Below are 140,034 nucleotides of genomic sequence, written 5' to 3' on the forward strand. Positions count from 1 at the left end.
TCTGACGCTGTAGAGTTGAAACATGTCAGCACACTTTAGTCGATTATTTTTTCACCTGCATCCTTTGTTTGTTTGTCTATTATTTATTCGTCTCAGCTGGTATCGGACTCTGAAGCTGCCTCCTTCAACCTCCAGGAGAAATGTATCCAGTCGGTTCCATCAGCTAAACTTTCAACAGATCTCCGGCCTAAATGTTGTTAATTTACCACTTACATGCAGCATCGCCCTCACCAGCTTTACAACTGCTGTGGTTAAACCTTTTCTTAACTCCAAAGACTTGTGTCTCAGCAGCTTTCAGGCCAGATATCTGTAAATAGTCTTTTTGAATATTGTGACATCTGTCTGTCTTTGTTTTGATTTTCTCAACAATCGCTCATCTCATTGACTTCAAAGTTGGCGGAACCCACGGTAGTGCATTGTTGGGTGTGGATCTTTGAGTGGTTGTGGAGGAAATCTGACACACCGAAATTTTTACCGTAATCTGTACTCAGTGGTGACAATTGTTTTCTGTTGAATTGAGACTCAACCCCAAAGGTCACATTCTTGGCAGGTACACCACACTAGTATGATGATGAAGGGGCCTCTACCTCATTCTGAAAGTCTTTGTTTGTTTGAAGAGGTAGAAACTGAATGAGCAATGGGGCAGAATAATAATTGTGATAAGAATGAAGCAGATAAAGCTCCAGTTTGCGTTCAAGTGACCTTGGGAAAAGATACCGGACCCCAAATTGCCCCTGGTGGCTGTGCCAACAGTGTATGAAAGGGCTATGTATTTGAAGTGCTGTATGATATGTGTGCGTGAATGAGTGACTTTGAGTGGTCGGTATGAAACATCTCTAAATGTATAAATACTGTCCATTTACCATTTAATAATAACACAGGCTTACCTTTAAGCTCATAACATGACAAGAAACCTAAATAAAACAGTATCATAAATCATCAGACATTTAAGCGCCTCTATTGGCCTCTATTTCCAGTCACTGATGTCTTTGATAACACACAAAGAGAGGGTGAAATCTACTCTTATCACTGATCTACAACCAGTTTACAGCTTTCTGTGCTTGTGTTAAAGAGTTCTGTTTACCGTATGAAACCTGATCCTGGATCTGTGTTATGTCCGTTGCCACGTGATACGTATGACATGTGTCACATCATCTTTGACATGTCTGTGTGTGTTCATCTTGAATGACCACGGGTTAGAGCATGGGTAATAAAGTGTCATTATGTGTGTGGGACTGACACGTGTCATTAGCTGTGTAACGCAGTAAGGCTGTGTATGTTTGTGTGTGTGTGTGTGTGTGTGTGTGTGCGTGTGCGTGCGTGCGTTGTACAGCTGGTTGTGGTCAAGTACACAAGTGGACAGGGCCTCAGGTGTCGCATTTCACCTAGTGCCTATGTGCGGTATTTGATACTGCAGTGTGTGTGTGTGTGTGTGTGTTTGTGTGTGTGTGTGTGTGTGTGTGTGTGTGTGTGTGTGTGTGTGTGTGTGTGTGTGTGTGTGTGTGTGTGTGTGTGTGTGTGTGTGTGTGATAGCCCCAGGTCCTGTTCCATAGCAGCGATCGCCCACAGAGAGACAGTGACAAAGACGACCTGCGACTAACAACCAGTGAAGCGTTCAGAGCCTCTGACAGGATGTAAGATTTCGAGAATTTTTCTTGTGGTCTGGTCTCACTCGACCTCTGAAGGGCAGGATGAAGATCAGAATAGAGTGACGCTGGATTTGGACCCCGGCTCTCTCAGCGAGTGCTTGTCTGAATAATTGATCCCTCAGCTTGTGACTGGTTGAAAATGAGGAAGGCAGCGCTGATGGTTTGGATCAGCCTTTTGGTGCAAGGTCAGTTCTGCGTGACGGATCGGTTTGATATTTGTTCTTCATCCGTTGTGCCAACCTTTGTGAGATGCTGTCGCCCCCTCTCAGTCTCCCAAGGTGCCCAGGGTCATTATGCCCGCAAGCTTCTGAACGACCTGATGGAGGACTACACCAACGCTCTGAGACCTGTGGAGGACACAGACGAAGCCCTCAACGTGTCGCTGCAGATCACGCTGTCACAGATCAAAGATATGGTGAATACTTAGATGTAACCCTTTAATCACTAAGAAATCTCTTATCATGCTCCCATTTGTTGAGACTCAGAGCCGGCCCTAGACCTTTGGGGCCCTAATCAAAATTTGACTGTGGGTCCCTCTGACTATCATGCTTTCTTACTACATAAGGCACAGAAGGAACATCAAATTTTGAAGTAAGACCATTAAAAACATGAACTTTTACTATAAAGGCTATTTATAACAGTATCTACTATGTTTGAAGTCTAAAGACAATATACCATATGCATATATTCTGTACCTTCTTGTTTCAACTTTACAGAACTGTACAATAGTCATGTATTGTTTTGTATTGTTGTATTTTAATATTCAGGAACAACCTGCAAGTTTTATGTGAACACTGTCTCTCTCAGTAAAGTGTGTGTGTGTGTGTGTGTGTGTGTGTGTGTGTGTGTGTGTGTGTGTGTGTGTGTGTGTGTGTGTGTGTGTGTGTGTGTGTGTGTGTGTGTGTGTGTGTGTGTGTGTGTGTGTGCAGGATGAGAAGAACCAGGTTCTAACCACGTACCTGTGGATCAGGAAGGTCTGGTACGATGCTTACCTGAAGTGGGAAAAGGAGGACTATGACGACCTGGAGATGATCAACATCCCCAGCGACCTGGTTTGGAAGCCGGACATCGTCCTCTACAACAAGTCAGTAACAGTAGAGACAGATATGACATAAGGAACAAAGAGAGGAAATTAAAAAAGAGAGGGAGGTAGAGAAAAAGAGTGAATGAAAACAAAATGACCTGACCAAAATGTTATGGGTTCTGCCCTGACCCATACCACATCCTTCCGCCAGGTTCCATGGTAATCCATCATGTACTCTTTGCGCAATCTTGCTAACAAACAAACAAACCAACCAACCAACGAACAAATGGACAGGGGTGAAAACATAACCTCCTTTGCAGAGGTATAAAAGTGAAAGAAGTGTATTTACAAATGTGTCCTCTTCACTCCATGTGTGTATAGAGCAGATGAGGATGCGTCAGATCCATCCAGCACTAACGTTAAGCTGCGTTATAATGGAGAGATCATCTGGGACTCTCCGGCCATCACAAAGAGCACATGTGTGGTGGACGTCTCTTACTTCCCCTTCGACCGGCAGCAGTGTAACCTCACCTTCGGCTCCTGGACCTACAATGGAAACCAGGTGATTATAAACAGGGTGACGTGGGGCGAATAAGAGGAAATCACACTTTTTGATGGATCTTTTATGTAATCTTTCTTTTTGTTTTGTCTTGTTTTATTCAGTTTTTTTATTCCCATGTATTTTTTAAAAGCCCTTTGTAACCTTGTTTAGATAAATGCTTTAGAAATGTATTATTATTTATTGTATCTTTTGGTTGTTGACTAAAAAGTTGACCAAATGACAAAGAAGCGTTTGCCATTTTATAATTTGGCTGAACCAACATTTCAATGAACAGAATCCATTTAGGATCTAAGAAAGATTTGTTGTATTGAATTGTATTTTTTCTTGAATGTCTTGTCTTCCATGTTGTTCCTTTGGATTCGAAATTGCTAATTTATACTAATACAGAAGGTACAGTTTTTCTGTTTGGGCTTGTAATCACTACTGGGCATGTACCAGCCTTTTGCCTACTTTAAGGACTTTTAAAGTTTATTCCCCGCATGTGTAACATATTGGGGATTTTACATAAAAATGCATATGACATGATCATATTTGTGTCTGTTCTGTACCCAAATCTTTCGCCATATCCTCTACACAGGTGGACATCAGTTTGGGCATGGACAGTGGAGACCTGTCCGACTTCGTGGAGAACGTGGAGTGGGAGTGTCACGGCATGCCCGCGGTTAGAAACGTCATGATGTACGGCTGCTGCTCTGACCCTTACACCGAAATCACCTATACCCTGCTGCTGAAGCGCCGCTCCTCTTTCTACATCTTCAACCTGCTCCTGCCCTGCTTCCTCATCTCGTTTCTCGCCCCGCTGGGCTTCTACCTGCCCGCCGACTCCGGGGAGAAGGTGTCCCTCGGGGTCACGGTGCTGCTGGCCCTCACCGTGTTCCAGCTGCTGGTGGCTGAGAGCATGCCTCCTGCAGAAAGCATGCCCTACATAGGTTTGAATTACTTGGTATTATACAACTATAAAAGCCCATATCCACCAGGGAAGGAATGAAAGAAAAAATCTAAGAGGAGGTCAGAATTATAAGATACAAGGTCACAATGCTGATATCACTGTCGCCTCAAAGTAATCAAACATGTCACCGGTAACCCTCTATATAAAGTTTGCTAGTCCCCCATGTGCCTGTGTGGGCTTTATGTTCCCAGTTTACTCCACAGACCAAAGTGTCACGATTAGCAAGGAGGACTCAAATACAGGCACGGAAACAAGGTGAGGTTGATTCTAACAAAACATAAAAAAGGCTTAAAAGCTCTGACAGAAGACAAAACAACTCAGGAGGTGCAGTAAACTCGAAGTGAGGTTAGCAAATACAACAAACTATAAACTGGGATTGAACTGGGATACATGGGAGTAACACACAGGACTGAAACAAACCAAACTGACAAGACAGAGGGAAACTCAGAGACTTAGACACAAGGGAGGGATTATTGAACACAGGGTAAACGCATGAGGTCAAATTCAGATGATCACTAAGGGCGGGAAACAGGACAGAGACAGGAAGTGAAGTAAGAGATGTCGCAAACAAGTTCCAAAATAAAAAGTTTGATTTGGTGGAAATTAGTTTCAGATAAATTGAAAAAAATGTGCTACAATAATGGCAAGATCAATAGTAGAGTGTGGAATAAAAACTGAATTAACAAACAAAAATTAAAAAAAAATTTCAAAAGATAAAATAAAGCTAATTAAAATTCAGATAAAGAAGATATAGTAAGAGTAATTAAAATTAATTATTGATGATAAAAGAGCATAAACTGAAAAATAGATAAATAATTAAAAAAAAGTTTTCTCTGTTTTCTTCCTAAGGAAAATATTACATCGCCACGATGACCATGATCACAGCCTCTACCTCTCTCACCATCTTCATCATGAACATTCATTTCTGTGGCGCTGAGGCCAAGCCCGTCCCACACTGGGCCAAAGTGCTCGTCATCGGCTACATGTCCAAAATCTGCTTCGTCTACGAGGTGGGGGAGAACTGCACGACGCCGGAGAGCGAGAGGACCCCACTGTACCCCGAGGAGCCATTCAACGATATTGGCTGCCACCACGAGGACCGTCTTCACGATGGCCTCTACCACCACGATGGTGAGGTGTACAAGTACAGCAACGGCCACAGCGTGCACCATAACAGTAAGCATCACAAACACCGTACAAACGCCAGTGCCAACAGCAGGAATCAACGTCACTACAACAACCACAACAACCACGCCTCCAGACTGGAGAGGGGTGAGGCAAAGCGAGAGGCCACTCAGCACTACCACCACATCAGGCAGGAGGAACTGGACTACCAGGCCCCTCCACATCCCACAAACCTCCAGCACCTCAACCGGGTGCTGAAGGAGCAGCTGCTGTATCCCACAGAGAAGCATCAGGTCCCAGCCTGTCCCTGCTGCTGCCCCTGCCTCCAACATAAACAGGTACATCATCACTTTACCCATGTATCTGATTACTTTTCGTCTAAAACCCCTTTTAGTGCGTCATCTATCTGACTCTTCCTCAGGTGGTGAAGAACATCCAGTACATCGCCAACTGCTTCCGCGAGCAGAAAGCGACGTGTGTCAAGGCAGCAGAGTGGAAGAAGGTTGCCAAGGTGATGGATAGGTTTTTCATGTGGATCTTCTTCTTCATGGTCTTCCTCATGAGCATCCTCATCATTGCCAAGGCATCCTGACCTCCTCCTCTTCCTCCTCTTCCTCCTCCTCTGTCATCCTCCTGGACCTCAGTGTTACTCCAGAGTCACCTCTTGTGTACAAGGAGATTGAATGGGATACGTCAGTATTGTGTTGTGTGTGAATCTGTGTGCGTGATTGTGAAGGTTAAATGTTTTTATTTTCACTTTGACACAAAGAGGACGAGGTCACTGCGCACAAATCATCCATTCAACCACACACACGCACACACAAAGACAAATTCATCAAGGCCTCTCTGTTAGTTAAGATCAGGTCTGCTTGCATGTGTCACAGAGCAGTGGAGCGGTAAGACAATCTAGGCCTTGCCTTGAACATGCATGGACACTCCATTATGGATGAGCTAACATCCAGCTATAGGTGTTACATTACTTACATTACCTTTTAAGCAACCGGAGGATGCTCGAGTCCATCACAGAGAGAGCAGCAGCAGAATGACTTCATGTATAAAACTACCTGGTGTTTGATGAAAATAGTGCACAGGTTAGTGAAGGTGTGAATCACACGTGTGTTACGAAATGCAGTGAATAACATTACATGGTTAAAGCCATTATTAAGCCGATTTTAAGGTGATGTTCTAGATGTCAGAGATCAGTGTCGAATACTTGAAAGTTGTTAAAATACTTGAATTTGAGACTTAAAGCATGAATGTTTACTTTTCTTTGAAAAGATCATTCACTTTTTACCTCAACAATCTGGTGTTGAAATCTAACTCCAGAGAATGACTTCACTCAACTGTTGACTAACCTACACTTTGCTTATTGTCCTGTAAAAAACATAAAGCTGTGATATCTTGTTATTAAAGCAGGTCTTACTTACTGTCACAGTAGTTTGCATTGTTATACAAATCTAATTTGTTATATAATGTTTATGTACATTTTGCTAATAAAATGTTATTTCATTGCTACCTTTCTCTGAAAAATCATTGCTGTTGCATATATTCATTTCGAGAGATAAATATCCAGTATTAGTGACACACAGTAATCATTCCAAAAATGACCTCGAGAGGGCAGATATGCTGCAACCATATAGGGACTTTAACAAAAATGAATCCATGAATATGAGTTAAGTTACTACACAACAAAGTGAATGTCTAAGTAATAAGTACATGGACAGCTCCATGGTACCAAATGTTGATGGGCTTTAAGTTTCTTGAACTGATTTTAAAGTTACACTAGGACCAAATCCTCAACACTGAACCAACAAATCCCAGAGAAAATAATTTGGTCAAAACAACAAATCAGATCAGTAACAGATGAATTTCCTCTCAAGTGATCTGACTTCTTTACTATTTGAAATAACTACTGAATTTGAAATCATATTCCAGTTCATAAAATCTTACTGCTGGTATCCATGGTAGCAGGTGCAGGTAAATATTCTTCTTCATTCACTGAACAATTGACTTTGGGCAGAATTAACATAGATTAAGTGAATTATAAATCATATAATAATAAATACGTACACAATTTTTGAAGAAAGTGGAATCTTTATGTTTTCTGTGATCATCTTTAATGACTTAGTCCTTGTGGCACCAAAGTACTGATACTGAGCAACAGCGCCCTCTGCAGCAACAAGTGGTGATTATTTATTTTTGGCTCAGTGTCTGAGCAATGACATGATTTTTATGTAGAGAAAAAACAGAGCCGATCAATGTGGAGCTCTGACTGCGACTCCCTATTCACTGACTTGAGACACAAAGGTGTGGATATTACCCATGATCCCCGGCTTCCTGAACTAGAAGAGCAGCTACTGTAACAAACCCACCAGACTTTGTTTGGAATTCTTCATATTTTCTATTGGGCCAGAGTTTCACCAGACCGATATTACAAACATGGTGATGGAGATGGTTAGAGTTATAGTTCAGAGGGGAATGAACGTGTCACAGTCACAGAGACGGACACACCCACAAGGTTGGGATCTATATAGAGATGTACTACACTCACGTGTTCTCAATTTATGGACAGAGAACAGAAACAATATGTCATCTATTAGCAAGCAGCTGTCGTCCATCACCTGCACAGGCTAGTTTCTATCTTTCTTTCTAGAGATGGGAATTATGGCTCAAGAGGCGGCTGGAGGAGAACCTGCGGAGGGAGAGAGAAAAGTACGACAGAGAAATCTCAGTGTTGAAAAAGCAGTGGGGTAAGAAGTGTTCGGACAACGAGACAATCAACTTTCTGCGGAGAAACACAGCATGGTGTCAACTGCGACCGGGTACGCTCAAGAGACGGGGCTGGTGGGGCTGAACGCAGCTTTAGAAAGTGTTGGAGCTTCCTGTTGGGTACAGTAACAGCATCAACGTTTTGTATTAATCTTACATTTATTCTCTCAGCTGCATCTGTTTTGTGCAACTATCAGCATTCCTACTTATTACATAATAAATGCAGATTGGATTCAACCATTAACTCGCTGTTAGGGAGAGAAAGGGAAATTAATGCCATGTGAAAGCAATTTCATTTCAACAAATGGATGTAATTCCAGTGTGTCCTAGATCAGCAAGTGCACCAAAATAGTACAAATTCTGAAAAATGATGAGAGATAATCTGATTATCATCTCCCCGCCCTCTGCTTCGGACTCTGTGTCTGTCTCCATAATCTACATCTGTATTCAAACACACCCTGTTGCCATTAATAAAAGATCAAATATTGCTTGAGTGCTATTTCAGTGTTCCTCACTGAGCAGTGCCATCTGCCTCTGTACCCACACGGCTAAAATATTGTGTGTGTGTGTGTGTGTGTGTGTGTGTGTGTGTGTGTGTGTGTGTGTGTGTGTGTGTGTGTGTGTGTGTGTGTGTGTGTATGGTGTGTGTGTATGGTGTGTGCGTGTGTGTGCGTGTGTGTGTGTGTGTGTGTGTGTGTGTGTGTGTGTGTGTGTGTGTGTGTGTGTGTGTGTGTGTGTAGGTGTGTGCGTGTGTGTGTGTCTTTGTGTTTGTGGAGAGTTGTTAGTCTGATCCTGAGCCTGCTATGATCATGTTCAAAAGGGTAATTTAAGAAGACTTGATAAATTTAAGAAGTCAGATTATTATCGTGGTGTGTGTGTGTTCCTGTAATAATATCTTTGTGAGGACCATTTTAGGCATAGACCCTACAGAGTGAGGACATTTTGGAAAGTGAGGACATTCAAATAGAAAAAAAATGAATTCAAATAGTTTATGCCACGGTCGGCATATGAGTATAAGCACATGAGTGAATAGCATCTGCTTCCACCCTGGAAGCCAAGTAACGGTCGAGTGAGATAAGGCCTGACTGCATCTGTACTGATAGGGATAGTACCCCAAAATTGCTCATATACTGAATACCGCTTAGGGCTCAAAGGACTGGTTCAATGAGCAACAGTGCAGTCGGTGTAACTAGTAATAATACTCATGAGGCCAATCACGATTAAGAGCAAGGAGTAACTTCTAAACCAGTTACCAGTGAGACTACAAAAAAGTAAACCATCGCGTGACAGTTTAGAATGTAACTCTGAAAATGTAGGGCACCTCTAATTATACATTGCCATTGTGAAGATAACTTTTAGTAGTAAATAAATGCGTATCTCTGAAGAGAGTTAAAAACAGCCGTGTGAGTCAGCTGACTGTGTATGCCTGTGTGTGAGTGCGACGCAGTTAAAGAGTGAGATGAATAAAGAGACTTTTTTAACAAACAGTTCATAATGTTTAAAAACACTAAACTAAATATTAAAATGAGTATAAGTTGAACTAAGAAAGATTAAAAATGTTATTAAAATCACAGTCAAAATTGCCATAATAAAAACAATGATCTAGTGTTTGAATGTCCTTCTGGTAATCTAGACATTTAAGCAAATTGCCGAAGGTTCTAATTTTCTGTGCTGTGTGGTTTGTTCAAAAGCTTTTGCTGCTCTAAGTTTGTTGATTTATAATATCATGTGCTGCTTTAAATTTTATCAAAGTTTGCGAATGCTTGTATAGATTGGCTCTGATATCTTTTGTTTGGAGCATTGTATTGTTGAGCAGATTACCTTTGGGGGTGGCTGTGCGATACGTTGATTTTGCATTGTTCTGCCTGAGACTAAGCGCTGCCTGAGGTTGAGACTGCTGTTCGTGTTCTGTGTCGTTGGGACAAATAAAATCAGCGTCGGATATTTGCTGTTGCAGCTTTATAATTAAAGGTTTTATCGACAGAGCAGTTGGTTCTTTTCCAAAACTATAATCTCAGAGAAGATATCAATATCCATTAAGGCCTGAGGCAGAGCAAGGCATAAGCAAAACAATCGAAGGGTTAATAACAGCAGGTGTGCTAACTGAAGTCGCTGTAACACTCCCCTGTTACCTATGTTGAAGCAAGTCAACGTATTGGCTGGTATATGACTTACGTAGCTCAAACGCTTCTCACTAATGTGCCATCTGAAGCGTATTTTTTTTTTTACAGTGATTGACTTGTGTTCTGCCTTCTTTAGCATTCCATTACCAGGAACAAGTGAGCACAGGTGGTGCCATGGGGCGAGGTCTACATTAAGGTCTTTCGGAGGAAGTGACACCAGCCTAGATGGGAAGGTCCATATAAGGTGGTGCGAGCGATGTAAGACAATCTTCATGAGAATTCTTCTAAACATTGGTTTCATTAAAAGGCTAAACAAACATGATCAGTTCCTAGTGACAGTGGTCATGTCCTGAAAACTCTCCCCAAACACCGGAAGGAACATATTGAAATACCATGGCAGGAAAATAGAGTGTTTAAACACAACACAAAATGATGTACAAACACAAACATCCCTTCACAAATACTTGCTCACCCATGTTGGTTGAGAGGAGAAAAACAGAGGAGAGAGAGAGAGAGAGAGAGAGAGAGAGAGAGAGAGAGAGAGAGAGAGAGAGAGAGAGAGGAGGATAGGAGGATAGGAGGGTTGTTGAGCAGGTTTGAGGTACCACCCTCAAAGTGTGTGACTCTTTGAATGTTTAACACAGTTGAATAAATACAGGTACATAAGGAGGAAAAAACAGCGCCGAGGACATAGCTGTTTGCAAGCAGGAGAGACGAGTTGAAAGAATCTGGAGAAAATCATCATGTCCCTCCTTCCCGAGATCCTCAGTCGTCACAAGATGGTCAGGAAGCACTATCTGTCCCTCCAGAAGGGTGAAGAGTGCCAGGTCACATATGTTTGGGTCAATGAGGATCGACAAAATCTACAGTCTAAAACCAGGACTCTTTACAATGAGCCAGCAGGAATCAGAGGTACAGTATAGAAGAAATCACTATAGTTATTTTCAAAGATCTTTATGTTGAATTATTAAGTAACTGGCACAGTTTGTAAATATGGTGCCTGATACGTGTCTGTTATACAACAAAGTGTTACCTTTTTCTTACAGATATACCAGAATGGTACGCGACCTCGGCTGATCATACCGAAGTCACTTTGGTCCCGGTCCGAATGTTTCGAGATCCTTTCACTCTGGACCCTGATAAACTGGTGCTGTGTGAACTGGTAAACAGCAAACACATCTCCAAAGGTCAGATATGACAAATCACATCATAAAATGAAGCTGAAAGTTTTGTTTGCTGCCCTTGTTGAGTTTGAGCCTTGTGTTTTGCTTTTTCCACAAAGTGAATAATCGGCGTTCACAGTGTGTTACCGTAATGGACGAGGTGAAACAGTTTCAGCCCTGGTTTGGGATGGAGCAGGAGTACATTCTTTTTGGTTTGGACGGAAAGCAGCTTGGTTGGTCCCCTGAGGGAAACCAGCTCCAAAGAGGTATGAGGACAGACTTGTTTAACCTAGAAAAACAGGTTATTCTGCTGAAATATAACACGTAATATAAGCATTAAAAGTTTAAATTATCATCATGATCTTCACAAAATGTTGTTTTGTTTTGGTTTTACCCTCAGCGTGTAGTAATGCCGTGGGTGCTAACAAACTGTGTGGAAGAGACATATCTATGTGTCACTGCAGAGCCTGCCTGTATGCTGGTGTAAAGATCTTTGGATCCAATGCAGAAGACCTATGGTCCCAGGTATGAACAGGTTGTCTGATAGGTTTTAAACTACTTTATTACCAAATTCACTAAAAATATCAACATTAATTTGTTAGAACCTATTTTACCAGGCTAATTTGTGTGCGTAAAAGACGCTAGAATAGCCTCAACATCCCGGCTATTGTAGCTCAGAGCTGAGAGCTGAATGCTCTTCAACCTAAATAAACATATGCCAATACATGCAAATAGAGAAAAGCAAGATTTGACAGCACATGCACGGCAAGTACAAAATGTGCTCCAAATACTCACACACAACCAAATTATTATTGGCTTATGTGTCCCAGTCATGTTCACTACTTTTTAGTGTATCCTGGAAACACTTCTGTTGTGACGTTTTCTTTTTTTGTCTGATCAGTGGGAGTTTCAGGTTGGCACTTGCGAGGGGATTGAAATGGGGGATCATCTGTGGATGGCCCGTTACATTCTGCACCGAGTCTGTGAAGACTTTGAGGTTGTTGCCTCCTTGGACGTTAAGCCCATTAAGGAAAGCCTTCAATCATCAGGCTGTCACATCAACTTCAGCACCAAGGAGATGAGGAGTGAAGGGGGACTTCAGTAAGTTTACACACACACACACACACACACACACACACACACACACACACACACACACACACACACACACACACACACACACACACACACACACACACACACACACACTGAAAACATACTCTTACCGTCACCATAAATATTAACTGTTAACTTTATGCCTTATCCATAACCTATAACAAAACCTAACCATATAACTCAAAATCAAACATTTTACATTATGGGAACTTTCTCTTGTCCTCATAATGAAAATAATGAGTGTGTAGTCAGATTTTGGCACCAACAACATGAGTAATACCTGGACAACACATTATCTAACGCACACATCTATTCTTAGATGCCTTATGGCCATTTAGAGATAGATGCATGAATAAAACATGTTCTCTGGGATGTTACAGGTACATTGAGGAAGCGATCAGAAATCTGAGCAAGCATCATTCTCAGCACCTCATTGTCTACGATGCAAATGTTGGTTTGGACAACAAACGCCGCCTCACCGGTAAGGGCTGTACCTCCAGCTTCCATCACTTCTCTACAGCCGTAGCCTGTCGTAATGTTAGTGTTCGCATCCCTGGCCATGTCAGTCGCATGGGCTGTGGGTACCTTGAGGACAGACGTCCTGCTGCCAACTGCGACCCATACCTCGTGATGAGAACCCTGGTGGAAACCTGTCTGCTGGGAGCCACTGACGAAGATGATGAGGAGGTCTAGGAGACCCTGGCTTCCTGAAAGAGGAGAAAATGCAGTCAAGGCTCAATAGAGTGCATTAATGTATGACACACTTTGTGTGCGTGTTTAAGTGCTGTTATGAAATTTTAAAGAAACCTGAAACATTTGCCAGTTCATGTGGAGAAACTGTGTGCGGCATGATTGTTAGAGAAAGTAAAGGAATAAAATAAAGATATCAAGTCTGTTTTCCTTAAAACAAATCTTATGTCTTGTCAAATGCATTTCAGTCAGACAACTCACGTTCAAACGTTTATTGCAGCAGTAGAACAGGTTTAGTGTTTGGCGTCTAGGCTCCAACTTAATCACTCTCCCATCTGATTACACATGAATGATAGGAGTGCTGAGCCAATACTTGTAACCCCCCATCAGAGCAATACTGCTGCAGCAGTGCGATCAAAGGGGATGATGGGAAATTTCTCTCAGTTTAAATAGACCACCTGATGAGGTGGGTGTGTATTATAGATGGTTGTGGAGAGTGAGGTATGTCACATCATGTTTGTCACTTGATTGGAGCAGCGCAGCTCGAGTTGGCTGCCTGAACTAGGTCTCAGGCGTCGCCCCATTTCAGTCAGACAACTCACTTTCAAACATTTGATGCAACAGTAGAACAGGTTTAGTGTTTGGCGTCTAGGCTCCAACTTAATCACTCCCCCATATGATTACAAAGGAATGATGGGAGTGATGAGCAAATACTTGTAACCCCCCCAAAACTGCACGAATTCTGAGCCTGATGTATGGATCGGTATCTGCTATGTGTGCGCCATTCGCCACCACGGCGTGGCCATTCTCCGTAGGCGCATTGGCCTGCGGGAGAATACCTAGTGAGACTGCTTTGTGTGCGCCATTCACCGCCGAGGTGTGGTGAATATAGTAAACTTGGCACATGGCAACAAATAAACCAAAATCAAGCCGGTGGGCTCCAAGATCTGGCATGCAACTATGGAATTAGGCAGCGGAGAGTACATATTAAAACAGCAAGGGCGCAGCAACTGATGATGTTTGAGAGTCAATATTCCTTCTTCTGGTGTCTGACATAGAATGATTAGCATGGATGATGGAGAGCTGCAGTTATAGCTGTGCCACATCTAAGGGAGTACGGGGGTTAGCATTCAGGTGTTAGGCCTCAGCTCTGGCAGGGATTGCGAAGCTTTGAGGAGATCTCATCATGCGTTTTTCAACCATTGTTGGTGAGCAAGGGTGTCGCCAGATGGGTTGGAGAGCGATGCATGTGTTTCATCATAGAGGAGAAAGAACCGAAAGCAGTATTATTCTTAGCAATGATAATTCAGAAGTCTCGACAAGGTCTATCAGCCTTGTCATGTACATGTGTTCTTCTAAGATTAGAGAGGGTAAGGTCATGTAGAGGATTAAATGAGAATGTCCTTGGCAGATTTCTGACAAGACTGCTTCCATCATCGTATCTACTCTGACTCACCTTGACAACAACTTAGTAATATGGCTATAGAAAGCCAAGCTAAACGTTGGGTAAGACTGTAAAATCATTGAGGCTTTATAGATTATTTCTATTGTAGCAGCATTGACGCATGACAAAGTAATTTGTTCTTGATCTATTTACTGCTCTGTAGGAACCGGATGAAGACCATGGGGTAAAGACCATCGGGTTTGGTTGGCCAGACATTAATGAAGAATCCCCCAAAACGGCTGTGGTCTAAACTTCCTCTCTATGGGCCGATATTGTATGTATTTATTTGTATTGTGATTAATTTCATTTATTTATATGTACCAACATCACGACTACAACACCAGACAGTACGCGAGAGGTTAAAGACAAACTATATACAGTAAAATAAAGTATAGATCCTTGCTTGGGGTACACTGCATCAATCAGTCCTTCATAACAGTGCTTATTGCTCTACCAACAGGGTTTATATGTATTCTATTCATAATCTAAATAAAACAGAGCCTTAACCTAAATGTCTATTGTTTATATTCTTTTAAAAGTGTACATGGCTCTTGTAAATCATTGTCTCAGTAATGCTCCTGCAGTGCTGAGGCTGCACGTTCCATGATTATCAGCTATGAAGTCCTTTATTTATTTTAAATAAACAGAAATAATTAGGTTTACTCGGTTTCCAGTTCATAAGTATGGTTCTTTTTGCAGATAGGAATGCCAACGTTATCAAACTGTGTTACTGCAGATTGTAAACCATCCATTTTATTTCCCAGCCAGCATACTTCTGGGGATGCCGCTACATCTTCATTTATTATAGAACTCAGACCCGATGAATGAACGCTGCGGGCGCACAGCTCCTCCAGGGTGCGGTGCACAGCCGAGAGGCCCGCGGTCAGGGCTCCACAGAATGCATTAATGTATTACACACTCTGTGTGTGTGGTTAAGTGCTGTTATGAAATTCTAAAGAAACCTGACACATTTGCCAGTTCATGTGCAGAAATTGTGTGCGGCATGATTGTTAAAGAAAGTTAAAAATATAATAAAGATATCAAGTCTGTTTTCCTTAAAACACGTGTTATGTCTCGTCAAATGTAATTTTTCACTTACAATTTTTTCTGTGCAAAACAACTTGGGAATGTAAAATTTATTAAATTAAAAGCAAACAAATACATCTGTATCTGTGGCAGTAATCCTGATGAACTGTTGTAGTATAGATAACTGGCCAAAACAATATATGGACTATGGAACAAGCAGCGTTACCTCCAACAAAATCCTACTGACAAAACAATTTGCTGCACATATCAAGACAATAATCATAGACAAGAAATCACAGTGGATCAAGACAAAAGATATTGATATTGTATAATTAAAAGAGACGTCGTCCTCATCAATGCTGTCTGTTTACAGGCAAACTAGTTTGTAAATTAGTTACATATATTATTTATTAAGTGGTATACATTATCTATACATAATAGATTAGTTAGAAATACTGTATGACACGCAGATCATAATGCTACATAGCATTGCCATATGATTCAATTCAATGAGTTTTGAATGAGATTTTTTATATCCAGTTATTAGATCAATATATGGATATGTTGGTTTGTGTTTGCTTTCCTTTATTTCAACCTATTCCAGTTTTTTGTTTCTATCTACTTCTATTTGTTTTGTTTGCTTATTTCACTCTTATTATTGAATTACTGTGGTGAAATGTTATAAAATGACTAATCGCTGAAGCCTACTTTTAAAAGCACTTTCTCACGTGATTTAATTCCACGTTAACCATGAATGACTACTGTTGGAATTAGGAGAAATGGGACACAAACATCTGGACAAGAGAATAATAACAGTAATAATGCAGAATGGAAGTAAATGGAGACAGAGATATTGTGAAAGGGCTCGACACGTTTGTAATTTCTCATGTGTTAAACCTCTCTGTGCCCTGTGCTTCCTCAGCGCTGCGCTCAGTATCCAGCTGGTGGTGCCTGCGGTCCCAGTAAACCTGCTGTGCACTTGGAGCAGCGGCACAGCGCAGTCAGGACGGACTGACTCCAGCTTCAGGGACTATTCCCCCTCTGCTGATTCTCATCCTTCCAGTTTGACTCATGGAGGAGCGCAGGACCAGGCAATGAATACCACGACCAGCTTGGCCCTGGTGGGAGCTGAAAGCCGGGAGGAGTTACCCGCACACCGAGCTCTGACCGGCTGCGTCCTGGCGCTGCTTATCATCTGGACGCTTTTGGGCAACTTCACGGTGTGCGCAGCCGTTTATCGCTACCGGCACCTGCGCGCAAAAGTGACCAACATCTTCATCGTGTCCTTGGCTCTGTCGGACCTGCTGGTCGCGGTGCTGGTGATGCCGTGGAAGGCTGCGGCTGAAGTGGCCGGTTTCTGGCCGTTCGGGGGCTTCTGTAAGACCTGGCTGGCCTGCGACATCATGTGCTCCACAGCCTCCATCCTCAACCTGTGCGTCATCAGCGTGGACAGATACTGGGCCATCTCCAGCCCCTTCCGCTACGAGAGGAGCATGAACAAGAGAGTGGCCTCCGTCATGATCGGCGTGACCTGGACGGTGTCCGTGGTCATCTCCTTCGTCCCCGTGCAGCTCAACTGGCACAGGGCAGAGATCAGTGACGAGGCCGGGGAGGAGGATGTTGCGCGTCAGGGTCGGAGCATGGACGGGAGCTGTGACTCCAGCCTGAGCCGCACATACGCCATCTCCTCCTCCCTCATCAGCTTCTACATCCCCGTGGCCATCATGATCGTCACATACACGCGCATCTACCGGATCGCGCAGATGCAGATCCGGATGATCTCCTCCCTGGAGCGCGCGGCGGAACACGCGCAAAGTTGCCGTTCGGATGTACCTGAAATATGTCCTCACCTGTGCGCGGAAATCGGTGCCCATTCATACCAGGCTCGTGTCAGTGTGCAGGCTCAGACTCAGACTCACCGGGAGCTCAGAGTCTCCATCAGGAAAGAGACTAAAGTCCTGAAAACCCTGAGCGTCATCATGGGAGTGTTTGTCTGCTGCTGGCTGCCCTTCTTCATCCTAAACTGCGCCCTGCCCTTCTGTCCCGGACCAGGGGCCCCGGGGAGCCAGCGTGGCCCTTACTGCGTCAACGAAAAAACATTTGACGTGTTTGTGTGGATCGGCTGGAGCAACTCGTCCCTCAACCCGGTCATCTACGCGTTTAACGCAGAATTCAGAGACGCCTTCCTGCGCCTGCTGCGCTGCCGCGGAGGAGGAGGCTGCTGGGACGCGGTGAGCGCAGCGGTGGGGACGGTGATGGACAGCGACAGGGCCGCGAACCTGAAGCACGAGGGCCCGCTGAACGTGAGGCTGGGGGTCTCCTGCTCCACGAACCCCCGGGGGAGCGAGGACAGCGGCAACACCACATTGACCGTGTGTTATCACAGAGGGACAAACTCGGAGCAGGTGACAGACACTGAGGAGAGTAACGACAAAGACAGACTGACGCAGATACCCACACAAGGGACACAGTAGGACGTCCACCGGAGGGGTCAAAATGGTGGAGAGTGTGCACATCAAACCCCATGTGAAGTTAAGGGGGAAACAAAAAACACGCCACACAGACCAAAATTACATCTTTGTGGGTCTCCTGCTCTATTAACCATTTGTCCAATGGCCAACACAGCAATGCCAATTTTCAATCATCATTTTCTCTTTTATGAAGGACCTTAGCCCTGGATATGATCTTTTTGAGCACATCCTGATTTGGGATAGCCCATTTGTAGGTAGAGCTGTAACTTTATATTTGTTTTTACACTATTTAGAGCTTCTCAATTGTTCACTTGGATGTCCACAGAGATTTGTATGGGTTGTTCATGTGTTTACCTCTTTTCCCTATAGCACGATGAAGATGGACAAGTGACATCTGGACACATAAATGGATTAAATATAGTTGTTGTTGTCGTACAGGTTTTATATTTACTTTCTGTGGCCAAAGTTAGTCGGAATCCGGTTGAAAAAGCTCAAAGTAAAAGGGACAATATAATTTTCCTATATCTGTTTCAATATTTAAGTAATTTACACCAAGGAGGTTCTGTTTTCACCCAGGTTTGTTTGTTTGTTGGTTGGTTTGTGTGGACGGATTACCACAAAACTCGGTGGATGTGGTATGGGTCAGAGGAGAACCTGTTATATTTTGGTGCGGATCCGGATCAGAGGGCAGAATCAGGATTTTTTTTCAACTTTCTATAACATTGCATTTTTTATAATTTCCTTGATTTCACTGAGAATAATCCCTGGATCTTGATGATAAAATCAGGCATGCTTAGTGTACAGATATTTATGAGTGTGTGCAATAAGGTGCAGATCCAAATAAAAGTCAGGATCTATAGTGAATATAAATTTGGATTTAGTTTTCTCACCCTCTGTGTTCGATTAGAATAGACATTGTATAGGAAGTGAAACTAACTCACCCTTTTAAATTAAAAACACAAATTTATTTAATACTCCATCCTCTACCAGTGAGGATGGAGTTTTTCCAGTGTGGCCATTCAAGGCCAAATATTCGGCTTCGCTGTCCCTGTCTCCATCACAGAGAGTTATCAGAGGTCAGGATTTCTCTGAATCTCTAGAAATGGGATTATGTAAGAGATTCACATTAGCGCCCATCAGCTGTGCATCTCTGTGAATTGTGAGTGCACTCTGTTCCCCCTCTATCTCCTGAAAGAAACAAACATGAATAATTTGTAGATGTTGTGCCTGTGAAAGACGCCCTGACCGGTGAGAGGACAGAAGCTTTTACTGTGACAACCCTCTAAAACACAAGCTGCCCTGATGAGGGTCTGTGAAGTGCAGTTGGATTTACGCAGCCTCCTGCTCTTTGATGAACTTTCTGCAGATTAACATTTGTTCATTTTTCTTTAATGAGAATTCCTTGTTAGTGTTTAATATGGATGTGTGTTGTAGCCTCAATGAGCCACAAGCCTTAAAGGAGCCAATAAGAGTTATGACTCTGTTTTGTTGGCGGCTGTGATCACATTAGCTTGTTATTAAGATCGAAAGGAATGGGTCTTTTTAGAAATAGTATATAAAAATGGCCGACACGACAGCTCCCCAAAAGTGAAGCCAAAACATGCCAATTGCCCCCTGGTGGCTGGCTGCAGTATAGGTCATAAACCCTGCCTATAGTGGATGGGACATGGACGACACTTACAAATCTTTTCTCAAAGATGGTGTCTTTCATTTTCTGTAGGCTAGTTTCTATTATTTTAAATGCAAAGTAAGTTTTTATTAGTTATGTGATGATATCAAAACGGGGTGAAACATCATGATTGACAGCTGAGACTAACTTGCAATTGATTGGGCACATTTATCTGTGGGACCTCGCTACCACCCCTCCATCCCCCAATCGCTACTGGCCAGAGTCTGTCTCGATATGAGCAAGATGACAGCGTTAATATCTGGAATATTTTAGCTTCGTTTCTGGATAGTTGTCCATCTTTATCCACAGTCGTGGTTTGACAAATGTCACTGTCCATATTCTAAGCTTAATATGAAGCTACAAGCAACGAGTGTAAAGACGGGAAACGGAGTCATTACCTCAGGCAGGTTCACTTGTTTCCAGTTTTCATGCTAAGCTATGCTAAATGGCTGAATTCACAGGGGCCACTTGGAAACGTTTACACTCTTTTTTCTTCTTCTCCTCACAGAGACATTTTTGAAGCATCAATCTTTAGTTGAGAAGACTGACACCAATGTTACATCTGTACAACAATTATGAAGCTGGCAGTCAGTTAGCTTAGTTTGGACTGCAGTGGGGAGACATATCATGGCTCTGTCCAAAGGTAACGAAATCCAGATCTAAATCTCCCTAATTGACAAATTATATCACATGTATATAGCCTAATTTGAACAAAAACTGAAGTTTAAAAACCTCATTCTTGGTTTTATAAGAGGTTAGAAGGACCATCGCTTGCCAAGCAAGGAGCAGAGACTTCTGGAAATTAGTTTTCACTCTTTTGTACTGTAATTAAACTGAGCCCGATTTAATGTTAGTGCTGCTTTAGTGGTATTTTGTGAACACGGCTGGATTAGCTGCAGACAGATTTTCTCATATAACTCTTGGCACAAAACCAAATGTAATTCCCAAATTGTCAAATTCCATTAAATCAAACATATTATGGATCAGTGCAAGAACTAAAAGGAAATTTTACCCTCCATTTCCACTGAAAACGTTAACAGAAAACACATGTATTATCTGTATTAGACTCCGGTGATATCATGTTTGTTCTAATTAGATGCCACAATGTTCTGTTCAGTTGTTTCCAGACGAGCAGTGTGTGTGTGTGTGTGGGCGCTGTGTATTGGGCCTGTAACCTACATAGAACATCCATCAGCTGTAGGTGTCCACAACTGTATGTAATAATTGTCACTATACCAAAGATGATTAATAAAACAGAGGTCAAATAATTTTTTTAAAAGTGTGTCTCGATACGAGTTGTCTCGTATACAGGAGTTGTCTCGTATACAGGAGTTGCTTGTAGGTTAGCGTGTGAGAACATTACATTACTTAAAGACCTGACTGGAGTGGAGTTCAGAGAGAAATCTGCGAGGGTCCTTTCTCTGAGGGAAAAGGAAAAAGTGAATACATCTATTAATATTTACTAATGACTGGCCTTGTTTCATTCTTTCTCCATTTCATGGTCTTCTCTTTCACTGTATTAACGTGTCTCCGGTGGCTGTTGCTCACTGGGGAAACTTTTAATCGGGCACAGCCCCCCCATTGAATGTGCGAGAGTCTAATGAGCCCCAAGGCTGCAGGTAAAGACGCACACACACAAACACACACACACACAATCACACCGAGAGAGCATTCCAGAGATTTTCCAGAAGACTATTTGAACTTTATAACATTTTTACAAGATAAGTTTATCATGAAGACTTTTCTTAATAAAACCATCAGGCAAGAAAAACAAAAGCATCAGGTATTTCAGTAAATGTCTGATAAATAATTGTTGGATGTGTCAACAAATCTTGCAGAATGCTGATTGTTTCAAATTTCCAATGCCGGCAGTCAATGTTGGTTTCTTTTACTCATGTTCTTGTTTGATCTCTATCCTCGACCAAACTTTCATCATTTTGTTTTTGCCATTCTCCCATAGATAGTGACATTAGATCAGAAAATGCTAGCATGTGTTGCTCTGGAGGAAACGGCCCCAACAATGTATAATTTTATGTAATTTGAAGGATTCAACACAAATATTTCCTCCAACATTAATGACAATATATATTGTTTGTTACAAGTGTTTCGTGATGTGTTGGACCAATGTCAGTGCCTCCCAAAACAAATAATCTAGAAATAGTGGTAGAGAGAGAGCGAGAGAGCGAGAGAGCGAGAGAGAGAGAGAGGAGGATAGGAGGGTTGTTGAGCAGGTTTGAGGTACCACCCTCAAAGTGTGTGACTCTTTGAATGTTTAACACAGTTGAATAAATGCAGGTACATAAGGAGGAAAAAACAGCGCCGAGGACATAGCTGTTTGCAAGCAGGAGAGACGAGTTGAAAGAATCCGGAGAAAATCATCATGTCCCTCCTTCCCGAGATCCTCAGTCGTCACAAGATGGTCAGGAAGCACTATCTGTCCCTCCAGAAGGGTGAAGAGTGCCAGGTCACATATGTTTGGGTCAATGAGGATCGACAAAATCTACAGTCTAAAACCAGGACTCTTTACAATGAGCCAGCAGGAATCAGAGGTACAGTATAGAAGAAATCACTATAGTTATTTTCAAAGATCTTTATGTTGAATTATTAACGTCTGGCACAGTTTGTAAATATGGTGCCTGATACGTGTCTGTTATACAACAAAGTGTTACCTTTTTCTTACAGATATACCAGAATGGTACGCGACCTCGGCTGATCATACCGAAGTCACTTTGGTCCCGGTCCGAATGTTTCGAGATCCTTTCACTCTGGACCCTGATAAACTGGTGCTGTGTGAACTGGTAAACAGCAAACACATCTCCAAAGGTCAGATATGACAAATCACATCATAAAATGAAGCTGAAAGTTTTGTTTGCTGCCCTTGTTGAGTTTGAGCCTTGTGTTTTGCTTTTTCAACAAAGTGAATCATCGGCGTTCACAGTGTGTTACCGTAATGGACGAGGTGAAACAGTTTCAGCCCTGGTTTGGAATGGAGCAGGAGTACATTCTTTTTGGTTTGGACGGAAAGCAGCTTGGTTGGTCCCCTGAGGGAAACCAGCTCCAAAGAGGTATGAGGACAGACTTGTTTAACCTAGAAAAACAGGTTATTCTGCTGAAATATAACACGTAATATAAGCATTAAAAGTTTAAATTATCATCATGATCTTCACAAAATGTTGTTTTGTTTTGGTTTTACCCTCAGCGTGTAGTAATGCCGTGGGTGCTAACAAACTGTGTGGAAGAGACATATCTATGTGTCACTGCAGAGCCTGCCTGTATGCTGGTGTAAAGATCTTTGGATCCAATGCAGAAGACCTATGGTCCCAGGTATGAACAGGTTGTCTGATAGGTTTTAAACTACTTTATTACCAAATTCACTAAAAATATCAACATTAATTTGTTAGAACCTATTTTACCAGGCTAATTTGTGTGCGTAAAAGACGCTAGAATAGCCTCAACATCCCGGCTATTGTAGCTCAGAGCTGAGAGCTGAATGCTCTTCAACCTAAATAAACATATGCCAATACATGCAAATAGAGAAAAGCAAGATTTGACAGCACATGCACGGCAAGTACAAAATGTGCTCCAAATACTCACAGCACAACCAAATTATTATTGGCTTATGTGTCCCAGTCATGTTCACTACTTTTTAGTGTATCCTGGAAACACTTCTGTTGTGACGTTTTCTTTTTTTGTCTGATCAGTGGGAGTTTCAGGTTGGCACTTGCGAGGGGATTGAAATGGGGGATCATCTGTGGATGGCCCGTTACATTCTGCACCGAGTCTGTGAAGACTTTGAGGTTGTTGCCTCCTTGGACGTTAAGCCCATTAAGGAAAGCCTTCAATCATCAGGCTGTCACATCAACTTCAGCACCAAGGAGATGAGGAGTGAAGGGGGACTTCAGTAAGTTTACACACACACACACACACACACACACACACACACACACACACACACACACACACACACACACACACACACACACACACACACACACAAAACATACTCTTACCGTCACCATAAATATTAACTGTTAACTTTATGCCTTATCCATAACCTATAACAAAACCTAACCATATAACTCAAAATCAAACATTTTACATTATGGGAACTTTCTCTTGTCCTCATAATGAAAATAATGAGTGTGTAGTCAGATTTTGGCACCAACAACATGAGTAATACCTGGACAACACATTATCTAACGCACACATCTATTCTTAGATGCCTTATGGCCATTTAGAGATAGATGCATGAATAAAACATGTTCTCTGGGATGTTACAGGTACATTGAGGAAGCGATCAGAAATCTGAGCAAGCGTCATTCTCAGCACCTCATTGTCTACGATGCACATGGTGGTTTGGACAACAAAGGCCGCCTCACCGGTAAGGGCTGTACCTCCAGCTTCCATCACTTCTCTACAGCCGTAGCCTGTCGTAATGTTAGTGTTCGCATCCCTGGCCATGTCAGTCGCATGGGCTGTGGGTACCTTGAGGACAGACGTCCTGCTGCCAACTGCGACCCATACCTCGTGATGAGAACCCTGGTGGAAACCTGTCTGCTGGGAGCCACTGACGAAGATGATGAGGAGGTCTAGGAGACCCTGGCTTCCTGAAAGAGGAGAAAATGCAGTCAAGGCTCAATAGAGTGCATTAATGTATGACACACTTTGTGTGCGTGTTTAAGTGCTGTTATGAAATTTTAAAGAAACCTGAAACATTTGCAAGTTCATGTGGAGAAACTGTGATTTTCTGTGATTTTCTCATATAACTCTTGGCACAAAACCAAATGTAATTCCCAAATTGTCAAATTCCATTAAATCAAACATATTATGGATCAGTGCAAGAACTAAAAGGAAATTTTACCCTCCATTTCCACTGAAAACGTTAACAGAAAACACATGTATTATCTGTATTAGACTCCGGTGATATCATGTTTGTTCTAATTAGATGCCACAGTGTTCTGTTCAGTTGTTTCCAGACGAGCAGTGTGTGTGTGTGTGGGCGCTGTGTGTTGGGCCTGTAACCTACATAGAACATCCATCAGCTGTAGGTGTCCACAACTGTATGTAATAATTGTCACTATACCAAAGATGATTAATAAAACAGAGGTCAAATAATTTTTTTTTAAAGTGTGTCTCGTATACAGGAGTTGTCTCGTATACAGGAGTTGCTTGTAGGTTAGCGTGTGAGAACATTACATTACTTAAAGACTTGACTGGAGTGCAGTTCAGAGAGAAATCTGCGAGGGTCCTTTCTCTGAGGGAAAAGGAAAAAGTGAATACATCTATTAATATTTACTAATGACTGGCCTTGTTTCATTCTTTCTCCATTTCATGGTCTTCTCTTTCACTGTATTAACGTGTCTCCGGTGGCTGTTGCTCACTGGGGAAACTTTTAATCGGGCACAGCCCCCCCATTGAATGTGCGAGAGTCTAATGAGCCCCAAGGCTGCAGGTAAAGACGCACACACACAAACACACACACACACAATCACACCGAGAGAGCATTCCAGAGATTTTCCAGAAGACTATTTGAACTTTATAACATTTTTACAAGATAAGTTTATCATGAAGACTTTTCTTAATAAAACCATCAGGCAAGAAAAACAAGAGCATCAGGTATTTCAGTAAATGTCTGATAAATAATTGTTGGATGTGTCAACAAATCTTGCAGAATGCTGATTGTTTCAAATTTCCAATGCCGGCAGTCAATGTTGGTTTCTTTTACTCATGTTCTTGTTTGATCTCTATCCTCGACCAAACTTTCATCATTTTGTTTTTGCCATTCTCCCATAGATAGTGACATTAGATCAGAAAATGCTAGCATGTGTTGCTCTGGAGGAAACGGCCCCAACAATGTATAATTTTATGTAATTTGAAGGATTCAAACACAAATATTTCCTCCAACATTAATGACAATATATATTGTTTGTTACAAGTGTTTCATGATGTGTTGGACCAATGTCAGTGCCTCCCAAAACAAATAATCACAAATATGAAAACTATGCACCACTTGGTTTTATTGAAAGATTATGTTCTGGGTTAAAACTACCACAATAATAACAGGAAAGTTAGATAAAAAACAAAAATCCTGTGTCTACCCATCCATTCACCCACCTGTTTATAACTAAACCACACAACATTTGATTCATTGTATAATTTCGAAAAAACTGATTTAAGAAACCATGACTTGACTGAACAAAGTCTTTCTTGAACATAATTGCAGGTATGTTAATAGATGAGAAAGTTTAAAGGGGACATAGCATGCCCATTTTACCACAAGTTGATATGGTTCCTTGGGGTCTTAATGAAATGTCTGTAACATACTTTGGTCAAAATACCACAAGGATCATATAAAACAGCACCCTTTTTACCCTGTATAAAACAGCCCTCCACAGAGCGACCTGTTTTGACTGCCTGTTCCTTTAAATGCTAATGAGCCAGCCCCCCTCCCCTCCCCCATGATTTTAAACGATATAAATTACATATTTTATATGATATAAATTATCAAATATGCATCCCATACTTTGTATTCCTGGAGTTTTAATTTTCCCAATCACATAATTAAATGTCCCCCTCTGCCCATCCACTACAAGCACACAAGCAGACAGACAGAGAGAAAGAGAGGGGGGGCTATGAAGACCATCATTTACCGACCCGACGACATTCAACGGGTACAACAACAAGCGGAGAAAGCAGAATCACGGGCTGACCTTATATATACAGTCTATGGGGCTGACCAGCGGAGAAATGCTCGTCCGTGTGAACAGCCAGGCGGCTGCGAGAGGCTGCCTGCCTGCAGAGCACTTCAGTCTCGTGTACCCCGCGGAACTACTGTAACCCGCGGAACTACTGTAACCCGGCGGAACTACTGTAACCCAGCGGAACTACTGTAACCCGGGCACAGTAGAGCTGAACACTGCGGAAGTCTTCCACACAGCTGGCAGTGTGGAAGACCGCCACAGGCAGCGCAGCTGCTTCCTGCCGCGCAGCCGCCTGGCTGTTCACACGGACGAGCATTTCCCGCGCTGGTCAGCCCCATAGACTGTATATATAAGGTCAGCCCGCGATTCTGCTTTCTCCGCTTGTTGTTGTACCCTGGAATGTCGGGGTTCGGGGTTACAGTAGCGCTGAACACTGCGGAAGTCCTCCACACTGCTGCTGTGTGGCGCTGACACAAATTCCAGCTCACGCACGGGAGAGCAGCGGTCGCTCCCGAGCAGCTGCTGCAGCCTCCCAGTCCCAACAATCCAGACAAATGCCACATGTGAGTGAATCGCGGGCTGACCAGCGGAGAAATGCTCGCCCCGTGTGAACAGCCCGGCTGCGTGCTTGGGAACGGCGCTGCGCTGCTCCTCGCAGCCTCCGTGTAAACCCGGAAGTAACGAGTGTGGGGACGGACGGGACGGGGGTGGGCCAAGACCATGTAGGAGACTTCCAGTTCCTTGTTACGACACAATACCCAGGAAGCGCAATCGAGTCGCTCAAGCATGACGTTTCTGACTTAGAGGAACTATAACAAAACGCGCGAGTGTTTTTTCCCCAGAGTTTTTGGGTTGGTAGACATGCCAGATACCCACATTAACCTGTAGAAGCACTAACAAAGTGGAATTTGCATGCTATGTCCCCTTTAAAACAGGTAACTGGTGTTAATGTTGTGCAAGACGGGTGTAAACATTAGCCAAAGGATTTGTTTTACCTCCCACATACTGTCTTTTCCTCTTTGATCCAGTTAGTGGAGTCTTTTTCTCTCTGTAATCCTCTCTGGTCTCTTAGGGGACATCAGATCAGGTCGTCTCTTTGTTCCCTGCAGTAATCCTGGTTCTCCAGGGGGGACGTCCCTGCTCTCAGAGTTATTACACATGTATGAAGAACATTTTACCCAGATTTAGTTCTCTTATGTAAATTATCAAATCCTTCATATCCTTTATGTGTAAGAACACCCAGAGCAAGTCTGAGAGACTGTGTATGTGTGTGTGTGTGCACGTGTGTTCAAGTCAATGAATTGCTTCTTGCAGAAAAATGAATTAGGTCAGACATGAGCAGGAAAGCAAAAGGAGAGAGAGAGGGAGAGGAAGAAAGCTGGAGAGATGGAGAGAGTGAGACAGTGTGAACTATAAAGCAGAATTCAAAGAGGACAGAGGTACATGAGGTTTCAAGAGAGAAATATGGAGACTTTTTTTTGGGGGGGGGGGTCATGGGAATACCAGTTCATATAAAGGCTACAGTGAAATCTAAAATAAGACAAAATTGAACCCCTTCAAACCCACTGTCTGTTTAATGGTATCAATATTTAAACACATGTTAATGTAATAAACTAAAATGTTAGTGTTCATTTTAATGTTGTCTTTAAATGTGAGTTTACCTACATGCATATTAGTATTATAGTAAAGCTAATATAACAAGTATATTACCATAGAAATAACATCGATAGTCATTTCCTTGATCATTTTGGTATTTTTATAGAACAGATTCTTTGTCAAATAATATATTGTATGTTTATACATATTTATCTTTATGAGCACATACATAGATAAAACAAAGATGTTTGTAATGTTCATAACAGTCTGTTGTGACGTAAACATCATTTGATGACTTGAAACATGATTTTTGCTTCAGCCTAATTTCTACAAACAAAGACAAAGCTGAGATGGAAAAAAAGTTGGAAAGAACAACAAAAAAAGGCCACAGTTAATTATGCAAATATTTTTTAATAAGAAGTGAATACTTCCATCACATGTGGCCACATGTGGTCAGTGCAGCGGGAGCATGCACAGCTGCTGGTTGTCATTTGTGGGAAGCAGAAGAATCATTAGAAAACCTGCCAGGCTAGACCCCACGCTCACAGTGACCTCTAGAAATAGATCAGAGTGGTAGAGAGAGAGCGAGAGAGAGAGAGAGAGAGAGAGAGAGAGAGAGAGAGAGAGAGAGAGAGAGAGAGAGAGAGAGAGAGAGAAGTTGTCATGGTTTGTGATTTACAGGTCAGAAAACAATCCTGATAAATTAAAGACGAATCACACACACAAAAACCTGCATCTGTTGTTTGTTTTTATTCCACTCCTCAGTCTGATTCAGATTTTAAAACTGTGGTATATATAAAATCGTATATAATTTAGATTTATATAACAATAATTGTCACTAAATATACATATATATATATGTATGAAATGAATCCCATATCCTTTTTATGTGTTCACCATCTGATGTATAGAAAATGAGTATTTGCCTGAGATTAATTCAATTACACCTCACTTCTTTCTCAGCCGCTGACACTCTGCTTCATTATCAGTGAGACGTCAACTGGAAGAAGAACAACAAACAATGAAAGTGAAGTAAAACACAGCACAACAAAACTATACATCCATCCATCCATCCATTGTCTTCCACTGTTGGGCCTTTGGGAGGTATGTGCTCCTCTGAATTCTACTTTAAAACCTTTTTCGGTCTTTGTCTTCAGTTTGTCCTTAGGGAATATTTCTGGACCACTTAGTGTGACAAAAAAGCCAAAAGTGAGAAGTGTGAGGTAAATATTGTGTTTAATAAACAAACATCAGTCAGGGAACTGACATTAGTCTGGGGATGGAGAAGAGAGGGAATATAAAGCACAATGCACATGTGTAGAGGTGGAGGGGGGACATATTTATCTGTTACACAAGGTGCCCCCCCGCACAGTAGGGGCAGGAGGTTCTATATAACATACAGATCAGGATCCAAGTCTACGGTACAAAAACTTAGCAGCAACATGTTAACATCGGAGACCAAGGGGCTAACAAAGTAGTTTCATTTAGAAAAAGTCACAGTTTTCTTAAAGCATAAATTTGTTAAAAAGGTAAAAACAGTTCTAAGAATCCTCTAAGGGTCAATGCTACGCACAAGATCTGTGTGTGAAATACATAGGTAGGGAAATTATCTATACATTTATACTCTAATATAAAGACCTTCTGGCAATGGCACAGTACAAACTCTCAGGAAACGCGACAAAAATATACAATGTCTTCACGTCACATTTGCAGATTAAAATGTAACTAAGGTCTCTGGCAAGCACAATAGTTTCAGCGATCAAAAAAACAAACAAAAAAAAACACAACTTCTCTTCAACCAAAATAAAGGACACCATCTTGTTAGTTCAGCTATCTTGACAGATTATGTCTTTTTAATACAAAAATAAGGACAAATATAAATTAATATATATTAAAAGAATCAGATTGATACATGGGGGATCTACTGAATAGGTACAGGTATTTATGATACAATAAATACTTGTCATTCATGACTGGAGCGGGGCGGTAAACAGAGTAGTATATTTAACCTGGCAAGAAACGTGTGTGACTCTTCTATGGGTGAGGACATATGCATGTGTGTGTGTGTTTGTGTTTGTGTGTTGTTCAGTAGCTGTATAAAATACCACAAGCTTGAGCACGGCTGTGTGCAGGGTCGTGCACACAGTCTCAGAGGGTTCAGGAGGCCTGTTATGGGAGACTGTTGTGGTGGTTTCTTGTGTTGGTGGTGGTGGTGGTGGGGGGGGGGTTATCGCCGTCCGCCCTCTCCCGTGCCGCAACGCAGCTCCTCTCAGTGGTGAGTCTGTGGTACTACCGATAAAGGTTAACTCCTAAAACACACGACTCACAGACAGGAAGCAGGAAGTCTACAGGAAGCGGTCGGCCGCCAGTGACCGGTCAGTCCTCCGGGGGGGAGGGGCAGTGTGGCACATCATCGGAGTCATTGTGACCAAACGAAAAGAGGAAGGTGTCAGGAAAAAGTCAATGCTTGTGGGGTTTTTTTTGTCTTTTTCTCCACTTCATAATAAAAAATAAGTCTGTTTTTGTACTTTACAATACAATTCAACATCCCCACCGAGGAAGCATCAATCATCAGTCCAGCACTGACAAGAAAAGAAACCTTTTTTTTTTTTCTCTTGTTCTTTTTTATTACTTTTTTCAGGGTTTTTAAAAAAAAAAACAGGGTTGGTGGGGGGAGGACTGTAGAGGCTGGAAGAATCGGGAGACGGGGGTCAAGTAAGGCGGGCAGGAACACAGAACATATCTGGCGAGGAGGAAATCTGCCATGGGTATCGTCTCTTTTTTTCCTTTCTTTCTTTTTTTTTACGAGGGGCACTTTGTACAGCCGCACTTGACCACTTTCTCCACTTCCTGGACAAAAGACGAGCCGTCAGTGCACTGGAAGGTGTATTTCCTGCGTTTGCTGCGGAGGGGGGTGCAGCAGGTGCCTTGTCCTTCTGCTCCCCCCGTGCAGCTGCCCCGACACTCTAGACGGGAGACCTTCTCCTGGGTTTGGCACGCCGCGTAGCCTTGCTGTCTCTGGTAGACATCTCGGATCCGTTCCCCTCGGCAGGCCACCTCTGCAGGGATGAGCAAACAGGAAGGTTACAAGTTATCCACACTTTTAAGGACATGGTGACAAAGGGGATTTTGGAGAGGAATAATTGGTTGAGTTGGCAAATGTACGTCTGAACTTCCTTCCTCTGACACAAAGAAGTGCACATCTGCTTCCCTGAGCTTTTCTATAGTCACCTTTGCCTATGTTTTCATCTCTGTTCATTTTCTTTGTTGGTTTGTCGACACAAAAACTATCTAATGGATTACCACGGACATGGATGGAAGCATGCAATCTGGTGCAGATCCAGATCAGGGGTGCCTTCATTGATTCTGTTTTTCCAGGGAATAATTAATGGATCTTGATGTAAAAAAATCTGGCATGTTAAGAGGACTGATATCTATGAGTGTGTGAGATTTGGTTCCTCTTGAATGAATTTAAGAACTGTGGGGCCATGGCGGAGGTATGAGCTTTTTATATATACAGTCTATGGAATGAGCTCAACTAAGTGCCCTACTAGTTACCATCTGGGACCGTCTCCATGCAGAGGATAAAACAAAGGCTCACAGGGATAGGGGACACCATGACTCAAACACACTGAATAAATATCTCTCTACAAACCAGCACATTATCATGGAATGATGTGTTATCTAGATAGTTAGCCAGTATAAGAAAATGTCAATGACCAATTAGGTAAAAGATGTTTCGTGTTCCATGGCAAGATTTCTTAATAATAATACAAATAATTAAAAATAAGATATAATGACAGTGCACAATTCAAAAGAAATACTTTAGCCACATGTTGCATGAGGTGAAGACAAGCTGAAGCAGAGGTGAGTGAGTAGAAGTATTTTGAGTTGCATTCGAGACGAGCCGAGAGAAAATAAATCATAAAAAAAGAGACAGACAGTAAAACCAGGCCGTCTCACCTGTGTGACCCCCCGTGTGGGGTTAAGAGGAGGCTCAGGAGATGCTGAGTTGAAAAAGCAACAGGGTTCAAGGAGTTAATGCAGAAACACAAAACACTGTTAGACACACACACACACACACACACACACTGCTGAGAGAGTTTAAAGGTTATATATGTGTGATTTTAAACAGAGAGCAAGAACGTTGTCCTGTGCAGAGGAGGAAGTCGAACTCCCTCTACGTGTTGTAGCTGGTGTTGTAGTGGATGTGCATTGTTGTGCATGTGAGTCCCTCCCAGTGAAACTGTTGGCCCTCCTCATGGTTATAAAGCCAGATGGCAGAGTGAGGTGTGAAGAAGTGTTCACCTTTAAGCTTATTTTCAGATTTTTCTCCACCACAAAAAACATGTTTTTGACTTAAAGGTCTCAGAGAAAGAAAGAAAGAGATCTATTGCTACATCTAGTGGCAGTAATATTGTATATATAACCTTTAGATGGCAGATAGCAAGTAGAGCAGAAGCAGAAAATGTTATTTTAAGAGAAACATGCTCTAGATTCAAAAGCTTGAGGAGCATTAGATATTATTTTGAATATCTAATCTACACGCAGACACGCCGAACATACCACATGCATCCATATTTTTCTCACCTCTGTCGCACGCCTCTCCTGTGTATCCACTGTTACACTCGCAGTATGCTTTACCCAGGCCTGACACCCGGCATTTACCGTGTTTGCAGCGAGACAGACTGCAGGGATTAGCAGGGTCCTGGTCCTGCTCATCGCAGAGGACGCCGGCAAAACCAGGCTGGCAGCGGCAGGAGTACGAGTAGGAGTTGATTGGAAGGCACGTGCCATGGATACACCTGGAGAGCACAAGTTAAATTTAAAATCCTATAACACTGGAACTGCACTCATTCTGTCCTTAAAATCAAACAAACACATATCAACTCACTTATTGCCATCACAGGGGTTGTTAACTTGCTGGTCACATAGTGCTCCCGTCCAGCCCGGGTGGCACGTGCAGGTGAAGCCTCGGTGACCTGTGGCGTGGCAGTCACCCTGGGGACAGGCACCTCTCTGGCACGGCTGGCAGCCTGGCTCCACTCCTTGGCCCAGCCACTGACTGGTGGTGCTCTGTGCTGTCCCAGAGCCTGGAGCCCCTGGCCCAAACCCAGCCCCCAGGTCCTGGAGCTTCCCGTTTATGTACAGGTTACGAAGGCAGCCGTGGAAGCTGGTGCCGTTGCGTCCACCTGAGCTGTGCTGCAGGGCCGACAGACCCCCCGAGGCTGACGCACGCTCCGGCATCCCTGGTGGAAGAAAAGAGTGATTGGAGAGACGAATTGAGTAGAGCAATTAAAATCTGTTCCATTCCATTCCATTATTATGATATATTTATCACACATTACCAACAGTGTGAATCAGGGAAATATTTAGAAAAATCCATTAAAAATATTCCTGTTATGTTAAAACAAAACTTCACAAAGCAAATGATGTGCACATAGTATTATTTTTTTTAACCGATTTTCTTGATGAATAAACAAATGAATATGTAGCATTGAGCTCCAGTCCTGTCTGTGATCTGCAGAAAGGCAGTGAAGTGTATTTATCTTGAATCATTCACACAGACACACTCACACACACACACTGTGCTTGGGTCCTTACCTCCCAGGTAAAGTGGAGAGTCTATGTTGAGCGTGGATTGTTTGCTGATGGAGTTGATGGATTTGGGCGTCCCACCGTCGATGGACAGAGACAGAGTCTGGTCTGATGCTACTAATTCCACCGCATGAAAACTGCCATCATTCACTGTCTCCACACTGAGAGAGAGAGAGAAGAGAGAGAGAGAGAGAGAAGAGAGAGAGAGAGAGAGAGAGAGATTCAGTCTCATCCATCATGTGAATGCGGAATCCATGACCGTGTTGTTGTCGGACATATCTGCTGGTATTAGTACGTACCTGTATATCGCAGAAGGAGGGTAGGACCCGGTGTCGTAGCTGACCCGCAGGCGTCCCCTGTACAGCTCCATGGCAATGTGGTCATTGTCCCCTTTGTACAATAACACGCCGCTGTCCTCATCTGTGGCGATCTGAAAACACGGCAGGATATAAATTACCTTTTTAACAATGGTAGAAGAAGTGAAAACAGATTCTGAAATCATTCATCACCTTTAAATTTGTAGTAGAATGACATTTAAATACTCACCTAAAGAACAAGTACCTCAGAGCTGTACTTCATTACAATTTCAGTGCAATGCTACAAAGTGTTAGACTGATTAAGTGCTCACCTGAAGGCTGATGTTGGTCTGTGGTGAGAGGAGACTGGAGGGAAGCTGCAGGTAGGATTCGCGGTTAACAAAGTTGACACTGACGAGCGTCTCGCAGCTCTCGCCCTCATAGCCCTGGAGACACTGGCAGCGGGGGTCGGTTTCCACGACGACGCACTGCGCCCCGTTCAGACACTCGTGGTTGTCGCAGGGGCTGGTGCGGGGAAGGACCATCGGGGGAGAGAACTCACAGAATAACCCGCTGCAACAAACAAAAACACACTAAGTAAAAATAGCAGATATGGTACAAATGATGAACCTGCAGAGCAAACTGTTCAAAACACTAACCCTACCCTGTAAACCCTAACCCTAACCCTAACCCAAAGATCTCCTTATAAGCCCTTGACCCTAACCCTAACCCTAACCTACCAAGGTCGTAGAAACTCGTAGATGGTACCAATAGATCGGGCATGCCCGCATTAGTGGGGGTAGAGCCTACTCCCAAGTCTTTACGACATTCACCAACCTAACCCTAACCCTAATCTCAACCCTAACCCTAACCCTAATTGCAACCCTAACCCTAATCGCAACCCTAACCCTAGTCTCGGGAGTAGCCTCTACCCCAGTAATGCGGGCATGCCCGAACTATTGGTACCATCTACGAGTTTCTACGACCTTGGTAGATTAGGGTTAGGGTTGAGATTAGGTTAGGGGTTAGGTAGGTGAATGTCGTAAAGACTTGGGAGTAGGCTCTACCCCCAGTAATGTGGGCATGCCCGAACTATTGGTACCATCTACGAGTTTCTACGACCTTGGTAGATTAGGGTTAGGGTTAGGGTCGAGACTTCGAGAAAAATTAAATTAAACTAGTATTCTGTGTCTTTGTAAATATGTTGTCTTTATTTCTGTTTCATCAACATAAATTCATTTTCAACTTGGGTTATTAAAAACTGCTTTTTTCAGTATTGTCAGACATCTGAGTTGAGAAAGATTTTCTATCTACTTGTTTCCTATTTTACATTTCACTGTCATCTCTTTGTATAAAAACATACCTCTCTTACCCCAAGTTAGAGATGGATAATAAAGTGTTCATTGCAGTAACTGACAATAAACACAAGGGGGAGACCGTCCAGCACCACAGCAATGTCTCATTTAACTTTCTGCCATAAAAAGAATCTAAATGGAAAAATATTCCCTGACAAAGCTACTAGAATCTGTTAGAGAGAATTAAAAGTAGGTATCATTGAGTCAGTCATGCAACATAATTAACATGCAGTAAACACGTCTATTACAGATACTGTTGATGAGGAGGGAGAACTTTGATATGATTGAGTAAGTGTGAGTTGAGATGGTCCCCTCACCTGTAGCCCTCTGGACAGACGCAGGTGTATCCGTTGACGGCATCAATGCACTGACCTCCGTTCTGACACTTGTTCTCTTCACAGTCGTCAAAGTCCAGCTCACAATTCTCACCTACGTAGCCCGGAGTACACTCACACCTACAGTTCACACAAACAGAGAGAAATGTTGTTGGTATTGATCTATATTCCGCAGTCTATCTATCTATCTATCCATCTATCTATCTATCTATCTATCTATCTATCTATCTATCCGTCTATCCAGATATATAAATAGACATTATGTTTCAAAAGGCCTGATTGCCTGATGAACACACACACACACACACACACACACACACACACACACACACACACACACACACACACACACACACACACACACACACACACACACACACACATTAATGTCTCCATGTCTTCAGAGGACAATATATTGACTCACATTCATTTACCCAAACCTAAATCACTGCTTGCCTAACCCTTATTTTATTTAAATCTAATCTTAACCCTCCCCCTTCTTAAAGTCTTTCCCTTACTGATTTATGTTAGTGCTTGCTTTTAGCCCCCAAAGTTTGGCCCCCACAGTGTGAGTGTTTTCCCCCATACACAGTATATAAAGATAGACGATGCAGCTCCACTTCCTCCTACTATCTAGAAATGAAGCCAAAATATTCTGGGTACTTCACTCCATCAACTCTCCAATTGAACAGATGTCTTCATGCCGTCTTCATGAGTGTGTGTGTGTGTGTGTGTGTGTGTGTGTGTGTGTGCGTAGTCCACTTACTTGTATCCCTGTGGGATCAAAATGCACTTTGAGTCGTGCTGACACGGGTTCAGCTCCGGAGCACAGAAATCCAGTTTCTCTTCACACAGCTCGCCTAGGAACACACACAAAGTGCAGAGACACATAAACAAATCATCCAGACACCTTTTCATTACTGTGCATACCATCAGCATTAATGAGTGAAATTATAATATAAAACATCTCAATGTTTCCCAACTCCCTCACAGTGTGTTTCTGCTTAGTGCTGTATGTGTCTGTACTGCTTGTACAGCAATGTTTGTGTGTGTGTGTGTGTGTGTGTGTGTGTGTGTGTGTGTGTGTGTGTGTGTGTGTGTGTGTGTGTGTGTGTGTGTGGTGTGTGTGCTGTATGGGTGTGGACTGTGATGATGAATGACTCTCTTGTGGCCAGAACCAACACAGCGGTCTGATAAATGATCCCATCTCTGGGAATGTCATAGTCCTGACGATAGTCCCGAGTGTATCGTGATGCTGCTGAAACTCTGAACTCCAAATGAAGCACTGATGAGGCACCGGGGAACAAACCAAAACTCCTGACAGTACAAGTCGACTCAGCAAATAATTACGTGATCGATGGGAACCTATGAGCAGACGATGAGAGATGTGTTTTCATGTTTATGCTCCAGAGCTCCTATCTCAGTGGTAACTGTGCTACCTTATTCAGATTAGACTTAATAAAGTCTAATCCTAACATACTTTGTAATTAAACAGTAGGCATCTTCATTCACCCAGTTTATTGGATTTAGAAATGTTGACTGCACATTTAAATGGCTTTAATAAAGACATAACTGCTGCCATTAAGAGAACTGATGACTGTGACTGCTTGTTTCTCAGTCCACAACAAACAAGTTCAAATTTGTCACGTGCATGAGCAACACTGTTGTAATGTATGACATGTTAATTCACTGCCCCTGTCCGTTTGTTTGTTGATTTGTTTGTTTGTTTGTAAGCAAGATTACATAAAAACAACAGGAGCGGATCCTGGAATTTTTCTTTCCACTTTCATTATCATTATAGGGCATTTTATTTTTCAATTAGGGAATAATTTTGGGTTCACATGTACAGAACTAATATCTGTGAGTGTATGAAAGGTGAAGGTTGATTGAATTTAATGGGGCTGTGGGGCCTTGGCGGATGTCAATGCTCTTCTAGTTGTGCCATTCTAGTTGGTTTGTTTGTAAACAGGATTATTATAAAGACATTTTCACAAAACATGCTGGAGGGATCTAGGATTGTTTTAGTTTCTTTAAGAATGCGTTATGACAAATAAATCATTAAGGTTATTAGACCACATTGTTTTTACCTCCGCCACGGAGGTTTTATTATAGGTTTTTGTCTGTCAGCTGGATTTTGCAAAAAACGCTTAACCGATTTTCTTGAAACTAGGTGGAAGGATGGGACATGGCCGAAGGAAGAATCCATTAAATTTTGGCTCAAATTGGAACAGAGGGGCAGTTCAACAAATGTTTCAGTCACCTCTTTAAAATTGCATTTCTCCTTTTTTAAACCAACTTCCCAGGGAATAATGAATGGATCCTCTCATTTTTCTTAACATATTTTGAGCACTGATACTTAGTGTCTGTAATTTGGTGCAGCTTGATTGAATTTAAGGGGACTATTGGGTTGAGTGCCATTTTAGTTTATTTTATATTGCAAATTCAATCTTAGTTAAAAATGTTCGTCATTTGGGGCTGAGCTCCAAAAACAGGCTGTGGAAACTGGAAATTACTGAGACAACACGTCGCTGGTTTGTTTTTCTTCATGAGACAATAACAAGAATATAGAATATCATCAGTCTTCTCCTCTTACCAAATTGTTTACCTGGAACATACCAAACCATTTAGTATGGTAGTGACATGTGTACATAAAGCAGCAAGCAGAATAACCACAGATATCTGAGAGCATGAAAACTCAGCGCTCCCTCTGAACATCAAGGACATGCACAGCTAACATGGAGCGTGACTGCATACAGTAGGTTAACTCTGTGGTGGTGTCAAATTTCTTAAGAAGCGTGGATAAAGCACAGGAAATGAGGGAAGGAAGGAAACCAAGGAAGGAAGGAAAGAAGGAGAGAGAGGGACAGGAGGGACAGAGAGAAGAACAGACTAACCTCTCTCCACCTCATTGGTAGCAGCTGCAACCACAAAAAACACACACACACACACGAAGATAGATGATAGAAAGCAGAGCGAGACAGGAAAAAAACACAAGACAGCGAGACACAGAGAGACAGAGAGAGAGAGAACACCGCCACAAAGGTTAGCTGTCAGAGATGATTAGCACAGTGCAAAAGCAGACAAACAAGTAGCAACAGGCCAGTGTTAGTCAGAAAACATATGATCCATCTGGAAAAAGGTCTTCTCTATCTGTGTATGTACGATTCACTGGACATAACAGAGCTGCAGAGTCAGAGTACAGGTGCCTGGAAGTACAAGTTCCATTCATTGTTCTATAGAGAATGTTAAGTAACGCAGAGTAAGGGCACTTCTATGGCTTAGATCGATCGGCATGAAACAAAAAAAAATTATGTTTGCCTTCGAAAATATCTTAAAATGCTTCTGGGCCTTGATGGTGAACATGGCGTCTTGGAGTTTCCAAGGCGATGTCTTAGATATTTCAGATTTCTTTTTAGGAGGTCAAGTGGGCTTGAATTACTGGATACTGTACAAATGACGATAACATTATAAATGTATAAATAAACCTTTTAAAAATTGAATGAATAAATAAATATGACTGTACATGTAATTTGCTCATTCAAAAAGTAGATCTTAAGTGAATCAACTCATGTTCAAATTTTGGGGGACAATTTAGGATTTACTCAGTGACTACAGAGCCTCTTTTTTCTTTGAATTTGCTACACCCAGATTACCAGCTCTTACTGGCTTCATCTCCATGGCAACAGTGGCTGGCATTGTTGTAATTTTATTTCATTTTCACTTTTTTTTACTGAGCATTTCATCTTTTAATTTCTTCGGTATGAGACTGCGCTCTGCAAATAATCTTGACTCGACTATTTAGACCCATCAGCCAACCAACATGACAAAATTAAGATGACATTCTGCAGGGTGGTTGTATGTTGCACCCATGTTTCTGTGTGAAGTCACGTTGAGGATATTGTTTGAAGGAACAAATGAAACGAGACTATGGGACAAGGAAAAACACTTCTAGTACTGGTTACACCTCCCACTTCATAACTCTAGATGTGTTACCTGTGTATTCTGGGGAGCACATGCACGTGTAGTTGTTGATTCCATCAACACAGGTGGAGTTGTTCTCACAGTCGTTGTCTTCACAGTCATCGATGTTGATCTCGCATGCGTCACCTTCGAAGCCCTCCGGACACACACACCTGTAATTACGCAGTGACACACACAGACAACGGACAAATCAAATGCATGCAGAGCGACATACAGAACACTGCATTTTTCTGTTAACGGGAACGTGTCTCAACTCTGTAATTTCCACTCAGGTTTATGACTCTACACATGCACGCGCACTGAGGCCCCTGAGACACTATGAGTGTCACACACAAAGAGTGGTATATTTATCGCACGCAGAGAGTGGTATATTATGAGTCTAATAAAGAGCTCTTATGCGGCACACACTCAAGAAGATTAATATCTCATTATATAGTCAACGGCAGCTCGTCACCATGAATATTTCACCCTCCAAACCAGAGAAGGGAAAGAAAATGTATTTCAATGGAAATACAGAAAATACAGATAAAAACTGAAAAGAAAAAAGTAACAGAAGAGACGGAGAGAGAGAAACACGAGGAGCTGGGATGTTGGACCCATCTAAATGTCTGTGTGGGAGGTAGAAATCTGCTCGGAGAGAGCAGACAGGCATTAGCTTCCCTCCAGTCAGAACTAAGCAGCCTAATGAAGAGAAAGTGATTCTCACAGCAGGAGGAGAAAGACTGAGACGAAACTGGTCCAATGAGCAAATTACCTCCTGTAAATTCATCCCCATCTGTCATTAGAGGGGCAGCAGAAGGTCCACATGTCATCTGCTACATATGTCTGCTACTGTGTTCTCCAGTGCTTCAGGTTTATTGATATTGATACCTGCTCTCTCATGTGTTTTACATGATTCACCATATCGCCTACATATATTCATGCTCATGTCTTAGTCCATTCCCCCAGTTTGTACTTGTGATTTTCTGCTGTCAGGTTTCTCAGGCTTTAGAAACCTCTCTCTTCCCTCCACGTGGAGATACTCTTTGACACAATCCATGTAATGGTAACAATAAAAACCTAACAAGGTTTCTCACCAAAAGTTACTCTCTTCTCCTTCCTTCAGATGGCAGGTTCCACCATTCTGGCAGGGGTTCCCAATGCAGGCGTGAATGGGCTCCTCACAGTTTTGGCCCTACGTACAAACACAAACACACAAACACACAAACACACACCTTTTAGTGCTTCTAAAGTGCTTTTAACAAACAATAGCTTCTTATAATAAATGCCAAGTATGTGCCTCGTTTGTGTTTTAGTTTGCACTGTGTATGGTTTTGAAATGCCAAAAAGGGTCCTATACACAGATTGGTGTAAAAAGCAGGTGGACGTCACACGGAACACCTGCAGATTACCAGTGTTTAAAGAAGCTTTGTCCTCATGATTGGGAAAGACGGTTGAGCAACTTTCCATTTCCATCCAGTGTGTGTACCTTAAATCCGTAGGGGCAGGTGCAGCGGTAATAGTGCACAGGGTCATTGGAGCAGGTGCCGTCGTTCTTGCAGGGGTTGGACAGGCAGGGCTCACACTTGGCCTGGATACTCATGTCTACTGGACCTGTGTGATGGAAACACACCAACCCACACACACACAAACAGAGAGACCTCAGGCTTGATATACTTTGACGAATCAGAACAGACAGGTTCGCGTATACACTGAGACGACTGCACATTTTCAAGGACCTGCTTAAACACCATAAAGGCAACTTTTGGATAAGAACAATTGTTGTTTTGTGTTGTTTTTTGACATTTCAATTTGAATTATATAATACTGCAGGGTATATGGTGAAAAATGTAGTTTGATTAATTGGTCAATATTAGAAAATGAAAAGGAGGAAAACTTTACATTATTGCAATATAATATTATACTATAATATATTATTACCTTTACTATAATATGAGGCGAGATAATACTTTGTGGGTGTCAGAAGAAATAGTTATAGAGAAAAAGAACACATTGTCTATAGCAGGACCTTGACATGTACAGAAGACAGACATATCCCTGGGTCTGATTACAAAACATCAACATTTAACGGTCGGGACACACAATGCCGGTGAGAACACGAGGGCTGAAAAGGGAAGAAGAGAGTGGCTCAGTCTGATCAGGGTTTAAAAAAGGAGGAACACCGGGCGGGAACCGTCAGGGGAGACTGAGGAGGAAGTACTGGGATATGAGTGGCTACTTTACCTGGCACCAGAAAACCACAAGGCCCCGGGACTTCTACCGTGTGTCAGTTAGATTAGGTCAAAAATAGGTTTTAGTCATGTGTTCATGGTTAATGTGACATAATAAGGTAAAAAGTTAGTAGCAGTGTGTAACAGCCAAGATCATGCTTACAAGCACTTCATATGAATTTAATTCAATTTATTGCTGTTCATATTGCCATTTGTTTATTTCCTTTGAAAACCAGGTATTTCCATATTTGACAATCTTTAGTGAGTGTTTTTTTCCGTGTGAAGGTTAATTATCATATTTCTTAAACTATAAAAACCTAGTAAATCATTTGAAAATACACATATACAAATACACATTAGAGCAAGATGATTACATTTTTCCATGAATATGTTGGTAATACATGGTTTTCATTGGACAGTGGTAATTTGTAAATGGCAGCTGGTGGTCTCCTCTCGGAGTCCTTATCAAATGTTTGCAAAGCATGTCAGTGAATGCTTTTGTTTTTGGACAAATAATAAAATGCATATTTACATTTCACGTGAAAGTGCGTCTCAGTATGTTGGCACGTGCATTTGCTCCTGTGTCATTTCACTTCTATGTGCATGTGACAGCCTGTGTTTACCTGTGCAGGTGAACTTCTTGGACGGCGTGGTGAGCAGCAGTTTGTCGGTCATGTCTCCGGGCCCGGCACAGCGGGCGATGCCAGGCTCCTTGTAGCCGCTCTTCACCCAGTCTGACAGCCACTGCATGTGGCAGTCACAGTACAGAGGGTTGGCACCCAGAGCCCTGTCAGCCACAGCAGAGTGAGGACAATGTTCAGACATATTAACAGACTACACAGGGAAAATCTGCATGAGTCACTGTTTCTTTTCAGATCAACTGAGCTGGAGAACTGAGCCAAAAAGAAGAGAAAATGTGTCTAAATACTCACAGACTGAGCCACACATCACTGATGAGTTAAATGTGAAACTGGGGTTTATTTCCACAACAAATAGCTGTGATTGTAATGACGGGGATCATCTGTCTCATGCTGACACTAGTGTTGTGTTTCTCACACTTTAAACACGTCACAGAAACTGTGTTACTTCCCTGTCAAGTGAATGTTAGTGCTACACTTAAATTACACAGTACACAATTACAAAGTTTGAGCAGATGCTCTATATATTCTTGCTCTAAGTCTAAGATGAGTTTGTTCTTCTTTTTAAGGTAAACTAGAATTACCACCCTACAGTTCTATGCCTCCGCCAACAGTGCAGTTTTTTTTCCAGACTCATATGAGACCACCATGACCTTTGATCACTGAAATCGGAATCAGATCATATTTGATTCTGTTTAAGCTAAACTAAACTAAAATTCTCGATAGGCAGGCTTAAGATATCATGTTCAAGAGGCCAGACGCATGTTTTGGGATTTTGTGACTGTTACCTTTGACCTTTGACCCCCCAAATCGAACCACTTAATCCGTGAGTCTAAGTGAACATGTGTGCCAAATTTGCAAGGATTCTCTTGAGGCGTTCTTAGAAAACACGTTCACGAGAGAAAGAGGGCTTTCGCAAGGTCACAGTGACCTTTGACCTTTGACCAACAAATTCTGATCAGTTCACCTTTGAGTCAAAGTGAACGGTTTTTTAAACTAAATTCGAAGAAATTCGCACAGGGTGAAAACATAAGGCCTCGGGTCACTGGTTAACGCCGGCGTGGAGGAACATAATTTTTTTGCGTTTTGTCACTAAAGTCACACTCAGCTGATTCATTCATTCTCCACTTTGATTGGCTGCTTCATTAGCTAGTTGGCTACTAATAACCAGTCACATTCATGCAGGTGTATCGAGCTGCTCTCAGTTTCACTGCTGAATCTTTTGTCCACCATGTTCTCTGGCGAACAGTTACACTTTATCTTTCTTGTATGTACTTATTATGGGGGACTACAGCTCTCTCAGCAGAATCATCAGTGTGTCACAGTCCATTAATGTTTTGCCCTGAGTTACTCATTACCCTTTGCCATTTTCACAAACTGCCCTCTCATTTCAGATACCCCCCCCCCAGCTGCCCTGCAGTAACCTCAGCGTTTCCTGGTCACCTGATTCTCCACCTGTCGGTTTGAGCTGTGACAAATTGCTGCTTGGATTCTGTCAGAACTTCCCCAAAGAGCCGAATCTAACTGTAGGACCATTTGTGATAAACCGACAGTTCCTTCATGTAAGTGTCTCTAACTGAACTTATTACTTAAAGTGGTCAAGAAGGAAGTTAGAGACAATTGCAGGCTTGAAATGGACATTAAAGTAATAGACTCATTTTCTGTCGTGTGCAGTTTAGATCATCTGAAAAACAGACAAAAAGCAGAAGCCTGTCGCAGGCTCTATCCATGGTGCTGATCCTGGTGAGCGACCCCCCGGCAGACACAACTATTCCCTCACCGTGTTCCCACCAGCAGGCAACACTTGTGTGCCCCCATATAACAAATGTCCCCTCTCACACTGCTTATAAATAGGTAATACTTGTTTATTGTATGAAACATCTTTTAGGTGTTAATTTCCTTGGTTTAGCATTACCTTCATCAAGGAGGTTATGTTTCCGTCTGTTTCTGTTGGTTAATGGATGTGCTTACGGTCAGAGAAGAGCCCATTCAATGTTGGTACAAATATTTCATGGATCTTGATGAGAATGTGATGTGTAATGGACTGATAATTATTTATTTGTATTCATAAGGACACTTTTAGGCCCTGGTGCAGATATGTACTCTTCTGAGTGCCCCTCTAGTTTTGGACCATGTCTCCCATGTTATACTGTTTGTTGCATATCTGAATATTGTTCAAAGGCTTCAGTCTCTGCACTGGATTCTTCTCTGCTGATGTGTGGGTGTTTCGTGCTGTAAACCCATTTTTGCAGAACAATCAATTTAGGAAATTTTCTACAAAATCCCTAAATCTATTATTTAGAAAAGACTGTTTTGCTGTTGCAGCCGCGAATGACTGGGAAATTGCACAGAAGAGGAGGCTACCCTTTCCTAATATATACCAACACCACAGTTTAATTTCAAAAGCAAATTGCCAATGCTATAGACAAAAGAGAGGCATAAACAGGATCCAGGTGTAAACTGCTCTAAGTGAAGGGGACAGAGAGAGGGAGCGGGTTTAGACGATCAGCTTCGTTCTTTTGTTTGATGAGTTTACAAACAAGCATCACTGAACAGATATTTCCATTTCAGATGATGAGAAAAACACTCGTGATATTGTTTTGCAATGCTGTGGCACGTAGAGAGGTAGACACTCAAATCAGAGACAGACATGAAGAGTGATGAGAGTGGTTTTACATTACTCACAAGTGGGAGAGTGATGACAGGTCTTTGAAAGCTCCCTCTGGTATCAGTGATATGTCGTTACCATGGAGAGACCTACGCCGAGGCAAGAGGATGAAGAGGAAATGAAGAGGGATCAGAAACATAGAAGATAGCCTGGATGTTAAAAGTCTGGATCGTTTGTTTAGCATCAGTCAGTACGATGGTCGGGACGGATACTCACAGCAGACGTAGAGACTTGAGTCCATCGAACGCTCTCACTGGGATACACCGCAGACGGTTGTAGCTGAGGATTCTTTACATACAGAACAAGCATGTTGGCATGGAGACAAATGCAGAAATCCCTTTTCACGATATCTTTAAACGCAGCAAGGTATTTCATATCACAGCTTTATGACTTCACTGAGCAATGCAGTCGAGCAAACAGACACACAATTCATCACACTTGCTGGAACAAATGCATTTATCCATTCAGAAGCACACACACACAAGCACACACACACACACACACACACACACACACACACACACACAGCAAACATATCCATCTCTTATAAGCACAAACCAAATCCTCTTGCGCAGGCGTTATTTTTTAGCCCCAGTCACCAAAATGTTGGTCCTTTGGTAAAACTAAAATTATGGAAGAAGTCCTGGTTACCTCAACCATGTTTACGTCTGCATTTGTTTTTTTGTCTGTTTACTTAGCAGAACTAAACAAAAGCTTAAGGACAGATTAGCACAAATCTTGCTGGAAGGATGTGGTGTGGGTCAGGAGGGAACCCGTTACATTTTAGTGTGAATCCAGGATTTGTTTTTCACTTTCTCATCATTGGGAAATAGGCTGTTTTTCAATAATAATTTTTCATAATTCATGGATCTTGATGATCACTTTACTGAGTGCCATTCTACTTCAATTCATTATTTGATTGAGGGCATCTTTGTTTTGTGCATTAGTGAATTACACACACTATAACAATAACAGACACGCGCACATACGCACGCACGCACGCACGCACGCACGCACACACACACACACACACACACACACACACACTTTGCAAAGGGACTGATAAAGCCAAACTCACAGGGTAAGCAGCTCGGACATGTTACTGAGGCTGTGGTTGGACAATGTGCTGATCTGGTTGTTACTCAAGTCACTGAAAAGGAAACAATAATAGATACATAAAACACACATGCGTAAACAAACGCACACACATACAGAGAGCATGTGCAGTGCTGCATTTTCTTTAGTCCAATATCACACCCACATCAGGGCCAAACCAGGTCCAATCGAAAGTGATAGAGCACAGACTCTGACAGTTAGTGTCAGTCTTCGTAAAAGCAGAGAGCAGGAAACACAGGCCAAGTCACGGTCTTCATTATAACTGTGTAATTCTGGACGTGTGAGTGTGTGATGTCTGTCCTCTGTGGGTGAGACTTACATCAGCGTTAGGTGTTTGTATTCGGAGAGCTCCGCAGGAACCTGAGTGAAGTGGTTACCATCCAGGTACCTGAGAGACAGAGGGCGAGAGAGGAGGGCACGGAGTGAGAGGTGGTGTGGAAAACAGAGGAGAAATAAAGAAAGAGGAGGATTGGAAAAAGAGAGAGAGAGAGAGAGAGAGAGAGAGAAAATGAGACGGGAGAAAATGAAGTTATTTAACCGTGTGGGAAATTCCTCATCTCCAGCAGTGTGAGCAGTCATTACGGCGCGAGCCATAATAAACACTGGAGTTTAATATCCCCACTGGCATCCTAATACAGTACAGCCACACATGCACGCACACACACATACACACACACCACACACACACACACGCACTTATATCTCTGTGGGGACATAACGCATTCCCTTGCCACTTACTCTAACCTTTAAGATACAATATGGAACATTTCTTCATTAAAATGTCTAAAAATAACTTGACCTATGTTATATATTTTGCTGACTTGTGTACTGACATTATCCAAAATGTTTCCAACAATGTATAAACACCCAATTTTATTCAAGGTAACGGGATGTTTCATTTTGGTCGCCGCTTAATTGACATATCAGCTTTTTGGCTTTGTCCATCTCTGCTGTAACTTCTGGGGTAACTGACGTACGATGTATGAAAAACAATCTGCCAGCCAGTGATGGATCACGAATAATCATCACCATTTCCTGTAAAACTTTAATATGTGACCTCATCCGTTAACATGATTTGTGCCTGAGCTTCATCAGGGAGATTTTTAAATGTAATGGTGGGGAAGACAACAACACCCATGATCCCACGCTGCCTCACGATGTCATAAATCGAAATCGTTTAATATTGTTTTGATTGAGGGACCCCTAGTGGCCGTATATACTGCCTGTATAACCATTACAACTAATTGCCTAACCACAAACGCAAACCCTTACAATTCTAACCTTAACCCTGAAATCAAGTGTTGACCCTCAAACGGCCCATTGACGTTGTGAGAACCGACCAATCTGTCCTCGCTCTGTATGGTTTGATAGTCACAAAGATAGATATACAAGTACACACACAAATACACACATACCTACATGCATGAATGAGATCCTATTTCCTTCCCTGTGTGACATTTCTTTAATAATCCTGCGCATTAATTAAGTCTTTGTTAATATGAGCAGAATCACATTCCCCACAGAAGACAGTGAAACACCACCAGCAGTGAGACACATTGTTTTCACAGGACAGTAATGAAATGTCTCCAGTGAGGCAGCATCTCGTATACGGGCCTTTCTATGATCGTTAAACCAGTTTGTGATACATGTTGTGTTGGTTCTAAACTCACAGCTCAGTGGTCTCTTTGGGGAGGCCTTTGGGCAGCGTGCTGAGCCCCTTGTTGCTGCAGCGCACCACAGTGTCCAGACAGGAGCACTCCGCGGGACACCTCAGCACCGGAGAACAGCTGTTCTCATCGTTACCTGGTGAGGACGAATGAACATACAGATGATGGAAAAGAAAATGGAAAAGTTTGGACGAAAACTAAGACAAAATGTGTCAGAGCTACAGGTGTTGCAGAGAATTGTGGGCCGTCTCACCATCTTCACAGGCAAAGTCCTGGACAGCTACGTCCTGGATGGGGATCTCCTTCAGGAAGTAAGGGCTCTGGCAGCGAGGGTTACCAGTGACGATGCGTTTCCTCCTCAGCCAATCGCCGAGCCAAGCCAGGTGACAGTTACAGTTGAAGGGATTGGCCAGAAGATTTCTGCAGAACGAAGAGGAGGTCTTAGAGACACATAATGTGTGTTTATATTTTCCTACTTTAGTGTGAGTGTACTCACAGCGTGGACAGGGAGTGCAGTGTGTCGAAGGCTCCAGGGTTCATAGAGGTGATCTGGTTGTCATAGAGCGACAGGAGACGCACCGAGCTCAACCCCACGAAGCTGCTGTTACTCACACAGCTGAGACGATTGCTCCTCAGCATACTACTCACACACACACACACACACACACACACACACACACACACACACACAAAGAGAGACAGAGAAGAAAAAGTGATTAAATATACAAAAAAATATATTTATGAGATTATTACGACAGAGTTTTAGTGCCATGTTGAAAAAAATTATATGAGAATAAGTAATAATGTTACAAGAAAAAAGTCATAATTTAACAAGAATAAAAGACATAGAGAATAAAGTTAGTAATTATAATTGTAATTTACGAGAAAGCTTAAACCTTGAGATTTTATTTTTATTTTACAAGAATAAAGTTTGTAAATCGTTTGTAAGAAATTTGCAGCTTATTTCCTAAAAAAAGTTTGAATTTATTCTCGTAATATTACGACTTTATTCTCAGTTTTTTTCTTCAACATGGCCCTAATACTCTGTCATGGATTGTAAAGCTGTGTTCACATTTTACAGAGTGCAGAGTGTATTTGAATATTATGCATTCATGACATGATAATTAGATCACATATGCATTTTGTGTGTGTACCCACAGTGTGCGGAGGCCACTCAGTCCCTTCAGCATGCGGTGGTGTACGTTCTCCAGTCTGTTGGAGGTGAGAATCAGCTCGTTCACCCCTGAGGCTCCTTCAAATGTCCCCTCCTCTATGTCAGTGATACGGTTATTGCTCAGGTTACTGCGGGGAGTGGGAAGCAGGAGCAAGGAAGGTATGAGAGTGGAGCAAGGATGAAAAGAGTGACAACGAGAGAGAAGAAAGATGTAGAGAGGACGAGACGAGGACAAAGGCAGCAAGAGGGGAAAATAAAGATAGGAGTAGTGAGGAGGGAGTTAGGATTACACAGAGAAATACACATGGTTCACTTTCAATTCATGTTTACAATCATATTTTTTTCTGTGTGACCTGAGTTCGACTTTCAACCACATGTTACGTTTACAACACGTCTGACTCACATCTTCCTCAACTGAGGCAACTTTTTGAAGATCCCCGTCGCCTCCAGCACAGTGAATTCATTGTTGTTGAGGCGCCTGAGAACAGAGGAGAGAGGAGGTGGTCCGAGACAAAGAGAGAGAGAACAATTGAATAAATACAGACAGAGGAGGAGAAGATGAAGGTCGACGCACAGATATGCTTTTATGCCACACAAATCCAGCTTGACTCACAGTTCTGCGGTGTACTGGGGAATGTGATCTGGTATTTTGGTGAGTTTCTGGTTGGAGCAGTCGACCGTGGTGCCCTCGCAGCGACACTTCTCGGGGCAGGCCAAGTCGGCGAAGCAGTCCCCTCCGAGCTTGCTGCGGTAATCCTCAGTACCTGTTCACAATCACAGCCACAGTGTCAGTGCACGCCCTCGCCACGCAAACAAACCCAGTCCCAGCGTTTACCGTTACGGCTTCCAACACAAACTCTGCAAACGGCCAAAGTTAAGGTCGTGACACAACAAGGGAATTTTGAGACATTGCAGACGGGCTGTGCTGCTTTAGGTCAGGAGCGGGGGGTTTGTCCAAATGAACCAAAGATGTTCGAAAAACATTGCTGATTATGATCATATGCAACATAACTCATGAGCGTCAGGCAGCCAAGTCCACAAGACATACAAACTGTCAAGACGGAGACATGTATACAGGCACACACGCACGAGAAGAAACACTGGAGTTTCTCTGTCCTGTCAGACGGCAAAGTGACTGTTAGTGTTAGGAACCACAGCACAAACAGGAGAACATCAAAAATCTAATCACAGCAGAAAAATGCTAACACACACCCGGGCAGTCATCTATCAAACTGCACACACACACACACTCTCCCTTTCTCTCTCTCCCACACAAACAGACACACACACAGAGGTTGCTGGGGTGACAGGAGATCGCTGTCTCTTGCGTCTTGGCCATGCTGCAGGGTTTCGCAGGGCCGTTCCATGGTGCTTGACAGAACCATGTTCCACTATCGGAACCTGGCAGCCACATGGTTAGATCAAGCACAAAGGAACAACCTGCTGACTGACTGCTCCTCCGCTGGAACACAGGGATGGGAAGGGTGGAGGGGAGAGGAGGAGGAGGAGAAGAGAGGTGCAAGATCAGGGGAGGGTTCAGGAAGGAGAAGAAGCTTTGAGAAGGTGAGGATTGGAGAAGGTGAGAGGAGGAGATGAAGGGTAGGAGAGGAGGAAATGAGAGGATGAGAAGGAGAGGAGAGAAGTACATGAGAGTTTGAGAAGGAGAGAACAAGAAGGGAGGGGAGGACAGAAGAGAGGAGCAAGTATATGAGAGAAGGCGAGTCGGACGAGAGAAGAGTTTAGAGGAGGAGTAGAGGAGGGAATGGGAAAAGAGAAGAGGAGAAGAAAATTAGGCTGTGGGCAGGAGAGGTGGGAGAGAGCAGGGTAGGAGAGCAGTATGAGAGAAAAAGGAAAAGATGAAGGATGAGAAGCACGAGGAAAAGAGAGGTGGTTGACTTTAGAAAATGTATCTATTGAAATTAGGAGAGCGGAGGATGAGAGGAGGATGAGAGGAGGATGAGAGGAGGATAAGATCAGACGGGCCCGTAAAGTGATCAACAAAGAGCAGGAGAAGGAGGGAATTAAAAAAAAGAGGAGAGACGAGGAACATCTAAAGACATTTTCTACACATCACAGGAGAGCAGGAGCAGTGGGAGGAGAGTTACAGCAGCACTGAATGGCAAGAGAAGCCCTGACTTTGAGGAACACACACACACACACTCACACACACACACACACACACACACACACACACACACACACACACACACACACACAATCATACACAGATAGAATTACACAAACCATTATGTGCTTAAGTGTAAATTTCATTTGTAGTTTGCAAACAGACACGAGGGGTCACAGGAGGGTTCAAGGTCACTGTGGTAGAGGTCAAAGGTCAGAGGCCAGCTCAGGGACGAAAGGTGAGGGATTCGGAAGTTGACGGTGAAACCACGTGTGTGTGTGTGTGTGTGTGTTACTTACAGCCGACATGGTGTACTCCTTGAGTGTGTGAGAGAGGCAGTAGGAGAAAGAAGAAGGGATTTCACTCGTTTAATATAACAGGAGAGAAAATGATGAAAACCCATAAAAAGACGCTGCAATTTTCTTCGAGTTGAGTCCCCGGGCAGAGGTTCATTTAAAGAGGTAATGACTTGTGAATAGTGAGAAGCGTGCTGGCGCGAGATGACACAGGGTGCTGGGCACTTTCATCCGACTTTCATCCGCCTCGTTCATGTGAAATACGACTGATGCAAACGTATTTTTTGGGGGGATTGTGCACAAATTAAACCACAGCGATGAACAGAAAAGTTTTTATTCCTCATTCCAGCATAATTTTGCTTCTTTGTGCATGTTTTTTTTACATCAATCATTTCAGAAGATTCATTCACACGACCGAAGCCATTTGGTTCGAGGGAGATATATAATCTACAAATTACGCTACGTGATTTTAGATAAATTGATCTAAGGCCCGATATCAAGGTTGTCTCACATAATGCGAGATATGTTTATTCAACTTTTCAGCTGCAAATGATCGTAAATTATTCAGCTTTGCCCCATATGTGGTAACAGGGCTTTGAAACCTCTGTCCCCCTGGTGAGTTTCAGAGTTAATGACTGCGCAAACACACGCACACATACACACACACACACACACACACACACACATGCACACACCATGCCTTCTCTGTGTGCAGCTGTGGTAATGACCGCCTTTAGCCCTGCTACTGATCTCATATGCATGTCTGATTTACATATTTTACAGCACCCCACTGAGCATGGTAACGGTGTGACCTTTTGATGTTCTGTAGTGGGCGAAACAGACAGATGCTCGCGGACACACGCTCATGCATTAGCTATCATTAGATGTGCTAAGAAACAAGGAGGAGAGTGTTGAATATAGTCACTGTAATCTCTATACCAATATACATTTATTTATACGGAGTTTTACACGTTCAGTATCCAATTGACAGCGACCTGAGCTATCGCAGGAGTGAGTAACTTCAGTGTCTGGGCCATATACGACCCACGGGAGCATTTGATCAGGACCCCGAATCGGTACGAGAACAGTGTAGCTGTCACAAGCATCGGTCATGGAAACGTTTTTTTGCAAAAGTAAAAGACTTGTTTGCAGTGATGAAAATCTAAAGCATTGCAACAGCTAGAAACATGCAGCCTAGCTCGATGAGATGCAAGGACAAGTGACTCTGGAGTTTGTGTGGCCAACAAGCAGCTTTCACAAGACCACATTCTGGTGAGAGAGCTAATTACTAAAGGGCTAACACCTCATTCAGAATGAGAACTAGTGAACACAACCTCGCTGCCACTGTGGCGCTGCTCCAACCAAAAGTGCAAAGTTTGTCTTCACGAATCGTCGCAGAGCAGATTACTGGTATGGCACAAAATATTGAAAAAACAATGACGGACAACACAAGAAGGATTTCAGTTTTTCTCTCTGGGCTGTTACATATTTGTGATGACTATCTAGTTTGCACGACAGAGGAATTACTTTCTTTGGAAGGCATGTATGGTACTGCCGAATGTGTTTGAGCAAGTAGTATTGGCTAAAACCATCTGTGACTATCTTCATCATCATCATCATCATCATCATCATCAATACCATCTCACATCAGAAGTCGAGAGAAGCCGTTCCAGCCGTCACATTACAGACGTTAGTGTGATATATGTGTTGAATAATTTAGAACGGCCTGCGAAGGGTGTTATAAAAATTGAAATGGCCCTTGATAGGAAACAGGTTCCCAACCCCTGCTCCATCGTCAAGGTTACGGTTACCATCAAAAAGCCGGTGCAAGGACAAGAGCGTGATTATCTGCTGCCTGGTTGGACGTGATGCATAATGATGTGCATCAGTTCATTAAAAGAAAATGTTTCAGCATCCAAAAGGTGTCAGTCAAGGCAAGTCACTCCTAGTGTCAAGAGTGTGCACGTGGGCAGCATCCGTGCACCATGAGTGAACAAAACGTGTATTGCACACACACACACACACACACACACACACTCTCTCACACACTCACACACACATGCTCAGTGTACAATACCTGGAATGAAATACTGTTCTCTAGCTAATGGGGAGAGAGAGAAATTGTAAGTGAAGAACAACATGAGAACAAAAGGATGGACTAAAGACGAAAGTACTGTGTGTGTGTGTGTGTGTGTGTGTGTGTGTGTGTGTGTGTGTGTGTGTGTGTGTGTGTGTGTGTGTGTGTGTAAGAATAAGAGATGCTCAAAAAAGAGAGTTGAGGTTAGTAAAGAGAGGCCGAGGGAAAATCTCAGCAGGAAAACACAAAATGAAAACACAGGAGAGGATATTGTACGAAACATCAATCCGTGTGTGCATGTGTGGATAGTAAGAAATAAAAAGAATTGGTGTGTGTATATAAGGTGGTGTGTTTGTGTTTGTGTGTGCGAGCGTGTGCGTTTATACCTGAGCAGCGGAACTTCTTGCTCTTGATTTGTCCGATTCGTTTGTTGGCGAGCCGCCGCGGGCTGGTGCAGCGAGCACCGCTGGTCTCGATGGGATTGTCCTGCAGGTAGTCAGCCAGCCACTTCAGATGGCAGTCACAGACGAACGGGTTCTGGGCTAAGTGACTGATCCAACACACACATCACACACAACCATGGACACAGACCACACACAAAAAAACACACATAAGCTTTTGGGAATGTTTGGGTATATTTAGTTGCTGGTTACACAGCATCAATATTTCTACTTTACATTCTGTTACCAGGTAACTCACAAGTGAAAGTAACCTATCTATGTTTTGACTATCGACAAAAAAAATCTATAAAAAACATAACGAAGGCCATTTTAAAGTATATCTGTTGGCCAGGGCCTCCTGTGTGGAGTTTGCCTGTTCTCCTCATGTCTATGTGGGTTTGCTCGAGGCAGAGGTCCGGTGCAGAGCAGGGCTATGGGTACTCCGACTTCCTCCCACAGTCCAAAGACATGCAGATTGGGGTTAGGTCAATTGGAGACTTGAAATGTGAGCGTGAATGGTTGATTGTCTCTATATGTCAGCCTTGCCGTACCCTGCCTCTCACCCGATGTCAGCTGGGATTGGCTCCAGCTGCCCCACAACCCTCAATAGATGAGCAGTATAGATAATGGTTGGATGAATGGATATGTATCACTTATATCACAGTTGTTGACTCAGGATGATTGCTTGCAACCGCTTTAAAGTGTGCGTATGTGTGTTTGTGCACGTACAGCGTTTGAATGGCTCTTAGCGAGGCGAAAGTTCCCTTGGCGATGGTCTGGAGCTTGTTGTCATAGAGCGAGAGCAGATTGAGGTTGTGGAGGTCCTGAAATGCATCCACTCGCAGACACGCTATCTTATTGGCATTCAGTAACCTGAAAGAAGGAAGCGACAGAGAGAGAAAGAAAGACAGAGAGAAAGAGAGAGAGATGGAGAATGAAGGCTTGTTCTGTTATCGTTCTTGGATGAGCGTTTCAAATGTTACAGGTCAGCGATGATGGATTTTAACCATGATGTGTCCACTCTGATGACATTTTTTTAGCTAAGAACTTTCAAGCAGAATATCAATGAGCTGAAACTGTGAACTCTCAGCTGCCACTAACTTGTGTGCGTGTGCGTGTGTGTGTTAGTGTGTGTCTACTCACAATAGCTGCAGAGAAAATAGTCCCTCAAGCAGTCCTTTGGAGATCTCAGTGATCTTGTTCCCATATAGTACCCTGTGGAGAACAAACACTGCATTAATAAGTCATGAATAAATCCACTTATATTACACAATGATACTATATTAATATTAACACTCAACATATCCAGTGCTAAAATATTCCGGGGGGTTATTGTCTAACTTCCAGGCTAGATGAATATTTACTATGATAGAGATGAATCAATTATAAGATAAAATTAATATTTTGTTAGTGGTAAAAAAAAGTGTCTGACAGTTATCCAGTGACAAACGCTGCGTTCATGTAACAGGCATTAATTATGAGCAGCCTGTGGGAAAAGTTATCTCAAACGTCTGACAGCTACAATATCTCAGCCAAACTCACAAGTGTCCAAATCTGGAGCAAAATGGCTGCAAAGCCTTCATTAATCAGTTTGAAATCAAATTAAGCTGTAATATAAACATTCATAAAACGTAATTACTTTCCACCACTGCATACACAAATACGTAACGCGATAAAAACATCACACTTCAGCAACTTATCCGATGTGACTTCTCGTTTAATGACGGGTGAAACCATCTTGGAAATTAGAGCTAAATTTGACCAAATTAGACTAATGGGAGGTTTCACAGTGCGTCCAACTCCTGCAGGTATTACACGAAGGCAGCATAAAAATAAGGCTGTTAAAAATACTATGATATATAAAAATAAATCATAGATAATGATTTGTAAGAAATACAAAAATAAAGGATAAGAATGAGATAAGACCCTCTAGGGTTAAAACGATAGCAGCCCAAACACTGACTCTGACTTGGTGCCAACACCTGGCTGCATGTAAACACTCAGGATATGAAGAATAATGTGTTGTGAACACTTTTCATCGAAATGTCAAAATGAACAAATTCCCACATAAATCCTGCTGTGGCTGCAGTGTGAGGAATGTACACAGTTATCAGAGAAATGCTTTTTATAAATACATCAGATTACATACACAAACAGGTCACGGCCGAGGCTGCCACCGCCTGGCCCAACAAATACCTTAGTCGCAAACACACACACACAAACACACACACACACACACACACACGCACACAGAGTTATCGTTCATCTTTGCGCTCCACGCTGAGTTGAGTTGTATATGTAGGCAGTCTAAAGACATGTGTTTCAGATTGGCTTTTATTTCATCGTGCTGAGTGGCTGTCCCTGAGAGACCTGAGGTTGGGAAACACACGATGTGGGGAATGAACGCTTCATTTGTCTCTCGCACACATCACCTATTAGCACGTACCGTTCTGCTCCCCTTCCCCACACACACACACACACACACACACACACACACACACACACACACACACACACACACACACACACACACACACACACACACACACACACACACACACACCCACTAGCGTAGACCGCTACATCGAGACATTTTTAAAAGGACAATAAAAAGAGCTAATAAATATTTAGTACTAGTATTTTGTTATAGTTGCAAAAATCTTCCAACATTTTTAAAAACTCCGTTGCAGCTTCGTGTTTCAGTGAAAACCCTCAGCTGCTTGTGGTTTTCCATCTCATAAACCAGTGTGCCTCCGCAGTGCCGGTGCCCATGCAGGCCTCCCTGAGCCGCGCAGCCGCCGACGCTTTGGAGGAGCGTGAACAAATAACGTGTGTGAAGGAGTCTTTATAATCCCTGTTAGCGTATGCAGCGGCAGTACTGAGTATGAACTTCAACATCAGACACCTCGAGCTAAAGTCTTGGCTAAAAAACAAGAATAAATTCAAAATAGAGAAATCATTACAGACACATATGTGGATACACACACAGGCTCGATGGCTCATTTACATCCTTTCAAACTAAAACACTGACACACAACGAGCACACGCTGCAGCTTAATGTGAAAGCCATACTGTATGTGGTGTGTCAGCATGAATGTGTGTGTCCCATTCTCTCTGTGGTGAATGTGTAATGAGGTGGCAAAAGCCACCATTCAGCAATTCAGCATTTATGAATTATTGACTTTGGAGAGACGAGACCTTAATATAACTCCTTCATGAAATAACTCTACATCTCTCTCTCTTCCTCTCTTCCTCTCTTCCTCTCTCTCTCCCTTGCTCTTCTGCTGCCTCTCTCCATCTTCCTGCACACAGCTTCACACGCAAAGCAGACGTTCTGACCAGAGAGTCAAGCTGAGGAGGAAGACGCCAAAAGTGCATCTAAAATGGTTTGAAAATGGTGTTCTGGTTTTGACCTGGTGCGTTGGTTTTTTCACTTGTACTGCAAATGTGCTAAAATTAAAGGATATTTCTTTTTCATAGATTTGGCTGTACGATTTTGGTCATTATTTCTTTCCCCAAAAATTATAAATGAAATCCAATAGGGCAAGAAATACAAGCACTCAGATGATTTCTTTGCGAAAGGTTCCTAAGTTACAGTGTTTCTTTTTTATAGAAACACTGCAGAAATGAATTTGAGGGTGAGACAAACAGTTTTTGAGGCGGGCTAAAGATTTGAGAAGAATTCGATTTTCCTCACGAGATTAAAAGGGTTGTACTGCGATATTTTGTCTGTTCTGCGTAAACTGCCTCTTACTGTAAATACAAACATGTCACGCAGTACTCACAGAGAGTTGAGGGAGCGCAGACCTTGGAAGGCGTCCGCGGCCAGCTCCGATATCTGGTTGTTACTCAAATCTCTGAGAAGAAGAGAGCAAAAGAAAAAGGAAACGAGAAAGAGAGAGACACAGAGTCAGTGAGGGAGGGAACGACACAGGGAGCGAAACACAACGACGGCCACAAACAGGACAGGAACAGAGGTTGTTGGGGACAGTTGACAGGCTGAACAATACACGTGTCTCTTCATCTACTCACATCCTGCGCAGCTTCTTATACGAAGAAAAGGCTCCAGCTGGGATCACCTTGATGGCGTTCTGCTCCAGTCGGCTGGAACAAACACACACACACACACGCAGACCATTGAGGAAAGACATTAACATTCCCCTATCACTGAGCTATCTCTGCTGTATCGCTGACTGCGGTTCATTCCCGGGGCCTCCGGCCGAGGGGAACATTTCCAGATAAGACGCTTTGATGACCGCTGCCAAAGTCTGTCACATTTCTTTGATCTTTTGCCCTTTTTAACATGTGTACAGTCACACACTCACACACACACACAAACACGCAACTATCTGGGCAGTGTTCCATTAAGTGCCAGTCAGACTCCGCGTCAGTCAGGCCCAAACAAATCAAGCCAGGAGAGAGAGGGAGAGAGAGAGAGAGAGAGAGAGAGAGAGAGAGAGAGAGAGAGAGGAGGGGGGGGATACAAAAGGGAAAACAGACCAAAACAAACGTTCTCTAAACATTTCACATGTTCAGTCACCGTGACAAGAAAGGCGGCGGAACATGATTTGCAAACCAAGCACTTGATTGTGAAGCATTTCCCTAAAATGAGTTTGTTTTTCGTTTGCTGTTCTCCTCTGTTCAGCTCGACCCTTCCCGCCGTCGAGTCAAGTCTTTTCAAAGCAGGTTTCAACGCGAGTGTCTCCTGTAACCTCACTTGTCCAAGTCAAGCTGCCAAGTCCTGTCACAGCATCAGTCTCAAGCCAACTCTTAAATCAGTGGTGACACGACACGCGTCTCTGGTCTCAGATGAATCAACCACAGTTTGAATTCCTCTCTAAAGTCACAGCTGGTCTTAAGTCAAGTCTCAGGTCAAGGTCATGTCCTAAATCATGTTTTAGTCGTGTCTTTGTTTTTTTGGTTGCATTGTTTATATTTGATCCGGTTAGTTTTAGTTTCACATTTAGATTTAGGGGGTGGACTTAAGACTTTTGTATGACATATGTACATCCTGTCGTCATCACCTACGTCTACCTCTACTTGACATTGATTGGTTGGTAGACGGTGTGCGTTTGACATTGACGTATTACCCACGGTGTACATGGCGCCGCCTCGAGTCGAATTTGAATGTCGGGGCTTACGCACACTTGGATGACACCACAGGAGCAGAATGGAGGCCTTTTAAGAATCGGTCACCATTTACTTTAATTGTATTGGATTTGGCTGCAACGCTGTTTACCCCTGAAGCTCCAAAAGTGTTTTGTTGACTCAAACACTTCCCCCACCCTTCCATCGGCATAGTGCTGAGTAGATAAAGAGCGAATTTTCATTTTTGGGTTATCTATCTCTTTAAATCTTATGTCTCAGGTCTATAGCGCTGACTGATACTTTGTCATTTTAAACGTGCCTGCTGTGATCCTTCCTCTCCTCTCGATGCTCCATTTAAATAGAGATATGATCTTTCTTGTCCTTCAGATTAATCCTTTGAATCTTCCTCCCTCATCCCTTTATTATTTTCTTAAGCAGGGAAGAGCTGCATGACCAGGCTTTCTCATTTCACAGACGTGTGGTTTTATTCTACTGCACAGAAAGAGAAGTGGAGAGAGACAAAAGAAGAGGAGATGGAGAAGTGCGTGGGGAAAGAACAAGGGAAATATCACCGCACCAAGTGTGAGTACAGGAGTTTTTGTGCAGGAGCACATGTATATGCATGTAGAGTAGTAAAGAGGTTTGTGTGTGTGTGTGTGTGTGTGTGTGTGTCTCATTATACGAGTGCGTGTCTTACATCTCAGTAATGGTTTCAGGCAGGTTGGTGGGTATTTCTGTCAGTCCCTTCCCTCTGCAGTCCACGATGTTGTTACTGCAGGTGCACGACTCCGGGCACTGTAACACACTGCAGGACGAGGACGAGGACGACTGGTGACCTACACAGAGACAAAGGGCCAATGATATCCATGGATAACAGGTGATGGTTGATGTGACTCCCAGAGGCGAAGGAGGAAAATCAAAGTGGGAAGCAGCAGGCAGAGCATAGCAAGTGGGCAGGTGGGAGAGAGATGCTTTCCCTTAATGTGACAGCGTCCTTGCCTGTCAAAAGTGTCATTTGTGCTCTTGCATTGGCTGCTCTTTTATCTAAAATATGCTAGAAAGAAACTCTTCATATTACATCAAATGCAAGGTTGATGCAATGCCAAGAAATGGAAGATGAGTACTTGCCTTCGTCTTCATCTTGAAAAGCGTGAGCAAAGGACAGTAAGAAAAAAGCAAACGAAACAAAGCAAAGGATGTTTTTTTGCCACAGTCAGACAGCAAGCGGATGTAAGTCAAGAAGCAAACAACACATCAAACAGTCCACACATTAGCACATCATCACCTCCCCTACCTGTGCACACAAACTCCTTCTTCTGCACCTCTGCCACGTTGTGTCCCCTCAAGTGTGGGGGGGCCATGCATTGCGTGTAAAGACCCAGACGGGGGCGTTGTCGCAGCCACTCCGACAGCCAGGCCACGTGACAGTCACACTGCAGGTTGTTGGAGTGCAGGCGACTGGGGGAGAGAGAGGAGGAGGCGGAGGGATGAGAGGGGATGGGGAGGAGAGGGGATCGACAAGTGGTTAGACCAGGTGTTGAGGGATGGAGTGATGATATATTTGAGGAAGGGGAGTGGGAGTGGAGGGGGAGAGAGGTGGAAGTTCCAGGTCGATCAATTAATTGTACAACTAGAGACGGATGAGAGAAATCCCCCTGCTCAGGTCCGCAGTGTGAACCAAATACTCTGTGGTGTCACTTACAAGGTCCTGAGCTTTGGCATGTGGTTGAAACTGGCCACAGACAGTCGGCTGATGTTGTTGTTGTTGAGGGTGCTGAGGAGAGAAAAGATCAGAAAACAACATCCCACTTAGATTCAGTGAAGCCTTTCCGGGAAATTTGTTGCACACAGAAATAGAGAAGTGACTTAAACCTGGTTTATGTTTCTACGAAGAATCGAGGCAGAGGCTAATAAATGTCGAACAACAGTTACTTTAACTGGAATGACTGCAATGCAGAAAAGAGAGAAGGCGACGGAGGAGGTGATAAAATGACGACTGAAGTGATTGAGGCAGGAGAAATGTGAATCGACTTTTCCTAGTTTTTGCTTCCGACATCTAACCAATCAGAATGCATGTTATTTGAAGCAGTAATAGTAGAAGAAAAACAACTTCCTCCTCTATCCAGTCAGATTAAAAGTTTATTCGTCGACTTATTTAATATATTTGTCTTTAGCCATTGCTCACAGTTATTGTTGTGTTCGATATGATGTAGCCTACTTGGATCTTCCTGTTGAAGAAAATAAATGAACCAAATGCGCACAACTGGGATAGTTTCCAAACATATAGGACTTTCGTCAAATCAAATACTCAAGTATAACCTGTGATCTTGGTGCCAGCTGCTGCAGCCGTTCTTCAAACATTCCCACGAACATCCTGAAATATGTCCTGAAGAGGTTGTGGTACAGTTTAAGCTGAACCAGTGAAACTCACCAAGTTCTCCTCTCTTCATTGGTTGTACCCCATAAATAAAACAATCAGATCATCATCGAGTTGCAATATTTCAATTTGATCCTATAATTAATTTGCTAAATTGAGCAACGTTGAAATTCGCTTCCGAAATTATTCGCTATTTCGTGTCATTTATTCAGATCGCCTTTAATGTGCAAAGGCCCTAACTCCAAATATTTCTTTGATAACTACACAACGTTTTTTTCTCCTCCCCTACAGTTCAGCTTCTTATCTTCCTTGTGCCTGTCCCCATTGATTCTGGTTACCTAACGAGAACAAGCATTTCTGAATGAACAGTGGAACAATTAATGTTAAAAAATGTAGGTGTCAGTGAAGTTGATCTGACTTGTCACTCAGCTCAGCATTTAAAGTATAATATTGTGTTGCTTCTAGTTAATTAACAGTGAACGAAACTCTGCATCTAATATACTGACCTGGAACTAAAGCTACCTGCACTTACATCACAATATGATGAAAATTCACATCTGTCATTAAGACCGTCATCATTACTGACTTTAGGACAGAATAGACGTCTGTTTAGTGTCACTAATGACATGGTGACCTTTTTAATGAACCATATATAATGGTCACGGAGCCATGCATTAAGTGAAATATCTGAATTTATATATGAGAGCGTCCAGTTTCCAAGTGCTGCACAGGCAATGCAGTCTTTTAAAGGTCAACGAGGATATTAGCCGCTCCATATCCCACTGCTGTTAGTGTTCTTCATCCACCCCTCCTCTGCCGTTACAGCGGGACAACTGAATAAACAGGTACTCACAGCACTTCCAGGTCACGCAATGCTCGGAAAGCTCCATCCTCGATACAGCTGATGTGGTTGTAGTCCAACTGGCTGCAGACACACACGCACACACACAAAAGAAAGAAAAAAGGAGGTAAAGATGTAAAGGTGTCTTATAGCACAGCCAGCCACAGATGAATATGCATCAACTCCGCCGAACAAAGTCATCAACAACCGCTCTCTACCTCACTCGCTCACTTTCTCTTCCGCTTTACTTCTGTCTCCTGAGCTCTTTGTTCTTTGTGCAGATGTAATTCTCCCTGTATTTATCTCTGGATCCATTCCCTCTTCCTGCTCTCCTCAATCTGACGTCTCATTTGTATGCGCTGCTCTTTACCTCTTTCGCCCTTCTCTCCCCACCCCCCCTTTCTCAGAATCGCTTTGCTGAAACAATTTAATTAAGACATAAGGACAGTAAATCATGTGCTGTCACCCGCATGCTAATGTGTGCTCAGGGACACACACACACACACACACACACACACACACACACACACACACACACACACACGCACACACACACACACACACACACACACACACACACACACACACACCACCTTGTCTTAAACTATTCTTCGGGGACCCTTCATTGGCAAAATGCATTATCTAGCCCCTGAACATAACCCCTACAAATGTAATGCCTCATCCTTGACCTAAACTTAATCCTAACCCTAAATTCAAACCATTTACACCGATATAAAGGGCCACATTAATGTAGTAAAACCACCACTCTTTACCCCCTAAACAGAAGCACACACACAACACACAAGCAAACACACTCTGTCCTGTCCTTTTAAAATAATTGCAAGACATTTCAAAATAAATTATCTGATGTGCAAAAAAACCCAGGATGCAGCAAAATAACTGTAAATATCCATATTTATAGAATTACTGCTGGGCAATTACCTGCAAAATGACCAACAATTATCTTTAATCATCGGAACCATGACTGAGGCAAAGCAAAGAGAAAAACAACACAAATGCTACTGACGTCCATTGCATACCCACACACACCCACACACACCCACACACACACACACACACAGGGCTGCTAATGAGCAGCAGTGCCAGTCAATACAGCAAACAGGAGGCACATGACATTTAACACAATGAAATATTGATGCACAACCACACAGGGGTTATGCGCATTTGCAAACATGGCGAGACACGTATTTGCACGCGCACACACACACACACACACACACACACACACACACACACACACACACACACACACACACACACACACCACACACACACACGCACGATGCCACTTACAGGTTCTTGATCTCCACAGCTCCCCTGAAGGCTTTCCTTGGGACCCCCTGGATCTGGTTCTCGCTGAGATCACTGGACAGATAGAGAGATGTAGAGAAGAACGAGGGGGAGAAGAGAAAGAGAGAAAAAAAAAAAAAGGTGGCAGAGAGTTAAGCCAAGCTGTCACCGAGCCACTTGCGTTGCAGCACAAGTACTTGATGTAATCTTCAAAATGCACCGGGGGAACTTCAGAGCCAGACGGATCATCAGCAAAATTGAGTTCTTTGCACACAGAGCACTCCTTCGCCAAATATAATCAGTTGTCTCTATTCATCTCTCAGTGACACACACAAAAAAAACACTTCCCCTGACAAGTGTCCACGTAGCTGGAGCCAGACGCAATTCAATTGTCTGCTCTGAGCATCCATCCAAGTCAGTAATAAGAGGGTTTGAATTATTAAAGAACCTGTAGGGGGCACTAGTGACCTCCGCTTCCAGCATTCCGTTCCTCCTCTCATTACTCCCACTCATCTCTCCATCACCCCCGCCACCACCTTCCTCTGCTTTTAAGGAGTGAGTGATGGATGAGTGTGTGTGTGTGTGTGTGTGTGTGTGTGTGTGTGTGTGTGTGTGTGTGTGTGTGTGTGTGTGTGTGTGTGTGTGGGTGTGTGTGTGTGTGTGAGTATGATCACTGGGGTTTACAGAGATTTAGCGTTCAGCCACTTTAACTAAGCTGCAGCTTGGGATACAGTAAAAAAAACTAAACAAAAACAAACCCATAAATTTACTGCAGTGACTGACACACACATACACGCATGTGTGCTAATAAATGTTCTCGCACACGCACACTCACATTAGTACATAAATATAGTCACATGCACGACCAGGTGTCTCACATAGATCAAATCTGCTGCCAAGTGAAACACATGCTGTCGCTGGTTGGTATAGCAACTTGATTTAGTGAAGGACACACATGCACGCACACACACACACAAACACAGACACACACAATAATGGATTCAGCTGCCCGCAGGATGTAGATGTATTACGGGATGTAAAATGCAGGTACTGAATAAATCAGACTTTATCGTTTCATCATCTCAACTTCAGAGAAACATCTTAACTGGAAAAAGGAAAGGTACTGCTCGATTGTGTGTGTGTGTGCGTGTGTGTGTGTGTGTTTTGTCTACCGCCGACACAGACCAAGGTTCCAGACGGACTATTTGACCTTTCACCACCGACCTTCCAGCTCTTGACCCCGACTGTGTCGCAGTGACCTCCACGAGGCAAAATCGGCTAACGGCTAATGCCCAGCCACATTCCTCACATTCCTGTGTCAGTGATCATATAATCAGAGTCGTAGGTATCATCTATCACCTGCGCTTCCACCTGCTGCATCGAAACCTGTGATCATTTGTTTCCAAATCTAAAGGAAAATTATAGAGTGAGGTGTTTAGAAGACTAGTAAATATAGGTGAGGATAATTAACTGGGACATGTCCAACTGAAATCCAAACTTAGCCTTTTAGCATCCACGTCTGGAGCGATTAATTGATAGTCGACCAATAGAAGCCACAATTATGAAAATGGCTTAAATATGTTTTCTAGTTCCAACCTTTCAAACGTGAGTATTTTCTTAGTTCCTTTTTTTCCCCCAATTACACTAAATGTAACAGCTTTAGATTATGGACTATTAAGCAAAACAGTCATTTGAAAACATCATCCATCCAAACATTGTCTGTACCGCTTTCCCTGTAAGCGTTCAAGGAGGAAGGCTGGAGCCAGCAGACATTGGGTGACAGGCGTTGAAAGAAGATCTCAAATGTTCCCCTTAATCTGGTTTATGCTCATAATTCCATGGAGTAAATACAAAATGTAAATGTCTAATAAATAACTCATGCAAAGCATTTTAAGATGTGAACCTGTACATGCCTGTAAGTGCACATCAGGCATTATTCTGTGATGCTGGGATCAGAAAAGTGATCCTGGACTAAGACTTTACAAACAGAGGCAGATGAAAAGGAGGATTTTTTACAGGCACACACACACAACACAAACACGCGTGTGCTTCTTCTTATGTGAGCACACACACACACACACACACACACACACACACACACACACACACACACACACACACACACACACACACACACACACACACACACACACACACACACACACGGCGGCTGGTCTGAATCAAGTCAGAGTGTATCCTGATACTGTTTTTACAGGACCAGGGGGGTTTGGAAAGCAGCTGTGCTCTTTTAACCACTGGAACTCTAAAACCAAACAAATATTCTGAAAGTGCTCCTTAACCCTACACACACACACACACACACACACACACACACACACACACACACACACACACACACACACTATGTCTGCCTATCGGATGTAGAAATCACCACAAACTGTGTTAATGTGTCATACGTGAAGAGTTGATAGTTTGACAGTTTGTATGTCTACATTTAGGCTGCACACATACCTCAGTGTAAACGGCAGAGCACAGTAAATAATCTAAGCCAGAGTGTGTTTACTCACACACTTAACATGTTCACTTGGGAACATACAGCACACGACTCCGCTGCAAGTCACTCAGCTCAACAGGAGAGGAGAGAGGTGGAGTAGTGTGTGTGTGTGTGTGTGTGTGTGTGTGTGTGTGTGCGTGCGTGCGTGCGTGCGTGCGTGCGTGCGTGCGTGCGTGTGTGTGTGTGTGTGTGAGACGTACATTTATCTTCTGAAGCACTGAGATGATTGGAAATTGATTTTTCACGTAGCTCTGTCCCTGTGATCTACGACAAGAGTGGGAAATGTACGCAGACCTAATACGTGCATATTGCGTACACATGTGATCGGCAGTTTGAGTTAGTGTAGGGCTCTTAAGGAAGTGGAAGGAGGCAACTCTAAACCCTATTCATCCCTCAGACCACCAGAGAGAGGGAGAATAAGAGAGAGAGGGAGAGGGAGAGAGGGAGATTGGGTGAATACTAAGTTTAAATCGAACCAGGGAACTGACTTTCAGAGATTTAAGAGTGGATTTTCTTCCTGAGTTTGGCGCCGAGGCACCTGATTCAATTTGATCTTTAGTTGAATCACTTGGTTGGCATCTCACCCACCCACACACCCACGTTTTGGTTTCCTGCTTCTGTGGCGTTCTCTCCCTCGATCTCTCCCTTTTCATACTCCTCTCTGTGTCTTTTCTTTTCCTCCTTCCCTCAATTGGTCTTGTTTTCGGACTTCCCCAAGATTTAACCCCTCACCTCTGCCCCTGTGCCTAAATCCGCTGAACTGGAAGGTTAGCTTCATTAAAAGAGGCTCCTGCTGAGCCCCGAGTGCATGAATGTGTGTGTGTGTGTGTGTGTGTCTGCAGTTTGATAGATGACTGATGATAGATGACAATGCACACACACACACACACACACACACACACACACACACACACACACACACACACACACACACACACACACACACACACACACACACACACACACACACACACACACACACACACACACAGATGCTGGAGCAATGTCTTCAGTGTCTGTGGTGCAGTGTCTTGCTCAAGGACACTTCAACATGTCTGCCCTCTGCATAAAGGCTATATATTTCCACATAATGTTCACAGGTACAGTGACTGAAAATCTTGTGTCCTTTTTCCTCATGCTGCTCTGTCAAATCTAAAAAACACTCTCTCCATTTGTCAGCTTTCTCCCTGTGTATCTACTCTAACCTGTTGTCTATCAGGCTCAAAGCTGAGCTATTTGAGATTTCTCTCCAGAGGAAGAAATACAAAAAATACAGGCCTCCAGTCTTTGGTGCAGTTGGGTAAATTGAGCTTTTTGAAAACATTGACTTATGCCATGGCTGGGACTGTGTAGCTGTATTGTTCAGAAACTGCAACCCTCCCTGTGGTCACACATTTTCAATGTCAGTAAAGTTGTCAGTACTGATGACTTTGCGATCTTTATGGTGATTTGGTCGACATGGGAACGCACCAAATACTCGACAGTCTTAGATTTGTTAAACATGAGCCATACGAGCCACAAGCTAATTCCTATTTAATGCTTATTCAGTTGTTTCGCAACACAAAAAGTCGACGATAACTAAATTGTGAGTTTGACTGGAATAAAACACAGTGATGTGATCATGTTGAGCAGATTGTGGCTGTGACGCACAGAGAGGAGGCAGAATTAGAGATTTATCTGTTTTAATATTGTTGAGAGTCAGAGTCCCAGCAGACGTTTTTCTTCTCTAACTTTTTTTAATTTGACTGTTTTTCTCACCTCTGGTGGCCCAGGATCCGTGTGTGTGTGTGTGTGTGTGTGTGTGTGTGTGTGTGTGTGTGTGTGTGTGTGTGTGTGTGTGTGTGTGTGTTTGTGAGACAGAGTCAGGTCTCCAGTGTTAAGAGCTTAGTGCTGCATTTCTAAAGGGTCTTTTCAGAGTGAGAGGGGCTTTTGACGCCCTGCGTGTCTAAGAAGACCTGGGCATGAAAGAGCAGCACTTAATTCTCATACATTCACCCTCCCTCCTCCCCACTCTCTCGCTCACTCTCTCTCATACTAGACACACACACACACACACACACTCCCTCTCTGTCACCTACTGTTATACAGTTTCTGAACCTCTTTTGTACAAGAACCACCGCCACGAGATCCTTCCCAGGTCCAGCACACTGGCGGTTCCCGCGGATCCATGTGTGACCGCTTGTGTTTGTGTGTGGCACGCTATGAGTCGGAGTTGGCAGAGCAGTAAACTAATCATCTTGTTCAAATCTCTTTCGGAGATCTTAATCCGATTAACTATAAGAATGTGTGAATGGGCAACGAAAGAGCTGGAAAGTAAGAAAAACAACAGAGAGCGAGGAAGAGATGGAGAAAATGTGAATGAAGGAGATAAGATGGATACAAGCTTTGTTTTTTGGTGGAGGTGTGGTTAGGATGGGACAGCCAGAGAGAAAGTCCGAGGTGAAACTGGGATTGTGTGCCGTGAAGTGGACCCCCAAAGATCCCACTTGTGTGAGCAATTAGGAGGAGAAAGCCTCCCAAAGAAAAGAGAGGAGGTGAGGGGGAGAGAGGAAACGGAGGAGAGGAGGCTCACTGGAGACAATGCAGAGGATTACTGAGCACACTGGGCCGGGGCTGCGGGCACCTGGGAATGTGGAGGAACGTGTGTGATGTCGTTTTTTTTTAAGTCAGTGCATCCTGGAAATCTTGTGTGCAAGATTTCCAGGATGCACTGACTTAAACTGACTGAATATTAAAGTGTGCAAAACATGACATGAAAAAAAAAAGTACTGTCACTCTGTTCTTGTTCCACAGAATCACTCACACCCTCCCACACACAGACACCCTCCTCTTTCATCCGCCTCCTTCAGTCTCTTCCGAACTAATATTGACTTTGCTCGTGAATGACAAATCTCTAGTCGTCCTCCCTCTCTCCATCTCTTCCCATCTCATTGTCCGTTTCCCTTATTCACCATCACGCCTCACACACATACTTTTAATGCCAGGTAAGAGGGTTGCTATGGTTACTCGACCAGGGTGGACACCTAAGGGACACTTTGACTTGACAGAGTGGATGTCCCCGGTGTGTGTGCGTGACTGGCAACCGGGATGGCAGGTTGCCATAAAAGGTGTGTGTGTGTGTGTGTGTGTTAGTGTGTGTGTGAACTCCATGATACGGCGTGCTCAGTTTACAAAAGCTCTTGTGGTAACAGCTGTGTTATTATTCTTGCTGCTTTGCTCAGGAGTTTTTATATTTTTCCTCCTTTAAACTCTGAAAGCAGACAGGAAAGCCAGGACGATTGCTTGCTAGAAATGAGACATTCTGCCTTCAGATTTCTTACATAAATAGCTCCTGCGCTTTAAGATAACAATCATTTTGTGTAGTCGGCTCTTAACAAAGTCTGCTGTAAGACGCCACTCGTGACAACTTGTAACACAAACGTCTTGTTGCTGAGGAAACAACGTCTTCAGCAGACATGTCTGATCACATCTGTGTTGAAAAATTAACAGATAGAATAATAAAGCTGAACAAATAAAGGTGGTGTATGCTGGTGTGTGTGTGTGTCTGTGCGTGTGTATGTGTGTGTGTGTGTGTGTAAAAACAGACTGATTAAGTTGCGTTCCAGCTCAGGAACAGATTAGTCAGCGTTCTGAGACCATGACATCATCAGAAATGTTTACACGTGTAATTATAGACAAGTGAGGAATACATCTGTTCCACACACACACACACACACACACACACACACACACACACACACACACACACACACACACACACACACACACACACACACACACACACACACACACACACACGGAGGAGGAAGCTTACAGTAATACAATAATTGCATATGAGGAGAGCTGAGAGGCACTTAGTAATGGGAACATGGTTTCCGTCTAAACATTTGAAAATGATATCAAATTCAAAGTTGCCTCAACAGAAGGACCTGTTGCACTGAACTGTGCACCTGGGCTCATGATACAAAGACTATTCTTCCTGAAATTATATTCTGTAATAATTTCAGGTTATGCTTGAGCAAAGGGAATGAAGCAAAGCCAGTTGTAACGTCTGGTGTAACTGTATATATAGCTGTAGTACATATATGCATGATCAAAAGTAGAAATTACTGTTAAGTACTTGAAAACTGGCAATAGTACAACATCGCTTCAGCAGACTTTGCCCCAAAAGTTTTTCTTTTGATTTATGCTTCTGTTGTTTTTAACATTTGTTCAGATTTCTTAAAGTAGCACAATTATGTATTTCTCATTTCTTGAATAAATATTTCATAGTGACGCCTTGCTAACCCAGTGGCAACATAGTCTCTGAAACTCTGAAATGGAATTTTTGAGGTTGATATTAATACAGATATTTGAGAGTAACACATAATACACATAATATAAGAAATATAAATTGTTAAACATAAAATAAGCAAAGGTTTTTCAAAGGATTCTTTAGCAGTATTTTGCAGTTAACTTGTCCTGTCAGCTGACATATTGAATATCTGCAACAATCTGTTATCAAATCCAGGTGAGATGTGTTGACATTATGTAATAAAAGAGGCACAATTTTTGAATTTGATCTCTAAACCAATGTTGCTGTATTTTGTTCGTGGCGATTAAACAATTATGAATAAAACCTGAAAACACAAAAATGACCGTAGCAAGAAAATGACTGAATAAAAGAATTCAAACTAGCTGTGTGTGTCGGCCATCAACATGTAGGATAAAGTCTTTACAGAAAGAAATAATACTCAACTTTCCTGACTTGCGCCGGTGAAGAAAATAACAGGAACTGAATGTAGCCAAAGATTTTTAATGTCACATCTCATATCTCCACCTCTCCTCCGTCAATTCCTCCTAGTCCATACCTCCTCCTTCTTGACATTTCTCGACATCACCCCTTGATTTTTTCGCCCCTTCCTCTTTTATCCCTCTTTCCTTCTCCTCTCTCCCTCTCTCCCTCTCTCCCTCACACATCCTCTCCACCCTCCACCACCCTCCTCTGCCCTGCTCCCTGTGTAATGAGTCTAATCCATCAGCCAGACAGTATTAATCGTATTCCGATAGCAGTGTGTTCACTCGCTGCTGTCTCTGTCTCTACGAGTCAATAACCCCAGCTCTAACACCTACACACTGCCTATGACAGATAGGCTGTGTGTGTGTGTTTCTGTGTGTGTGTGTGTGTGTGTGTGTGTGTGTGTGTGTGTGTGTGTGTGTGTGTGTGTGTGTGTGTGTGTGTGTGTGTGTCACTGTGTGTTTGTGAATTTTAAAACCAACTCAGCACTATGACCAAATTTATTGCAGCCTTTGCCTGGACGACTGTCCAAAACACACACACGATGTGGACACACAGACACACAGACACACACACACACACACACACACCACAGCTAAAATGCAGTGTTGCCAAACCACTTACAAAACCCCTGGTCAGTGACATCATATCCTTTTCCTGTTTGCCTCTTACATTGCCAAACAATAATAATAGAATAGATAAATAGAAAGTGACAGCATATGGACGAATGTCTGGGCCTGTTTGTCTGGGTTTGCCTGTGTGTGTGTGTGTGTGTCTGTGTGTGTGTGTGTGTGTGTCTGTGTGCACCAGTCTGCATACCCGTTGCCAGGTCAGAAAGTTTTTCAACCACATCTCTGACCTGATCTGCCACAAACTCCATGACCCAATGAGCTGAGGCGGCCTCCTCCCTTCTTGTCTGTCTCCTTTCCATTTAGAAACCCCAGTGTTTTACCCCCCCCCAACCCTCTGCCTCCGACCCTTCTCTCACTTGCGGATAATGTATCAATCTGGCGCCCAACGATCCTTTGTCATTTTCAGACTTTTTCCATCTATTTCTCTCCCCCACAATTCGCTCCATCCATCAATTGCCGCACTATTCTCCTGATCGCTCGATCATTGCATCACACTTTTCACACATCAGTCATTCATTCTTTTTTATCTGTCATCCAGCTCTGTTAGACAAAAGCACTGGATTAGAAGTAAAACACGCACTTTTGGTCAGAGAGCCGATAGAGACAGTGAGAGGGAGCATGTGAAGCCTCATCCTGTATCTGCAATCGGCCACATTAGTCTGCTTCATGCTGTTAAATCGTGTTCATTAAAAGCTAACAGCCCATCTGCTGTTTTGTGCGGCCTGATGTGGTAAACGAACAACCAGAGGCGACGTCAAAATAAACAACTAAACAGCTCATAAACAATTTAACAACTATGAAATACGGGGGTCAGTTTTTATTCCCCCTGTAAGAACATTTGCAATGATTGACAGCTGAGCTTCGGAAGAGACGGGTTGTGGTTTGGGAAAGAGTGTGTTTGTAGATCAGGAATGAGGGGTTATGTAGCGTATCACTGGAAAGACGCATAAAAAGTGTGTCTGTGTGTTTGTGTGTGTGTGTGTTTGTGTGTGTGTGGCTATGGTAGCAGAGGACTGCAGTGGCGATGACTTACTCACCCTAGTGTCATTATTCACAGTTTACAAACCATGACAAGACAGGCAGAGATAATCACCTAACACACACACACTCTCTCTCTCTCTCTCTCTCTCTTTCACTCACATACAGACACACTCGCACGCACGCACGCACGCACGCCACCCACCACACACACACACACACACACACACACTCTCTCTCTCTCTCTCTCTCTTTCACTCACAAACAGACACGCACGCACGCACGCACGCACCTGCACGCACGCACGACACACACACACACACACACCATGGTAGATCATCAGGTTCAGCTGTACTTTGTGTTTAGTGCTAATAAGAAAATGCGAGTATGCAAATACACTGAAGACGGGTTACCTCCTCAGGGAAGCACAGGGGAGTTTAAGGCTTAGAAATTAAAGAATGAAGAAACTTCAAGAAACTCCACAACTTAACAGTCACCATATTCTGAAGGTGTTTAAACTGGATGAAGTTGTGTACATACATGTACTTGGGGCACCTCAACAGCGGCCGCAGGTTCTCTTCCGATAAAATAATCTGTATTTCATGGAAATATCTCACACGTATAGAATGATGATCTATTTTGTAGTTTTATTTTTATTGTAAAATTTTTTATCTTATCTATTTTGGATTCTGTTTCTGGGCTTCTTATCTTATCTTATCTTATCTGTCAGGCGGCTGTGGCTCAGGGGGTAGAGAGGGTCGTCCATTAACTATAAGGTCCTCCAGTCTGTATTCCAAAATGCCCTTGGGCAAGACACTGAACCCCAAATTTCAGCAGTGTATGACTGTGTTTCATAAGCACAGCACATAGTAGCACTGCATGAATGTATGTGTGTGTGTGGCTGTATTGTACTGTGTCTTTATTTACACTTATCTAAAACCATGATCTTTCACCGACCTTCCCCACAGTGCTTTTGTTACCTAACCATAACCACAGATGTGACTCTGGACTCAAACCCCAGCCCCAGTGTGACAGGTGGCACCTCCTGGTGCCTCCCGCCATTTATAAATGTAGAGCTTTACTCATTCAAAAATCGGTGTTGCAGTTCAGACGCATAGAAATGTTGTTTTCAGGACACAGGGTTGATCTTATGGACATTTTGGGTGTTTGTTTCCACTCTGTTTCTTCATGCTCTAATTTCAGACTGCACATTAAAACAGGTGGGTGAACGTGTATGTATTTATAGACGGAATAAGAAACAGTGAGGTGGTCATTACTGATTCAATAAGAGCTGAGGCCGATCAGGTTTCTCCCATCAGGCACCATTAGAGCAAGTGTCAGTCTGCTGCAGTGTGTGTGTGTGTGTGTGTGTGTGTGTGTGTGTGTGTGTGTGTGTGTGTGTGTGTGTGTGTGTGTGTGTGTGTGTTAGAGGCAGAAATTGTTTCCTCCTGAGGCCTCTCACTTGAACTCAGTGTGAGAATGAACATCTTGTCAATCGCCTACTCAGCACTGTTTAGGGAAATGAGGGCTTCATCACTCAGGGCGGGCGATGAGCCTGTGACAGTTTACAGTATCTGACCCAACACCTGCAAAATGCTTTTAGACGAGAGAGAGGGAGAACGGGGCGGGAGGAGGGGAGGGGGCCAGAGGGGAGGACAAAAAGGAAGGAAGAACAACATTTGTGGCCGTCAGAAAGAAATCCAAGTACTATTCGGATTAAAAAAAGAGGACAAATTGGCAGTAAGGCATGGTTTCTGGTTCTCTTTTATCACCACTCCACCTCCTCCTCTTTGTCTTGCTCCAAATCTATTCAAGATGTCTTCAGTCCACCCACCACCTCAATTCAACCCCCCCATCCCTGTGTTTGCCAGCTCCTGGCAATCACAGGCTCGCTGAGATATTCCTCTTCAAATAGTTTCTCTCCGTCAATGTTGTCTTTCTTTCTTTCACCACCACAGGCTCGGGTCACACACACTTGTCACTCGGGACCAGCTGTCCTGCACCATCTGTCCACTGTCCGCTCTGCACACACACACACGCACACACACGCACACATACGCACTCACGCATACACACGCAGGCACGCACACACACACACTGGAGCTAAAATTTGGCAGTTACTGCCAAAGACACCATGGCCGAGAACAATTTCTGTTTATTGGGCTGTGTCAAAATAAATACAATATCTGACAATGATAGGAGAAATACAATGAGTGGGGGGGGGTTCGGGGACGAAAGGGATGGTACAAAAAACCGGAGAGCAAACACTTCCACACAAAAGCTGCGATCCATTTCCACATGGCCAACAGTGAATATGAGAAGTCATGCATAATATGCACTACTTTTGTGCTTCCTTGATTGGTTGTTGGGGCTTTTTCTATGTTTGTGCTGCTTTTTAACCATATGTGTTATAGTGAGCAAAATGACGTGTGTGTGTGTGTGTGTGCGTCTGCGTGTATGCGTGCATTCCTATGAGCAGTGTGTTGGAAAGAGCGCCCATGAAAGCAAACAATGTTGGCCATTAAGTCTCCTGGACACCAGCCAGACAACGCACACACACACACACACACACACACACACAACACACACACACACACACACACACACACACACACACACACACACACACACACACACACACACACACACACACACACGCAAATACACGTATACCTCTATGTGCTCACATAAATTAAATTTTCTGTGATTATATATTAATTAAAAAACAATATAATGAATGTCTATGTTTTACGCCGTTAATGTTGAATCACTTTTGTTGCGTGTCATCCCTCATTTCTTGTCAGTTCTGTAGTGGGCCCCTTTCAAATCCCCATTGAAATTCACTAGGTCCAAATTCTTATTTGGATTTGCTGCAAATTGCTCTCACTCGTAAATATCAGTCCCTTACAAATGCCAGATTGTTTTCATCCTGAGCCATTTATTTTTTCCTCAGAAATCAATGCAAATGTTGAAAAACACCCTGTCAAATGTCAAAGAGAGTGAAATGAAAATCTGCATCCTGATCTGGATCCGCACCAAAATTGAATAGTGGTTTCTCTCATCAATACCACATCCTTCCACCAAGTTCCGTGGTGATCTGTCCACCGTCATCTTGATTATAAACAAACAAATGTCCAGGAGTATAAACATAACCTTCTTGGCAAAGGTAAAAAATAATATAAGATATAAGATAATTTATGGGTTATTGGTTACCTTGTAAAATTCAGATTACACATACTCCTTTAAAAAAATGTTTTTTATAAGATCATTATGTTTTATTAAATTACTGGTAAATAAAGTTTTTCAAATTCCTCCACCTCGACCAGCTACAACAGTAAATGAGTATTTATGATTATGCATTACTATTACACATAAGTAGAAAGAGTGCCTACTTTACTTAAGATACATGTAGTAATTATAAACATGTGCTTTAGCTTGACCGATTTTTCCAATTGTTGTACTTTTTCTTTTATGAAACCACAGACATGGACACGAAACTTTCTCTGATGAACAGTTTCCCCCGGTGACACCAGGCGAGCTCACGGTGTGTGATCACATCCCGACCAGCCGGGGCTAATTCAGTCCAGCACGTCGCATTTCTGCTGGACAAGTTCAGACATTTCAGACTGCGGCTGAGTTCAGACTTAAGTGATGCCACTGTTCCATTTACTAACCACAGCACAACACGAGCTGTTTGGTTTGAAATACAACCCACCATGCTAAAATGTCCATGATGAGGTTTGTGTCCCAAATATAGAGGAAATGTGTATAGGTCAGAGCCCGATGAGTGACTTCAGAAGGGCTACATACCAGCAGAGGGGACATAGGGGGCGCTGGGTGAGCAACAACACCAACGTGTCAGACTGCTTCTTGAAGGCCACCGCTGTTCGCTGAATTAGATTAGGAGGGTGTGTGGGTGTGTGTGTGTGTGTGTGTGTGTGTGTGTGTGTGTGTGTGTGTGTGTGTGTGTGTGTGTGTGTGTGTGTGTGTGTGTGTTTGAGGGTGCACCAGGAGTGTCATATTGGTTGGTAATGCATTGAACAGCTGTGGCACACATATCCCCCACCCCACCCACCCACACACACCAACACACACACACACTGATCAACATTTCCAGACGTCCAAACTCCTGCCCCGACCTCTGACAGACGGATTGACAAGGTGACTGTTTTTAAATGCATATGCATGTGTGCGCATTTTGTGAATGTGTGTGTGTGTGTGTGTGTGTGTGTGTGTGTGTGTGTGCGAGCAAGCATTCAGTGAGTGAGGTTGTGTATGTGTGTAAGCATTCAGTGAGTGTGCATGTGTGCGTGTGTGTGTAATGGAAGAAGTAGACTGATGTAATGAGGCTGTAATAAGGCTGAAGCTTAATCCTGGTGAAGACAGACATAGACCTCTCACCCCAGTCTACAAACACACACCCTAACCCCCCCTCCCACACACACACACACACACACACACACACACACACCACACACACACACACGCACTGACTCACATTTTATGCTACTTTCCTTCCCTCCCATCTTGCCTCATGTTCTCCTTTGACTTCATCTTATCTTCCTCTCCCCCTTTTCTTCTTCGCCACGCACCCATTTCAAGCTGCTCTTCCTTCTCTTTTTCTTCCCACCTTCCATCTTTCCATCCATCTTTTCTATCCACCCATCCATCCATCCACCCGCTGTCTTCACTCACTCGACTATTTCAAAATTTGTTTGCTTGCTTATTCAAGTTTTCCTTCCTACACCCCCTCTCTCCTTCTTTTCCTCATTTCCTTCATGTCTTTCCACTTTAAAGTTTTGTCCTTACTGTCACTCTTTCCTCTTCACCACACAACCCTGATCCATCACCCCATCCCTCACCAGGCACCTCACCTGCCTCTATTTCTCCTTCATTGACACCATCTATTTTGTTCTTGCCACTTTCATCCTCTTTTGTTCTTATCATCTTTTCTTTCCTCCCTTTTCCTTCCTTCCTGTTCACTTGCCTCCCGCCCTCTTTCTGCCCTTCTCTCTGTACTCAGTAAATACCAAAGAGGGCGCGGATGCTTCCTTTAAGTCCTCCACATTACACAGGGCATTTAATACCACCAACACACACACACACACACACACACACACACACACACACACACACACACACACACACACACACACACACACACACACACACACACAAGCTACTGTGGTGGTTTCTTCCAAAGAGTCTCAGTCTATTTCACGGTCCAGACACACATTTCTCACCACAATTTATTGTACTGAGGTGGCCAAGGCCGGACACATGGACTCTCTCTCTCTCTCTCTCTCTCTCTCTCTCTCTCTCTCTCTCTCTCTCTCTCTCTCTCTCCTCACACACACGTCATTTCCTATCAGGTCCAGGATTTTGAGGTAGAGGTTATTTTCTGCCTCAGGTATCACAGAATGAAAGGATCCCTCAAAGTTTTCACCTGCAACAAGTTCTTGTCCTTCCAAGATAAACAACCTTCACAGATAGTTACATAAAACTTAAAAAGGGTGGACAGTGAGAACATACCTCCACCAAGGCTTACGCCCTATCTTAAAAATCCTGGATCCGCCTGCTTATCGAGATCCGCTCCAAAATGTTATGGGTTCTTCCCTGGGCCATGTCCCACCCCTACACAAAACTTTATGGAAATCGGTTCTGTGGTTTTAATCCTACTAAATCCTCCTACTAAAAAAAAGAGTTGAAAACTTAACGACCTTGTGGAGGTAATCACTCAGTTTAATGTGATCATCTGCAGCCTTTTTAGAATAATGCATGTCCACTCGCCCCTTATGCATACAAATGAATATAAAACAGCAGTGGCTGAACATTTAACACTTGTGGTTGAAGGTGCCTTTAACTGGTGCTATGTTTACCAAGCTCACAAGAGATATTGCACCATCCCCTGTGGTGGTGATGAAAACTTTGTTTGTGAAAAAGTTTAACAAATGACGGCACCCACTGACTGTATCATCGTTTCTTTTCATGTTCCTGCAGCATGATGCTGAAAATGGAGAAAACCAAAAAATCACTTACTCCTCATCAACTTTTTGACAAGAGATCCAAACAATGATCGCTTGTGTTGTCAGTTGCTAAGAAACCGTTTAACCACTTAAACACCGGTCACCCTGTGTATTTGATTTTCAACATCGACAACCAACCTCATAGGCTTTGTTTGAAAGTAACGTGCATTTTCCCATAAAAAACACTTTCTCTGTTTCTCTGGAAGTGAAGGCTTTATGTTTCCAGCTGTAGCAACAGTGGTCTGCCTGGAATAAACAGAAGAACCACTATGACAAGCAACAGTTGGGAGAGTGTGACCTGCAGGGTTGTCCGGTTCACATCTTGGTAAAACTGGGCCATGTGCACAGGCTACATTTCGCGGAATATTATTTACAGAACGGTTCAGACCAATGTAACTGGGTCAGTGCTGAAAAACCACAAAGACGAAAAATATGCCCTTGATGTCCAGCTCTACTGACCAACAGAGCTTCGAATGCACAGACTGGGAATGCAACGCAAGGACGCCTCTGTATTGACAGGTGATTTGCAGGGAGTGCAGCGCCAAAATCAGCACAGCAGGGACCGCTGGTGCAAAAACCCCCTTGAACGCAGCGCAGACCACTTTCTAGGAAAATGGTGCAACTTTAACCACATTGGCTTCATTCATTGAGCCAGTTGCAGTGCGGCTGGTCGTCGCGGCCGGCGTTGTGACATTGTTTCTTTTTACCGTGGGGTCTGGGGAGGGTTAAGGCCATAGTGAGGAGCTGGAGCCGGCTGCCTGACTAGAAAGAGAAACACTCTAGATACTGACAGGCAGTACTTGAGACAGGCCTGGGAGTGCAGAGGTCCTACTGAGCTATTGTCACGCACCACACAGGTTAACAAGACACTGCACCGGCCTCTAACCCCTGTCTTTCACTCGTCTCCTTTGTTGGCCTCTTTCGCTCTCTCTCTCTCACACGCACACTCGCATACATGCTCCCCCATAACCTTTTATCTGTTTTCATTTTTCTCTCCTTCTTCTCGTTGCTGCCTCCAATTTCTTTGCACAGATAAAGGAGAGTAGCCGGAGCTGTGAATAAGAAAACAATTGACTCGTAGAGAAATATAGGAGCAATTTTTCACCTCCAGTGATGATTTTATTCCCCCTACACGTTTTCGTTTTTATTGAATTAGGCTGTTCTTTTATATTTGGCTCATCACCCATTTATATTTGGTGCCGTGGTGCCTCTCTCATCTCAGTCTTTCTCCCTATTCTCCTTTTTCTTCATAGGTCTTTCGCTCCCTCTCTCTCTCTCTTTCTCTCTCTAGTGTATAAAACAATTCATAACTCTAGGTTATCATTTCAAAAGGCTTTCAATTCAAGTGCTCACTGAGGAGACAGCATAAAGAGGCTGCCACAGGGCAAGCATGCACTGACACACACACAACAGCACACACACACACACACACACACACACACACACACACACACACACACACACACACACACACACACACACACACACACTTGCACATGCCTGCAAAGAAAGATACACACACGAGTGTACACAAGCTAAAAACAAACATACAGAAGGGCCAACACGGTAATAACTGCACATGTAAACAAACTTAGCACAACACTAACATTAACATTAAAGAGCAACCCTTTTTTTTTTTTACCTAAACACACACACCCTGTTCTTCTCAGGTAAATATACAGATGCTAAGTGGTATCTAAGAGACACCAGTAATTACACACACAGACACACAGTGAAGGGGGGGAAATCCCTGATTGCTGAGTTTATTATTCTGTGTTGACTCCATAGAAATAAAATGTTTTTTTTTTATAGCCCTAATGTCCTTGTTCTTCTTCTCCTGTCTTCAGTCACTATTTGTCTTCTGTCTCTTCCTCCCTTCTCTTCATTTTCTTGTCTGTCTGTCGGTCACGCCTGGCTGCCGTCCTGTCATCATTCCCTGTTGCTCTTTCTCTAAAAGCTCTTAGCTGCCCTCGGGGCTCAACTTATAATATTACTGTACACCTCAAATCTCCCTCCCTCTGCCTCTCTCTCTTTCTCTAACACACGCACACACACACATGCACACACACACTAAAGCACTGTAATACACTAATGGAAGAAAGGCACACAAAAAGCTGCACTAAGTGAGCAAAGAGCCGACGGACACAGAAAGAAGGAGCAGCTTAAAGAGCCTTTGGGTCCCTCTTTGTGTGTCGCACACAAATAGCAGTTATGGTCGGATTAATGTCTGAAGCGTTGGCGTATATGGTAACGTGTTCAAACGACCTTGAATTAATAAGCACTTTGGGAACAATTAAAAAACAATGGCTGCTCAGGAAATTATCTGAGTTTTACAAGCTGAAATGCATGTCACAGTTAGCCTTTGCTCTTTATTTTGTTTTCCGATTAAATATTAATGGAGCCCGAGGAGATGAGTATCTGCTGGGCCGGCTAATATGAATCCGAATAATGAGGAAAGTGACACACTGACTGAATATTAACACAAACACACACTGATAAAAATGACTGCAGACCAGCAGCGATTGCAAATGTACACATCTTCATTCAAAACCAGCCTCAATCAAACCAAAGAACAAACTGTTTCTCTGCACTGCAGCATACCGCATACTGTGTATGCATGAGAGGCTGTGCATCTGTGTGTGTGTGTGTGTTTGTGTGTGTGTGTGTGTGTGTGTGTGTGTGTGTGTGTGTGTGTGTGTGTGTGTGTGTGTGTGTGTGTGTGTGTGTGTGTGTGTGTGTCTGAGCTGCATAATAGTTAATTGTATCATACCTTAACCATGGGAAATACCCACTGCACATTTTTAATTACTTACATGTGTGTGTTTGTGTGTGTTTTAATGTGTGTGTATGTGCATGCATAAGCGTGGCGGGGCGTTAGGAACTGCTCTATTGATGAAAGAATGAAGTCATTTTTCAATGTGGGGTTAAGCGCTGCATTATTGCCGCCTCATTTGGCTCCTGTGGGCCACCATAGCCCTCCCGTCTGGTTTCCATGGCACAGAGAGAGAACAGAGCGGGGAATGTCCCTGCTTACCAGACTGCAAGTTCATCCATCAGCTCTCTCTCACACACACACACACACACACACACACACACACACACACACACACACACACACACACACACACACACACACACACACACACACACACACACACACACACACACACACACACACGCACGCAGAGACACACAGGGGCAGGCAATAAGGGCTTATCCCACTCACAGTCAACTTTCCCACAAAGTTGCAACAAATCAAGAGCAGCAGCGCTAAGTCTCCTAAAGCCAGCCAATATCACATTATACGCTAGTTGTGTCTGGGTATACATGGCTGCACAGAGTGGTGTGTGTGTGGCTGTAAAAATCAATTCATCTAAAAGGATAGTGTTTCAGCTACTGCTACTGTTCACACAGTCGACAGGGGAAAGGAAATCTTTGAGTCCACAAAGCTACTGAGGGACAGGAGTTTAATTTCTCTGAAGTCATGTGTTTACTGTTTAGATTCCTTGCCTTGCTTATGGGCATGTGTGTGTGTGTGTGTGTGTGTGTTTTGAGAGAGCACTCTGAGATTTGTTTAGCATTGAGGGGCCTAAGTGTGTACCAGCTCACAAACGCTGCAGGGATTGTCTATGGTAATAAGGTGGGACGAGCAGGCTCCATGTGCACAAGCACCTCTGCCTGTGTGTGTGTGTGTGTGTGTGTGTGTGTGTGTGTGTGTGTGTGTGTGTGTGTGTGTGTGTGTGTGTGCATTGGGGGAGTGTGTGTATTTTGGCAGTTTGAATGAGCGTTGAACGTGAGCCAACCATCCGAGCATGGTCAGCTCACAATAATAGCGACATTCCTCTGGTGATATCATACAGAGCAGACAGAACCGTTTCACTGTAAAGACAGACGGAGATGGATGAACTGTCTTCAGTCATTAATGTAAACTTTTGTCAATTTTCTTGTGCTGTACGTGGTTCAGTTAAAAACAACCTCCAAACTGCGTTCTTCTTTCACTCCCCCTCTTTTATTATTCCTCTTAATCCCCCTGAGGTTATCTGCTTTTTTGGGGGGGTTTACTGTAAACATCCCCATGTATCACTGTCATATCAGCACATTCATCTCCTATACAGGCCCAGCATCCCTGCAGCGCACCATTCACCCGCTCCTGCTGAGCAGAGAGCACATGCACATAAGCTCACATGCATGTAAGAAGCCATGTACGTGCACACGGCAGCACACACACAAACATCTCCAGCTTGAGCCTGTGTGACGCTTTTATTTTTCAGAATCCATTTATCTTGTTGACACAAAAGAATATAAAACAAAATGCAACTCTGCTTGCACACATACAATCCAGATGTTATACACAGCACGTGACAGGGCACTCAATATATATCAAATAAAAACTTAAAATTCAATAATATATACATAAAGAATGTGGGGATGCAAATGGTAAGCCAAAATAACAAGTGTGAGGTATTGAACATATGACGATCTCTTCTTAGACGCCCAAATGAATGAAGTCATTTCTCTTTTTATGTATGGTATTGTAGTGTTTTGTATTTTTGTAGTCTAAAAATATTGTAAAATACTTTTTTTTATACTTTACGTGTACATGATGATGTCAAAAAATGAAAATCGATGCATGCAGCCTCTGATTCGTGTCTACTCAGTAATTTGTTGGCTTGTTGGGATCAGAACATTGAGGTTCAGAAAATTGATGATCCAGCACGAAGCCAGACCCAAAAAACATATTGGTCATTTAATAATTGCTGATTAAGTTCTCAATTGTTTGTTTACAACTTCCAAATAGGTGTCCAATGGGTGCTAACTAAATAATTGATTGCTAAATGATTATACCCTGATTGAAGAAACTGTTTAGTAGGATCATGCATTTGCTGCGCAACACATAATTTATTATTATATTAATAATTTACAATTGAATGATTGATTCATTAATTACTTAGAAACTAGTTGCTATGGATAAAGCTGCTCTCAGTTGTCTGCTTATAAATGACTTGTTTGTCATTGTCGTCAGTGTTGCTGGTGCAAGGTAGATCCTTCATTACCAACACGTACTGTAGGTCAGACTATTATAACTGAAGATCTGTTGACTGGTTACATGTCAGATTTATGGCTTGTATGCCTCGTTAGCTCTTAAACGTGGTCTAATCAGTGTACTGCTAAAACTAAATATATATATTTCTTTTTTTTTATTATTTAGTAACTAAGCTTAATACAAGTAAAAGATTTTGCAACATCCCCACTCTATGTCTGTGTGGTGAGTTTTGTTGCACGTTATTTCTGTCTGTCCCTCTCATTTCTCTAAACGTCAGTATTGTCCGCTACATGACAGGAAAATTACACAAAAGACAAAGGAAAATAATCTGCCAGCAGGGTTTTATATCCTTCTTTCTCACGCCTTTTTTCTGCAGATCCACTGCACACGCCCGCCACAGTTTTCATAGAGACACCCTCGTAAACCGGCGGAGGGGCCCTGTGAGGCGGAGGTGATCCATTTGGATCCATCTCTACTTCCCCCTGAGTCTATAAAAAGCCTGGTGTCACATAGTGAGATCTCCTGTCTCCTCTCCCAGACTCTCTGACGAGGTGTCAACCCTTCTCAGCCTCATCTGACACAGAAGCCACATACCAAACATCCTCGTCCCTGTTTGTGTGTGTGTGTTATCACATTCCTTTCTGTGGTTTCAGTGTTTGTACATCATGTTAAGACCTGAGACTATAACAGATAAGTAAACATACTGGAGAAACAGAACCAGAGCGAACGGGAGACACTCTGTCCGTCCTCGTCACACTCAGAGGCACTTGGTTCAATCCTGACAATCAAACCACCTCCTGTAACGCTATCATCGCACAGCAGCAGCCCCCCGGCAACTGTATTACACTGATTCAAAGGACTCACAACTTTATTAACTCACACACAGCATGACATGTCTCTAAAAGCAGCAGGCCGAGCAGGCTGCCTGCCATTCCGATAACATGACTTTATTAGCCGGTCTATTGACACAGTCGCAGACAGCCGCCTCAACAAGTTGATTAAGTTGTTCATGGCTGGCCTTCAAAACAACACAACTTTCTTACTACACTACTCTGCCAGACATGAACAGAGCAGAGATCATTCTGCCTCGGCTGCCAAAGTAAAGGCTTGTAATACAATATGAAGGGAAAAGATCGGACATGTCTTATCCACGTTATCCGTCCTGTCAAACACAAACAGACCCCAGGAGCCCGAGGCTTTAAACGATGTTCAGGGTCTCTATGCAAATGAACATGACGGGAAGATGTTAACAACAAATGAAGAAAAATAGAGCTGAATGTAGTAAGTGCTGTATATTTTCCAATATTAACCAATTCTATAAACATAATTTGAATTAGTTTTTCCCTCTGCAAGAAACTGCCATTTGTAATGAGTTAAGGTCAGAAGATCTCTAAACAGAAATAATGAGCCCATTTTCACCTTAAAACCCACATGTGGATGGAAGCAGGTACGAAAAAAAGCAAATACCACATATTTTTGTTGCATTTTGTTGCTGGTCCAGGCAACGAATCAGATGAGTGCACTGAGCATATCTGCACACAAGCATGCACACGCACACATGCGCGCACAGTTGGATTCCTCGACTCAGTACCATGTGGCATTTGCTTATTGAATACTTTCCTCCAGAACACATTCATAATTTATAGAGAGATTGGATCTGTCTCCACAGCACGCCCACCCTGACTCCCTCCCTCCCTCCCTCCCTCCCTCCCTCCCTCCCTTCCTTTTCCTCCTCTACCCCCATCTATTTCAACCTCCATCTTTCTTCCAATAAACATGCCACTTATGTGACGCCATCACAAAACAACTAAGTGACTCTTTTTAAAAGTTCTTCAATGCATTTGATTGAATTCAATCTGCTTAGAGAAACTTACAAAAATACTATCTCTCTCTCTTTCTCTCTCTTTCTCTCTCTCTCTCTCTCTCTCTCTCTCTCCCGGGGGATTTTGGAGTAAGTGATGTTACTAATTGACCAATCAGGTTGCACTAACAAGGCTGTCAGACCGTATTAGGATCATCCGCCAATCATGGCCCGCTGAGTTGTCTCCCTGGGCAACTGTTAGCCAATGACCTGCAAGAAGCAGCAGTCGCAATCAACCACCAGAAGCTGATATACAAAGTGAATACACACACACACACACACACACACACACACACACACACACACACACACACACACACACACACACATACACACACACATACACTAAAGTCTAAAGTCACAGAGGGAGCAACACAAGGAAAACAGTTATTTACAAAGAGTAAGAGACTGATCATATGTATGTATGTGTTGTGTGTGTGTGTGTGTGTGTGTGTGTGTGTGTGTGTGTGTGTGTGTGTGCATGCTTGTGTGCACCATTATTCAAAAACCATGTTGCTCAGGAACAAAGACTTTGCTGCCCATTAGTGACCAAAGCCTTGCGGGCACATACACAAAGATGCACACAATAACACACACACACACACACACACACACACACACACACACACACACACACACACACACACACACACACACACACACACACACACACACACACACACAAACACTGATCTTTGTTCATTTGGACGTCTTTTAAAAACTCTGCCCCGAGCATGGTACAGTCAGAGCAGCCTTTTTATCCTAATACACTATGCTTCTTTCTATCTTTCTTTCATCTTCTCTTCTACCTCTTTCCCTCTTTCTCCATCGCTGTGCAGGTCCTTAACCTCCTTTCCTCTTTTTTTTACTTGCCCTCCTGTTTCACCATCGCTGCTGCCTCCTGTTAAAACGCATCCTCTGCATCTTTCTTCTTCCCTTTTCTTCCCGTCATGGGCCTATCCTCTCTCCATCTCTCACCTTCCTACCTTTCCTATATTTTGAAACATTTTCTTGAACTTTTCCATCTTTGTAACTTATCTCTCTTGATCCCTCTCTTTCTGTCCATCTTTATTTCTCCCTCTTTTGCCCTGAGGGATGAGTTGTAAAAAGGCCACCACTTTGAAGTGACAGCGGGTTGCCTCTCCGTGCCCCAGTCATGGTCAGTGGAGCCAGTGCTATTAAACACACACACACACACACACACACACACACACACACACACACACACACACACACACACACACACACACACACACACACACACACACACACACACACACACACACACACAAACACACACACATGGGCACAGGTTCAGCTTCTATCCCATGACCACAGTGGTAATCAAGGGCTGACACACTCACACACATATGCAGAGGCAGCTTGTTAGTATGTTAATTTTCACTTGTGCATATGAATGATCATCTGAGCGCAAACAAACACACACAGTGACCATCTGCTCCATTGAGGTTTGTGTGTGTGTGTGTGTGTGTGTGTGTGTGTGTGTGTGTGTGTGTGTGTGTGTGTGTGTGTGTGTGTGTGTGTGTGTGTGTGTGTTTCTGCTTTAGTGCTCTCAGGGAAACAGAGGAAACATTTACTATTCATTTTGAGAAAATCCCAGTTTACTGTGTATTTGCAAAAACACACACATATTGCAACACACGCACATTCATGTATGCTCAGTAACAAACAGACACACAAACTCATACTAGCAGTAGGAAAGACCAGAGCCCTGGGATCAGGAAAAAAAAGAGTGTAAATGCAGCGGTACCTCGGAACACACACACACACACACACACACACTCTGAAAAAGAAGATCCATGTGTAATCAAGACAGAAGAATAATCACAATTTCATTTTTCCAGAAGGGAAGTGGATTAGACGAGGATTAGGACAGTATCATGACAAGATTATGACAAACATGAAGCTCTGCTGCACTAAGACTATTACTCCCTTTTCTGTCCCTAGTCCGTGTGTGTGTGTGTGTGTGTGTGTGTGTGTGTGTGTGTGTGTGTGTGTGTGTGTGTGTGCAACAGAATGAATGAATGCATGCCCCAATATGTTCTACAGGATGAAAACGTGTGGAGCTTTTTCCTTAGGGAGAGCACAGAGTGCATATGGAGGGAAATCTGTGTGTGTGTGAGTCTGTGTATGTTGGGAGGGGGGGGGGTTAGAGGGGTTCAGATGTATTTCTGATGCTTCATACCACATATGGGTCACGGCTGCTGTCCCCCAGGGCTGTAGGAGGGGTCAGAAATTGGGGTTTCGGGGAGGAGGGGCAACATCAGAAGTCTCAAATCTGTATTTTGAACAAGGTTCAGTGCATTTGAGTGACGATACATCCGTTCGGAATGTGTGTGTGTGTGTGTGGAGGGGGGGGCAAAGGCACCTGCGAGCGAATCACAATTATGATGAGCGAATCCTAGAGCATTCAGATTGTCAAACAGGAAACACACTGCAGCGCTCTCATCTTGGCTTATTCTGTGTGTTGCTGTACAGCGTGAAGAGCTGTTAAATTAATAGGCTATGTGAGAAGGTAGCAGCGAGAGGTCTAACAGCGTGTTGTTATTTTTGGTCCCGGGTTCTTAGGTAACTAAAGGCCAGTCAGACATAACGGCTGACGGACAGACGGACAGACGGACAGACGACAGACGGACAGACGGACAGACGGACAGACGGACAGACGGACAGACGGACAGACTCTCTCAGGAGCAGAAAGTTGAAGAAATCGTATGAGAGTCTTTTTAAAAGGTTCAGCTTGTTAATAACTATTATTATTATTATATGAACAAAACACGTGATGTATCAATGATACCGAATAAATACATATCGAAGCTTGTAAAAAATAACAGGGACGTAAACCATCACACACTCGCACACGTTTTGGCCTCTTCAACATGCAGGCAGAGATCACCCAGAGGGAGCCGATAAGATTTGTTTACTATCATCTTCTTTCCTAAAATCAATAAACGCTGTAAGTAACGGCAAGATGAAGAGGACACAGGAGATTATCAGGAACAGGGGGAGCGAGCGGTTTGAGAAATGGAGAGGGAAAAAAGCAACATGAAGAGAAGCAATGACGAATGTTGGCTCGGTGAGAGGGGGGGCATGTTATGACATCAGACGTCGTTAACCAATTAGACGGGGTGTTGCAAGAGAGTGGTTCCAGCAGCCACTAAAAGCCTCCGTGTCACTGACCTCAGGAAGAGAGAATTTAATAACAAACAATCTCTCCTTTCTCTCTTTTTCCCCCCTCATCCTTTCATGTGCCAAGAGCCACTTCAGTAATGGCCGTCTTTGTCCTTCCTGAGCTGTCGGACCCTTATTTATGTTGAGCTGAGCAAACCTGCCCATCTGGAGCACGGGGTTAGAAACCTGAGGCCCCGGCTCCTTAACGGGACCGCGGACTGTTTGCTGATTGCAGCTGGGTTTCCACATGACCAGATTAGCAATTAGCTTTAATGAGCCGCGGGCAAAAGGTGAGGCTGCAGAACGATCTCATTCGGGGTTGTGAATTGGAAAGCGGTTAAGCGCCACTTGAGTTTAAATACGGCAAAGACCTGGAAAAAAGATGAACTCTCGGCTCGGAGACGATCGTTGGTTCGGTGCAGATTCTACGAGAGGACAGATGATACGAGCTGCAGAGGAGCAAATCTCTCTCTTTGAAACTCGTGTAAGAAGATAATGTGCCAGAGTTCATATGTATTCTCTCTCATACACACATACACTCACACACACACACACACACACACACACACACACACACACACACACACACACACACACACTAACAGTGTAGTTACAGCACAAGGACAGCTGAGTTTAAGATTACTCCAAAATCCCCAGTGACTGTGAGTTTGGGCCAGAGGGGCGAAATAAACTTACCACCTGCTACTGGTAGCACACACACACACACACACACACACACACACTCTCTCTCTCTCTTTTCCCTAACATCTGCCACTGCAGTCCCTTGTGTTTTGCCAACACCGGAAACTTTCTGACTAATAGTCACAGCTCAAGGCAGTGCTTACAGTTTCCCAGCTTTTAATGGCTGTTCGCCTTACATCATTAATGCATATCAATCACCATAAACACACACACACACACACACACACACACACACACAGAAAAGTGTGCACATGCAGCAGGATTTGTATCAGTGAGCTGTGAATAACAGAGCTGAAAGCCTCTGCAGAGTATTGAGCTGTTAAAAGTTCACTGGGAGGGAGCAGAGTGATGGAGGCAGGGACGCAGACGAAAAAGAAAACAAAGCGAGAAAAGTCTGAAGAAGAAGTTCCTGCAGCAATCAGGTCATTACAGCAGTGGACAAAATAACATTTCGTCATTTTTTTTATACATTTTTTTTTTTAAAACCTTATTGAATTTTGTTGATTTTTTTGTTGTGTTGGGCACATTCAAGTACCCAGTCTTAATGCAATTAAATAAATAATTAAGAATCTTTCATATATGAACAACTGTTAGATCCGTTATGTCACTTTGGGGTAAAGAAAACCATTTTGTTGTTGTGATCTTACAGCACTCTTGAGCGCTTTAGCTTCAAGCGACCATGCACAACAGTTATACTGCTGAGATAAACCATTTCTAATTTGCAGAGCGTGGGACCTGTGCTTTATTTGTTCGCGTGTAAAGTTTTGTAGCTGCAGCTTGTTTTCCAGTGAATCCACTGGAAATCTATGCAATGAGCTGTTGTCATGAAAACGGCCAAACAAGTGGGGGTTGATTACATACACTCACAGCTGCGCTCTAATTGTGCATTACTCTCAAATTTTACTGCGCACTAACAAACTTGTAAACTTGTGATTAGCCTGTGAGCTCAGTCCCAGAACACACACAGAGTTTGCTGTCGTGCTGACAGTCCGCTGCTCCAACACGACAAATCCCAGCTTATATAGACACAACTGCTGCATGTACACACTGTCCAACATTGCACTGTTCATCTGTCATTGCAAGTTTTTCTCGCTATGATTCATGCTCGGCCCTTATTCTGCAAACATTCCGCTCTATTATTACAGGCATTCTGCGCAAGTCTAAATTAGTATAAGCATCTGACAGAGTGAGACACTAAAGACATGAGCAGAGTCCACGTGAGTCTATGTTCTACCCACGATGAAAACAGCAGAAACAACAAGCTGCTTGGACTGAAACAATTATCAGATCCTCCCACATTGAATTCACGGAGATATCTCCACTGATCTCACACATGGCATTTGGACATTATAAAATTTGATTTTAATTCACGTTTGTACCAAATATCAACAGGCCTTTCTTATACATGAGAAACAAACACTTTGTGTGTGATTTTAGTTCCATAGACATCAAAATATAACCTTTACCTGGTGTGTTTGACAACGTAAGGTGAACTATAGACAGACACACACGCCACAGTCACGCACACACACACATACATGAGTGGCCATGGAGGACAAACAGCAATCAAACGTCCGGCGACTCTTGTCTGTCCCTCTCTCTCTCTCATCTTCGCATGCTAATTAACCTTGGCCTGAAAACCTCCCCGCGCTTAATTGCTACCATGGAAACGGCTGCCATTTGCAGAACTGTCCCACACACACGCACAGACACACACACACGTACAAACCCGCACACCGAGCGCACAGTTCAATTAGACCCATCCATTCTGCTTGACTAGCACCAGTCATCACCATCAGCTCATCTGATATCACCTCTCTGTGGCTGTTTCTGCCCCAGCGACTCATAGAGAGAAGCTGCAGGCGAAGAAGAGGAGGAGGAGGAAGGTGGAAAGACGAGAAATAAGTGAAGAAGGTAGAACTGTTAAGGACATATGCGACAGAAACAGGTAAGGATCTGCAGTTTTAATAGAAATACTGGATATTTTCATGTCTTTGTGCCTTGAACGGTGAAATGAAACCACTTCAGGGGTTTAAAGAGGAGAGATGTAAGGGCCATGAATAACTAGTAAATAGCAGCTGTCAGATAAATGTCATTGAGGGAAAAGGTGTGATATTTCCCGCTGCTATAAAGTCACATTAAGACTGAATTTGGCGACACTGAGGTGCAAGAAAAGGACTTTAAATATGGAAATGAGAACTTGAAGTTGAGAAGAGTCACAGAAGTGAAGCCAGTGTAGAAGAGGAAAGAGCCCAGTAAAAGTGCAATAAAAGTCGACCAAGCCAACCCAATGGCTGCTGTCCCCCGAGGAAGCTGATTGGAGGAAATTAAGACGGGAGACGGGAGAAATGCCATCATTTTAGAAATGCACCTTGAAAGTATCTCCCTCCATCTGTCTTCATACCAGACTCAGTTCAAATGAGGCTTGAACTTATGAACGTCCGCAAGCCAACACACACACACACACACACACACACACACACACACACACACACACACACACACACACACACACACACACACACACACACACACACACACACACACAAACACACTTACTGAGGTATTGTTACTTGTGGGTTTGTCTGAACATGTAGATTGTCAGGCGGTTATGTGCTGCGGTTAATGACGCCTTTCTCTCCTCCCTCCCCCTCCATCCCATCACTCCCTCTATTTTCCTCCCACTTTCCATATTCCAGGTGCCGAAGAGCAAAGGAATTTGGTTACACACACACACACACACACACACACACACACACACACACACACACACACACACACACACACACACACACACACACACACACACACACACACACACACACACACACATTATAATGCACTGAAGGCATCTTAACCTAGCCTCTGGCTCGCTCACAGCGAAATCGACTTTCCTGCCTCTGGTTCATTTGGGGCCACTGTGGGCTCCACTGATGTAATCTTAAACCAGACAGAAGAGTTTAAGAAGTAAAGTTCGATATCATCGTGACACTAATGCTTTGAATTCTGAGCTAAAAAGTCAATTTAAAGATGTCAGCAGGGAGGTTTTCATTTCTCCAAGTCCAGGCCTGTGATGGTGCAGAGCTGGAAACTGAACCTCAGTATTCAGCACAGAGTAAAGCTAAATGCTTAGTCAGACTCTGGTAACTTATTCTTTGACCAGATATTTACATAATTACGCCCACCAGGGAGGTTATGCTTTCGTTTGCGTTTGTTTGATTGTTAGCAGGATTGCGTGCGTGGGGAGTGGGGCATGACCCAAGGAACAATCTATTCATTTTGGAGTGAATACAGATCATGTCTTTTTTATTTTTTTTTACTTTCTTTAATATTTTTGAAACAAGGGCATTTTTTGATTAACAATTTCCTCGGGAATAATTCATGGATTTTGATGAAAAACCTCGGACACATTCAGAAGACTGGTGTTAATGGGTGTGTACAATTTGGTGCGGCTTGATTGAATCTAAGGGGACTGTTGGGCCTCGGTGGATGTGTCTGCTCTTTTGAGTGCTATTGTAATTAAAATAATAATTTTCTTCTTGTGCATCATGTTGCGTCGAGACAAATCAAACGGACTAATTTTAAGCTATTTTGTTGAATAAAAGAAATATAATGTTTGAAGGAAACTATGAATGAAATAGTAATTTTCTTTCTCATATAATTTCTTTCACAGAGGAAGAACTTTCTGTATGGCTGTCAAAACAAATCCACCACTGGATCCACTTGAAAGGCTTATCTTACTCCGTGGAATTAAAGCAATTTCCCTTTTCTCATTTGATTAAAAGAAACCATATGGAGTTTGTGTGATGAAAAAAAAAACATCACAAGATTGTTAGTTGTAGACAAGCATGCAGCAATTTTCTTGTGTTTTAATTCATGGTAGGAACGTTTTTCTTCATCTGTTCAAAGAAATCCGTGCAACAAATCTCACCAGATGAAATCTAGTTTAAATCAAAAGATCCGCCAGGGTGGCTCTGGAGTCATGTTGTGTTTCAGCAGAAGCAGTGATGTCCAGGTGAACAGTCAGTTTCCCAGCACACGTGGGAAACAATGAGAAAAAACATGTGATACTAACAAGGTGTAACTCTTGTCTTTCTTAATTCCATCCACACCGTCCAGTACAGTGCAGCAGAGATTTAGCTCGATATGTTCGGCTGCTGAGATGTCTGGGGAGCGCCCACTGTTACCTAGCTAGTCACCAAGGCAACTCTGACAGGAATCTTATGTGCCCTGCTGAACACACACACACACACACACACACACACACACACACACACACACACACACACACACACACACACACACACACACACACACACACACACACACACACACACACACACACACACACAAACACGCTGACAGTAACCCACCCACCCAGAGCGCTACTTGTAATTATGAGAGCTGTAAAACAGGCTGACATCATAGCCTTAGGTAGCCCCACTCCTCCTCTATTTAAACTATATTATAGGTCTGTGCTTTTGAGAATAGATAGATAGATAGATAGATAGATAGATAGATAGATAGATAGATGGATAGATAGATAGATAGATAGATAGATTGATTGATTGATGGATAGTAGAGGAGACGAGAGAGATAGAAGAGATGGAATTATGAATAAAGAGACTTTAGACTCACAATTCAACACAGAGCAAAACCAGAGCTGAGATGTAGAAGAGAAGACAGATACTGGACATATTTGTAATTAAAAATCTCAATCAGTTGATGAAACATCTTGAATAATGAGGAACATTATCTGTTCCAATGCTGAGGAAACAAATAGTTAAAATTCCTCTTTCTGCACTCGTAAATGTCTCTGCCAATGAGCTGAGAGGACACAGGTGACCCTGACTTTCACCTCTGACCCACACCAACAGGAAGAAACCTGCACTCACACTCACTAACACACTTTCCCCTCTGTGTCTCCTCATGTTTCTTTTACTCAACCCCCCCACGCTTCTGTTCCTACACGTCTGCCAGTAGTTCATAATTTAATTTCTCTGAATGATGAAGATCTCTCTTTGTCTTTCCATCACATTCAACCCCAGTCCAGTTTCACAACGAGGCAAAAATCTGCTCACACAAACAAGGAGAAGAGAAGACATGAGGCTTTCTAGGCGTGTGAAATATTCAAGAGAGCAAGAGGAGGGAAAAAACACTGTGTTTTGTTTTTGTCTTTAAAAAGGAAAGACAGACAGAGAGCGAGTGGGGGCTTCAGGGCAACATAAACCACAAAAGTTCTCCTTTGACTTGGCCCATTTAGGCCCATTTAGAGACAACGCACTTGCAAGAGAGCGAGACTGAATGGAGGTAAAAAGAGATGGTGTGAAGAGAGGAAGCACATGATTGGTCCCAGTTATTGTTATTACAAGACGGAGCAACCGACAGGGAGACGGATGGAGACAAAAAGGCGAAGTGTGAGGGAGAAGGAGTGATATGAGACGATAAGAGTCCTAACTTGTCTGCGCATACTTTATCTGATCAGTGATTTAGATAGTGTCTGTTTCATCCTGCTTTACCCAATGTTCCCGGCATCCTCTGTGTGTGTGTGTGTGTGTGTGTGTGTGTGTGTGGGTGTGTGTTCTCTCCTGACACTCGCTCAGAGGTCAGAGTTCTTAAGAGCAGCCATCCAATTACGGGGGGCATGGTGTTGCCGTAGAGATGAGAGAAAACTGTAATTGGATAATGACAGGTTGGAACCTGTCATTAGACTCTAGCATGGATGCACACACACATATGAATAAGAGCGTGCATACACACACACATACATACACAAAAGTCAGGTACAAACCTGTGATTACAAACCTGCTGATCTATCAACAGCCTGCAGCTACAGAGCTACAACAGCACACTTTCTCTGTCTCTTTGTGTCTCTCAAAACTTTCTATATAAACTAACCTTTGATTTTTTTCATTTCCTTTGATGCTGACAACAATATCGGGTTTTTTTTATGTGTTGTAATTTAATTTAATTTTCATTTAATGTTTTAACCGTAACCCCATCTATAAAGCTCTAAATAAACGCAAAGCTTCAAATTCTCTTAAAGTAACAGTGACTGTTGTGTAGTCGCCCTGTTTCTGGCCCGATTCCTCACATTATGTAAACATAGTACGTTTTAATGAGTCCAGGTCGCTGTCGTCACTTCAAACACACTCAGCTTTCGGTGAAATAATGTGAGAGGCTCTAAACTTGTGAGCAACATCTCTGGGAAGAATCAGCGGTCATCTCCCCAGCTTCCTCTCTTGGTTTCCTCTGCATCATTACCATGGGTGAGGGTCTTGCATAAGCCTCTCCAAACCAGTGTGTTAAGCTCAGGGGGGAGAGAGATGGGTATAGGGGAACGATGGGGAGGGGGCGTAAGCAAGGAAGGGTGTGAGAGGGAAAAAAGGCTTGAGAGAAAGGTGCTGGAAAGAGAGAGGGAAGATTATAGAGGAGCGGGGAGAGAGAGAGAGACAAGGAGGGGAGAAAATGGGGGCAAAAAAAGACCAAGTGAGCAGGAGAGGCAGAGAGGGAGGGCCGTGAGGTTTTCTTTTGTGGTGCTTGGAGAGTGACAGGGGTGCCAATAGAGCGGCCAGTGATGACAGTCCCACTGGAGAATGCCGGCTATGCCAGTGGAGTGGCACTAATGGAGCCAGAGAGGGGATGCAGTTGCCTGCCCCGGAGGGGGGATATTGTGCAACTGGACAAGGCAGCTTGACACGGAGCCAAGATGGAAGATTAGAGGGGAGGGAGAGAGGCACCCAGGGCAGAGAAAGACAGCCATGTTAGGTCTGCTGACTGATTGACACAAACTCAACCCTTCTCTCTGTTTTTCATCCGACTGCCGAGTTTCTACTTTTGTTACTTTTTTAGTTTCTTAAAGAGGATACTTGGTAGCCAGGGGGAGTTTTCTCTGTGGATTAGCATTAATAACCATTTAAAATACAGTTTCCCCACTTTTGTTTCCCCTTCACTGGCTTTAATGATGTTAAAATATTATTATTTCCACTAGAATCTCAAATAAAGTTTTGTGGATTCGAACAAAGTTTGGCTGCAGAGAAGCTTGACACTTTGGGAATTATGCTTTAAATCTGTTTTGCAGTGGAGGTTTATTTCTTTGCCAGGCACAGAAGTTCCTGCTTCCTGCAAAGAAATAGTCTGTATTTACAATTTTTTTGATTCAATTAGTTAATTTGGAGTATTGTTTTAAATACAAGCTAAGCTAACTGGCTGTCGAGATGAACCATATACAGATACAAGAAGGGTATCGATCTTTTAGTCTACCTCTGATGAGAAATCAAATAATAATTGTGTAATTGTGTAAAGGCATGTAAGGAGTTACTAGCATGCCTCCTCACTATCTTGCACACACACACCAACAAGTGTAAAGCCACAACAACTCCCTCCTCCTCCTCTACATGGATGCACACAGCAAGCAGGGGTCAATATTGCTGAATAGCTGTGATTGGGGTGAGTAGAGGAGCCTCGCATGATGAATCGTCCTGATTATTCCATAATCTCTCTCATAATTCACCGGCCGGCCAGACTCATCCATCAATACGTGGCCTGGATCCATACCTGCACATACTCTGGGGAGACAGGACGTCACAGAGGGAGAAGGAGGGCGAGTGGGAGAGGGAATAAGTGAGAGGAATCCACATCCCGCAGATTCTCAGGAGCCTAACACCCTCGTTCACTTCATATTATTATGTTAAGCGCTGAGGCTAAAGTGTGAGGGAAGTGGATGAGGATGATGTAGATGCTTTGTTGGGGGGGCATTACCGCACACGTTGACCCTTAATCACACACAAGCCACGGCGAGGAAATGCTTTGATGCTCCAGAGGACCTCACACGCACACACACTGATTCACACACTCTGCCATCGTAACTACCTGCTTCCAGGTAAGCTCTTCCTGGCGCTGGTTAGGTATGTAACCCCCCACTCCCAATATTCTACACTCAGGTTACTCTCGTACGCACACACACACACACACACACACACACACACACACACCTGGGCACTTGTATCTGACAGACAGGCTGGCTCCAGGCTTCAGGCTACCTGCCATCTACAGTACTGACATACCTCTCTCCTGTTCTGACTCTCCCCTCCAGCTCCCCTACTTTCTTTACTTTCTCCGTCCCTTGATTTCTTACACTACTTCACCTCTTTCTTTTTTCTCCTCGCAGCCGGCTCACAATGGATTTAACACTTCTGTCTTCACCTTGGTAAATTCCCCCCTTCTCTTTTTTCCGCACCATTTAAGAGAGCAAACAGGTCTCTAATCTTTCTCTTAAACACCCTTCATTCATCCTGTCTGCATCCAGCCCCTCCTCCCCCTGTCTCTTTTTCCAGCTGTAACTCTCGCTCCTTCAGTAATCTGATGAGCAAAGCAGTGGCGTCACCGTCGCCCTGCCCATCACCCTGGATATCTCATCGGTCGACGCTGATGCTCCCTGACCTTTCACCTCCAGTGAGCTGTGAACCCTGACACCCGGACATCACGGGCGACAGGTGATTAATTAAGCTGCATTCAGGAAACGACAACATAATAATGAAGAATGTGTATGAAGATTAAGTGAAAAAATAAAATGAAAAGTGACAGAATCATCTATCCTGTTCCTACGTTTAGGAGTAAGTATATCAGATATATCTTTAAAACATAACATTTAGGTAGGATATATATATATATATTTTTTTTTTACATTTTTGTTGATTTCTAAGATAATAATTCATGGATCTTGATGAAAAAAGGGGACTGATATTTATTTGTGTGCAATTAGTGTTGATCCAAAAATCTGCATCTAGTGAATTTAAATGTAATTTCCTTAGGGGACTGTTGGGCCTTGGAGGTATGCACTCTCCTGAGTGCCCTTATAGTTTGTATCATACTTATCTATTTTAAAAAACTGCACATGTTTATTGATTAAAACACACACACACACACACACACACACACACACACACACACAAACCCTTCCTGGACTCAGCTGAGGAACAAGTTAGCTCTAGTCGTGCTAAAAGTCAAGCAGGGCGTTTTTATTGCTTCACGTCTTTACATTCTGCCTGTATAACATAATCTTTTGTACTGGTGCCTCCTCAGTAATGCCAGCTAGCTCTCTCCGAATCGCTGGAGAATGAATTACAGCATTGTGCTGGGATGTGAATGGCCAAATCACTTCTTAGGAATGAGTGGCCTTGAGCAATTCAGATAGGCGGTCGCGTGATTCATATGATGGCAAGCGAGTGACTCACTGACACTCGACAAGTCAACACTGTTGGTTTATACCCAAGGTGATTCATAATGTGTACGCAGATGACATGGAAATTATCTGCAAACACACAAACTCAGCCACAAGAAAGAAAAATAAAAACACTCTTTTACCATTTGGCTCGATACGATCTGAGGGATCCAACAGTCCGAATTAAAAAATATCTCGGACAATATGTCTTTGTATCTGTTGAAGAGCTGTTTTGTTGTGTGTGTGTGTGTGTGTGTGTGTGTGTGTGAGTGCAAGGGAGTTTTTTTATATCTGTTAAAGTGCATTCAGAGAAACAGGAGGGGGCAGGAAATATTGCTGAATGGTAAAGCGATGTGTCTGTGCCAGTGTGCGTCTGTGTTTGTTAGATAAAGAGTAAGAAAGAGGAGAGAGAGGAAAAGACAGCAAGAAGGGAAGAGGGAGAGAGAGACAGAGAGAGAGAAAGAGAGAGAGAGAGAGAGAGAGAGAGAGAGAGAGAGAGAGAGAGAGAGAGAGAGAGAGTCCCGTCCACAGATGCCTCGGGCTGCGAGGCTTTAACTTAATTTCCTTGGACAGACATAATGGCAGATATTTGCATATCCTATGTAAACAAAGTCAGTGGCCAAATATCCTCTCATCCAAAACACAGCAGCTAACTTTGCTACCAGATGATACTGATCTTAGAGGCAGCAGACCCAAACGTAAATAACACTCTTCAGCAGGAATAACCAGGAGCAGGGCTTACGTTTTTCTTTTCCTAAGTACGGTCTGGATGTGAGTGATAGGGATCAGTTTCAATGATAACTGAAACATTTCCACTGGGAACCGTCTGACAGACGTCTACATTGTGGCCTCTGGTGCATTTCACAAGGAGCACAGAAGAGTCATCTGCCAGACATTCTGTATATTTGACAAAGAGTTTATGTTTTAATCTGCGTTCGTCTGTCAGTTAGCAAGACTACGCAAAAACTACTGGACAAACTTAGTGGAAGGATGCGGCAACATTTTGGTGTGTTTCTAGATCAGGGGGGCAGAGCCAGGAATTTTTTTACAGGATATTTTATTTTTTGACATTTTCATTGATTTCTAAGGGAATAATTCATGGAGTCGACCATTACAATAATTCTCTATCCTGCTATGGCACTTACTCCCAAACCTATTTCAATCTTTGGAAACGGGTCACCAATAATTGTTTTTTCTCTAAAAACTTCTGGGAAACAACGGGGGGGGAAATATGAGAAAAAACTGCACATCCATTAAAGCAGTGGTCACCAACCTTTTCGAGCCCAAGATCACTTTTTAATTCCAAATGTAAGACGAGAGCTACCACCCTGATATCTTCCAAAAAACCCACTTATGAGGGTCATATTTATTATTTTTTGCAATTTGTGTTAAAGGCTGAATGTACAAGAAATAAATATAAACAAAGAGAGGCAGTTGTGCAACTTTTTCTATTCAATGCACAATATTCAAATTAATATCAATTCATATTTACAATGCAAAATATGTAGCTTCTCAGTTCCACAACATCTTCTGCAGAGGAGCTGCTACTGCAGCACAATGTTGTTACATATAGGCTTTGATTTGAATATGGCCATAAATATAATTATTGCCTTGTATGAAAGAAATCCCTTGTACTAAAATAAATACCAGTACTACACAGTATGAAGCCGTGCATCTTCCGCTCTTGCAAATATTTCACAATAAAAAACCCTTTTTAAACAAGGGAATGGATATCATTAACAGAAACGCTGGAGTGCTTTTATTTTGAAAAGGCATACAGAAATGTTGCAACCATTTGTTTGTGACATAAATTCATCAGAAAAACATTAAAACTCAGGTAAGATCATTTTCTCTGTTTATTCTGCTGTGAACCACAATGTTTATCTGACACAAATGTATTTACATCACTTCCCGAACCCGTTTCAAAGTAAAAGCACTCCAGCGTTTCACTTTCTGAATCCACTCATTTGTTCTAACGGGGCTTTGATTGTTATCGACAGGCCGAAAGATGCGCATCTTCATACCGTAGAGTACTGACATTTAGTTTCGTATATAAACCAACTTGTTGTTGAAGGAAATGCAGGAGATAAACCAGCAGCTCAGACGCCAGTAGCGGACACACAGTGCGTGTGAAGAACAGACAAACGACACACAGCTGATCTGCGGCGCGACGACAGCTAGTGAGTCCAGAGAGTTGGGAGATCGACCGGTAGATCGCGATCGACGGGTTGGCGACCACTGCATTAAAGGTTGCTGGGCACTGGGTCAACAAAATAGTCTGTTCACCTAAAGGCTCCATATTGACTGTTTCAAGCACAGGCCTTTCCTATTTCCTCTTTCAAAAGCCCAAGAGTCTCATGATAAAGTTGTTAAATCTTAGAATATGATAAAATCCTCTTCTGATAAGAATCAGTTTCATGAGCCGCTTCCCATGAGTAGAAGTTTAATTTGTCGTGATAGAAGATTCCCCTCCTTTCTTCTACGGATCACGTCCAGCTTAGATCTCTTGACTGAAACATTCTTCACCTCTGACCTCTGCGAACCCGGAGGTCACCGTCACTGTGGCAACTAAAACGCCAAACGCTCTCTGTCTTAATTAAAAAACATTATTTACTCAGAGAAATTTTCATTTTCACTACCTCTGACCTCTCTCTTCCTTTTCCTTTCTCCTCCTCCTCCTCCCCTCTGTGTTAGTTAACTGTCGACACGCTGGGAAAGCCCGCGTCTCCTGAAAGACGCCTGCGTTCTTGGGACTATTGTGTTGAGCCTGTCGTCTCAGCCGAGGTGGTATATGAGTGTGTGTGTGTGCGAGAGAGAGAGAGAGTGTGTGTGTGTGTGTGCGTGTGTGTGTGTGTATGTGTGTGTGAAGCGAGGCTAAGCTCTCACAGAAGACAAAGCCACAACCTTCGAGGCTGCTAAGCAACAATGCCGCCTGGTAAAGCCTCGTCAGGGCACCGTTTAGCAGAGGATTAGGGACAATTACACACACATAAACACACACACCCAAACCGAAGCCTCATCAACTCCTTAATTCAAACCCCATACCACTTTGACTCCACTTTAATGTGTGTCTGTGTGTGTGTGTGTGTGTGTGTGTGACCTGAAGTTCAGTCATTTTCCTCTTCTAAATCAACTTGTCCATTTTGACTCCCCGTCAATGGAATGATGATGAACGACACACACACAGACGAAAATGCCAAAATCAAAAAAACTAAATCAAATTTTTATGTACAACAAAACTAGAACTAAATAAATAATGATGCCCATTAAGCATCTGACTCATACATCCAGTCCAGAGACGACAGCTTCTTTCAGACATGCACTGTACACGAACATTTCCAGAGGGGCCGTATGTGAGAACGCAAATGTGTTGATGATGTTTCTAACGTTTGACGGACGAAAAGCTCAGGATGAGAAAGAAAATGACTAAAACACAAAGTCACTGTCGCACCGACCTGGCTTCATACTCAAACAACCAGACTTTTCAGCTGGGGAAGCAGTGACCCATTCTCTTATCCTCCCATCACCCCATCCCTTCATCAACCACTCTTTCATCTCTCCCTCTTTCATCTCGCTGCTGATTTCTGTCCAGCAAACGGGAGAGAGAGAAAGACAGTGAGAGAGAGATGGAAAAGTACAAGTGAGGGAAGAAGGTAAGACAGATGTATGTTTGTGTAGCACCTTTTTTAAAAACAGGGCTACTGCATAAAAGTGAAAGTTGCTGAAAAATAAACAAGATAAATACACAAAAATTGATGATGGAAATAAATGTACAGAAGAGAATACACAAAGGTCCTAATGTTGAGTAAAAAGTGAATAAAGCAAATGTGTATTTAAGATAAAGATGCAAGATCCATCTACATGCAGTGATATCTGAACATCGCCTCTAACGCGAGGGTTGACTGCTTCCTAAAGATCAAAGGGATCTACTGGATTTATATTCTCATCATATCAGAAATGCATTTTGTTGCCATAGACAAATATGTGACCTATAAAAAACACTTACAAAACTATAAAAAAAATTTAATACACAAGAGCAATATGCCTGATTAAACACAAACATTTCTAATTTGATCTTAAAATCAAGGTGATTAATAACTTCCAGTCTTGGCTCCTTGCTGCTGAAGGAAATTTAATCACAGTCAGTCGTTTACTTGAATCACTTATGATCACATATGATTGAACTGTACTGATCTCTTAAACTTCCTGTTATCTTTACACATAACAGAAACTGTTTATGAATTCAAATCGTTTGTTTACTTTTGTGAAATCTTTATATATATTTATTTTATATTTTTTATTTATCATATTTCATGATCACCTACGGCAACAGAAGAAGAAATGACATCCTCCTCATCCTCAGACTGACATATTCCTGAGGCCTAAACTCATCACTCGCTTTGGGAACATGTGCAGGTGGCGTCCCTGTAGCGTAGCGCCCACACGGAAACCACAGATTGTTGGGCACATGCAGGGACGTCCACACACACATCCTCTAATGATGAAATGTACATCATGCAGACCCACCTGGACCCTCTCATACTTGGGGATGTGAGTGTTTGTGTGCGTGTGTATGTTCTGATCCCAGGGTCAAAATTTGTGATTTGCTTGGCAGGGGGAGCTCTCGGTTCTTGCCCAGCGCAGTGAGGTTTTACTGGCCCAGCTTGTTTTACAGAGTCTTTCTAATGAACTGTGTCTGTTTGATCCATTGTTCAAAGTGTCTCTGCTCTCTGCTGCTGTCGTTCTCTCTCTTTCCTCCGTCCCTCGTCTCTTTCTCAGAGCAAACAGCCACAGCTGTGGTCCTCAGTATTACCAGGGGAAACAGGAGGCCTGTGTGTGTCTGTGTGTGTGTTTACGTCAGAGACAGACACACAGAGAGAGAGAGTTTTTTGGGGATATGCCCACCACATGGTGTCTCCAGATGTGTGTGTCTTCGTAACCTAATAGAGTTTGGGCCCTGGAGTGTTGGGGGAGGCTAAGCGTGTGCGTGTGTGTGTGTGTGTGTGTGTGTGTGTGTGTGTGTGTGTGTGTGTGTGTGTGTGTGTGTGTGTGTGTGTGTGTGTGTGTGTGTGTGTGTGTGTGTGTGTGTGTGTGTGTGTGTGCGTGTGTGTTTTAAATGGAAAGGAGGATGAGGACATAGAGGTTTCATAGGAACTGGCACTTCCTATCCTCTCCCTTTTGTGTTTTTATATAGTGTATGTTTTACCTAAACACTAAAATCGTCTGTCTACTGGGAATTCAGTGGTTGTATGCAACCAATGGAAATGAGCAAATATGTTTTGTATGCAATGCAAGTAATTATATAGTAATTATGCATATTTCTATCAATATATGGGAAAGATTAAAAATGACATTGGATGTATCGAAAAGCTTTCAAATGACCTTGAGCTTTCTCACGGCAATATTGAGACAACTCGTTGTTAGAGGTGAGCAACCTCAAGGAGGCCTCATGTTTCTGAATCACTCTTTACATCAAAGTCTGGAGGTGCATCTAACATCACTCCCTTGTTTACTCGTTAATTTCTCCCTGTATAACGGACACTAAATAATTCACTCTCCACTGAGCAGTAAATCCAGATTTCAGACACTTACGAGTCATCATCCTATTGCATCATAGTCGACAGGTGTAGAGTCAGAGGAGGGTGAGGGGGGAGTGTTCGAATGATCCAGAATTAACAACACATGTCTCTGGTGTAAACCTTTCTCGTAAAAAGGAAAAATCCTGCAGGTAAATATTATTCATAAATTATGTTCCCTCGAGAATGTACGGCATGTCTCAACCCCCCCTCCCCCCCCAGTTTAATCCCTCAAAACACTAAACCACCATGTTGAGCAAAGGGTTAAACACTTACAGTACACTCACAGACACACACACACAGATTTTCCAAGCACCAAAAACAGTGAAAACATAATTTTCATAATAGCAGGTTAAGCAAGTGTTCATTTATAGCACCACTGTCGCAAAAAAGAAAAAACCTAAACTCGGTCCGATTCGCACATACCTTCTGACCTCAATATAAAACTTCACAAGATTCCACTTCAGACTTTCTCAAGGGTTTCTTGTTGTGTTTTCTAAAAATACAAATACTCCGTAGGGGAGGGGGGGGTGTAGAAGTTGAAATAGGATTTAATATTGACCAAGCTGCCTTAAATAATATTGGCTTAGCCTCCCTTCGTGGTTGTCATTTCATTCTGAATGACTTCCATACGTCCCAAAAATCTGCTCGTAGCTTTGTGGCTGCAACAGAACCGTCTTGGTGATTTTCCTCTTCATTGTCATTTAGTAATTTCCTGTTGTTTTGAGGGATATGTTTCATATTTCACTGAAGTATTGTTTTTAACAGATCTGAAGAGCTGAAGCGCACACACACTTACACACATATACTGTGCATACAATCCAAATGAACACATATAAGTGCTAACACACAAATGCACACACACACACACACACACACACACACACACACACACACACACACACACACACACACACACACACACACACACACAGACACACACACACACACACAAGGCCGCTTGTCTGCGACAGCTGAGCAGAGTGCAGTTGTATTTTTACCTCGGCCCACACGGTGAGCAAAATGCCAACTCTTGGCCTTGAGAAACTCTCTCTCTTTCTCTCTCTCTCACACACACACACACACACTCTTGCTCTCAGAAACACTTACGCACATGCAGACGCACACCCTCAGACACGACAGGTCAAGCCCAGCCAACCGCCGTAGAAGCCGCAGAACATAAACAACTTTCACACACTCTGTGAAGCATCTGAGCATTTCAATATTGTTTTAGATAAATATATTCAGCCACACGTATAAATATATGGAACCATAATTATTCCCCGAGACCACAAATGACCATGACGGGAAGTTAGTTCCCACAGTTTCAGCAGCGTCGCAGCCCAGCCCTGCAGTGCTGGAAATCCACAGCTCGGTTTACAGCACAGGCGACCATGCAGACGGACAGTGACGGGGTGGAAGGTGCTTGACAACAATAAACAGCTGCTCATTGGTTTGAATGAGAACTGGGACATTTAGGTTCAGTCACAAAAATGATGTTCTGCATGTGAAAGACACAGAGTCTAAGTTCAGGAGAGAAACCTGTTTCTATAGGTTTCACTGCTTGGTCTGTCGTGTTCATGGCTTTCTCCTCTCCATCCTCTCAGACTCACTCACATGAACACACACTCACACACACATGCGGACACACTCCCAGTGGGCAGCAGCTGTTCGAGTGCTAATCTCCATTAGCTACTGAACTGGCTTCCACGGAGAGGGCCATGTAAAATCTCTTCTCTCACTCCTTCACCCGAGTGAAACACCACGGCTGCATCGCTGACACAAACATACGTTTGTAAAATATTTCAGCTTGTAGTTAAAGTCATGGTCAATATGCTGTGCACACAAACACACCACTGCATGTACCAACAATTCATCTGAACGACCTCAAGCCTTCATTGCAGTGCCTTTGTTCAGCCGATCACATCAGAAATGTGTGTATATATATATATATATATATGTGTGTGTAATCACAGAAAAGAGAAAAGAGGACTTACAGTCTGTAGAGCTTCGTCGTTCCCAGGAAAAGCAGCTCGGGAAAGATGGCCAGATTATTCCGATTCAGGCGCCTGAAAAAACACGGCGTAAATTAGAAAACAAACTCTACCTAGCTCCTTCCAGACAGTATGGGCAGAGCGGTTAGATATATGTGTAATTATCTTTTTAAAGTCAGATTTGTATTTCCTGATGAGCATATCAAATTATATTACGCTGTTTACATTGTAATACAACTCGGTTTATTTCGAGGACGCTTGAAAAAACAAGGAGATTGATGGAGAAACTTTTAGAACAAAACACACACACACACATGTTCATGGAAAGATTCTCAAAAACAGACTCCGGGTTACCCCTGATTTAAGGGCTGCCAGACAAACAGTGAGTTAGAGAAGGACGAAGGGAAGGCGGGGAGAAAGGAGAGAAGAGAAGGGGTTCGGATGGAGGGTAGGGGGGGGACCTTTTTTTTTTTTTTTACCACAAAGGCGGAGGAGAGGAGACGATGTGGGAAAAACAAACAGGCAGTCTGGCCGGGCTACCGAATGTGTGAAAAGGACCCCACTGAGTAAACAAGGCCCTCACAGCAGAAGAACTCACAACAACCCGTCATCTCACACACACACACACACACACACACACACACACAGACACACACACGGAGACAAACAGAGGAGTTGAGAGAACTCGGGTGAGTTTAATAATCTGGGTGCGATCATTTAACCCTGGTTGAGTGGAGTGAAGAGGTTTGTGTGTCGGTGTGTGTCGGTGTGTGTCGGTGTGTGTGTGGTGTGTGTGTGGTGATGCCTTGATGTGAGTCAGAGGAGAGAGTGACACAATGAGGGACAGGCTGCTGAAACAGTTTAACCCCGACACACACATGCACACACACGCATACACACACAAACACACACACACACACACAGTCATGTCAGCATGACTTCAGAGGGCATTGCATTGATTCACATTGATTTCCTGGAGACTTACTCAAACCTTAACCATACTTGCTTAACCTTAACCTAAATCTAACCTAAACCTAACCTTAAAACATGTCTTCACCTTAAAATCTAATGATTTACGTTATTGGGACTTGCATTTTTTTTACTCATAAGGAAGAAATGTCCCTATAATGTGATGTGTAAACAGATTTAGGTCTCCCCAAATGTTTATATGGACCACACGCACACACACACACACACACACACACACACACACACACACACACACAGAGCCTTGTCCCCAAGACTTCGGAGGACATTATATAGACCTACATTTAGAGTCGTACTATTTGTTTAAAAGTTTTTATTTTTATTTTTACATCCCCCAAATTTTTATCTCTCAATTGACTATATTTTGCTTCATAAAGAATCATTTAAAGTTTTTTAATATGCATTTCGTCGAGGGCCCCATGCCCATGCCCCTGTACCACTCATCCAGAGTGCTGCATTTTTAACCTGATCTGACCTAAACTAAACTTTACCCTAACCCTACCCTAACCTCAAAATATGTCCTCACATTAAAACTTTAATTATTTATATTATGAGGACAAGTTTGCATAATGTGACAGTGTAAACACATTTAGGTCCCCAAAGGTGAGTAATACTTGAACCCTATAAACAAGCGCACCCACACACATACACACACACACACACACACACACTTTGACAGTCACAACAGAATTGCTGTGCTGGCTGCGACAGGAGATGAATGATGAAAGGGAGAACGAAGAGGAAAAAGTGGAGGGGTGACTTTAAAGTGATAAAAAAAACCCGCAAAGCCCCGATACTTTCTGAATGATTTACACATAAATCCCAGAAATACAACACATTCTGCTCAAACAACATAACTCCATTCAAAACCCTGATATCCTCTCTTTAAATCTCTCAATGACTTTCCCCTCTTCACCCTCATCTTCCGTCTCTTTTTGCATCACTAAAGCCGCGGTGGACTCTCCTTAAATAACGTCAACACCTCTTTGTCCACCTTCCTCCCACAAGTGCACAAATATATGAATGTGCTCGAGCCCCGGCACACACATTTACACTCCACAGTTACATCAGAGGCCACTTAAATATTTAACGTCCCGCAGAACTGAAGTTTCTGAATTATTCACCGCTCTTCCGTTAGAGTCGGCTCAGGCGGCTAAGAGCCCCACGTGGTCCCGCAGAGAGAGGCCCACTCCCACTGCAGGTCTTGCCCAGCCATGAGCACCCGTTAGTGGGTTAGACCTCCACTGGGAGGGTGCATGGACTGGTGCTAGAGGTGGGGAGGAGGAAAGGAGGACAGAGGGGGGGTATGATCTCATCCTCTCAAAATAGATGCCATGCTGTCAGACTAGGAGACTGAGATAATGAAGTAAAGATCCAGACCAGTCTGCTTCCTCTGCTTTTAAAAGCAATTTATGAATTTGATAAGTGTAGCAGCAGTGGGGTTATCACATTAAACATCATATCGTGCTGCTTTTAGGTCCCTAATCAAAGTCAACACAGGAGAGATGGTGTATCAGGCCTAGAAATTACAAACGGCACATTGCATTCCTTTGACTCTGTTCACAATCACAAATTTCATTAAGTATTGTAATTTTGAGTCATTCATCATGTGCGAATATCATCAATATTAACTAACTGCAAATAATCCAGTTCATAACAAGTCCCTGACTCAACCTGTTGGCTACGATGAAAGCTTTAACTAGGAATAAGATTTATCATTAATAAATCTATTAATCAAGCAATTTGTAGTCTAATTCTTGTGTCTTATGTGTATAGAGACGGGCAATGATCTGTTGCTAGTGTAGATGGTATTTCTGTAATTTTGTATATAGTCTTTTAGATTCTTTTACTATTCGTATTCTTTTTCTTATTAATATGTAGCTCCCCTTTCACTGCTACTCTTTTGTGCTGCTGTGTGTAATTAGTATTTCCTCTACAGAGGATCAATAAAGGTACATCTTATCTTATCTTGCTGTGATGCATTGCATTGGATTATTGATATGCAACTCTCTTGTATCTTGTATTGTATGTCTCTTTAAAAAAAAAAACTTTTTAAATAAAATAAAATAAATGGCCTAAGGTGACGTCCCAAGTGTTTGTTTTGTCCAATATTCCCAAAACCTATAATACGGACTTTACAGAAATTTGACCACCTTTGTTTTTATGTGTAAACTTTCATTTAGTTTGCTCACGCACACATGCACATGCACGTGGCTGATGCGATACACAATCCAGTCAATGGTTTCACACCACTCCAGTTATCAAAAGGTGTTGGTAACGCACCAAAAGATGCAGCAAAGTGCATTTACTGGATCTCAAGGACACATTATTTTGCGTTTGTTTACAGGAAATTATCTTCCAACACCTCAACATCCATAAGGCAACAAAATGTAAAACACAGTGAGATGACAGTGGCACCGTCAGAGGGGAACTCTGATTCTGATTTGTTAAGTGACTGAAGTTTCAATATTCAAGATTTCTTTGTAGATTTACTGAAGACAACTATAATATATATCAAAATACATATAAAAGTCATTGACAGCTTCTTACTCAAAGAACCTGCAGTCGTCTGTTGTGGTTTGTTCCTGGAGTTGATGGAATGCATCTTTTAAAACCTTGTTTATGTGTGTATTTGTAAGTGTGTGTGTGTGCATATGCAAATACTGTAAACAGCCTCGGAGTACTCCCACAGTCTCATTAGTCAGAGTCTCATGGCTGAAAGTGAAGGAAAACTGAAGAGCCAGTGGTCTGAGGTGTGAGTGTCAGTCCAACAAGCGAATGTCACACTGCAGCGTGGTGATAATCCCTGCAGTCATAAACAGATGCTACGGGGCAGCAAACCACACAGTACACACACAGCACGCGCACAAACACATTCCAACAAACACGTACAGTGTGCCAGATCTTCGTACACACTTCCACACGTGCACAACCACACAAATTAAAAACACACACACTCTCACACACACACACACAGCCCTCACACCCAGGAGCCTTGTAGATGTGCAGTACTACAGGCCTGCAGGCTCTGGCTGGGAAGGAAACAACAAACCACCTCAAAAAGCAATTACTCCCCAGAGGACACTGCTGCCATAATACACCTTTTTTGCACAAACAATCTGTCACACACACACACACAGACCGACAATAGTGATACTGTTACCATAGTTATGACTCAAACCATGAGGATGTTTTCATGACCCAGGGTTTTCCATTTAACTAAGAAAACCACTTCACACAGACCATATGTGTGTGTGTGTGTGTATCTTGTCCTGTATTTGGTTCACAGCTTGTGTATACAAATTGAACCACAGCCCATCATCCACCACATGTTTACTCTAATCTGACCTGTTATTCAAACAGTAATGACAGATACCACCTCTCCCCTAAAACACAGCAATGCAGAAATCCAGTCTTCTCACCTGACCTGTGCAAATTCCTCTGCTATCACCTAAACTTCAGGAGCTACTGGAAAGCTTTTCCTTCAAACTTTGAGCTGACTGTTGTGTAGCACCTACACAGCTAACGTTGGCTGCTGCAGAGCGCAGCACTGACAGGGTCAAGGACCAGGGACAATCTATCACAAATGACTTCTGTAGACAGAACCGCTGAAGTGAAAATGGCTTTTTGTGTGTCTTCACAGTGCAGATAATTTCAAGCTCTGCTGCTCAATAAAAAATAACATTTAAAAAAAAGAAAGAAAATGATTGAAACTTTGCCCTGAAATGATCAGAGAGAACAATGTTATCACTCAACAGGCTTTAGAGCTAATCAAGTACTAATCCAGGGCTTTCCTTTGAAATCCATATCCTGCTATCTGGGATCTCTGTTACAATTATCTTTTGCTATTCATATTGTCCACGCATTATAACATGATCACTTGGTTTGAGACTTAATTATCTACCTTGTAATCACTGCTGATAGACCCATCCCTCTACCTGTAAGCAGTTTTACTATTATTCATCGCTATTAAAATGATCTTTGGCATTGTGATCACTCAATTACAGGCTAATTATCTGAGGCTTTATCTCACCGCTGTTCTCTGAAATTATCGTCTCAATGCCTGTAATTACTGTTTTCTTTCTCTCGGCATCTCTGCGGCTCTTATCTCCTTCAATCTCACTGGCTTTGAATTGGATAGAGGCTATAAACCAGTCAAATGTGAGAGAAGGATAAGAGGATCAGGAGATCCTCTCTTTCCTGTTCTGCAGCCACAGGGAGAAGGGTGAAGAATGTATCACATTCCTGTATGAACGGGACACAGAGAGAGAACGAGATGGGTGTGGGTATGGGAGAAAAACATGAGGAGAGGCTGGAGGTATGAATGAAAGAAAGGCGGAAGGCGTGAGTGGGTGTGAGGGGGGCAAAATCCAGATAAAACCAGTCCTGTCAGAGCAGCCTTGCGTAAGTGAATGCGCATGCATGAGTTTATCCATACCCATGCATGTGTTTATGCATGTGCACGTGTGTGTTGTGGCGCGCCTATCTCCTCCACACCTCCTTTGACTACCCACCCCCTCCTCCATACCCCCCAGCTCCTGCCCCACACCTGACCCTGCCCTGCCCATCGCTGCAGGGCCTGTCGCAAAAAAAAGGGGGATAAGAAGGGGAACCGTTTTCCACCCCTGCGGGGGGCAGTCACTGTGGATCTGTCAGCCCAGCTTAGGGTCCTCTCCTCTGGGCAGCGGTGCCCAGCAGGACCCTTCCAGCCCCCCAGAGGACGGAGGCCTTTGAAATGAGCCCCCAGACTCCAGACTCCGGAGATGGGCCTTTGTTCTGCGGCTGCAGGGGGGCATTGATGACTGACTTCATCTTTGTGTTTGTGAACATGCCACGCCAGAGACGATGAATTATCGTTGGAAAACCCTTGCGAGGACAACAGAAAACAGCCATGTTGTGTCAGAAAGTTAGCCGCTGTCAAAGGTGTTTGTCGCCATCGGAGACAAAAAGGAGCAAAAGAGACGACTAAACAGCTCTTGTAGTCTGACAGTAAATGTCTAAGACTACTTTTCAATACAAGTGCAAGTATGAGAAGCCTGTTTTACATGGGAGAGGTCTTTACTGCCATCTCTTTGTTCAGAGGGTCATCAGTACAAGTTTACTGTCGAAGCCATAAGCAGTGAAATATTGCCCTCTTTGTCCACAGCTCTGGGCAGGAATTCCCAGAACTGCTGAGCTGGACAAAACTCAGTGTTGGTTTCATGAGAAACACCAGCAGATTCCCTGTAGAGGTTCCACAGATCGTCCCTCTCCGTCAACAAAGAGCGGTTATAGTGCGGCAGACAGCAGCAGCAGGCACGACACCACCAAGACAAGAGCAGCCGGGGAATTATGATATATCATCCTTTTTATCTCCAAGACTCCTGAGGATTTTACCCAAAGCAACTATTAAAAAGATTATCCTGCTTTATTTGATTTACCGATGTATGTACATGTGTGTATGTTGTGTAGGTGGATATCTCTAGTCTTTGTTTATGTCGATGTGTGCGTGTGTAAGCAGTGAGGATTTTTATGTGTCTTTAATTAAAAGCTTGTCTGTAAACCTCGTCAGACTCAGTCACAGTCGGCTGCATACCAGTGTGTCATTGGCCGACAGTCAAGCCACATACACACATGAATATATGGGCTGATTACACATGAAGCAAAGTTGACAGTTGACACAAAGGACATATGAGCAGTCAGGGGTCCACATCCCCCTTCTGTCTTGCACCGACCCTCTCAGACGACTGAGACTTAATTATGCCATAACTGCCTCAGGGTTGGATGCTGAATACCAGTGATTCCAGGCCAGCGCCGTAACAACCTCTGGCCGCTTCTCAGAGCCTCGTAGCTTTATGACTCAGTCACTCAGTTTCTCTTGGACCGAAACGTCGACAGACTCACATCCTGACAGTCGGTTTTTAACGATGGTGACAAATTAAAAGGAAAAGTCTGAACATTGTGTGCAGAAAAACATCAAATTCGTCCATAAGGCACGAAGGCACGATGGGTGAAAATGATTTAATACCTGTAGGAAAAGTGTTTCGGATCAGTTTTTTGTATGATTTCGGGAGATTCTAGGCAAATGTTGGACAATCGTGAAAGAAATGTGGTGAAATAGTTCACCCTCAGTTCAAAATAATGAATCCTAGACGACACTTTAGTCATGTAAACTGATGACTGATTGAAAGACAATAAAGACAGCCTGCATTACAATTTGTCCTGAATGATCCAATTACCGCTTTAAGTCCAGGACTGAATGCATCCGAATACGTCCTGAATATGAGCATAGAGCTGTCCACTTGTAATCGGATCTCTCAGGACGGACGTAGTGTCTGTACGGGTCCATATCTACACTTGCTGATACAACATCATAAACTTCTGCACCGGGACCGTGACCTTGTTGAAGCTTGTTGTAGTTTTGCTGCATTTTAAAACACGAGAGCGGAAACTGAAGACAAGTCCCTGCCAGCACTTTTCACCACATATGTTATTGCGATTCACCAGATCTTCAAAGCTCAATGTGACACGTTCCGAACTGATATCGTGATGTCTGATGTAGATTTCAACTTAGATTATATAAACCTGGATTGTGTGACATGCAATGACATACAATCCGTGATTGCTGTTATTGCAGAGTGTCAGGGCCTTTGAGCAGTGCTCTGCACCATCATCAAAACGGCAAATGAGGGAATATCGCTCAGAAGAGCTGTGTTTATCCCTCCTGCAAAGCTTCCAACACCTTATTAAGACACTTTTTGTTAGTTCTTGTCTTTCATTTGTTACCCCTCTCTGTATTTTTAAGGGTTTGTGTTTGCATGGAACACCTCAGTGAATGGAAACTTTCTTTTTTCTAGGATAGAAATCCTGCCTGAAGGGATGAAATGGCAACTGCTGCGACATGTCAACGTTACTCACAGTCTCTCCAGCTCCTTCAGGTCCTGGAAGGCTCCTCTCTCGATGGTGAAGATTTTGTTCTCCATTAGCTGCCTGAAAGAGAAACACCAGGAGAGAGTGAGAGGATGAGCATTGGACAGGGAAAAAAAGAGTGATAGAGACAGACACGCAGAGCATGAGAACCTGACAGAGTGATTTGTGCGTGGAGACCGTGAGAGGCCAGAGAAAGGGGGAGGAAGACGGGTGGATGTGGCTTCAGATAAGAGAGAAAAGAGGAAGAGCAGGTGAAGAAAAGTGAGATAGGACACATGAGAGGCAAAGAGATTGACATGGGAGGGGAGAGGGAGGGGGAGAGATCGAGGAGATAGGTGACGGAGGGCGTGATAAAAGAAGAAGAAGAAAAACAGATTGGCGGAGATGGAAAGTGAAAGAATGTTGAAACAGCAAGAGAGAGGGAGGGGCGAGAGAACGGGCAGCAGGTCGATAGAGCAGCAGAATTGACTTTAAAACCGGCCCATCAGTTGGACAGCGACTCATCTATCATCCAATTTACGCTTTCTAACCACATAGCTGTGACTACTCATTCACTTACACCAGCACAACTCCACCAGGAGCAGGCTGCTGGCCAAGCACACACACACACACACACACACACACACACACACACACACACACACACACACACACACACACACACACACACACAGGACAAACAGATATATTTAGATCAGGGCTGCAGATTACAGTTTCTTTCATTACCAACCAATCTCCTGATTTTATTTTTGGGATCGATCATTTCTGGTCAATAAAATATCAATAAGGGCCCCTCACAAGAGTCCAGGGTGATGTCTTCGATTTCGATGTTCTAACCGGCCAATAGTTAAAAACCTAATGCATTTCACCAAATGTTGCACGTGTCATCGCGTTTGAGTTGCAGGAACCAGGAATCTGCTTTGGGGGTTTGTATCAAATCAACTAATCGACTAAGCTAATTGTTGCAGCGCTAATTGAAAATAGTGGAGTGTGTTTGACAGGGTTCTCTCTCGGGTGGACGTGAGCACACAGGAAACAGCATGAGGGCTACACACACACACCAACACACACACACACACACACACACACACACACACACACACACACACACACACACACACACACACACACACACCAACATACACACACACCACCAATTAAGAGCATAATCTCTGGAGGAATTCCAACAATGTGTATTCTCTGCCATTCAATTTAAGCGACTGAATAGTGCACACACACACACACACACACACACACACACACACACACACACACACACACACACACACACACACACACATATTAAACAGTAGAATGTCCCTGTCACAGTGTTGGTGCAGGGAATCTCTTAGCCCAGATCCATCCCAGGTAAAAAACCTGTTCTTACTCGAGCCTTTCCTCTCCTCTCCCTGCATTCCTCCCTCTGTGGTCAGACCTAATGACCGCTATCTCTTTCCCTCTTCGCCCTCCATCACTTCCTCGCCAGGACCAGCGCGCGTTAATCACTCCAGCACATGGGCCCCGGGCCCTGTGGTTAAAATAAGCCCCTCCTGACACTTCCACTGGCAGATTAACACGACGGCATTAACAGGTGCCGCTGCTGCCCTGTTTGGACACACATGCATCGTGAATGAAGCCACCAGCGCTTCCCACGACGAGCCGGTGCAGAGCTGCTGCAGCATGCGGCCCAATGGATGGATGATGCGCCTGATGCGCAACAGGACCAGCAAACAGTTAAACTCCGCGAGTTGCTGTATATTGTTGGGGGAAGTTGATGGAAATTCAAGGTGTTTTTTTTTTAATTTTTACATGTGAACGTGAGGAGGGAAAACAAAGAAGGAAATAAAATGAGATTTTCAAAAAACACTTACAGCACTCGCAGATGCCTCAGTCCTGCAAAATCCGTCTTTGTGATCTTAGTGAGGTTGTTTGCATTCAGATCCCTATAGACAGAGCAGAGAAGGAGGGATTGTCAGTACACGAGATTGATATGTTAATAAACCCAGGACAAAGCAGGTGAGCAGCTCGAGATCTCGAGATTTTATTCTTGAAACTTGGTGCGTCCAATAACGCAGAAATTGTCATTTGTGCGTCAGAGGGGCTGAGGCTGCTGCGCTATAGGCGACACAGACTCATTTTAATTTCATCCAAGGGTCTTTGCCTGATAAAATACAGCCCCCCTCTCTCTTTTTTTTACTCAGAGCCACTTGTCCAAATCCGTTTTTGATTAACTCGCTGGTCTCCAGACAAACCGATGTGGTCTACTAAGGCTGTGCTTAATGCAACAGTGCGAAACCACCGACACGACCGCAGCAGTGCCCCTATAACTTCAGCTGCGCGATCAGCGTCCTCACAAGTCCGGTGTTTTTTTTTTTTATTAAACTCAATTTCACATCAGCAGCTTTGACACCAAAACGTGCGCGTAAAGTGAAGTTTTGGAAACGTTAGTTCAAATGTAAAACTCGTGTAGTCTCCGTGGGAAATAAATCCTCCTCTCGTGGTGTCAACGTGCAGTTTAAAAGGACGAAATGTGTAAGTGAAAAAGCTACAGTATCACTTTCAATTTGAGGCTCATTAACCTATAATCAAAAATAAGCCTGTGGTGATATTTACTTTATCAGAAAACGCCGCACACTCTTAAATCTCTCCCGGAAAACAGCTTTATTATAAAGTCTATAATTAAAAATACCATGAGGCCACTGCGATCAGTGCGCAGTAGTTTTCCAGCATTATTCACACACAAAGTAATCGGTCACATTCTATTGATTTCCCCTGTGAGGTATTCCCTATTTGTTGGGACACCTGGGCTGCGTAAAAATCCAAACTGCGCGTTTAAAGCTCGAACCCCTCTGTTACTCACAGTCTCTCCGTGTTGCGGGGTATGTTCCTGGGCACGCTGCGGAGCCCTTGGCCGTGACAGTCCACTGTGGTGCCGGTGCAGGAGCACTGGGTCGGGCAGGGCTGGCCGCCTGCTCCGCTGGACAGCACCAGGACCAGGACAGCCGTCAGCAGCAGCGGCAGCCCTGGAGCAGTCGCCGGGGAGCGGCCAGGGCCAACGGGGCTCAGAGCTCCCACCATCACTGCGGCAAGTGGGGGGCCAATATGAGACCCACAAAAACAGCGAGGAAATACAAGGGCGTTTAAAAATAATAAAAAAAATCCCTGAAAGAGCTCACCAAACTCTGGCTCTATGAACTATGTCGTCCTCCTTCTCGCTGTCCTCCGTGCTTCACACGTATGTTTGTGAGCTTTCTCGTGCTGAATTTACATTTGGGTCTCCTTGGAGGGGTTTCTGCGTGTGAACGCTGTGAGCCGGGAGTTTGGTCCCCCCCTGGGCAGGGAGAGGGGAGGTCGACGAGGCGGTGGAGCGGCTCTCTCGCTGCGCTACAGCGGAGCAAACTTCCACATGTCCCCGGCATGCGGTGCGCAAATCTCCCCGGTGTGCGCTACGCTTGTTGTGTGTGCCGTCTAAATATGCGTGTGTGCTGGTGGAACACCTCAAACCTTGACCTGATCCACAGAAACACACGCACACACTCTCTCGCAGACACACTTCAGTCCACACACACACTCCAGGTGAGGCTGTCTTGGTTATTAATTCACAACACGCGTCCGGCGAGGAATCAGCGGCGGCGCTCGGTTGTTTCCCAAAAGCTCAGCGGAGGTCACCGTGCTGCGCGAGGTATTGATTCCGTTCATGTATCACTTGATTCCGATCATGTGCCAATTGATTCCGATCATGTATCAATGGCCGGTGAGTGGAGAGGGTGCAGGCAACGTGAGAGAGGGAAAAAGCCCCGTGGAAGACCAGCGCGCAACACTATAATCCAACTCTGCGTGGTGCGTCAAAGCGCTGCTCCCGAGTGTGTGTGTGTGTGTGACTGGAAGGAGAGAGAGAGAGAGAGAGAGAGAGAGAGAGAGAGAGAGAGAGAGAGAGAGAGACGGGAGTGGGCACGTCTGCTACTGCGTCTGTCCAGACAACTCTCTCTCTCTCTCTCTCTCTCTCTCTCTCTCTCTCTCTCACACACACACACTCTCTCTCGCACTGCGCTTCCCCTCCAGGCAGCAGCAGGTTTCCAGCTGGCCGTCAGTCAAACAGCAACAGTTAGATGTGTGAAGAAGAGGACTCTCCTCTCCTCTGCAGTGTCCCGGTCACCTGATGCCTTATTCCTCTGGCCTCAGGAAGGCGACAGAGCTTCCTAAGTAAAAACCAAGGGGGGAAACCCCGTGTGACTCTAGAGTTTCCTCATCTGAACAAAGAAGGAGATGCGGTAGTTGCTGTGATGCAGGCAGGTCTTATAGGTGTTTGGGGACACCATGATGGACACGCACCTGATGACCACAGAGCCCTCTGCTGCTCTCAGCTCACAGATTAACTGCAGTGGATATGAAAGTTATCATTTGTCATTGTTAATTTCACCTGCTTTTAGTTTCAATAAACACAATGGAGCAGTTAAAATAGAAGACAGTTATACCCAAGTTCTGGACATTTTCCTGTTCTTGAAAGCATCAAACCTGGACCATCTCCTGCTGCTCTTCATATGTACAAAAAAAGTTTATTTTATTTTAGCCATTGTGACCATTTAAACCAAAAAGAATGAGAGGTCAGGTGTTGACTGGTGATATCTGGTGACATCAAGGCTTTTGTCTGTAGTTTCCTTATGTCTTTGGTAGTTTTCCTTACTCTATAAATGTTTTGTGGACTCAAACACTTAATCCCCCCCCTCCATCGGCATAGTGGTGAGTAGATAATGAGTGAATTTTCATTTTTCGGTGAACTACCCCTTTAAGGCCAATGAGACAAACTGAATATGAATTTTCTATGGGTTGCCTAAATCTTATATCTCAGCTTTTAGCCTCTTCCCGAAAGGCTGTTATTTATTTATTTCAAACTATGTCCCAGTGTGTTGTCTCTGTCTCTGTTTCTTGTTCACTGTTGTTTGTCAGCCTTCAAAATTGTGTTGTTATGAAATGTATTTTCTGAATAAAGTGACTTCTCTCGATTGGGCCGACCTTGCCACTAAAGGTCGTGGAATCTCACAGTTTGAATACATAAGCATGGCAGGAATATTCCAGTGATTCCACATTAGGGGTCAGTGACACGCGTATCTCAAGGAGATCATGAATCTGTGGTGCAGCCTCTCTCTCTCTCTCTCTAATTCCCTCCCTTCCTCATTCTCTCTCTCTCTCCCTCCCTTTCTTTCTCTCCCTTGATCCCTCTCTGGCTCCGAAGACCGAAGACAAACAGCTGTGTGTGATTGTAATGCTGATGTGTGCTATGTGCGTGTGTGTGTGTCTTATATTGCTGCCCCTGTTCCCTGCAGCCCCAATCCTGCTGCACACACACACACACACACACACACACACACACACACACACACACACACACACACACACACACACACACACACACACAGTCTCTTCTGAGAGAGTGAGGAAATACGTCCCGCAGCAAATTTGAAATCATCCTCTCTTCTTTTTTTTTTGTGAGAGGTAAAGATAAAGTGCAGGCAGAATCATAATTTGCTCCCCTTTGTCTCAACAAAGAGGAGGATGAGGCAGACGTGCAGACATGTGGAGGAGACAGACGGGGAGGAGGAGGAGGAGAAGGGCAGAGGCCGGACGTTGTTGGTGGTGTTATCATAGCTGAAGTGAGGGAGGAGGAAAGAAAAAGAAGAAGAAAGGAAGCAGAGGGGAGGAGATGGAGGCTGACCCCTGCCTCCTGCGGTACAATGAGGCTTCAGGGCACACGGCCTGTTTAGACACAGCCTCACCTGACCTGCCCTTGCCTCTCACACACACACACACACACACACACACACACACACACACACACACACACACACACACACACACACACACACACACACACACACACACACACACACACACACAAAAACAGGACAGTGCAGTGACTGGTATGCGAGACGGACAAAGTTGTTAGTCACCATTCAATTTTGTCGTTTTATATTTTTTCCCCATTTTGTTTCAGGGTTCCTGATGATCCACTGCAAATAAAAATACAAATCTGTGAAAAATACAAATTTGCCACAAAGAATTATATTATAAAATGTACTCTTTTGTGTAAGAAAGAAAATGGAAAAATTAAACAGAACAAACCCAAACCCTTTAATGGTAAGTTATAAGGAAGGATCCCACATGTAGGGTGTTTAAACTTTCCACAGATATTGTTTATACAGGTAGAGAAATACAAAACATTACTGGTGTGGCTGTGGCTTAGGACGTAGAGCGGGTCGTCCACCGACAAGTCGGCTTGATGGTTTGATACCCAGCTCCTCCACTCTGCATTCCAAACTGCCCTCGGGCAAGATACTGAACCCCAAATTGCTGCTGACAGCTGTGCCGACTGTGTATAAATGGTTTGTGTATAGTTGCGCCGGATGAATGTGTGCGTCGATGGATGAACAACTTGTACTGTAAAGGTGTTTGAGTCTTTTAGACATTTAGTCAAATTACAATATGCAGGAATGTTACGCGAAGCAAAAATGTAAAAAGACAAATAAATTTACTTTCCTTTAAAACCTTAGAGAATCGCCAATAGTTTTGTACCAACAGTGATGAAAAATTACACATTTAGAGCATATGAGACAGACATTTTTATGAAAATTCTCAATTAAACAGACAAGAGGAGAATAAAAACACACCTGCCATACAATGCAGAGGGTGTTTTCATGTTATAGTGATATTACATATGAGCTCATATGTTAGTCTATTACCAAATAGTTAATCTTTTTGGACAGTGCAAAATGTGCTGAAGCAGCAAGTGACTGTTGACAGTGAAGCTGAATTATTTTCAAATATTCAATATACATTTCAAATATATAGAAATATATATAAGTTGTGAAATCATAACCGGGAAACCTCCACTGTGTTTCTGAAGTTGCTACAATTCATTTCTGTTTTCCTGATGTGAAAATGTCTTTGACCCTTTGACCCTTTGACCCGACACCTGAATACAGGTGTGGCTTGATAAACTTGATTTACGTTTCTGTGATAAAGAAAATCGTCAACACTGCTCAATGTTCAGTTTTTACCACAATTTAGATATAAACATGAGGTTTTGATGAAAGCATATTACACAGTGGCTTTTGAGGCAAATAATAATGTACAGAAGATGTTTTTCTGAGCGTGGTGTCCTCCAGTTTGAGCTCAGGTTCATCGTCACAAATGAACACCACCTCTGGAGCTCAGAGAGAAAAACAGCAGTCATGTGAAGCAGTGAGCAGGTGAGCTGCAGTAAATCCAGTCCCTTTTCATTTTAGACTGCAGCCTTTGTTAATTGTACAAATAATGGAAGAATGGCCCAACCCACGTCTGATTAAATAAATAATACCACATATAAATGAAGACTTCCGCCTGTTGACATCGTCGTGCAAAAGAAAGAATAACTACTGCATAACTCAGATGTGCCTAAGCAAAAGAACTCAACAAAACATTACTGTGTTTATGAAGTCACGTTTGAAACTTCATAAGTCTTTAGTCTTAAAATTCCATCTCAAGGTGCAACTTATCCAGTGATGCTGTGTTTGTCACACAGAAGGCTGGAGGCTTCAGGAGCTGCTAATGAGAAGTGAATCTGTCTGACGGCTGCGATGTTGGTGCTGCTCAATCTGCCTGTTGATTTAGGGGCTGTTTGTGTTATATTTGGTTTATGGCCATGCAGTAAAGCTGAAGGTGTGTGTGTGTGTGTGTGTGTGCACGTGCAGAGGTCAGTTCAGCCACCTGGCCTCTGGACAGCTGCTACTGAGACACATGCTGCTCAGAGCTGGTCCTACTGTACACACACACACACACACACACACACACACACACACACACACACACACACACACACACACACACACACACACACACACACACACACACACCGTATCTGTCTTGCTAATATTAATTTATGCACACACACAAACAAGTTCACACAGTGCAGCAGGCAGACACAAACACACACAGACAGAATTTCAAACAGTTTATTATACGTATGTATTAATTAACCACATGAATCATATCACATTGTTTGTGTGTGTTTGTGTGTTTTGCCTGATAATCACATCATTAAAAACCAATGATGTTTGTGTTTGGACTGGCACTGTCAACACAGAGGCTGGTTACACAGCTGCACTGCACACACACACACACACACACACACACACACACACACACACACACACACACACACACACACACACACTCACTCACAGGGGATGGAACACACAGCACCACACCAAAACACATAAACAGCAACATTAAAATAACAAACCTCCTCCTCCTGTCTCAGATTCCATTCACTCCCGGCTGCCAGTTTCGTGCTGATTTGATCCGTACACATAAAGTGTATTGAAACCGGATTGAGGCCCTGAGGTGTGTGAGTGACTGTTACCTTTGTTGTGATGGGACTGAGAGACTGTTGTCTGTCTCACACACCCAGCCTGCGTGGCCCCAGGAGATGCTGAGGAAGTGAATAGGATCTCTTGGAGCACTGGTATGTTGGAATCTCTCCATTCCTCTGCCGCTGGAGAAAGGTGTGTCTGGTTTCACATGTCAGGTGTATGTGTGTGATGTTGTGTGTGTGGAGAGGAAATATTTCATCAAAACACTTTATTGGGAAGACGAGATGCAGATAGGGTCAGACAAGCAATTCAGGGCAGTAAGATGAGTTGTTCCTATGGGGGGAAAAAACAATGGAGCATATATACTTTGTGTAAAGTGAACTGGATTTCTAGTTTTGGAAAGCTACACAAATTGTTGTAACTTTGCTGGATGCATTTTCCCTCAACAGTGTCAGAGGGAGGGACAAGGTTCAACCTTCCAACAAGCACTTAAGTTGAAGCATTATGCCCTGAGGCACCTTACTATACATTTCCTCCCCATCTACATTTACACAAGGAAGAACCAGGGCTTCAGTGTATTGCTCAAGGACATTTCAACATGTGGAAAGTTGGGGATTGAACCCACGACTCCCCCAACAGTGAACAGGCAGCCATGCTTCAGCAGCTGAGCTGCAGCCCAATACCTCAAACCCACGTCTTGTCTTCACTTTCTATAACTGGAAGATGTTTTTATTGGGCCTGACGAGATGACTTCATTTACCAAAAAAATATTGTGGTGAGCTTCTACTTGCAGAGAAAACACCACAGTGTCTGGAGACAGTGAGAAAATTAATTTTAAGTGATGTAGTTCTATAAAAAATGCTTTGGGCCAGTTGGTGGTTGACTGATTTACTCCCGGTCCCACTAATGCAGATATTTTGCAGAACAAAGTTTTTCATCTGTGTCGGGGCCTCTCGTTCAAATGCAAAGACTGTTTTAAGTCACTAAAACAGATATTTTTACCACAGCCCTTCGAAGTGCAGATTAAAAAAAGCTCTGATTTCTATATACCGGTTGACAGGGGAATGAGCTCACTGAGTAAACCCACCATGTTTTTATCTGGATTTTTTTGGGGGGGCTTTTATTGCCTTTAATGGATAGGACAAAGTAAGCTTGTTAAAGGGGATAGAGAGAGAGTGGGGAGGACAAGCATACATGGCAGGTCGGAATCGAACACAGGCCTCTGTGGGTCGAGGCCTTGCCTCGTTGGGTCAGCAGCTCTATCAGGTGAGCTATTCGCCCCTTTATCTGAAATTTGATTGATCGTAGACTTTATCGCCACCTACTGGCCCGGCATGCTTGTTTGATTGCATCTTTTGTCTGTAGTCGTTTTTTGTGTTCTCGTCTGGAAGGAGATATTTTGTAAGATGAAGGTCGAGTTTTTTAAAAACGGAAAGGAAATTGTCCATTCAAAAACCGTCTATAGCAGTGTAGACAAAGCCTGAGACATGCTCCATATAACTGCTTAACACTAGTACTAATAATAATCATAATAATAATAGTCTTTAAAAAGTTTGTTGGTGTGTGTCTGTGTGAAAGCAGGTAGGTCAGTTGATTTAAACGTGTGTTTAGCAATGACAGAGGAACGTAGCCAACCAGACATGATACTGTTGCATATTTCCCCTCATTGTGCAACAATAGCGTCTCAGTCGTTCTAATCCCTTTACACAATTATCCCTCAGTGTTTGTGTGTTTAAGCGCAGCCACTCTGACTGTGGCTTTTCCATGGACGTAAACCAAGACGGCTCAACCGCCATCATCCTAAAATAGCCCATATGTACAAGATAAACATGTGTGTTAAGCTAATTGTGCATTGCGCGAAGCTGGCTTGTTGAGGAGCATTGTTGTGACAACAGATTAAATCATCTGTCTGAACCCATCGCTGAACCCAAATTGAGATTAGGAGGGAAATAGAATATATCCCTTGTCTCGCCAAATTGGGGAAGATGTAGTCTGGGTGACAGCGAGCAAGTAGAAACAGACATGGTAGATTACGGATAAAGAACAACAACAGAGATTCCTCCTCTTCTTTGGTTTTCCCCCGTCTATATTTTGCCCTTCGTCACTTCTCTTCTCTTTTTCCCTCGTTGTTTTTCCTCCACGCTGAATCAGAGCAAAGCCACATGGAGTTAATAACAAGACCCATAAAACATGCTCTCTCTCTCGGACACACTCACATACATATTCACATACACACACACACACACACACACACACACACACAAAACTGTAACAACAGCGTCCATGCTGGAGATGTCATCTGTTTAATACACTCGGCATGATCTAGGCGTTTAATTTTTTCCTCCCACAACTACCAAGGAACAATAACAGAACAAACAAAAGCTAGAAGACAGAGAAAGGGCGCTGTATATCAGACATAAGGCTCCGGCTTGATAAGAAAGTACCGGGCGGTGCTAGGAACAAGAGAAGTGAGAGAATGAGTTATAGTGGGCTGTGAGCTGTGCTGAAGAAATGGGTCTTAAATACCGACACGGTATATGATTCCACGACAAGGGCAGGAATCGTGTTGCAGATGGAGCTTTGTAGGAGAGGGCTGTTTTCTGTCAGGTGCGAGGAATAGAGCGTGGAGTCCTGCATCCTGTGAGAGCCGAGCGCGAGTAAATCATCCAGAGGCTTTGAAGTGCGGCACGTTGTTCATGTACCCACGGCACCTTGGGAGATGCATTTTATTGTTACATTGTTGTACAGAAATCAAAGTCGGTTTCTGAGTTGACCCGGACAACGGAGGTCAGTCCCATTCAACACACGGGGAGGGTCCAGAACAAGGGCCCACAGGAGAGAGAAAACAAAAAAGTGGAGGAGTGGGAGGAGTGACGTGGAGGAGTTGGGGGAGAAAAAAGTGAGGTTTGGGAGGAGAGGAGAGAGGAGGGAGGAAAAGAAAAATATGAAGGGTCCTTTGGAGAGAAAGAGAGATAAATAGAGGAGGCGAGGGAGCGAGAAGGAGGTGTGTAGAAAGAGGACTGTGGGAAAAATCAATATGCTCTCTGGAGCGACTGGAAGAGACAATCAGTCCTGTCTGACCCCCGTCTCCCCTTGGTGTCATTGTGTGTGCAGCAGTGAAAGTATGTGTGTGTGTATCTGTGCATATATTCTATCCACAAATGCCTGTAGTTGTGTTAGTAAGCAACACGCCTGTAAATTGATGTTTGAATTTGAGTAGAGTCATGTGCTGATGTGTGCAGGCTCTGTGGTTGTAATCATGCACATATGTGTGAGCGTGCGTTTGTGTGTGTGGGAGTGCGTGTGTGTGTGTGTGTGTGTGTGTGTGTGTGTGTGTGTGTGTGTGTGTGTGTGTGTGTGTGTGTGTGTGTGTGTGTGTGTGTCCCTGTCTGTCTCCCCTTGTGTTTGCTGTCCTCAGCTTAAATGTGTTTTATTGGCATGACTGCTGAGGGAAGGAGAATGATGCCAGGCAAGCTAATGGGATAAAAGTTCATTACTTTCCCTCTATCAACTTTATGAAAAAGGGCAGATGGAACAAAGAGTCAGAGCAAAGTTGAAATAGGATGAGGCCGCTGTCACTTTCCTCCCTAACTCCATCTATGCCACTGCCATCTATGGGGTCACATTCAACCACAATGCCAAAGGCTATGGGCCAGATTGTCCCGGAAGACTTTTTGTTAGAATACCCTCTCTTTGATAGATATTATTATAATCAATATAAAGAAGACTGTCCCTTTTTTCCTTCTCCCTCTTTGTCTGTGTATGTATGTGTGCGAAGGACTAGTATTCTAGCGAGCCTCGAGGCTAGTAGCTTTCACAAGCCGTCTCCTCCACGTTCAGGGATTGTGAAGCTGGCTCAATCCGCCATTGTCCCAGAACCTCTCCTGAATACAGTTTCTCCATCCGCCCCCCGGCGCCTCTCAGGCTGACAGGGGGCGAGGGGGTAGATGGATAGATGAAAGAGCACGGGAGGAGAACACAACTCCTCAGAGAGAGAGAAATTTAACAATCACGAAAATCCACTTCTCTCAATCTCTCCATCGCTCCTCTGCCACCGACATCCAATCACTCCTGTTCTTGTCCCCTCCCTGTGCCCTCCTCCCTGCTCTGTCTCTGTGCGGTGCAGTTGCAGGGGGTTAATTGAGGTCTTAACAGCAGGGGGCCATTATGACACCTTTGCTAAGAGGACACACACACATATACGCACACACACATATACACGATACTCACTCACACATCATAAAGCAATAATCAAAAATTCAAGATGCATGAGATGTACATGAATCCTAACTTTCAGTGTTATGCTAAGCTGTGTGTGTGTGTGTGTGTGTGTGTGTGTGTGTGTGTGTGTGTGTGTGTGTGTGTGTGTGTGTGTGTGTGTGTGTGTGTGTTGATGTCAGATTTAATGATGGTTTCCACCCTTTGGAAAAGGCTGCCTCACCCCAAATCAGGAACCAACTGAATAAATCACACAATTAATCTAACAAGTCAGTGTGGCGTATCGAATCGCTGCACACACAAAGCACAATAGATTGACAGGTGTGCATGTGTGTCCTTCCGTGTGTGTGTCTGAGTGTGTGTGCACTCACCCTGCATGTTCTGTTAGTAGCAGATGGTAGGCTGGTGGTCTGTTGCCAAATTCGCTGTGTGATCATGTAAATGATCACATGCACACCCACACTCTAATACGCTAAGACGTAAACAAACAGAGCGCGCACACACACACACACACACACACACACACACACACACACACACACACACACACACACACACACACACACACACACACACACACAAACACAGATACAGACACCTGTAGATAAACAGGTGAGCAGGATGGTCATCTCTGCACCACCATCGATCTAAATTAGTCTTTTTCTTCTCCGACTCTCCTTTGTCTCTTCCGTCTCGGCTCTTTTAAAGTCTCATTGTGAAGTTTTTAATGTGAAACAGTGGCTGCACTGTGTGTGTGTGTGTGTGTGTGTGTGTGTGTGTGTGTGTGTGTGTGTGTGTGTGTGTGTGTGTGTGTGTGTGTGTGTGTGTGTGTGTGTGTGTGTGTGTGTGTGTGTGTGTGTGTTGCAGTTACGATGTTGATTGAAGCTGAAGTTTAACAGTGGGAAGCTTCAGATCAAAGACTGACATTCACCTTTCATATCCTCTCCTTCTGATGCCTGAAACACACACACTCTTCATGGGAACAGAGAACCGACACTTTCACTAAATCACAAAGTGTCATTTGCTTCGAACCTCTGCAATGCAGAGAGTCTCATACGTACGTGCACATTCAAACACACACACACACACAGCGCACAGATAAGGGTCTCGGCAGGGCTTTGGGCCCCTTTTGGCACACATCTACTCACAAAGAACACTCCCCGTGCTTTTGCACAATGAACACAATATATAGACGAAGACACAAACTCCCCTACACACATTTGGCAGCAACAGCATCAGGCAACAGATGCTTCTGAATGAGCTCCTTTTGCTGGGCATGATTCATAATGTGGCCATTGAAAATCACTTTCAACACATTCATAACCACTTATAGCTCCCTATGAATATTCACAGCTGAGAGGCTCCACCACACGCATGCTCCTAATGGGATTCACACATGATGTATCTACAAACACACTCACGCAGAGGGGCTCACCAACTACAGAATTTTCTGCTTGAGCTACTTTTATGCCTCTTTAAAATTCCAATGTGGTGTTGTTTAATATGATGGATTACAAGCAATTTAAGGTATGCAGATCAAATTTGTACAAAATTTCCCCTCCTAATGTCCCTGCACTCTGGCGGATATTGCTTTCCAGGGTGAGACTATGTTCTGGTATGACACAAATAACTTTGGATAATAGGTTGAAATAAAAAAGAACGAGTCCTCAAAGGGCCCCTGAGAAAACCCCATCTCTCATCATCTTTGTTCATCAACAATCTTAAAACAAAAGCCTTTCCAACTAATCGTCTTCTCTCCGTCGCTTGTTGCTCCTCGCAGGATTTAGAGCCGTGCTCTCACAGTGAGTCATCCTCGGGCTTCAGCTTGATACGATTTCCAAATATCAGCCCCGGAATTAAAGGTTCTTTGAGCTTTACCTTCAGTCTCGTGGCAGCTCTGGAGTTGAGATTGACTTGAGTGAATAAAATGTGGAAATTCATCGAGGTTTCATCAGATAAGTTAAACACCTTTTCTCTCAACACAGCTCGCTCAACAGAAACACGATGGTGCTCTCCAGGCCCTTTTCACACTGGACAAACAACCACCAGCAACTGTTATTCTGACTTTTGTCTTCAGTGTGAAAGGTACAATCCGTGTTCATTACCCAGGTAGTAGGTTTACCTGGATTTTAGAGAAACCTTCAACTACACACATTTTGTTGTAAAAAAGGTATTTAAACAACTGAAACTATACAATAATACAGAGAGGTAGAGTCGGTGAGTCATGTTCAACGTCACAAACTCTCTCACCTCACTGTCTTGCCAGCGTTGCATCTTGCACAACACAAAGAATAAAATTGCCTTTGCACGTTGTTCCCAAGATGTCAAAAAACAATAAGTACACAACTGTTCATGGCGATTTATGCGGCAACAGTCGGAAGTTCAATGTGCCTCATAACATTGGGCTGGAAAAGTTGCAGCGTCAGAGTCTAGAGGGCAAAAACAATATTAAGAAAGAGAAATTTGCATGTTTACCCAGGTGTCATGTTTCCATCACTGCAGATCGGTGCTTATTAAAACCTGACTACTGCAGAGTCAGTTCCCTGGGACAGATAGATAGATAGATAGATAGATAGATAGATAGATAGATAGATAGATAGATGATAGATAGATAGATAGATGGATAGATGGATAGATGGATAGATTCTTTTGTTTATGTGTTTGATGACCAAACAAAGGCTTTGTTACGATGGTGACCAGGTGCAAATTGATATATTTACATCCTATGGCAGAAAACAGCCGACAGAGTGCTGGGGTGTGTTTGTGGTTGATATTTAATTAATCTGCAGTGACGCAGAAAGATAGAAAATGAGAACAGTTGATTGTTAGAGAAAGTTGTTGAAGAGGTGCCAGGGATGCATCCTGTTGCATCAGTCTATCTGCAAACCATTTTGAAAATCTCCATTGGGTGCATCCGTTTATCACTCGTCAATCGTCACGAACCCCTCACCTCGTCTGGTGGATGTTTCCTGGGCATTGTGCCATCATGCATCATCAGTAAAACATACAATCTCCAGGTACAGCTGGATGACAACGTGCAACAACAAGAGACATTTGTCAAGTAACACACACAATTTATTACGTATAAGTATGATGAGTGCAAACCACTAATAAAATATTAGGCTCTTACCATGTGATGAATTCATGTAGAGCACAATAGCACATTTATATGAACAAGGGAGTTTTTCAGTTTTTTTAATGAAACCTCACATCATTTTCTCATCACATAAATACCACAACCGTTGGGTTTTCCCTTTTCTTTCCACAAGCAAAAACAATGGCAAAGAGACACAAAGGACATCAGTGCAAAACAGAAACAGAAATGGAGCGAGAGAAAAACAGAGGGAAAGAGGTGAGAAGTTGAGGCAGTGGTTCGTTCCTCGATTGAAACCAGATGAGGAACGGAGGGTGATGAAAGATCTGGGAAAAACCACCATTAACCAATTAGCTCGCCCAAACAGCCGTGTCTCCACCTATCAGAGGGCTTTTTACCTGACGGCCTCATTAAAGGAAACAGCCGATTGGTTGATACATCTAAAACTTAAGCAGGTTTTTAAACACACACACAGACACACACACACACACGACACATACATACACACACAGTCGTGTCTCCGTGACATCAGAGGACATTATATTGTCTTAGATTGATTTCCTGGAGACTTACTCTCTTCTTAACCCTAACCTTAACTTAACCCTAAACCTTAACCTATACCTAAACCTAGACCTAATGTTGAAATATGTCTTCAACTTAAATTCGTATGGTGAGTTATGGTGACTTGCTTTGAAACATCATGGGAAGACGAGTCCCCATAATGTGACTCTGTAAACAGATTAAGGTCGGTCCAGAAATATTGAGTAATACCTGGACCACACACACACACACACATGCATACACACACTGACTCAATAAAAATTGGCCTTCAGATTCATTTAACTGGTTTAGACTTTTTGCTGCAGTATGTGTGTTCCCGCTTGAAGTGGGACATGACTGCTGTAAGTGAACTGTGTGTGTGTGTGTGTGTGTGTGTGTGTGTGTGTGTGTGTGTGTGTGTGTGTGTGTGTGTGTGTGTGTGTGTGTGTGTGTGTGTGTGTGTGTGTGGTGTGTGTGTGATGTGCCTCTGTGTAAAGCACTACTGTGTGATCTCGTCCTTCTCTCTCCTCTATACAAATTCAGACCACATGTTTCGCGAACAATGACTTCAAGACCAGAATTGGGAAAGCACCTTGCAGTCCCTCCCGTCCTTCTCATCCCTCCCTCCTTGCCCTCCGTCGTCTCTCCCCTTTTTCATCCCCACTTCATATCCCTCACCACATCCACATTTCCACTGTTGTATCTTTCTGCATCTCTTTTCTCATCCGTCAGATCTCATCTCTCGCTCTGGAGCCTTTATCCCACCACAGCGTGAGGACAGGTTCAGCTCAGTGTGAAGTGGATGATGGGAAATTGAGTTCCTGCTGTGCATGCAAAATGTGACCTGTTGACCTGTCGCCTCTGTAACACACAGTGAGAGGAGGAAAGGAAGTGCACGGTTGGTAAGGAATGTAAATGAAGGAAATCCCAATGTTTAATTTTTTCTCTGTGTTCTCTATGAGAGGGTGAGAGGCAGAAACAGTGTGAAGGTGTCACTTGGGAAGAGGCTGCGGGTAAAACACATGGAGTAAAGAACGTTATGAAAGTGTGTGTGTGTGTGTGTGTGTGTGTGTGTGTGTGTGTGTGTGTGTGTGTGTGATAGAGGGAGACAAAGTGGGGGAAAGGGAAAAAATTAGTAATAAAGGTGGCGCTCGTACCTTTCTCACTGCTGTTGTCATGACACAAAGAACAACTGGCATCGCCATGACAACACACACAAACATCAGGGTCTGGTGTATGTATGTATGTGTGTGTGTCTGTGTGTGTGTGTGTGTGTGCAGGGTGTGTCTCAGCCGAAAAATATTCCGTCTAGTTATATACGTTCTGAATTATTCTCATTATATTTCAAACATACAGTTCATTCCTAATACAACCACACACACACACACACACACACAACACACACACACACACACACACACACACACACACACACACACACACACACACACACTACAGTGACACAGTGAAGACATCATAAGCGTGTAATTAAAATGATTTAACATATTTTCTCTGTGTGTGTGTGCGTGTGTGTGTGCGTGTGTGTGTGCGTGTGTGTGTGTGTGTGTGCGTGTGCGTGTGTGCGTGTGTGTGTGTGTGTGTGTGTGTGTGTGTGTGTGTGTGTGTGTGTGTGTGTGTGTGTGTGTGAAGGGGGGAAATGCCTTGGCTGTGATCCTGGTTGCGTGTGATGGTGAATTCAAAAAATTTCCAAACAAACACTCTGGAAACAATTAAGAGAAAGAAACGTGGAGAGACAGAAGGATAAAGAGGGCAGAAAACGAGGAAGAAAGAAAGAAAGACAGAAAGAAAGAAAATAAGAAAGAGGCAGAGACTGACAGAGCGAGATGAGGAGGAGAGAGACAAAAACAAACTTTGCTCGCAGGTTTTAAAGAAAACAATTACACTCTGCACGTATCAGGAGCAAATGACTTCCATGTCTCTCCGAGTGAAGACACACACACCTACACACTCTAACACACACACGTTCCATGAGTAATTAACGAAGACAGAGCGTGATGTCCATGACACGATATTCCCATATCACAGGAAATGATTATTCCCAGATCAGGCAGAGTGAGTGGAGCCATCAGCCTGAAGCTCTGGAGACACGTCAGCTCCAAGAAGCTGCAGACGCTCAGCTCTCCACCTGCTGCTGCTGCTGTTTCCACACAGCTCAGGGCCACAAACAGAGACACGCAGACACAGAGCGTAATAATCTGTAACATTTACATCTGAAAAACGGGCCTCACACCTGCGGCCTGGTTCTCCTTCGTCTGCAGGAATCTGATGAGGCGTGACATTGTTTTCTTTGTCCAGTGCACCCCCTCATAAATGAACGCGCATGCAAACAGCAATATTTAACAAAAGAATCCCCATGACTTGATTTGTCTCGATTCCAAAACACACACGCAAGTTAAGTTTATTATGGGTGTGATAAGCCTGAGGAGCCCTGTGAGAATCGCATGCGGAGAATCAAGAGCCAGCTGACAGATGAGACAAAGTGAGCGGCAACACCTACACAAGCTCAAACTTCATCAACAGAAAACACAGCACATCATTTATCTTGTTGCCAAATAAACATTTCTCTGACCACAACTTTGTGTGATGTTATCCATGTGAACGTAATTTGCGTGTGCTTGTCCATGTTCCCACCCCCGTCTCCCCAGCACCTGCAGAGGGGAGTTACATCATGTCCATCAGCAGAGCGGTTGGTCACGTCTAAACACTGGTGATGGATGCAGCAGCTAATCAGGACAGTGATCACACGAGCCCACATCAGCACAGACACCACGAGCCAGAACCTGACAGGTGGTTTACCGCTCCAGATCGGTGTGACCTGAGCAGCTGCCTGTCTGTGAAATTCAGTTTCCACGAAGAAGCCGAAGAAGACTGGACTTTGTTGTTGTGAAAATACAGATTATGTTTGACTCTGCAATGGAGGTTATGTTTTCACCTCTGTCTGTTAATTCGTTGATTTGTATGTACGTTTGTAAGCAAGATTACACAAGCCGGCCGAACGGATTGTCCATGAAACTTGGTGGAGGGATTTGGTGTGGATCAGGATCAGGGGGATGGATCCCCCAGGAACCCTGGCTGTCTCAGCGCCAACCAACTGTGCCAGTAATTCAAACAGGAAACTCTACCTCATACCACATTTCTGTTGCGCAAAACCGTGTGTGTTCTGCTACTGGAGTCGTCGGTCACAGCTAGACAACCTGGATAACTTAGCTTTAGCAAACTAATAGGTATGGGTGTGTGTTTGTGTTATGTTTATGTGTGTCTAAGCCCCTCCTCCCAGCACTGCGTTCTAAAGGGATTAATGTAATATGTAGTATAATACGTAATTAGCCAAAACTTAATCCAACAAGTGATCAGTATTAACTGTGTTTTCTATTATACCGTCTCCATCAACATGCTAAAAGCCTGCTGACATTGAAATCAGAGATTACTTCAAAACAGCCCAAGTCTGAAACTTCGAAAGCAGAAGACTCAACGTGAAGACTGCAATTTAAATGTGTCCCCCTCTGAATTGAACAAAACCATGCATCACTGTTATCTCCATCCACGAGAAAAGCCGAGCATAGACCGGTTATTCATCCATCCATCCTCTCATCCATTCACTCCTGCACTCGTAGAGACAATAGGCGGTTGTGTTTATGGTTTCTGTGGGACTTTCTCCCAGGCCCTTTGTGCAGCGGACTCAGGAAGCCTGTTCACTCTAATAAAGTTGAACAGGCTTGTTTGAGTCTCACAGGACCCTGAACACACGGGACGACAGTGGAGCAATGCTGACTTTCATTATCTCAAACTCCTATGACCTAATTATATCCAATCTAATCAGCGCTCTGTCCTCCGCTCTGTGGTTTTCATTGCAGACATGTGGGCGGATGATTGAGAGTGATGTTTTAAACATCTAAGAGTGGAGAAGTCTGACTCAGAAGAATTACCTAATTACACACCCATTGCTTTATTTGTACCTCGCAGACACAGTCACAGATGGTACAAATTTGAATTTAAAGTCTGTAAATGAAGATTTTCTTCGTACACAGGCTCCACAGTTTGAATCGTCAGAAAATCGGGTTTAATACAAATGTGTCTTCGCTCACACACATTCATCTCTGTGGCAACAGATTAATCGCTGACCCCGAACCTGAGGTCCTGACAGAAGCCGTCCGCGTTTGTAAACAGTATTAGGTCTCGTGGTTGCCATGGTGCCAGCACATGTAATCAGCGGCAAATGGAGTCAGTAACGTGCACATCATCATGTCATAGGCAGACTTTGTATGAATTGGCTCCATGATTATAACTATGAAAACACTCCTCAGTGTCTTTGGCTTACACCGTTTTCTCAGATTATACCTGAGGGAGCAGAATGTTCAGTTGTGTGAATGGATCATTCACATGTGGACATGCTGCTGTCTGAAACATAAAATATAATAAAAAAAATGTACTTTGTAAATTCAATTAGATATATATTTAGTTGAATTAAAAGATACAATTAATCATTAGTTTAACTGAAATTGAATTTATTATTGACTTAGATTAAATTTAATTAAATTAAATTCCACCTAGATACCTGGTCCGAGGCAGTAATGAAGTATATAGTTTGCAGTATAAAGTATAAATCATCAGTTATATGTGGCCCATACATAATGAAGAGGTTTTTTATCGGCTCATTGTGCGATGTATTAATTGTGTGATAATAATTTAAAGAGGTGTAAAGAATTGGTCTTTTTTTTAACATGATTTTCCCTGTAACTGTAACCCATGTTAACAACTAAATTCTTGATGGTTGAAATGTTTATGTTTTGAGTGTTTATTATAAGGCCTCAATAGCCTTGAAGTGAATACTTTACAGACGTGAGACTTGAATATCGTTAAATATCGGATCTTCGTTAGTCAATTTATACTAATAAGACCAACTCGTTTATTTAATCTAAAAATAAGATTATTACACTCGGTTAGATCTAGTTTTAAAACTCTTTGTTGACACACGCAGTGCGGTTTGTCTCCATTCCCTCACCGACTTCATATCTTTTCTCCAATCCTCTCACTCGCTTTCACATATTTCTGCCTGTATTTGAGACACGGAGCATCCAGCAGAGTCGGGTGGAGTAAGAACGGCGTTCCTGGAAGATAAATGATCAGGAATGTTAAAGGGGACATAGCATGCCCATTTTACCACAAGTTGATATGGTTCCTTGGGGTCTTAATGAAATGTCTGTAACATACTTTGGTCAAAATACCACAAGGATCATTTAAAACAGCACCCTTTTTACCCTGTATAAAACAGCCCTCCACAGAGCGACCTGTTTTGACTGCCTGTTCCTTTAAATGCTAATGAGCCAGCTCCCCCCTCCCCCCTCTCCCCCCATGATTTTAAACGATATAAATTACATATTTTATATGATATAAATTATCAAATATGCATCCCATACTTTGTATTCCCTTGTTGTCCTGGAGTTTTAATTTTCCCAATCACATAATTAAATGTCCCCTCTGCCCATCCACTACAAGCACACAAGCAGACAGACAGAGAGAAAAGAGAGGTGGGGGGGGCTGAAGACCATCATTTACCCCGAACCCCGACATTCAACGGGTACAACAACAAGCGGAGAAAGCAGAATCGCGGGCTGACCTTATATATACAGTCTATGGGGCTGACCAGCGGGAGAAATGCTCGTCCCGTGTGAACAGCCAGGCGGCTGCGTGCTGGAGAACGGCGCTGCGCTGCCTCGCAGCGGCACTTCAGCGTCCGGTGTACCGGCGTAACTACTGTAACCGGGCGGAACTACTGTAAGCGGAACTACTGTAACCCGGCATACAGTAGAGCTGAACACTGCGGAAGTCTTCCACACAGCTGGCAGTGTGGAAGACCGCTGCGAGGCAGCGCAGCGCCGTTCTCAGCGCGCAGCCGCCTGGCTGTTCACCGGGCGAGCATTTCTCCGCTGGTCAGCCCCATAGACTGTATATATAAGGTCAGCCCGCGATTCTGCTTTCTCCGCTTGTTGTTGTACCCGTTGAATGTCGGGGTTCGGGGTTACAGTAGCGCTGAACACTGCGGAAGTCCTCCACACTGTTGGCTGTGTGGCGCTGACACAAATTCCAGCTCACGCACGGGAGAGCGGCGGTCGCTCCCGAGCAGCTGCTGCAGCCTCCCAGTCCCAACGATCCAGACAAATGCCACATGTGAGTGAATCGCGGGCTGACCAGCGGAGAAATGCTCGTCCCGTGTGAACAGCCCGGCTGCGTGCAGGAACGGCGCTGCACTGCCTCGCAGCCTCCGGTGTAAACCCGGAAGTAACGAGTGTGGGGGGCGGGACGGGCGGGGGTGGGCCAAGACCATGTAGGAGACTTCCAGTGTATTGTTACGACACAATACCCAGGAAGCGCAATCCAGTCGCTCAAGCATGACGTTTCTGACTTAGAGGAACTATAACAAAGCGCGAGTGTTTTTCCCCAGAGTTTTTGGGTTGGTAGACATGCCAGATACCCACATTAACCTGTAGAAGCACTAACAAAGTGGAATTTGCATGCTATGTCCCCTTTAAATTACTCTGCGCAGGGAAGAGGAATTGCACGATGTGTCCTCAGCTCTCAGTATTAATGGGTCTGAGACATGTAACCCTCACATGCAACTCTCTGAGAAGGAGGGGTGGATGGTGAGATGAGGTTTAAGGAAGATAAAGAGATGTGCTTGAAAGAGCAAAGTGAATAAAGGGAGATCATCCACGGCAGGTCTTTGTGGAGGACCTGCAGGTGCTCAGAGGTCTGCTAGTAGATATAATCCCTGAATCTGCTCCGAGAGACCATTTATTACAGCATTTCAGAGAAATCTATTCACATTAAATATCTGTGAAAGAGCAGAACAGACAAGGTCAAACTGTCCTGACAGTGTTGAGGAACATTGTTGCATTTTCATTGCCAAAAAACAAATCAGATTTTTGAACGTTCTTAACAGTTTACATTCATATTTACGAGCTTATCTTCTTCCCGTCTGCCTTTGCAGCCAAATAGTTTCTTTTATTTGCACAACAAACTGTGAAAAAATTGTAACTTCATACAATCTATGACATAGACTGTATATGAAGATGGACTCATCTGCATCTCCACTGCCTCCCATGGTCGTTCACTGTCAAGCATCATTAATTGTGTGACTTCATCACAAACTCTTTCACTCACTCTGTCATGGGCAGTATGATATACATCGCTGGACCATGATACTCAAATGGGTGAATCACAGGCAGTGAGACTCAGTGGACTCATACTTGCACTTTAAGAATTTTATTAAGCAGAAAGATTAACCCACGTTTCCCACAAACTTGGACTCAAACTGACGCAAGTGTTTTCCTTCAAATTATTATGGCAACCTCTAATCAGGACATCACAAAAAATGTCAAGAGCAGAGATGTTTTTGCTCAGATTTAATAAAAGGGAAAGTCCTGAAAAGGGAATGAAACGAGTACAGATGTAAAACACCTTCAACTTTTATTCTGACAAACATCTGCTCAGGGGAACAAAAGGCATTCTAACCTGCACACACACACACATAAACACACACACACACGCACACACAGAGAGCACAGTGACAAGGAGAGTGGGTGAGTGGAGGTTAGGGAAACACAGAGAAATGAAAAGTGTCTTTGAAAGTAAACAAAGGCAGAATGATCGGGACCAGATTGGTGCAGATCAAACAGTAGTGTTGAAGTAGGAGGAGAGAGGCCTCTGATGGAGACATCAAACAGAACTAATGTAAACCACATATCAGACTGACATCACACACACACACACACACACACACACACACACACACACACACACACACACACACACACACACACACGCACACATCACACACGCACACACACACAGATAGACACACAGAGCATAAAAGTGCGAAACATACATTGAATCACACAGTCGCGCTCACAGACAGGTCCTGTCTGTTGTTCCTGCACTTTCAGACACATTTAACACTTAATAGAACAAACCCAGGTGCACACATCCTCTCTCTCACACACACAGACCCACACACAGACATCAAGAGCCAAGTGCTCAACGAATAGTTATACAAGACTGAATATTGTTTGATTTTTCTTTCCAGGAAATAAGAATTCTGAAAGCAAGAACCAAAATGTATCAGCGGGGGATGAGGCCAAAACCCAAAGCAAAACCAAATGAACCCTCAGAAGATATTTGATCAGGAGTTCATACTCATCAGGGTTGAATTACACGTGGATTAGGCGATAGATACTGCCTGAGAGGCGATGGCGTGTTATTGAACGTTGAGGGAGCCGCGATCGCTGCATAATTTTTCTCTGCGTGACCGTGATCTGTGATTTTAGATGGATGATCGAAAGGCATTGAAGGAGAATGCTCGGTCTGATGAGACTGTATCTATTGACTCCATCTCTATGTGAGTGGGGGTGTCTGTTGTATTACAGCAACACACGTCACTGTGGTGTGGGGGCATCCACAATGAATCAGCAGCACGGTAATCAATGTTCTCCAAAACAAAGGAGAGAGCCGAGTCTGAGAGAGCGAGGTCACAAACAGGTCAGCGACAGAACGGGCCGATGGCAGGAGGACAGGGAATATTTAAGCAGACGTTTGCAGTCAGCCAGGACACTTTATCCGCACAGGCAAATCCTGAGAAGTCCTGAGCAATTTTCCACAGCTTTTTCCATTACCTCTGATGTGCTGCTTCCAAGGAAAGAGCTTCCAATCAGGCGCTGGAGTGGTTCATTTCACATCAAAAAAATTGCACCCCTTTTTCTCAGTGACATAACTCAGTCAAACCTAAAAGTGCATGCATCGTACCGCCTGTCTCAGTGTAGTGAATGTCCAGGTAGCCTAAAGGGAAAATATAGCCTTTTTCAGACAGGAAAATGTCCAGACAATTGGGTCCAGACTTTTTCCAGAGTTTTTGTTTTTCACGTATAAAGAACGCAGCACGTCAAACGCGTTCACAACAACAGAAGAATCTCCGGATCGTTTAGGTAAGGGGTGGCACAGCGAGCAGGAGTTCTTTGTTTACGTGTTCTACGTGTATGGCACGTGCTTTTTTATCTTGAGATATTTGCATTATTTTTCTTTTTTCAGTTTTGGGTCTTTTGCATGTTAGAGACGTCATCAAAACTCCCACTAGGGGACCGGGGGGAGAAACTCCTGAGATTGTCCGTATCCTCTGACTCAAACGTTTGCGTTCTCACATACAAATACTTTGGATAACCAGAGGCCTGCGACATGCATTGACTGTATCATAAGCGAGTAAAAACCCAACAGAATCAAACCCAAATGAATTAGAAAATTGCATTAAGGTTTTTGCTCTGTGATGGAAAACCAGACAGTGTGTGTGTGTGTAAAGTAATATAAAGGGATACCCCCCAGTTTCTCGAGGCAGTGTTTATTCAAATCAGACTTTTTCCCAAAGCAAAAAAAAAAAATCACTGAATTATCTGATAAATATTCTGGTCAGAGCGTGTGCCGTTCTGCCAAGGAAGGTCGTTAACCTCTGCGGGTGAGCGATAACCAGTAGGCTCATTTTTCTCAGGCCGCTGGTCCCTCCTACTTTTCTAAAGCACTATTCATTAAAGCAAACAGCCTATTGAACACTGGCCTAATTAATTTGCTAAACAACAAAGGGGCGTGGTGTGTGTGTGTGTGTGTGTGTGTGTGTGTGTGTGTGTGCATGTGGGAGTTCGTGCTTGATTAATACCCCAACCAGGATCTTTATTTGTGTTCATATATA

The 140,034-nt window shown here is 43.4% G+C and overlaps 5 protein-coding genes across 20 annotated transcripts; 4 read left to right on the forward strand and 1 right to left on the reverse strand.

Annotated features, from left to right (window-relative positions):
* The first annotated feature begins 1,598 nt into the window (after positions 1-1,598).
* Positions 1,599-6,658, forward strand: chrna9a (cholinergic receptor, nicotinic, alpha 9a). The gene is made up of 7 exons (XM_035179993.2): positions 1,599-1,834; positions 1,919-2,064; positions 2,579-2,733; positions 3,055-3,235; positions 3,813-4,164; positions 5,034-5,647; positions 5,731-6,658. The coding sequence occupies exons 1-7, from the start codon at positions 1,789-1,791 to the stop codon at positions 5,899-5,901; spliced, it is 1,665 nt and encodes a 554-aa protein (XP_035035884.2). The 5' UTR covers positions 1,599-1,788; the 3' UTR covers positions 5,902-6,658.
* A 4,286-nt stretch (positions 6,659-10,944) lies between these two features.
* On the forward strand, positions 10,945-13,322 carry LOC118100303 (glutamine synthetase-like). The gene is made up of 6 exons (XM_035145244.1): positions 10,945-11,113; positions 11,248-11,388; positions 11,484-11,630; positions 11,765-11,889; positions 12,266-12,465; positions 12,861-13,322. The coding sequence occupies exons 1-6, from the start codon at positions 10,945-10,947 to the stop codon at positions 13,171-13,173; spliced, it is 1,095 nt and encodes a 364-aa protein (XP_035001135.1). The 3' UTR covers positions 13,174-13,322.
* Positions 13,323-16,633: 3,311 nt separating this feature from the next.
* On the forward strand, positions 16,634-19,285 carry LOC118100296 (D(1) dopamine receptor). The gene has a single exon (XM_035145230.2). It carries the CDS (start codon positions 16,735-16,737, stop codon positions 18,112-18,114), a length of 1,380 nt encoding a protein of 459 aa, XP_035001121.1. The 5' UTR covers positions 16,634-16,734; the 3' UTR covers positions 18,115-19,285.
* A 2,875-nt stretch (positions 19,286-22,160) lies between these two features.
* On the forward strand, positions 22,161-24,760 carry LOC118100309 (glutamine synthetase-like). The gene is made up of 6 exons (XM_047342362.1): positions 22,161-22,329; positions 22,463-22,603; positions 22,699-22,845; positions 22,980-23,104; positions 23,482-23,681; positions 24,061-24,760. Exons 1-6 carry the CDS (start codon positions 22,161-22,163, stop codon positions 24,371-24,373), a joined length of 1,095 nt encoding a protein of 364 aa, XP_047198318.1. The 3' UTR covers positions 24,374-24,760.
* Positions 24,761-29,296: 4,536 nt separating this feature from the next.
* On the reverse strand, positions 29,297-118,003 carry slit2 (slit homolog 2 (Drosophila)). 16 transcript variants are annotated; one of them, XM_035174810.2, is made up of 42 exons: positions 117,260-118,001; positions 116,944-117,163; positions 115,955-116,026; positions 114,072-114,143; positions 106,191-106,262; positions 63,674-63,745; positions 62,372-62,443; positions 60,844-60,915; positions 60,436-60,599; positions 60,270-60,281; positions 59,839-59,977; positions 58,086-58,157; positions 57,839-57,910; positions 55,197-55,268; positions 54,783-54,926; positions 54,000-54,163; positions 53,614-53,637; positions 51,540-51,557; positions 49,729-49,879; positions 49,519-49,593; positions 49,100-49,243; positions 48,438-48,581; positions 48,195-48,361; positions 47,945-48,077; positions 46,594-46,662; positions 46,237-46,308; positions 45,375-45,446; positions 45,176-45,247; positions 42,476-42,639; positions 41,866-41,898; positions 41,111-41,235; positions 40,719-40,816; positions 39,655-39,794; positions 38,556-38,579; positions 36,428-36,521; positions 35,644-35,781; positions 34,304-34,544; positions 33,975-34,105; positions 33,682-33,836; positions 32,972-33,326; positions 32,668-32,882; positions 29,297-31,136 (listed from the first exon to the last, which is right to left on the reverse strand). In XM_035174810.2, the coding sequence occupies exons 2-42, from the start codon at positions 117,159-117,161 to the stop codon at positions 30,880-30,882; spliced, it is 4,800 nt and encodes a 1,599-aa protein (XP_035030701.1). In that variant the 5' UTR covers positions 117,162-117,163; positions 117,260-118,001; the 3' UTR covers positions 29,297-30,879. The 16 variants fall into 16 exon arrangements, with proteins under 16 accessions (XP_035030701.1, XP_035030693.1, XP_035030708.1 ...); XM_035174939.2 differs by adding an exon at positions 32,041-32,084 and having other exon boundaries at positions 30,893-31,136; positions 116,944-118,003; XM_035174802.2 differs by having other exon boundaries at positions 116,944-118,001.
* Between the last annotated feature and the right edge of the window lie 22,031 nt (positions 118,004-140,034).

This window comes from Hippoglossus stenolepis, chromosome 2 (assembly GCF_022539355.2).
Source record: "Hippoglossus stenolepis isolate QCI-W04-F060 chromosome 2, HSTE1.2, whole genome shotgun sequence".
NCBI classification, from domain to species: Eukaryota; Metazoa; Chordata; class Actinopteri; order Pleuronectiformes; family Pleuronectidae; genus Hippoglossus; species Hippoglossus stenolepis.

Excerpts from the sequence above, each read along its gene's own strand:
- chrna9a (XM_035179993.2), top strand. The coding sequence starts at position 1,789 with ATGAGGAAGGCAGCGCTGATGGTTTGGATCAGCCTTTTGGTGCAAG. Across the intron at positions 1,835-1,918 it reads GATCAGCCTTTTGGTGCAAG|TCTCCCAAGGTGCCCAGGGT; the intron begins GTCAGTTCTGCG and ends GCCCCCTCTCAG. Across the intron at positions 2,065-2,578 it reads TGTCACAGATCAAAGATATG|GATGAGAAGAACCAGGTTCT; the intron begins GTGAATACTTAG and ends GTGTGTGTGCAG.
- LOC118100303 (XM_035145244.1), top strand. The coding sequence starts at position 10,945 with ATGTCCCTCCTTCCCGAGATCCTCAGTCGTCACAAGATGGTCAGGAAG. Across the intron at positions 11,631-11,764 it reads GGGAAACCAGCTCCAAAGAG|CGTGTAGTAATGCCGTGGGT; the intron begins GTATGAGGACAG and ends TTTTACCCTCAG. Across the intron at positions 11,890-12,265 it reads CAGAAGACCTATGGTCCCAG|TGGGAGTTTCAGGTTGGCAC; the intron begins GTATGAACAGGT and ends TTGTCTGATCAG.
- LOC118100296 (XM_035145230.2), top strand. The coding sequence starts at position 16,735 with ATGAATACCACGACCAGCTTGGCCCTGGTGGGAGCTGAAAGCCGGGAG.
- LOC118100309 (XM_047342362.1), top strand. The coding sequence starts at position 22,161 with ATGTCCCTCCTTCCCGAGATCCTCAGTCGTCACAAGATGGTCAGGAAG. Across the intron at positions 22,846-22,979 it reads GGGAAACCAGCTCCAAAGAG|CGTGTAGTAATGCCGTGGGT; the intron begins GTATGAGGACAG and ends TTTTACCCTCAG. Across the intron at positions 23,682-24,060 it reads AGGAGTGAAGGGGGACTTCA|GTACATTGAGGAAGCGATCA; the intron begins GTAAGTTTACAC and ends GGGATGTTACAG.
- slit2 (XM_035174810.2), bottom strand. The coding sequence starts at position 117,161 with ATGGTGGGAGCTCTGAGCCCCGTTGGCCCTGGCCGCTCCCCGGCGACT. Across the intron at positions 106,263-114,071 it reads CTGAAGGAGCTGGAGAGACT|GCGCCTGAATCGGAATAATC; the intron begins GTGAGTAACGTT and ends GTGTTTTTTCAG. Across the intron at positions 41,899-42,475 it reads CAAGAAGTTCACCTGCACAG|AAGTCCCGGGGCCTTGTGGT; the intron begins GTAAACACAGGC and ends GACACACGGTAG.